Here is a 144,179-nt window from a genome sequence, read left to right as displayed (position 1 = left end):
TGGTGAGTGAACGCTTTCCTTCAAACTGAATTATTTTAGAATTTTCATCAATGTGCATGTATTTCCAGTCAATGCAATTCTTGGATCCATGTAGCATATACCTCCTCTAATGTTTCATTATTATGTGCATGTTCTGGAAGTGACCAAAGTGCATGCATTAAGTATCATTTTTAATGATGGAGAATCAGATTTTTATAGCTGCAGTTTTGCACAGAAGTAAAGTGACACATTTCTTGAAGTTTCTTGCCACCTTGAGCTGTTAAGCAGATTGCAATACAGGAGACCACCAAGGCAGTCACTTCCAAAGGAAGAGGGGTCATGTACCAGTAGCCTGCTGGCGAGTAACATGGAGAGAGCTGTCGTGGCCCCTTGATGGAAACGTCTAAATCAGACTTTTAATTTCACCATATTTCAGCTCCAAAATAAACTGTTGAGGTGTGAAGCAGTATAATGCTCGTTTTCCCTTGAATGGTTGTTCCAGCAACTGTTTCAGACCAATGAGCTGACATATTTCCATTCATAAAATTGGCAGCGTCTCCATCCTCTACAGCTGAACTGGCAATAAGATGACAAAATGACTGTAGAATGAAGTAATCGGAGGCAGTCTCTCCTCATTTATCCAGTCGCAGTCCATTCCCCACGAAACCATACATGAGTGTGACTGTTGACAAGTTTGGGTATCTGGTATTCTTAAAGCGATGCTGTCCAACTCCCCCGATTCGGTGACAGAGTGACATCGGACACGAGGCAACTAACTCTGATTTGATGGATGACTTTTGTGTCTTGCCATGGCAACGCCTGTAACAGAGCTGTGAACTCAAGTGCTGACTCTGATGTCACATCTCACTGCTGAACGAGAATCTAGTGGTGATATTTTCAGTTATGTGATGAGTTTGTGTGTGTGTAGGTGTGGGACGACACCCTGGCTAAGACGGCCGAGGACTGGGCTCATGCCTGCATGTGGGAGCACGGGCCACCTCACCTCCTCAGGTTCCTGGGTCAAAACCTCTCCGTCAGGACAGGACGGTGAGTGACCTTTGACTCCCCCCCCCGACATCTGCTGCTCCTCTCAGGGATGACTCTCTCGCTCTCTCAGCAGTCATGGTCGTTGCCTTGCCGCCCCCTTCTTCTTTCTCCTCAAGGTTTTTGCACTGTGACCCGGTGACTGCTTGAGGAATGCTCCTGTGACCATTCAAATAAACACAAGTTGTGTTTTCAGCCATGACCCCTCAGGACAAAGTCGCATCCCTTTAGTGGGTCTTGACTTTCCATTTGGAAACACAGGGCACCTTCACATGTTCCTTTTTAGATTTTATTGAGGAACAACATGAGACTCAAGGGAATACAGTTTATTCTGACTGTTCCTTGTGACTCGCTGAGAGAGTTCTACAGTGAGGTTGTTTCCTGAAAAATCGACAGGATCTAAGCAGTAATACCATTTTGTTGACTTACATAAATGTAGAATAAAAATATTGAATTAGTTTATATAGTTTGACTAACTTTTCTGTGAATTGGAATTCACTGAACGCACTGCACTTGTCAGCATTTTCCAGTGCAGAGCGTGTTTGAATATCTTAGAAATAAACCTTGAATTCATTGCTGTTTGGCTGCAGCTCTGGGGCATCTTCAAAATGCCCATGTTGATGTGCTGAAATGTGGCCAGTTTGTCAATCTTTAATGTGGTTTTGATCGTGCAGACAGTCAGAACCTCAGGTGATTTCATTGTTATTGTGTTCAGAGTAGCGTGGGAAATGTAGCAGATGTTCTAAAAACCATAACAACGACCGTTCATGGTGAGTCTCAGTACACAATGTGACAATGTATATCCTGAAACACCGTAATGACTCTGAAATCCAATCAAATTCACAAACGCAAACGCTTCACCCACAGAAACAGGATTGAGATTAGAACCCAAAAGCTTCTTAATTCAAGATCCAAGTCAGTGTCGAAAGGTTTTTTGTTCCCGAAATCCTGAATGCACCTGCAGCTGAACTGCACAACGACCTCTTACTAGTGTTTCCTAAAATATATTGACAAATGACAAATCAGACGTAATCAAGGTTTGAATCTCAGCCTGTATATTAGTTCCTCATCACCAGCTGTGACAAGTTGTGCAGGTGTAGTTTTCTGAACATGTCTGTCTTCTGTTCACAGCTATCGATCCATTCTCCAGCTGGTGAAGCCGTGGTACGATGAGGTCAAAGATTATACTTTCCCGTACCCACGTGACTGCAACCCTCGATGCCCTCTCAAATGCTACGGGCCCATGTGTACCCACTATACACAGGTACAAAGACAACAATCGGCATTACATGTAACAGTGTTGAGCTGGTGTAACTATGGCGTTAACTGGCTGTCTTTTTTTTTTTTTTTTTTTTGCAGATGGTGTGGGCAACATCCAACAAAGTTGGCTGCGCTGTTCACACGTGCCACAACATGAATGTATGGGGTTCAGTGTGGAAACGGGCAACGTACTTAGTTTGCAACTACTCACCCAAGTAAGTACGGCCGATTTTGTATGGTGTTAATTACATGCTGTAAGGAAGCCCGTTGTTTCTAATGAACCTGTTAACCTGATGACGTTGTGCTGACGGCAGGCTTAATGCCGACACAGGCGGCTCTGTTCTGTGCCGGGTTGTGAAATGCCGCCCATGTTGCTGGGAGATTCAGATAACCTCGATACAAGCCCGTGAACCGGTACCGCATTACCAAAGCTCAGAAGAGCCACGAAACAGAAGAATCAAAGCCTGTTTGGACTTGTGACTGACTTGTGACCTAGGTTCTTTAATCCCACTGGTTTGAGACCAGTGTGAGAGTAACAGGCTCGGGACATTGATGACCTATTTTAGTTTGCCAACTGAAAAAAAAGCCACAAGTCTGTGAATTTGGATGTCTGCTCTGCTAAAGTCACTGTATGTGAATAACTTGATGCACCTATGAAACCGGCTGGCACTGACAGCTAAAAATGTGGCTGGTTTCCATTGATATATTATAAGATGTCCTGACACACATACTGAAGATTGATTTCTCATTTGCTGACAAAGTACAGATTGCTAAATAAGTGATATTCCGCTCTGGACAAAACAATCTCATTGTGATGGTATTTTAATTTCATCTCAAGGGTCACGTGGTATCTGTTTTGGAGCTTTCGATCACATCAAATGATCTTCATCAGCAGATGGCTTGTCATTGGGTTCCAGATGTTTGGATTTCCTTTTTTTCTGAGCACTGTAAGGGCTTCAGATGAAGATCATGTGATATGAGTTCGAACTTAGAACCGCTACTAAATGGACATTCGGATAGGACTGCACTGCTGTCTCCAATGTCTAGAATGAACATCAATAAACAGTATTCTTTAACTACTCTGGATTACGTATCTTGACAACCCACATTCATTCACTCATCATCTTTTACTCCTGCATTTTTAGGCATTTTTAGGCAGGACAGCTATTATATAAAAGTTGAATTTGTGTTCTAAAACACGCTCTCTCGTCACCTCTAACTCCATTGACACTGTACATGTTTCTGTCTTCCAGGGGTAACTGGATCGGAGAGGCTCCCTACAAAGTAGGAGTACCCTGCTCCGCCTGCCCCCCCAGCTACGGGGGCTCCTGCAGCAACAACATGTGCTTTCCCGCTCTCAAGACAAACTACCTGCACTGGTTCAAATAAACACAGGTTTCCTCTCGACATAAGCTGACAACCTACAGTACCACAGAGACATTATTTTAATCCCGTAAGGATTTGCACAAAAAGTCTTGGACCACACTATTTTGTATATATGGGCTTTATTTAAAAGACACAAACATACATTTGACGGCAGCGAACGATTTTGATGACTTGTACATAAACTGTAAATGAATTTGTTACATGGCTATTTTCTAATTGATGAAATAATAATTTATGTATAGAATGGGTCCTGAAACACAGAATATGCTATATGTGGTGCTGCAAATTTCACTGTTCGTTTACCATTGACAATGTGGTAATTAAGGACATAACACGATCATAGCTGCTCATAGCTGCTCACTTTGGTGCTATGGGCATCACACCTTCATGTCGTGTGCTCTGCCTTCACAGGAATGTTGTGATATAAAGATCAAAGCTTCTGACCTCAGAGGGTAAAACCTACACTGTCAGTGTCAACTTTGACATCATACTCAACTCTATTGCAATTTCCATTTGTGTCCTGCAACACGTTGTTGCCGAAAAGTGCACTTACTATTAATGCTAGCATAGATGACGCCTCTGTTAGTCTGAGCAATTTAAATTACAAATGTATCACAGGTTTCATTTATACTTGTATTGTTATTCATACAATAATATTCATGTTGAAGAGCGCACACGCAATAAATCTAGCCCACATATCTGTTTTATAGTCATATTTGTACGCGGTGTGTTGGTATATTTTATACCAATATATTGATTTATAGGACAGATCCATTGTTTATATTTTGTTGTGATCACTGATGTAGTTTGGTTTTTGGAGTTAGGCACTCAAGTGCACCTTAATTTTGAAATAAAATCCGAAATACCAGGATTTTCTTTGTTTTGTACATGTAGATAATCATTATACCTTGACTATCCTAAAAAAAAGTATACTGTAAGTTATTCATTTTTATATGGGAAAATATTAAATTGAAATCAATTTTGTATTGTTTGTAAAAGGATTGTAAATATATCTGAACGATTAAAAAGTGCTGAATGTGGTTCATTTGCATGTCAGCTTTTATAATGTTGAAGGACATTTACGACAATGTTTTGTAACTTGGTACATTTGAACTAAGCACACTAGCGTTATATATCGACAAGCGAATGCCTCAACACTTTTAATTTTGGCAAATGTGTCAGAGTCTCTTTTCCAATCGGGACAGTTTCTGAGAAGGACATGATCCAAACTTAAGTGGGAGATGATGCTTTACCGCACTGACTGTATTTAAATCAACAACAAGCTATTTATGCAATGAACTGAGCTTTCCCTGTTGTGACTCGTATTTTTAATAAAATGGTGTATTTTGATTGTGTCCCTTTATATTCTTTAGAGCTGGTCTAAACAATACAGTTGTTCTTCATACAAGTATTGCTGACGTTTTGACCTCATCAAACCTTTTCCCTTCACCATGCACTTTGAGTTGTACCAGACAACCCCCACTCTGCTTTTTTTTACTTTGTTCAACCAATGGCTTTCCTCTTTCCAAATCACGATCATTGCCCTTTGTCTGTGGCTGTGTTGTCTTAGCTCTTCCTAATGTCTGATATTGATGAGAGGTTCTGGCCACAGTTTCAATCCAGCTCTTTGATTCTCAGCTTTCATTTTCAGGAAAAAAAAACGGTGCCATTGCAAAGTCCCACATCCTGCACATCAAAGGCTGCGAGGGAGAAGAGAAAACATGGCGGGACTACAGCTGAATCCTAATAAGCAAAGGTTGACTTTGGCCCCGTCGGCCCATGTCCACACAAATGAACAGACAACTGACAGGGTTTCAGGGGACCGCCTTGTCTTGAGTTTGTCCAATGAAACCACTGACCTCAGAGGGAGAGACAGGGAGCAGAGTATAATGCTAGAAGCAGAGAGAGAGGGAGAATGTGTGACACCAGCATACATAGAGACTAAATCAAATGTGGCCAAGTTGAAAGACTGACAGAATTCGATATTTTCTTGCTCTACAGCTTGACATTTTGTGTGCAGAGGATGATGGAGAAGTTGGTAAGAGGTAGGAATCAACAAAAAAAGGGGAACCATACTGTTCTGATGTGCTGGGCAGATGCTGAAGTTTCTATTTCTCCAGCTGGGATTTGCAGGATATGGTTCTGGGCGCAGCCTGAATCAAAGTTATATGCACGAGATTTACAGGTTTCCAAACAATCAAATTAAACCCTGCGTTAGTTCAAGCAGAAAAACGTCTTTGAAACATTTGCCGCTCTGCAATGCGATTTGGCAGGTTGGAATACGATGCCTCACATTTTCATGCCAAACTTTGTGAAGCGGGACGTTTTTTTTAAACCATTTCCTGCACTTTTTTTTAAGAAGCGTCATCTACGCAAACCAGCACAGTTCCCTGGAAACAACCACCAGAGAGGTTTTGAGGAACATATTAGTATGCATGGGGAAAAAAATCCTTCTGTCTGAGCAAATGCCTGAGCCAGAGCCAAACAGATGATTGGTGGGTGTTTAAAAGGCACACCATGAGCAGGATGCTGACATTTAGCTGGCGTATCCATCAGTGGCAGAGGCAGAGCAAAGGTTAAAGATATGGATTTGGGTTGAGATGAAAGTAGCCTGTGATGGTACCCTGTCACCACAATGTCAACTGAAATTTCAACTACATACTCTCATTACTCCAACTCACACAACCTCCACAGTTCATACACAACTTGTTCCAACAGCTTTTCAGCGCACGCACTTGAACTGTCTTCAACACTTGCACATCAACATGCCTTGTCAACTGCTTTCCTCTCTTACTCATCAAATGATAATCCATCTGCTTTAATTTCATTCTCTACAAATGACATTTCAACTGCTTTTACAATGTAACACTAGAATGACATTTCAAACCCGTTCAGGTTTCATAAACCTAACTTTCACGACTTCCACTGTTCATCCGCAATTCATTTCAATCTGCAATGAGCTGACTTGAAGACCAAGAAGCGGGAGCGAGGATCAGAAAGACAGGAAGAAGAAACAGAGATTTCCAGTCTCCAGTTGCTGCAGCAATAAATCCGATTCAACTAGTTTATGCTATCAGCAGGTGGCGAAACCCACTGAGGCCACGATGACGCATCTGCAGCTCATCCGAATGTGTACCACTTTTCCTAATAACACACGCGAATTTACTGACCTGTCGGATAAACTGTTATTGCTAAAACAGTTTCGCCTCCCTCAAGTGTGAAGGTGGTGAATCGTTTATTTGGAAAGAAGATGGAGACTTCGCAAGGACTACGGCAGGGTGATAGATTATTAACAGGGAGAGGGGTGAGGTTGGGGGAGTCAGTTTACAAAATGCGCAAGCAGCCATCCAATTCCAATGATGGTGAGAAGTGTGAGATCGAGTTTGATGGTGAGAAGTGTGAGATCGAGTTTGAGGGAGTACAATGCTGAAAAACGGGGATCGATCTTTTGCAGAGGGAGCGTGTTAATATTTTAGAGGCTCGCTGATGTTTGCTGTGCAGCTGCAGAAAAATCTCCTCTCCTCTCCTCTCCTCTCCTCTCTGTACTCTACAACCTCTCTTGCCCTCTCTCTTGCCTATGTTTATTTTGCTCCCATTGCAGCCCAACCATCTGAAATGGAGCCTGTCCTCAAACCTCCCCAAAATCTATCACTGGGACCACAGTTTGAGGACATCTGAATGGAGCTGGAGTTAATGCTCAATGTAGAAAAGAGCTGCAAAGGCTGCTGTGCATAGCACACACAATAAGAAATGACCTTTACAAAACAATATCTACTCATGGTCCACCGGTTTGCTTTTTCTGGAGCTTTTGGCCACACACATTGCACGCGCTTCATCAGCAGATAGTGTTGTCATGAAACAATTATTGAAACTATCCATTGTTGTGTGAACTTTTAGGCCTTGAAATTAACCTTGAGGGTTCGTTCTTCATCTTGGAAACAGCTGTTGACAATACAGTCTCAACACAATGTTCAATTACTTGCTTATTTCTGAGCTTTTGACCAGATCACACAGTATCACATGTTCTTAAAAACCGCCCAAAATCTTTTTTTTTTTATTGAATAATTAATATTTGCAGTTCCACAACTATGGCATACATAACCTGGTAAAGTGATACAGTCGAAAGCATCAAACTAATCCTTTTTCTGTTGACTACTCGTTCCAAGGCGAAGACTTTCAAACTCACGAAATTACCTCCATATTCATTTTTCATTTGAATGAAAGAGAATATATGAGATGTGTATTTAATATAATTTAAAATACAATGTTTATTTATTGGCATTTAATAGAAGACAGTTGCATCAAACATGCATGCATGTACATGTATCAGTATTTTATAGTGATCATAATCGTCATTATTGTGGCCACTTGGCCACTTTTTGAACATACTGCAGTGAAAACATCCACAGATATTTGTGATATAACTTTTAAACTGGAAGGCAAACTTGCTACTTATATTCATAACTCTGACATGTGCTTAGGTCAGGCAGGATTAAGTTGACATATGTGTTTCCCAGAGACTGACGTCAGCTACTTGAAGTAATGTTTTGGGATCTCCTCAAATGTTAATGTGTTCATATTAAAACACTTTCGTAACCATAAATCTCTCGGGGCAGCAGAGTTAACTGCAGGGCTCGTTTTCCGCACTGCTTCTTTTGAGTTGGATTCCCTTACTTCAAACAAGGAGTCAAAAAATAACGTTTTTGAGATACACAAATCATTTGCGGTGTCTCATGTGACTATTTTGGTCTATAATCGTGTTGATTTAGGAGAGTGCCGCCATAACATGCGGGGGGAATATTCATTTCTCCCAGGTTTTCATGGTGGAATTTACATGTATTCCCTATGCTAGCAACGTGCTGATGCTTCATCCATAAGCCACAATGAAATGAGACTTTTCAGTTTATGTTATGGTCACTTTTCTCGTCTAGTGACTTTTCTGTGGCAAAGTAAGTTCATGACATGCTCCAGCAAAATACATATAAAGCATATCTGGCATACTTCAGTGTAGATATTACATTTTACGACGACGAATGACGTAAGCTGCTGCAACATAGTAAAATTGTATAGTCTGTATTGAAAGTAATGACATGCTTTCGACCCAAAATGTCCGACCCTGGCACTGTTTATCTCCACCACAGTGGATATAAGAATAAGTCTACAGTATGTCCAACCCTGAGACAGACTGGACTTGACCCTTCTGTTGAAGTCCAAGAACATAAACTGAGGCAAAGGTGGCTCGTGTTCGGTGTTTGCCCTCCATATCCTGCTGTCGTCTTTGTCTTGGATGGAGCCACGTTTGCCTCCTTGCGGGGCCTAGCAGGGACTTCAGACGAGCGACATCCTGCAGCTGCAGGCCAAAATCAATGACCTCAGAAGCACAGCGCTGCGTAATCAGATGGGCTTTTCTCATTCAATCTCTTCTCTCTTTTAGACCTGTAGTCCACAAGCTCACAGGGGGCTTTGATGCTCGACTGGCTTATAGAACATTTACCTCTTTGTACTCATGCTGTATTGTAGCATTATATGATTCCTTCTCATGGGATATTCTGTACAACTTCTGTTCCCTTAACTCATAAAAACAAAGTTCATCTTCATATTTATGAGAAAGTCAAAGAAAAAGTGTTTTTGAAATGTGTCAAACCAGCCCACATATCAAATCCAAGAGAGGGCATAGTTTTTTCATTCTCTCCAGAAGACAGTCGGCATTTGGCATTATTGGGAAATAATTTATTGGTTAGCACCACCAGCAGCTATCCATTCAGCATAGAGAAGCAAAGACCACTCTGAAATAAGGTGATAGGAGTTTCTGATAGAGTTACTTCATTCGAACGTCTGCAAAATATGACATAAAACAGGAGGAGTTTGGTACTGAAGGTTACAGCAAGCTGAACCTGACATCTAGTGGTTATGTGAACAGTGTGCGACAGTAGTCTGAATCTATTAACTTCTGTTCAGGTGGATAAACACAAGTGTAATTCAAGGACTGCTGCACATCATATGATGATACTGTAGACTCGATTATCTTCAACTTGTGACAGACAGCACTGTGGAAAACACACAGAAGTATACTTGCAGGTAAATGATGTTTCACGAGGAGGATATTGAGTTGATAGAAGGAGAAAGTGTGAACGTGCAGGTAAAATTAAACGTGACAGATTTTACATACAAAGATCAACTTCATATCAAGATGAACATTACAGTTGATCCATTGGTCAAGATCGAGTATATAAAATAATAACAATAAGCTCCTTCACCATCTACAACGTAAAAACACATTTTATAAATTGTACACATTAATGAATTAGTAACAATAATCCAGTGATATAATTTAACATTAATCAGGGTCATTTTCCCACAAAATGAGTACTTTTACTTTTGATGTTTTGATACTACTTTTACCAAAGTACAATTTAGAATTTCATTTTTAATGGCGTACATTTACATCGTGGTATTTGTACTTTGACTTAAGGTAATGTACCCTTTACTTCAGTAAGAGTACAAAAACCCCTTCGATATTGAACATCGTGAACATTAACACGACAGGGAGACAAGACATTTGAACCCAAGCCAACAATAGATGAATAGGATTTTTTTTATTTTAAAGGGAACATTCAATGTTGTGGTATTAACTCTACAGTAACGCAAGTGAACCAAACACAGAGCAACTTACAGCACATTTTCCTCACAGATGCATTGGCATCTCTTCACCACAAGGGGGTAGAGGCAGACAAACTAAGCCCAACAGACCTGAAGTAGATATCTGAGGCAACCTTCTGCTGAACACTGCTGATAATGTCACAAAAGCAACGAATGATGTCGAACGTCTGCCAAATGACCCTGATGCTCTTCACTCCCATTCTCACCCCGACGCCGTTCCAACTCCGTGACCTCAATCCAGCTCAACCAGAACCATTAGGGAGCGGCGTGCCAGATAACGTGGGCCAACACAAAGTGTTCTTCAAGTGTGTTTGTGTGGTTCGCTGTTGAGTCCAGAGGCTGTTGTATGGATGCCGAGTCTGGCTCGGTTGATGCATTCTGCTGGGTTCATGAGGTTTCTCGCAGAACCTGAATAGAGGATGTACCAAATGGAGCATCCTGACCTGTGGCTCAACAATGACTGTGTGGGTAAGATAGAAAGAGCAAGGGAGGGGGATAACAGTGAGAGAGGGAGAGGGGGGGGGGGGAGTGTGTGTATAGACAGGTAGAGAGAGGTCAGGTATAAAAAAAAGAAGAAAAATGTGAAATATTTAGACTGACAGCAAAGAAATAGAAATAGAAGGGATGAAAGGGAGAACTCTCAAGAAAGGCTGTTAACACGAGAAGCCCAAGCATGAAATCATTTATATTGCTCTACCGCAGGCACAAATAGTGTATATTTACTGGCAAGCATTGTAATAAACATTAATCAGAGAACGTCTTGTCTCTTACAGATGGCTTGCCATAAATTACCACATTGTAAATCATCGGAATCCGTGAGCAGTTGGCAAATATTTCCTTATCCACACAATTTCATTTTATAGTCAGGGTCAGAGACATGCTCCTACAGTCGGTCTTTGTCTATTTCAGCCTTAACCTGAATGTAATATAAGTCACGTCATATCCCAAGCCCATAAAACTTATTTTGAGTCTTTAAAATCATTGCATGTTTTATGTATTGACTCATACATTTATGACATGATGGCAAACCAACACACACACATGCACCATGTCACTCACCTCTCCTCTCACTCTTACTGTCAAGCAGACACACACACACACACTCTTCCTCCCTGTCACACACACACATCTAAATATAGAGCAGCATTAATTCTACAGCAGGTGAATGAGTTTTTTCGGCGGTGCTTCCCTCAGGGGAGTTACAGCGTTGCTATTTCAGCTGTAGGGTAAGATGGAGGGGGGCGGGGGTGGGGGTGGGGGGGGGGTGCTATTTCAGAGGATGATATTGAAGTTTGTCCTCAACTACGTTTAACTGACAGTTCGTGGTTGCTTTTTAGATTTGACATAAAAACAACACAATGATGAGCTTATGAAATACAACGCATTGTAAAAGATGAAACGAGTGGTTCCCAACCTTTGTGGCTTGTGACTCTTTGCAAACAAACCAACACATAAGAAGTTAGCAATTCCACAAAAAACTTCACCTCGACAGCTATAGCATTACTGCATCAGTATCAACAACCAAATACTGTAATAAATGATCAACATAAAGCATAATATAGCAATATAATATACGTTTTGATACTTTATTTTTCTTGACTTTTACTACGCGATTTTGAATACAGGACTTTTACTGTCAGTGGAGTATTCTTACATTGTGGTGTTGGTACTTTTACTGAAATGTTGAGTACTTTTTCCACCACTGACTGGAGAATTCTCAAAATCTAGACTGTATTGTACAGTTTTAAGTGCAATGGAACGCCTTGTCTTTTCTCCTCACAATCTACCAAACCATGTTTTCCCAGCTTTCCGGGACCGTGCTGAATGTGAAATGTGGCAGAGATCACAAAACTCAAATATATCCATAACTGAGTGACAGAGCTAACCATTCAGTCCCTGACTCACCTAATGGGTATAAGGCATGAATTCATAAGGGAGTCATGGAAACAAGGGGATTCACTGAAAAATACAGAGCAATGGTACACATGGTCGGCTTGGCTAGCGTTTGGTTTGTTATATTTGTCAGGTAAAATACAAAGATTGTGACGCCCCCAGTGGAAAGTCAGTCTGTACAGGGATTTGCTGCTGTTTCCACATGTGCAACAGCCACTGGTGAAAATGACCAGATGACAAAAGACAAAACCTGCCTGTCTTCATTATGGATATTGTACGGTGTTGCAGCGGGAACGGAAACAGTGACGATGAGTTTGGGGATTGGAATTAACAGAGAGTTGGTTTGTGTTTTAATCCCCCTAAGAAGTCACCTGTGAACAGTCAGAATGGGGCCACAGATCTGGTTTAAATGAATGGATTTTTGAACCAAAGCCAGTTAGGGCAATCGTCAGTCAACAACCTTTAAGTACATGTTCCTGTTCTGAGGATGAACCATCATTCAAAGGATTATCATATCAACTACAAATGTTATATTATTATAATACTTGAGAAAAAAAAAAGATTGGAATATTATCGACATATATAAGATCTACTACAACAGACTTTGTGGTGGTTTTGCCTCTTTTTTGTTCTTGTTTTGTGTCGTAATGCATCTTTTTGTGATGTTGTGTCGACTTGTAGTTGTTTTATGTTTAATTGTGGTAATGTTGCATCTCTCCCTGGTTGGTACACGTCTCCTCAGACATGTGTGCATGTAAAGCGGAGGGGGTTGAATGTTCTTGCTGGGTAATAGGTCGTTTGTGGGCATTTGTGAGTCAAACTTGTCCAGCATTGGTGAAAAAAAATAAACTTTCTTCTTACAGGCCTTTCTTTACGCACGCACGACCACGGACGCGCACGGAGGTCTTGGCAGGACCAAGTGGGCCGTTTCCAACCTTTTTGTGAGGGGCGTGGTCAGGGGCGGCACTCTCGAAGCGCAGCCAAGTTCAGGATATAATGTGGATAAGTGATGCTTTAGCAGCTTTGGTGCAAGAATCCCGAAAGAGGAAAGACCCTCGCGCGCTGTCTCTCTCTCTCTCTCCTTTAAAACGGAGTGAAGCGACCACATCACATCTTTGATTTATGTCATATGGCAGCCAGCGACAGTCATCACCGCTCCACCTGAGCTCTGCTCAACTTACTTTTGAAGGCGGACTTTTTTTCCCCCCCTCTTGCTGCTGAAGTTTCCTCACAGCCAGATCTCTGTCAGGATCTCAAGAAGCGGGCTGCATTCCAATTCATTAAAAGGTAAATTATTTCCCAAGTCTCCGTTAAATCACACCACCCCATTTCCATTTCAAGATACATTAGCCTCCTCTTCGCGTTTTCCATTATCAATTGGCACGTTGTATCAGCTTCTGTCGGCGTTGCAGCATGCATCCCGAAAACGGGAAATATATGTATGCATAGAGATATTGTGAATTCATGAGCTGCATTGTGCATGATGTGCACTAAACTACATCTGTGCTGCTAAATGTGATTCAATGCTGTATTTATTTTGAGCAGCTCCCAAGCTGTTTTTTTATAGAGGAAAAAAGTCCTCAGGGAAGTTCAACACCAGTCATTTCTTTAATTCACACCTTCACCAGTCATCCCCAGTCTGCCAGCTTTCCCCCAGTGAACTCCATGAGGTTACCAGTGGCGCTGCACCAAACCATGCGTCTGCAAGCCAATGCGGTGTCCTCACCAAGTTCAATGTTGACCCAAGTTATTCAGCAAATTTTATACACCAGTTCCAATCCTTCCAATAATCCTGTTTTGTTCCCTCCTCTCGACTTCTTCTGCCAGCTCACACTGTAGACGGAGTGTCTTTCTGTGCTGGCTCGCTCCCTGGTCCTCGCCATCCACCCTGCCTGAGTTTGAGAGGATAACCATCACCATCCTCACGGTCCTCCAGGATGAGGCATGTATCGCCGCGCTGGCTTAGGGACGTGTCCCTACTCCTGCTGCTCCAGACGGCCACTTCCATGGTGATGCTTCCTAACTCCAGCTGGGAGCAGATTCTGGACAAGTATCTGGACGAGGAGGGGGACTGGTGGGAGGCCAAGCAGAGGGGGAAGAGGGCCATTACCGACGGTGACGCTCAGCTCATCCTGGACCTTCACAACAAGCTCAGAGGCCAGGTTTACCCTCCTTCTTCCAACATGGAGCACATGGTAGGTGGACCGAGGATGCCGAGGTTTTGTCTGTGGACATTGAATCCCATGAAGTAGTGCATATGTCTTCATGCTGTTTATGTGTGTTAAAAAACGCTTTGACTCCATTCTGAACTCCATAAGAGTCTTGCACACTTGTGGACCATGTCGCTTCGTGAACTGACCCAGTCACCAGACCGGCTGGCACTTGTCCCTCTTGGCTCACACACAAGCAGCATGCCAGGTTCTAAGCACCTTCAAAGATGAGGACAGCCCCCCCCCCCCCCCCCCCACCACACACACACATACACGTCTGTACCCATGTGACTTTGGTTGTTTTGCCAGAAGAAAAGAATTCCACCAACTTGCCAATGATCACAATACTACTGCGTTTTTCTCTCACTCATGCTGAGAGATTTGTTTGACTCTATCCTTTGGCCATCACGTGTGTGTACAGCGCCAGATCACTTTTCACAGTGCAATTAGAATCACCGGGGCTTGTTTTACCAGCTGTCTACCCCCCACTAAACACACCCATACACACACACACACACGCACACACACACACACACGCACACCTTCTGTAAGTCAGCGCTCCACAGATCTGGAACTTTTCCAAATACACTCCATGTGTAGGCACTGCTTGACCGCCACAGTGCATTGCCACCAACAGTACTTAGGAGGTTGAAAATCAATACCGTGTGCAGAAAGTAATGAGGTTTTATCATCCTTTCATCTCCACTTAAAGAGCTACAGAACAAAAGGCAGTATTATTCCACGGTTAAAGCAAATAAACACTTCCTGCTGGGGGCAATTGCTGGACTGTGTAATTGTATAATTGAGAGGTTGGACTTGAGGACCCCTTGTGTGTGGGTGTGTGTGTGTGTGTGTGTGCGTGCGTACATGCATGTGTGTGAAAGCAGCACTCTGCCTGGCAGGCTTCTGGTTGAGGCACACTCTAGTGGAGAACTGCTGAGCCAGCAGAGCACAGCTCCTTTCTACTGTCTCCTGTTACAGTTTTTTCTTTTGGCTCCTGGGGCACCCAGGGGTGAAGAGGCATGCAACAAGAGGACGTTAGGTGAGATAAAAGAGAGTGAGAGCTGGCAAGGAATACCGTAGGCACATAAAAATAGAGGTGTAAACGTGATGAAGGAGTTGCTCATAGAAAAGCAAAGCAATGAGAGATGGATGGAGGGAAGGACAGAATAGAAAATATAAAGAGTCAAAATCATTTCAAAAAGATGAGATGGTTGAATAGGAGTAACGACAGAGTAAAAGAAAGATGGAGACATTTGGAAGGGGCACAAAGTTAAAAGAGACAGTGACTTTTAAAGATACGTGCGGAAATCTTATTTGCAGTTCTATAGATGTCAAAACCTGTCGGGCGAAACACTGCTCAGGTCACAGGGATTGCCAATGATTTTCTGCACTTTATTTTGAAAGGGGCTCCCTATTTCTCAGATTTTCCTCCAGTCTGTGGTGAACTGCTGTCACCTTTCAGAAACCTCACAGCTGCACTGTACTGGAAGACTTCATAGACATGCTTCCCTGCTCTCCCTACACACCCATGCATGCAGATGCACACACACACACACACACACACACACACACACTCACACAAATACCCAAACGCACATTCATAACAATTTCGCCATCAGCTCTCTTATTGTCTGCCATTGTATTAAACCATAACCGGGCTGACCCTCTGTGGCAATCTTCACAGAAACTCTGAGATAACATCAATTCAAATCCCCATCTTTCCTCCCCGCTCCATCTGTTTCCTTTTCTTGCCCCCTTTCTCTGCCTCCCTCTCCCTTATCCCTGTGGCTCCGTTCCCATTCTGTCATTATCCAACACGGAGGCCCAAAAAATTCCCTGGGTAAGCATTCACACTCCATAGCGGTCCACAAAGCTTCAATGCACCTTTAGAAGAGGGGGGGGGGAGGGTATAGACAGAGAAGTGTCAGCGTTTGAAGCGCTGCAAGACAAACATATGGCATCATGGGAGAAATGGCCCCACCTGCATTGATGTTTAACTGGGCCGCGCCGCGCTGCGCTCTGGTCTGAGGAGGCAGTGATGTTTCTGGTTTGAGATAAAGCTGTATTGACAGTTTTCTGTTTGGGATGAGTCAAGAGTTTTGCTGAAAGCCATTTTAATTTATTGATGAATAATTTGGCAGTTCAATCAGACAATAATCAAGGTCTAGACTAATAAATTAGCCTTGCATGAACCCAAGATGTTTAATTATGGTAATGTGGAAGAGCGAGTGAAATAGACGGCTTAAATGTTAAGAGAAAGTGCTTTCGATTAATAAGATTGCCAAATAAAAAGTAATGACCGGACTCCAGAAAAAGAAATGAAGGAGAGCTGTCTAAACTTATTTTATCCCCGCAACTTTCTCCTGCGGACTACCTCAGAGCTCACACAGGCCAGCTGGGAGATTGAATCTCTCCAGTGTGTCTTGGGTTTGTCCCTGGGTCTGGTCAGCTGGTCACACCCAGGAAAAACACATCCACTGGTTTTCTCTAGATGTTAAGAGCAGCAGCTGAATATCATCGAAAGAAAAAAAACGTTGATCCTCTCAAAGACCGTACTGTAGTTCCTACGTGTGCTCAATTCCACATCCAAGGCCATGCTCCAGTGAAGCAAAAGGGACAACACTATCCCAAAATAGCAAAGATGCCACCCGAAAGCTGGAAACTCTCTTGGCCTCACCTGCACCGGGCTGTATCCTGTCCACGGATATCATGGACAGACGAGGCAAGTGTCCATTGAACTTGCTTGATGTAATGCCAAGAATGTCGAGAGATGGTCTTGCGCCGAACGCACTTATAAAGAACACCTTCCACGAATACTTCAGGGAGCGTTGGTCGTAAAACACTTTGCAGAGATGCAAAACACGTGGAGATCGAATGAGCAAATTCCAATGATCCCACAAATATCTGTGAAGATTTATGCCCAAGAGGACAACACCCTCAACCTGCATCCTGTCCAGACTGCAATGTCTTTTGGGTTTAGGAGTGACTCAGCTACTTTCTTGGGTTGCCGCCATGATGAGCACCAACCACCATTATTAGCCAATGAAAAGTGAAAGGGAACTGTGGAAAAAATGACTGCTTGTGTAAAGTTATACTCTGGGGGATTTTAGTTTTTTGCTGATATTGTTTATTGTTAAGAAAGCTGAGGCTACCCTTACCATTACTGGCTCACTTATGATGCCCAGTAAGTGAGACAGCTTCCGGATTCAACTCTACAATAATTGGCTACGCTGTTCTGGTCAAACTATGCTCCTGTTATAACATGATAATGGGAGATAATGGTATTCACTGGTTGACAAGATTCAGACAATGGTCAGCCCCAGGACCCCTGAAGTGAGTTGATGTGGGCTGGAATGTGCTGCATGAAACACTGTTTCCTCTATGTTGCTGTGGGAAATTAAAGTAGTAGTTTGAGAAGACAATATAGATCATTTTCCCGAGTCACCCCTTTGCCTTTCTGTTTTCTCTCTCTTACACCATCTTATCACATCTCCTCCATTCTCTGCCAGGTTTCTCATGGAATTTATTTATTTTTTACTCAACGTCAGCTCCTCCAATTCCCATATCTTTCCCCTGCTTTCTTAGTATTTCTCTGCATGCACCATCGACTATGAGCGGGAAACTCAGACCTGCAAAGGAAGTGTACACCTCTGTACCCTTTGGAATGCAACCAGATGACCAAGGAAGAGAAAAAAAAGAACCAAAAAAACCTGCAAATGAAGTGTCAAGCGAAAGACACAACGCTGTGCTGAAAGACTTCAGCAGGGGTGGTGTTTTTCTTTTCGGGGCCCCAGCAGAAGTGTGGTCAGGGTGTGTGGAGTGTGTGTGTGTGTGTGTGGGGGGGGGGCCTAACTGCGCAAGCAACAGCAGCTTGACAAGCCGCCTGCATCAGGTTCAACAGCTGAAAAATATGTGTCTCTGCCTTTTTTTTTCAGTTCAGTTTTGGGACGATGGAATGAGTTCCTCAGCTGCAAGGGTGCTGCTTGTATTCCTCATTATTTAAGACAGGCTTCGAGAGCATCACGGATCACATAAACTACCCCCCCCCCCCCCCCCCCATGACACTGTAGCCAGTGAGATCTTCGTTGTGGCCAGCTGAATGTTTTCCGACCCATAACCGTTCATTAATGGTCAAAAACATGGTGTTGACCACGCTCAAGGACAGAGCTTCCTATGTGCTGTGGTTTGCAGATTGTTTGCAGATCGTAATTACCACAGCTCTAAGCGATGTGCTTCAGTCTGCTTATCAGTGTAAACATTGATTTTGTTTTGGGGCACAAGGAGGTCACTTGTAGAGAAAATCGAAGCTCAAAATAATAACTGAATTGCATTCTTTCACTGCTGATGATGACCAGGCTCAAATCGCTCCCGATGTTTCTGTTTTAGCATCGTACGCTCTCGTACTGGCAAAAAGGGATGACTAGGGACAAAACAAAACAGATCTGACACACTGACATTTATTTTCAGCTCACTGCCCACAAAGCTAGAGATAGAGTTTCAGGTAAACAAATTCTCATTCCTGTTTTACCCCTGGCTCTGTCAGTCATCATTTGGCCTTATTGTGCAAGACAGACTACAGCCAACTGCACACAAGGTTGCTGTAACACCAATGTGCTCCCTCTTTGCACATGTAGAAATGACTGAAAAATACACTCCACACCTCCAACAGCTTATATATTCTATGTCAGTGATGTAACATTTCTACGAGGCTTTGTGTTGAAATCTTACATAGAATACTGTCCCTAGCGATGCTAATTTAAACAAATAGGTCCTCTCAACAGCAAGCTGGATTCCCAGAAATTGCTCAGAGTTGCTCATTCGCAGCGCTACCAGACATCCTGTTGTTAGGTAAGTGTGTGTTTCGGGAGTAAGGCAGAGAACAGCAGTTGTTTCTGGTGAGACTGTAAGTGGGTGACGGACGATGGAGGTAGTGGAGGAAGTGGGGGAGTTATTTTAGTGTCTGTTATTGGATGAGATTTCAGTGAGGGTAAACTGTTACTTCCAGGGCCCAAAGTGTGAGATGTGAAAACGTCTGACACCTCCGCTGGTATGCTAATGCTAACGCACACAAACTAATTGTATTTCTTGTAGAAACCTGTTAAGTTCGACAACCCACACTGACGGTGAAAGTGAAGGTGTGCAATTAAAGGCACATACAGTGTCCTTCAGAGGAATTACAGCTGGAGTTTTTCTAACTTTTTTTTTTTTATGGAAGAATGTAGGTCGGCAGAGAGGAAGGACACTCTTCGCATTCCCAGAAAACCCCAGAGTGGGAATATGATCCCTTAGTATCCAACCAGAGCCAAACTTAACTGAGAGGGCAATTCAGAGAGCGGTAAAGTGAAACAAAAGCTTGCACCCAGACATCTCACCAGAGACATATGGAAGGTATTAAGAAAAAACAGCTTTCGCATTTTTGGAATAACAGCCGATCCCACGGGAAAACCCATTTGGGCAAAGTCAGCTGAGCAGCAATAAGAGTCAAAAAGCTCTTTTTAGCAGCAGGAACACATCAGCATAGTTCTGCACTTAGTTTAGAGATTAGTGCAGTTACTTAGCCATAGCCGCTCCTTGTCCCCATTACTTATCATGACATATGATAATGAATCCTTGTTCAGTGTGGGTTTGAATACCACCACACATCATTGACAGCTGAACAAACCCTACAAGGCAGTGAATTTCTCCAGTTTCACACCAGCCGACCTGACATCGCTATATCTTACGGCTCATTAGTTGCAATACAAGCAGCTTCGTGGCTGCGCTGAGTCGCTTCATTTTATTCTTTTCCGTTTAACAAACGTAATCCTGAAAACTTCCTGTTGTTTTTCCATCTCATCACCTGTGTAGGTGTGGGACACAGAGTTGGAGCGTACGGCAGAGGAGTGGGCAGAGACCTGTCTGTGGGAGCACGGCCCTGCCAGTTTACTGCCACAGATCGGACAGAACCTGGGAGCACACTGGGGAAGGTAAGCAAGAATTGAGTATACGCAGACTTTTAATTCATCCAAGGTTGAGGGTTAAAAGGGTTGCTTTGCTGAACACATGTAAAGTCTTCAAAGTCAGCACGTGTGCGTTTGTGACGGAGGCTTGCGTCTAATGCTGTGGATAGGAACATCGATCAGAACAGAATTGTTGTGTAATTTGATTTTGCAGACACAGTAACATACAAATGTGAACTTGGACAGGGTCAAAATACGAGTCTTTTCGGCTGCCATGTTGGCCAGGAACCCATTGGAACATTTGAAATCACAATGTGACTATCCTGGATCCTGGACTACCCATATTTGGCTCAGACTGTTTTTTTTAAATAGTAAGGAACAGGTAACTTATTCTGTTGAGCTTTCGTTTACCACAACAGCTTTTCTGCCATTTCCTTCACCACACTAACACGTTCACACAGGACATATCACTTGTTACACTCAGCCTCCCATAGAGCGTCCGAAACCAGCACTGCTTCACATACGAGACTCTTGTTCCACATCCAATCATATCACTTCACAGAAAATATCTTCGCTTGATTCTAATCAGATTGACGAACCACACATGCTGCCAAATTAGTGGCAATCTTTGGTCACTGCTGTCTTTTCGGAGAGCACAAATGTTTGATTGAAAGCTAGATTCTTAATGGCAACAGCTGTGTTTACATTGCTGTGCTCACTACAAATGGGAGCTACATATGTACAGTGTTGTGTAAATTACTTTATCTTTTGATTGGGTCTTGAGACACCTTGCCAGGCTACATTTTGAAGTTATGAGATGCTTGCTGTATGTTATCTCTTTCGCTACCACCTGTATCTTGGAAACATTTTTTGACAAACAACTTAGGGTTTTGTTGAGTTGCTTTGTTTTGCACCAATAAACTGTAGACTATGGGTATCATGCATATGCATATGGGTTCTTGCAGTAAACAGAAAAGAGCTTTGATGCATAATACCAACTCCCACACCAAAAAGAGACACAAGACAATAGAAATGTTTTTTGGAACATTGTCATCAAAGGTACATATACGCTTACTCATCTCCCCAGGTTTCGCCCACCCACGTTCCATGTGCAGGCCTGGTACGATGAAGTGAAAGACTACTCCTTCCCTTACCCTCAGGAGTGTGACCCCTATTGCCCCTTCAGATGCTCCGGCCCAGTTTGTACTCATTACACACAGGTAGGTAGGTCTGGATCATACCATTTATTTAACCTTTTTCCTCTTTAGACTTCATCCTTCAGTGATTTATCACTCAATAATCTGTTTTTCATGCTCTGTCTTGTTTTTCTTGTCGCAGCTGGTATGGGCCACCAGCAGTCGAATTGGGTGTGCCATCAACATGTGTTACAACATGAATGTGTGGGGACAGATTTGGGCCAAAGCCCTCTATCTTGTCTGCAACTATTCACCAAAGTAAGCACTTTTGTTGTGAGATCCGTTCACAGCTGCATGACTGACATACAGGTTGAAACAAGATTTATATGAATTTGCTGCTGAATTTTGAACGTTTCTTTCACTCACAGTTGAAGTTCAAAATCGTCACACTCAAAGGGGTTGGACAGGAATATGGTTTATTCATTTTAAAGTACCGGTAGTATGTGTTTTGTGCAATCACTTCTGTTATACTACCTGAACAGGGGAAACTGGTGGGGGCATTCGCCTTACAAACATGGGACCTCATGCTCTGCCTGTCCTCCCAGCTATGGAGGAGGCTGCAAGGACAACCTCTGCTACAAAGGTATGTGGCTGACAAAAAATAAAATAAAGATATTGCTCGAAAGCCTGAGGTAAAATAAGGTTAATATACCCTGTTTTTGTGACTTTACTTGAAGATGACAGCTCTAACCCTCCGCAAGAGGAAACAGAAGAAAACAATTTCATTGAGCCGGAGGCCCCCCACACTCCACAGAAGCCCTGGTCTAGGGCTCCCAGTGTCCCCGCTCCAGCCCCCACCAAGCCCCCCACAGAGGACCTGCAGAAGAATGAAGCGGTCAACACACAGCAGATGTGTAAGCTGTCGTTTTAACTGTTTATTGTGGGTCTAGTTTCATCTTAAAAGGGAGAGTGTAGATCTGGTTTAGGATTGGGAGGTGGCAAGAAATTTAGGACATGATCTAAAAGAAAAAAAAATTGGGACAAAACCAAATCATTGAGTGTTTACCCGGCAATCATATTTCGACAACAAGCACAAAAAAATGTGCTTGATCGGAAATCTTTTTCTTGCACTTTATCTTAAATAGCCTTGATGTTTTGCAGCCTTTTTTCATCTCCCTGATTAACCTTGACAGTTTCTGAAGTGTACTTAATATTGCAAGTCACTCTTTGGAGCAGGGAGGGGAGGTCTATTTCAGCATGATCCACCGAGTGTGTGTTTGCTTTTGGCCGGCTGAGAGGGGTTGAGGGGTGAGAGGGGCTCCATGCGGTTTTTAAATGGCTTCCTCTCTGCAGTAAAACGGGCCTGTGCTTGTAAACTGAGATGCTTCCTCTAGAATTGCTGACCACCCTGAACCTGGTTGCAGGAATTCTTCTCTTTGCTTCTTGAGGCATCAGAACACTGTTCCTCACTGGGTGTCTCTCAACTCGGCCTTTAAGAAACCAGTCGTCTGCATCAGAGCTGCCACTTCCTGCATGTTGGTTCCTGTACGAGCACTGAAAGGCCTTTATGTTTTTCAGCTCAGTTTGTGACCTGTGACACTAAGCTCCGAGATCAGTGTAAAGGAACACCATGTAATAGGTACAGTTGATATTAAATATAATAAAAACAACAACACGACAAAATGGAGCATTCGGTTCACTTCACCTTATTTTTCCCATATTATTCACACAGATATGAGTGTCCAGCTGGGTGCCTAGATGCTACAGGAAAAGTAGTTGGGACAGTATACTATGAAATGGTGAGTACTTCAGTTCCTCAGGCTGAGTAAAGCAAATGATGTGGTCAATATTCAGCCAATTAACAGCCGTGCGTCCTGTCAAAGTGTACGAGAGACATTAAAGTGCTACTTGCTTGCAACTGTGTCAGCAAAAGGCCATCAATATTATGTTGTAAATCAAATATTCTATTTGCAAGCAATCCAGTGTGTGCAGAGCTGGTCTACACGCCGGTGTCATAGATAATGACGGAGGATGGATGGATGTAACACGACAAGGCAGGAAAGACTTTTTCATCAAATCCAACAAGAACGGAGTTCAATCTCTTGGGTGAGACAATACTGTTGGAAACATCACCATGATTTATACTGATGGTATTTGACAGCAAGATTGCTCAAATATTCTCACAATAAGTGAAAATAATGTCGTCTCATGTCATTCTTTGCGTTTCCTCTTGACAGAAAATATCTGAGTGCTAATTCCTTCACAGTTTCCAGAGTAGCAGGTTCGTCTCACACTGTTCTTAGAGAGATGTAACATTTTGCATGACATTACTCATGATAAGCTGTGCTGCAACGGTGTGTGTTGACACACCCTGTAATTCTTTCTTACAGTCAAAGCCATCACATGTGAAACCACAGTTGCGCAGATGTGTTCATACCAAAAGCCTGCAAATCATTGTCCAAGGTATGAACCTGACTTTATGTCTGCCTGCATGAATACGTTTAGTTCTCCAGCATCATGGTAGTTATTAACTATGTCCAATTGTTCTATTTTTAGGTTATACTGCCCGAGGAACTGTTTAGAAGAAAATCCTCACATATCCCAATTAATCGGCACCAAAATATACTCCGATGTAAGTCAAGCTGCTGACGCTGAATTCTTCACTCGGGTAACCAATGTCCAATGTCAATGTTTCTTACGTGATCTTTTCTCTTGCACACCTCTGTAGAAGTCCAGTATATGCCGAGCAGCGATCCACACTGGAGTAATCCGGAATGATGTGGGTGGCTATGTCGACGTAATGCCAGTGGACAAGCGGAAACACTACATTGCCTCATACCAAAATGGCATTTCCTCAGAGAGGTATGGGATGCCCAATCTAGCCCAAGCTGACCCCGGTGGCTAGTATGCACGTGCAAATAGAAATAGAAGTAAAGTGTAAAAAACAAAGTCAAAATCAGAGGGTGGTTAGCATTCTATGATAGATTTCATTTTTTAGGGAGATAACTGGTCCTATTTCAGTATTATGTCTTTGGTTGGACAGTGAAGGGGTTAATCTTCTGTGGCTCAAAGAAGAGGAATGAGAAATCAATGGCTTCCAGGTAAAGAGAAATGGGTCCACTCTGCCTTCCCTTGTGGACCCAGTCTTTTCAATATGCAGGCAGTTCATTACATCTCTCATGCAGCGTGCAGGGGAGGGTGATTAACATGCCTCCAGTTTAAAATAATGAATAGCTCGGCAACTAGCGCAGAGGAGACGAGTGCATCTTAATGTGGTTCTGGGAGGGGTTTGTTTTTTGGTCGTAAGTCAAAAAAAGGGCAATGAGCAGACAAAGCTTAATATAGTGGCTCAGATAAACAAAAAAGCAAGAATGCAAAGCAGTGACAAACAAACGCAAATGTATTGAGTGAAAGGCATCAAACACAAAGGGGATCAAGTGGAAAGCAGGCCATGCACAATAGAGGCAACGTCTTGCATTGCCATTATAGTCTTACTTTGGTCTTGGGAGGCTTAGATGGAATATCCTGGACTGGGAGCTTGTTACCTTCTCCTTGTTAAGAAGCAATTAAAAAGGTAAGGATTTAACAGAAGGCATAGGCATTAGGTTAGTTCTTCTAATACAGTACGAGTTGGTCAACTAATGTGGGAAACACTACAGACTTTCTGCATCTGAACTCTTAAAAGGGACCAAATCACTGCAGCTGCAGAGGCCCTGTGGACAATTTGCAAGTAAACTCAACACACATGAAATATAAGGAGGGGTAAGCTTTGTGAGGATTGAAAAAGATAAAACATATGCAACTCATCCGGCTTCACAGACATAGTTAACGGTTAAGTCTTGTTTAACAATGTGACCAGAGTGACCCACATACTCGATAGTATGTTCTAGTTTTTGTTTTTTTTAAATATAAAATTGCACCACCGTTGGGTTGTTTTACGGTCTGCAGAATGACTATTGTTAACATGACCTGCGTAGAGGACAAACACACACTCATTTATTCTGTGGCCTTCCCCCCTCTCCTCCTCCCCCTCTCCTCCTCCCCCTCTCTTCCCCTGCCTCTCTCCACCACATTATTCTTTGTCACTTCACTGAGATGCCTGACGTGTGTTAGTATCTGCCCATCATTCATCTGTCTCCTTCAACTTCACAACACGTCTGTCTTTGTTGGATTAGCACATGAAGGTCCCCCTGTGTTTATGTAAAAATGGCTGCTTAATCTGTTTTCTCAGGGAGTCACCCAACCTCTATCTGTTTGTGTCCTATCTGTCATTAAAGTGTCAGACAACACTGATGTGGACGCTTCTCCGTAAAAGCCTGACGTCTATTTGCTTGTGTGCGCGTGTCATCTACGTCTCTCTGCAAAACGCTGGGACGTGTTTTGTATCCGACGGATGCTGCAATCCAGACCTGACTCTCTCTCTCTCGTCTTTCTCTTTTCCCTGTAGCCTTCACAACCCTCCTGGAGGAAAGGCGTTCCGGGTGTTCGCTGTGATTTGAGTGCCCCAGAGGGCGGCTTCACCAAACAGAAAGCACACTTGGGCCGTTGAACAGGCAGTAATCAAGCACCCGTTGTCAAACTCAAATGACTGAAATGTTTCTGGCTTCGCTACACTCCAGGGGTTAGGGGGTCGTCTCCATGACGGCGTAAACCGAGCAACAAAAAACTTGACACATACACAATGAGATACTGTCAGTATTCACTCGCACCGAGTGAACAATTTGTCATCTTTACCAGGAAATTTCTATCTGGAAACTTTGTAAATATCTCTGAAAATGTTGTACATGTTTGTAAATAGTATCTGTGTCTTTGTGCCATCTCCTTGCCCTCTTAACAAATAGCTGTGTATGATTCAGTATAAAACCGATTCTAGCAATCCTACGATATAACATTATAATGGCACTTAAGGATGAATCATTTTTATTGTATTAAGTCTGGCACATTTTTACCTGTGCTGTGGAGAGGTCTCTTGTCATATTTTGTACGTTTTTTAATGATTGGGGAACAAATTGTGCATTTATTTTTACATGATTATGCTCTATATCAATATGATTTATAAAGGATGCTGCTATATGTTGAAAAAAAATGTTTTATTGCTGTTGCAATTGCCAGTGTGATGGGTTTTGTTTGTTCGGTTATTTAGTGTGGTTTAGTTAAAACTCCCTGCAGGTCGGGAAGTATACTCATCCCTCAGAGTTGTCATTCTCGAAACAAAACCGACACAGCATGTGTCAGACTTTATCATGCATTGCATTTTACTGGATGTTGTTACCCCATATATGTTTTCCGTTTGACATAGATAACCAGAAGCAATACCATGCAACAATTATATTTCATACAGCGTACAATGTAGAAGAATCAATATATTTGCTCATATTTCTGACCAGCGCTCACCTTTTCTTACAAGCTGCAATCGATATAATGGTCAATTTGTTGTATTTTTGTCACCGTTTCTTTCTGCATCATACATATTTTCCTACCTCAGGTTTTTAGGGAAAGTCCATTTTGCAATAAAATACTCCAACTAACACCGTTCTCTCTCAGGCATTGGCTTCTGATATTTAAATCACTCAAAGTCAACGTGAAATGCGTTTGCAAAAATATTTACATTTGGACTACATACACCTAAAAATGGCAGGAATCTGATTGTGTTATAATTGGCCTTTGTTGTCATTATCAATACCTTTAAAACTAAACATCTAAGGCGCCTTATTCCATAATTCAAGTGTTTCAAAACACTTGAAGTATCTGTTTCGGAGGCACAAAAATTGCAATTCCTACATTTTTTTGCTTAGAAATTGACAAACGTCTCCTTCAGACTTATGTTAATGATAGATGTCCTGCTGGCAGTGATTATAGGGTGGTGTGCCATGCTCATTCCTGTTCTTGAAGAATTCTTGAAAGCATACATTATTGTAACTCATGTTTGCTTCAACCAAAAAAACACCACACTGACTCATTTTAAACAGAGTCAAAGAGAAATCTGGGATGAGTATTTTAAAGTTGCAGACTGACAAAAAATACTCACTTAATCGTCTAAAAGTAAAAAAAAAAAAGCTAGAACATATCTTAAAATGATCAAATATTGGCATTCTAAAACTGGGGAGCCATGTTCACAGAAAGCTTGTCAGTGGTCCTGGAACAGCTCATCTGATATGGGTCATGATGCCCTCACATTAAAGCGGACAATCTGCTCTAAAACAGTTTTGCATTTGCTCTTACCCAGTGGATAAGCATGCAGAGTCAAAGATCAAAGTACCGCAGGGAGTCACTGAAGTGATAGGTTTTGTGGGTTGAATGACAACTGAACCCAATCACCTGGACTTCCAGATCCATTGCTGCGTTTGAGGGAGAAGCCTTTCACTACCAACGTCAACGTCTCACAGGATGTGGCAACCCCCCTCCCTGATATCCATACTGTTTATTCATCCGAACCTTGGAGAGCGGAAGCGTTTGATTTGAAATGTCCCAGCTTTCCTCTTAGTGTCCGTCACCAGGGAGCTGAGTCGTCACTCCTCATTTGCTTTTGAGCAGCAATGGAGTGAAATGACCAATCCGTAATGGGTTCCACCATATCCTTGTCCGACGGTGTTATGATGTCTGGAGGGCTGCAATAGGTTGTGACTCAGGCTGCCAGTCTTTGTTATTGCCCAGACAAGTGATATGTAATCTTACATGACGCCTCTGGGTCAGTGACACAATATGAATGCCACCTTCTGAAATGCATTTTGTATGAGTTTTATGGGTTTAAATTAGTGGGTGTCGCATTCACATATCAACCTGCATTGGCAGATTTAATTGTGCATGTGGTGGAGTACATGCTACATGCACTCTGACCCTCGCAACAGATGGAAAACAACTTATTGGTCGTGAAGCATGAGAAAAGGGGAGATAAATGTGTGTGAGGTTGAAAACTTGTATTCCTTCATTCAGACCGTACAGTTGCCCAAAAACATGCACACAACATCATGTTCAAATATGTGTGCGAGCATTCACTCATTTACGCTCCGACACATCACGTTTCGATCAAACCCAATCACTTGTGATTGGCTGAGCTCTGCAGGAGAAAGGGCGGCGGAGTGATTGATAGGCTGTCCATCTGCGCCCAGGTCCTGTGAGAGAAAAGAGAGGCATACATCAGACAGGTGTCAAAACTCACAGCAGGGTGTGGTGATAGGTGGCTGGCCTCTGACGAATAGAAGGTAAAAGGATGACGAGCGCAGTGAAAAGGGAGAAAGAGGGGGACGTAGGAGAGGGCAGAGAGATAACTTGAAGGCTAGAGAAAGCAACGTGATGTTTTGACACCTCCATGAGCATGACATTGGGATAGCATCTGCAGAATTGTTCATCGTTTCCAAACTTTTAGAGTTCATAAGAACAATACAACATTCAAGTTTCCCGGGAAACAATTTAGCAGGAGCAGTTTTATAGCATTGTTGGACACTATTAGTTTAAAAAGAAAATACTGAGGTGCAACACATCAATTGATGGTGATAAATCGTTGTGTTCCTTCATCTGCGACCCACCAGACAGACAAGGGTGTGTTGGGAGCAAACTGACAGAGCGACAGCCACAGGCCCATTAGGGCCGAGGAGACAGAGTGCCGTGAAGACAGATGGGACGAAAGACAAGCTTGCAGCTCGCAGGGTCTGCATGGTGCCACCGGTGTTTTCAGACTGTCGCTTAAAATAAGGAAGGCCATTAATAACCTCCTCACTGTGCTCTGCTCAGCTGCAGTCTGCCGCTTCTTGCAGTGCTAAATGTGGCGCTGCATGGCAGCAGACTGGCAGACTGTGTCAAAGAGACCATATACACCTGGGGAAAGGGGGGACAGTTTGAATGTGCTTGTGCATTTGTTTGTGCTGTATATGTGTGTGTGCTATATATTTGGATTTCGTTGTATTTTTTTCACTCGCTCACCTGTTTGTTTTTGTGCTGTCTGTGCTGCCTGTCCCACTGTGGTTGGATGGGAATCAGATAGCAGCGATGCAGTCAGGGAAGCCGTCAGCACACCAAGGTGAAAAAATATGGTTGCCAGTGGTAATGACTGTGTTCCTTCTTGTCAAACCTTTACTTTGGCAGATGAACAAAACATAAAATCTGACAGGGAGTGGGTTTTTTTTGTTTTCCCCTCATGATCCAAAAATATTACATGTACATAGCCACACTGTGAATGTGTTTTTTCAAAGATGGAGTGGGTACTTTGGTGGAGAGCAAGCTTTTCCTGAGTGGCAAGGTGACTCATATAATTATCGAGTTATTTTAGGCCTCTGTGCTTTTCAAACAAACCTCTGACAAATCTTAGACATTTGATTTATAATAAACAGTCATTACCAACTGGCTCTGCTGTGACCAACGTCTTATACATCTTATAACGTGCTGTCAAATTGGTGCTCAAGACCATTCAGTTGTTCAGTTCTACTGACATACAAGCTATTTAACTCGATACTTTAAAATCAATCAGGATGAGTGTCTAGCCTGTGCTCATGTGAAGCATGAAACAAGTAGTATTAAAACCGATCAAACTGCAATAAAATAAGTTACATGGTTCTCTTATTGGACTGTTTTACTGAGGTGTATAATATTCTGGTATAATCTGCAATGTGCTGCACATTAAATCCTGGAACAAAACAGTGCCGTTGGAGAGTGCTGAAGCTACAGCAGCTGCACGATGTCAGCAACTCAGACTTTGCCAATGTGTTGTATCAGGTTAATTGCAAGAGGCTTCAACAGATCAAAAACTCTCTCTTTTCTTTGGCCCAGCACAAATAAAGTAGGGTTTCCAAGAGAAAAGGCTCCTTTGTTTGATAGGAAATTAAGAAGGTTGGAGAAAAAAAACCAATCGAGAACATCTGGCAAAGTAACTCCTGACAGATTATGCTAAACACAATAATGTGCATCTATATATTTACATGTTAGCTATTGTGCTGTCTCTCACTGTCTTCGTCCGACTTGGACACAGACATATCTGTATGCATACAATGATGAACATACACATTCATCTTACTTCTGTCAGACAGGACAACAGACATATTTTCCAACACTTTATTACCAGGGGGGGGCTGTTCATCAGATGATTTATTGTCAACAGTTTGCACACACCAGACACTAACACTGATATTTGTTCCTGTATAAATGGGTGTCAGTGAAGCAGTTTTGTGCTCTGGATGCAGATGTGGGCCACATGTAAAAAACCTTTCCAAAAACAGGTACTGTGGAGAAGGGAAAGTTGTGCTTACAGTACCTCTCCAGGAGGGGCTGGCTGCCTCCCAGACTGGACTGCTGTTACATCTGTCCAGTCTGAATAAATAATGACAGCCCACATCATCTGGACACTTACAAAAGACAATTCATATCTCCCCTTCGAAGGCATGCAAGTGCCCGGACCAAATTTTAAGCCTCGTTAGACCCGTATAATTCATCAATGCTTCATAGAAGTCTTACTTTTACAGAACACATTTCATGAATAATAGAGGAAGTGGATTGAGTTTCAAAGAGCCCTGCCTATCCGAGACACAATCAGACGACCTGCGAGTAAAAGAAACACTTGTTTGCAAAGGAAAGAAAAACAAATGTTGAGAAAGAACAGAAACAGAGTATGAGATGCCTGGCAAGGCAACAAGGAACACTTTGAAGAAGCTACATACAGTCGAGTTGAGGGTCATGGCCGAACAATAAGGCCATGCATGGTAGATGGGCACACTTCTTTGCAGTCAGTCATAATAGAAGACAAATGAAGTGGGAGAGTCTTTGGGCCCAAGCCTAGAGGGCCCATGGGTAGTGGGAGAAGAGCACAGCGTGAAAAAAGTCATGAGAAACGACAGTTAATAGTAAACTACATCAAAAGGAGTCCCAGAATATGTTTGTTTTCAAGATTTTGTACGAGTCAGCAAAAAATAGCCCCCTTTGTAGCTGCCTGCACTACATAGTTCAGTCGCCAGACTTATGAGCAGTGGGTGATGCAGCAAACACAATTATAACAGGAGTGTTCTGGTGCAATTAAATTGGGATCATCGGGGAGCAAAGAGTGCAAAATATAAAGAGCTGCAACGAATCAGGCGTCGGCGACAGGCCGCAAAATCACGGAGGAGGCTGTCCCCGGACTCTGACGTCATGGCTGACCTTTCGTGTATTTACAGAGGAGGTTTGATTTCCACGCTTTTTCCATGCTCACACATGGGCCGTTGTGAAGCGTGCCCTTGAGGTAAAAGAGTAGCTTTGTCCCGACCTGGACGGAGAGCACCGGAGTCATGTGCTTCTGCCAATCCCGAAGAAGGGCCCACAAGCCATGGCCATTGAGAGAAGCACAAGCATCACCTGTTTTATATTAAACCTGTCAGATTAAATAAGGAAGCCAATAACCTGCAGCTCTCAGGGAGCAGGTTTCGCCAAATCTGACCCTCTGCTACTCTGATCATACTTCTCCAAACTGTTTTCACACGGAGTTGAGGGACAGGACAGACACATTTTGCAAAGAAATCCATGAAATTGCACCTGATCACTTGTTGACGTATTAAATGAGATGCAAGGTGATAAAAACATCTTCTGTATTTCAGCAACAACAAAGTATCTGGGTTTCCATTTGGGATAATGCAGCTTGGGTTAAATCCCCAGCACTTACACTGATTGATTTTCGGGGGTTTTATGGAGCAAAATAGAACGTCTATTATACAACTTATATGTTGCTCATTCATCACCGTGTTAAATTATTGAACAAGTACAGAGATCTCATTGTCGGAGAGTAGAAACATGAAGACATTTAAAGAGCCCTTTCAAATATGCTCCCCCTAACGCAGCAGACAATATTGCCCTCTACAGGGCATACACATTAGTCACGCTTGTCTGTCTCCACTCTTTTTTTGGGGGGGGGGGGGGAGGGAGGAGAGACTGCGACAAGTTAAAGAGACACAGCACCACATGTGTTGATGACTGTATAATTACCTAAGTGTTTAGAGACCTTGAGAGTCAGGGGGTGCAGGTTAGCACCTTGAGATCAAGACCCTGCATTACACCCTCTTGACATTTAGCATCTGCCTTGCTGTGGTCTCCTTGAGTCCCCACTAGCTTCATGTCAGGTCTTCTGTAGTTCACCCTCACTGTGAACGGCACAGGAGAAAGAATGACAGCGAGGAACTCAATAATTCCCAAATTGCATTTATAAAAAGAACAGAAATGATGTCAGTCTTACAAATTCAAAATAATGTGTTGACAAGAAAAATTATTGTGTTTTTTAATCACGTGAAATTGAATTGAAAAGATATGATGCAGACTGATTCATAACTCCAAAAGATATGAATTATTCCAAAGGACCATGGGCTCTAATTCATCAAGTGTCTCTGACTTTGAAAGATGATTCAAATGAATGAGATGGTCACATGAAGGACCTGGTCAGCGATCCAGGACCAGCCCCTCCTTCGCTTGATGATAGTCTATGAATTCTGCCTCTGGTCTCCAAATTAGCTGCGTGGCATGAAAAAAAAGAGGAAGAGGAAGAAGAAAGAAAGAGGTGTCTCATCACTCTTGAGGTATAGTGGGGGGGAGGTCACCTTACTCCTCTTGTCCTCCAAGAGGAGCCGAGTGGGATGGATTCAGCCCCCCCCCCGGTCTATGAGAAACACCAAAGCAACAGAACAGTTACGTCTCCGGAGATCCAACCCTGGGTTCAGCCTAACTGTGGCATGAGATGGACCCCAATTCAACACAAAGACACAGGCCAAACCAGCAGGAGGTATAGCCTTTCCCTGAGAATGAGCCACTCCTTTTCTGTTCATTGCGGCCATGCTCTGTCCTCTCTTCTTCCTATTTTTGTGTTTTCCCCTCTGCTTCACCCTCATCCGTCTGCATCTCTTTCCTGCTTTCCCTCACTCACTGTCCTCACCCTTCATCCTCCGCCATTACCATAATGATCGTTAGCATACACAGTGTACCTCTGAAGCTAATTATCTCAGTCCTGCGCTCATTTACAATTATAAATCTTCTCTGAATGCAAATGCACACTTTATCTCATTGTAGATAAGCCAGAATTTAGAACGGACAATCATGCAAGGTGTATCTGCCAGCAATGGATTTGAACAAGCAGAGACGCTGCCGCAAATTAAATCTTATCCTCAGCTCTTCTGACAACATTTTTTGGTTAATTTGGCAACGCGAGGAACCCTTGTAATAGGTTTATACGCTCTACTCATACGCACATCTGAGATTGAAAGGACCCTCTTGAATCTCCCACTCTCACGACTCACCTTCTAGAGAAGGACAGAGAGGCCCTCCAACCACTTTTAGCTGTTATGGAGTAAATCACAAACATGTTACAGCTTGAACCTCTGGGACGATACACAACCTTAGCTGTCCTATATTGTGTGACTAACCAATGTCCTCCTTGGATGGCCAAGGACCCAGAACAGCCCACATCCCTTATTCTGAGAAATGAGCTTTTTTCCCCCTCTCTTTCCACACTTGCTTTTTTCTTTCCTTCAGGCATTGACATTTAATCAAACCCAAATCCCATTGTGCACATTAACATATCAGGCTGATACGGGTTGCTGTAAAAAAGCTTGAGTACAAGAGCCCAGAGCACATCATTACCATAACTCTGCCTGTGTGATCTCTATTTTCACTCCCACATGTAAAAATGCTTATCTGGCAAACAACTAAGCGTGGAATCATTTCTCTCTCTCTCTCTCTCGCCCTCCCTCTCTCCCCCCCTGCTTATCTTTTTAGAATGTGTTAATTATTTAGCTGCTTGTGCCAAATAGCACTGAGACAAAACTAAGCATCTAATGCAAAAGGAAATTTTAGCATTTCACCAAACCATCGAAACCATCTAAAGTTTGCTTTGCTCTGCTGTGACGCAATACACTATTCAAGGGGTACTTGTTTTGGAACGCTTAAGTGCTTTTAATGGATGATATGGTTTCTCTATGAGCAGCTCGCTCTTCCCAGTATTAATCATCAGAGACGTGGAGGGACTTGGATATGTGATGCGGAACGTCTCTGAAAAATGCCCTGCACGCTGAGCCTCTCTACCTGCGCCCAACTGAGGCCAAACTGGTTGTCGGTCTTGTACCACAGCAGGCAATTACTTCCAAACCCAAAACTAGGACAGCTCTCCGTAATGACACAATTGTGACACAGAGCACAATGTTTAGTGCAATCAAAAGACACTGTCGCTGTCAGCATTGGTTCCGTACGGGGAGGATGACAAGGCAGCGTGAATGGAACGGGGCCATGTTGTACAAAGAGGATTATGAAGACAAAACAACTTTGGCAAGTCTGAAATTTGAGGACACTTCCGGGGAGAGATGAAAACTATCAAAGTCAAGCTGTCTGTCGGAGGGGCGGCAGCTCGCTGGATGTGATGAACAGACAGGACAGAGAATACAGTCATTGAGTTTTTACCTCTGCATTCAAACGCTGACACTTGACAGAACAGCACTTCAGAGAGCGGCAGCCATCTGCATGCGCTGAACAAAGCCCCACTGGTTCTCAGCGGATGGCATTTTCTCTCAGTGCAACACAGCAAATAATGCATTAGTGTGAGCAACAGGGTAATTGTGCAGCGCTAGGAGAGATACAAATATGTGTGTCCTCATTTATTTGTTTTCTGATGCTGACACATTCATTTGTGGTGCTTTCATATTGTTAGATCAAAGAGTGAAAAATAAAGGAAGGATTATTCCTGAAGTGATCAGTTGTTTATACAACTGTTACATAAGCCATCTCTCTTCTCCACATTCTAATCAACAGAAGTAATGGTAGACCCTCATATCAATATAGTGGCCAAGCAGGTTTTATTATTCAACAAACCAAACAACATCAAGTCACCTAATAATGACAAAACACGGCGCTCACACACTGGCAACTGTATTTCCTCATTAGCGGGCTGTCTCGTGGAAAATATGGAAATGATATTCATACTCAGACAGGTAATAATGACCAAATAGCAATGGAAAAAACGGTTTTGCAAATTAGTCTTAACACTAGACTAGTACATTTGCATATTGTCTTTGAACATATGGAGGGCGGGGGGGAGTTGAATGGTTGAATGGTTACTCGAAACGTCACATTTGAAATCCACGAAACAAGTAGTCTTATAAAACATGTTGAGTGTTACAAATGACCAGGTGGAGCACATTAATCTTGAGCTTTTTTATTTTAGTGATCAATATGATCAATATGACCAATATGACCACACCTGCCAGAACACAGTGGCCTGTATAGGTTGTGGAAGAGCATTGAAATATGCTGTTACAGGTCGACAGGTAGGTCTATGTGTCCTGTTCACCCTTCACTACCATGCAAAATAAAAGGGTTGGTCATCTCATTGTTGCATTGTATAGTCACCTATCCCTGGTGTCTAAACATAGTAGGGCTTGAATTAATGGTTATTTCCATGATTGATACGATAATATTGATTTGCTGATTTTATTTTCACTAGTGATCGATACATTGTTTATTTATTAATTGTGACACATTTAACAAAAACAATGATATATATATAATTCAGATGTGACCATGATAATCTGACGGAGCACATTCATTATACATATTAAGCATTTTGGAGTAGGCCTTATTTGGACGACTAAACGCCTGTAGGCAACCCTAATAAAAAAAATCCTGGAATTAATGGTGATCCGCTACAGTAGGCCCTTCACACCATTTTAGAGTCAACAATGGTGCAAAACAATATTTTGAAAAGTCTGCATCCCCGCTTGAATCAAAGACATGCCTACGCCCTCTCTCCCTGCACAGCAGTTATCCCCCACCCCCCTCGCTGTTTCGGGGATGGTGTGGTCCAGGAAGCGCGCCTCTCCTGCGCTCTCCTCCTCTCCTCTCCTCTCCGGCTGAAGTGAATCAGCTGACGAATGGTATCTCCCTCCTCTCGCGCGGATGGATCGCGCCGCTGAAGCCGGGCAGCCTGAGCGCTGACACAGGAGCAGGTTGCCCACCGCCCGCTCTCCTGCCGCTGGATGTCTCGCCGAACGAACCTCAAGTAACATATTTTCGCTGCCCGCAAAAAAAAAAAAAAAAAAAGGTTACATTGTTATTATTTTTCACCTCGAGCAGGAAGCCACCCGCTTCCCCGCACCATGGCTTCCAACTTCAACGACATAGTCAAACAGGGATACGTGAGGATACGGAGTAAGAAACTGGGGGTGAGTACTGTTGCACTTGCTGTCTCGCGCCGTGGAGGAGGAGGAGGAGGAGGAGTTCCAGTTGTTTGCCGTCTTTAAGCATCAGGGGCGGCTGGATTAAGAAAGAGGCTTTAATTGCTCCATAGGCAGCCGTCCTGCTACGAGCTCTTCAAGAGGAAAGACAGATTAGAGCAGCGCGAGCAGCGGCCAAGTTTCTCTCAGTTTCATTGTGCAAAAAAAAACATACTTCTTCTGCACATACTGAGATGTTGGTAAAGTCCACATGATTGACGGCTGGTGTCATGTGGATGTAGTTCACATTTCCCACCTTTATGATCAACCTCCAGCCTGTGACTTTATTTTCATTGAGAACATTGTTGCAGTTTTCTCACAAACAGATAACACGCTTCATACAAGAGCTGTTACATCAGAGAAAAAGGGGGTAAACTACCAATCTTAAGGAACTAAAAATGCTATGAGATAACGCTAACTGAGATACTTTTGTAAAAAGTAGTATAACAGACATTAACCACACCACAACTGACTCTAATAAGGTCACTTACATTTGAGCACCACAGGCTATAAGTGTCTCCATCATGAGGCACGGGGCCAATTAACACCGTGCTTTATGGATTCTAGGATGTACAACATAATAAGAATTCCGGGAATGCCATTCATCGTACACATTGTCATCAGCGTATTACCGGTCAGAGCCGTAATGTATTCTGACTCTCTTTTCAGGAATGATGAATTATTCCCAGCACTGAGAAGTCTCATTGAAATCCAGGGGGGGGAGATGGCTAGCCTGCTTAAAGTGAAATGAATGATATATATTCAATCACGAGCGCCTTATTGTCTGACTCATAAAGCCATCTGCTTTTGTTCATGCTTCCAGCTCATTACGCCAGCAAAGCGGGGCACACTCCCTCTCCTTTTGATGAAGTGTGATGATGGAGGCTAATGATGTCTGCCTCCTCACATCATCACCTGGCTTCATCAACATTATTCCACTATTGTTCGCCGCATTCAAGGTTGTCTTTCATTGCTGCTCAAGAGTAATTGTCGTTGAGTAAGAGCAACCTTTACCGCCGCTATAAAAAGGAACTTGCACTACACAAGCGTGATGTGACAAATGAAAGCGCAAGACGTTTGTTGTTGTTAACGTGCTAATTAGTTTGCTCACATACAGTTGGCTCGGGTTTATTTACATCTTGCGTATGCCTTTAGCTATAGATGCATTCAGAGAAAGCGGGAGTGTGCGCGTGTTTGACTTTGCAAAAAAGCAACCGAGGATGCACGCTGCTGCGTTAGCTGTGCTCGAGGTATATATGGTTGCCATATCTCTGCCAGCTCCACATCTCATGCTGCTGTTCGTGGAGAATAACAGTTTGTGTCCTGATCGCCCACTCCCTCAGCCCTCCACCGCTCGCTGCTGTTTCATCATAGAAAAAGCCACGCTGCAACGGCCTCAGAGGACCCTGGTGTGGGAAGACAGAAAGTGTTTATCTGGCCACGCTAGGGTTAGTTTTTCCAGGCAGATACTAATTCAAACAACAAAGATGGAGCAGGAATAATGTTGTTTGTGTGCCTGAATCAACAGGCACCAATAGAGTACATCGCTGTGATTATTCCTGTTTTGTTTTTTCCCTCATCATTGCTAAATGGCTTAATTTCAAGTGTTTCGAGGGAGATGGAAATCCAAATGTGTGACGCATGCATGGGCTCACTGGAAACAATACACATCTGGAACGACGGGGATGATATTCAGAGTTGTGAGTGCTATTCTGTAGCGTGATCTCAAACAGCCAATTTCACTTCATTTCATCTTTGTATCAACAGCTAAATATTGTTTATGGGTGCGAAGAGACACTTGATATGCTGAACAGAGAGTCATAACAGAAGGAGACTCAGATTTAGTATCATGGACAAGGAGATGCACACAGGCCTCTTTGCTTCATAGGATTGCTCATCACTAAAATGCAGCCAAACGTACAGCATACTGTAGACTCCATCCAGCGGTCCATCATGCTGCTGGGGGCTGATTAAAGTTTAACACATCATACTTATAGAAATACAAGAGTTATTCATTCCTACTGAGCAAAAAAGAGCCATAACTAAAGATTATAATATTTTCATTAACTATTAATCTATTATGTGTTAATTCATTGATTCTTTGATAAGATGTCAGAAAGAAAGAGAACATTTACCACCAAAAGTTCCCACATCCCAGGCTGACATCTTCATATTGTCTTCATACTGTCCAATACTATAAAATAATAAAATATGTTCTTATATAAAAGGCAAATCTTCACATTTAACATTCTGAAACCAGTGTATTTTTGCTTAGTTATCATCAAAATGTGTTGATTGAATTGATTGAATGAATTTTCCGTCTCTCTACGGATCAACATATTGATTCATCCATTCAGCTCTGAAATAGAAGTTCTTAAATGTTTAATATAGACATGTCGCCTAAATCAAAAACACTTCCTGATGTGAACCAGAATCATTTTGGGAATGTTACTCTCTTCAAAGGATGAGTAAAGAAGATCAATCATCTGATGCCAGTAGAGCTGGAACTATCGATTATTTGATTTACAGATGTATCGGCTGATTAATTATCTGCTTTTCATTTGTTAATTGATGAATTGATTGCTTTATAAAATGGACACAATGTCTTAAAGCCCAAGGTGATCTTCAAGTCACCCGTCTTTGCCCATCAACAGTCTAAAACCCAGAGACATTCCATTTACAACAGGAGAAAACTCAGCTTTAGATGCAAGCTTTCAGTTTGACAGTTCTTTGATATTAAGCTCGCCGACACATTTCATAAAAGTAAGTCATAAAAGAGTTGAAACCCAGCCCTACCTGTCAGGTTGAACCTTCTCAGTGTTAGGACAGAAAGGTCCTGGGTGTTTTCCACCTCATGTGATGGTTTTTTAATGTTTTTTTTTTTTTTTTGTGCTTTAAAGGTCTTTCAAATATCACATATCAAGACTTTGCATCACAGTTGACCTTCTAGTGCTCCCACCCTCTATTCTAATGCTGTGCCATTTAAAATGCATTATACATTATTTTTTATTCGAAAGTGGTACAGTTGAATGGTTCTCCTTATGTGATATTAAAGTGGCCAGACCAACAGCTTTGCCTGAACTCATCAGCATCTGTCAATATGATTGGCTCGTTTCCAAACCCCATCAAGTGTGAAGGTTGAGGCCACGAGGTCAGGTCTGTGTGCTTCCGACTGATCAAAACTACCAGGCGGGGCACTTTCTCTTCAGTTTTTTTTTTTTACTGGGACATTTGTTTTCTTTTTTTCCACTGACGTGAATGGCAACGATTTCCGACATGAGCCAACTTCTTTGTCTCTTTGTTGGCTGAAGAGACAACGGTGCAGTGTTCTTGAATGCACTCTCTCTCCCTCTCTCACATTCCCCTCCTCTTCCTCACCTCTCCACCCATTCTCTCACCTCACGTCTCACCTGTGCTCCCCACCCAACAGTGTCTCTCTCACCCTCCTCCCCCATTTTATCTCCCTTCTTCCTCTTTATCCGGCTATCTCCCTCACCTCATCCCCCCCCCCTTTGCGCTCTCTCACTATTCTCTCCTTCACTGGTTTGCAGACAGTTGAGCGACTGAGCACAAAAGCATCCTATTCATCACCCCACACTGCACCCTCCATAACCCCAACAGACTATTCCCCCTGACACAGTGCAAAGGCACACACACACACACACACACACACACACACACACACACACACACGCACGCACACGCACACACACACGACAAACAAGTAAACAATCTGCTGCCAGAGAACAGTGTGTGGATTCTCAATTAATTGTAATCTCTTTGGACCATACAGTATTTTTTTTGACGACATAAAGATAAACTAAATGCCGAAAAGCGGCAAAAACAAGTGTCTCTGCACTCGGAGCAGCATGGGTGACGGCAAAAACAGTTTTTCTCTCTTTCTCCCTTTCAGTGATGCTATCATGGTCGCCTCTTTGACGAGCTGAATAACATTACCTTTGAGTAATGTGCGCGTCAGCCTCAGACCAGGTACATGTTTCCCAGGTTAAGCATCCCTGTGGCAAAGAGAAAAGGTCAGCTGTTGTATGAATAGTTTCCCCTCGTCTGTCCAACGGTTTCTTCCGAGCCTTAAATGGTCAATTTCAGTTTGCTGCAGGTGAGTCGGTGAATGGCGAGACTAAATGGCAGACAAACACGTTTTGACACTTCAAAAAGGGAGCTGTAGGTTTCGACGTTGGCCCAGAGGTAAAATATGTAATATTTTAGGTTTTTACAGCCTACAACAACACTATTTTGGTTCATTTTCACCTCTCATAGTGTTGTTTTCAGACACAGCTGGCAGAAAAAAAACAGCTTTGAAAACCCACTGTGCACTATACCTGCCTAGCACCAAACAGCAGACAGACACAGTTAGCATTTAGCTGGTGATGAAAGTGGAGGATTTAGCAGCTAGAGAGCCAGATATTTCCCACAGGAATTGGTGGAGATCAAAATCAGAGGTAAAAAGCAGAGCTGTGAGCTGGAAATTAGCTGAAAGACACTAGCTGGGGGCAGCTGCAGAGTCGGGTGATATTTCTCTGTGGGTACACGACAACACCTTTTCATATTACAAACAGTCATTGGATCAGTTGTTAAAATATTTGCTGTAGCAGCTGTAAAGTCATATTTTTAAAGCTAGACCACCTTACCTTGCACGCTCCCTGATTTTGTTTTGGTGCCCCAAAGCGGACCAAATCCCCAAATTCCCCTTCCAGCGCACCGTTGATGTTTTGAAACTTGGACTTGATTTTTTTAAAATCGTATGTTTGTCAGATCCGGAGGTGCTGTCGGGCATCTTGAAATTACAAGTGCACTGTGAACTGCACAGTTGGTCGAACACTCAAGCCCAAAAATGTCGATCTTAAAAAGATACACACTGTATAATATATTTAATAGACCGCTAATGTAATTCATAACAGCAAGAATACAATTGAAAAGCACAAAGCTGTACTCTACTGCCATCAGAGTGCAGTTATGAGAGCGCATTGGTCAAACCACAACTCTCAAAGCATAAAACACATTAAAAATGCATTATGTCTGGTCCAGAATGAGGAGGAGTGAAATACAATCAGCCAAAAGTGTGGTTGTCAACAAATAATCAGTAAACCAATAATCAGGGCTGCAGACTGAGACTTTAAGTTATTCATCATCCAAACACAAAGGATATCATTTGCAAAAAAAGATGGGTTACTCCCCCGTTTATAGATTTACAGAAGTGATTTAGGGTCCTAAAATTACTTTTTTACGAGATAACAATTTCACAATCTTGGGAATGCATACCGTTTGTTTTGGGGGCAAATAACCCTCTGTAATTTAAGGACTGCTGTAGCTCAGTACTTATTGGAACATTGCCACCTTTGGTCTTGTAGGAAATGTTTTGAGGGGAAGTTTAATGTGTGACAATCGACAGTACTTGTGTTACAGTGGCCCTTTGCCACAATACAGCAAACTGACAGCAGGTAAAGTCATTTGTGATGAGTGTTGGACACATCTAATTACACTGTGTAGTGCTCCTACCAGCTGTTATGACTGTGTGAATGTTTGCTCATGAGATGAATGTGAAATGCACATATCTTTCCATGATTGCTCTGTTGGGGAATAAGTTAAGTACGCAAACACTACAGTTGAAGAATAATTCAATTTTGAGCAATATTCAGCCAATCACCCTCTGGTTTCAGCTTCTCAAGTGTGAGGATTTTTATATAATTTGTTTAAACTGAATATGTTTTTCGGTTTTAGACTCCTAGTCTATTCAAAATGTTGTGTTTTGCAGACCGTTGATACCTGCGTCCGATGCTTAGCTTGCAGTTTACGCTGATAAATAAGTTCATTTTTGCAAATTAAGCCTTTTTCTAACCATTATATAAGAGGACAAAATCAAGAGTTATTACTCGCAATAAAGTACTTTTTTTTTGGACCCAATGGTGCTCTCCTCCCATCTCTGTCCACAAATACGACCGTTAATAAGTGCTTTGTCTCACTCAGCGGTTTTTGTCTTACAAGTGGGCGGTTGTGTTCAGCCACCAGTGGCCGTTACGTGGTCAGCGTGTGTTGTAATGGTGTGTGGGTGTGTTCCCCCCCTGGTTGCCGCGCAAGCATCCACCCAAAGCAGGGTCGCAAAGAAGTGCAGAACAATGGATCCATTGTCCAAGATATTAAGACAGGATCTTGCCATCTTCCATGCACTCACTATTAACAGTGACAGGCCGTCCAGAATGGTGGCTGTCAGGAGATGTTTCACCCCAGGAACTGTACTTGTCAGTGGAGCGTAGAAACGACACAGTCAGCTATGTTACACTCTGCAACATGGATAAATGTGACCGGGCTTGTGCGGGGAAAAAAAAATAAATCTGATTCCATCAATGAACAAATCATTAGATTCTTACATCCAGTGGCCACAATTAGCCGTGTCCTCCGCTCAATCTTTCAGATTACCGAATATAAATAGAAACTGTGGCAGATAGAGGATTTTTAACAAGCCCTGTATTGTTTATGATTTTCTTTTTTTGCCTTGTGGGTGCATGTAGCCTACTTTCAGCTCTTCTTGTGATGGATGCCTTTTCGACTTGGTGCATTAATTCACAGATATGCAAGGCTATACATCGTGTGGTCACTTCCTTTGGTTCTCATCAGCTTCCTGCATCAGACAAAGACCTGAAGACAAATTACCAGCTCTTTATTGGCCCTGATGAATTGCATCTCCAGCAGGATATGGGAACAACAGTCCAACAGTCGTTACTCATGGTGAAAAATGTGCCTCTATTATATAGTCGCTTTCATAAATAAATCTCTGCCCGGACCCCGTTTGAACATTTCACATCATTGATTCCCCGTTGTTACTAATTATCAAAAAGGATTTTTGTCACGACAGAATGTTATTAGTAGTTCGTAATGCCTAAAACCCAAATTGATTAAGGAATGCACCATAAAAAGACCAATAATGCCCTAAACACTCTTTCCTGGCCCTCACTCAGTGTCACTCTCTCCAAAAAAAAAAAAGCAGACATGACTCTTCTTTTAATCCTAGCAACTTTTCCCGTCTCTCGCCGTCTCCTCTGTACACAAACAAATCCGTACACAAACCCATGTCACACCAAGCCGGCGCTGTCCACAGCGGCTTTGTGCTCCCAATGTTGTCTGATGAGCTGCTTTGTAAAGTGCAAAGTTCTCTAATCCCATTGAGGGAGAAGTCACAGCTCAATGGAAAAAAAGGACTCTCTTCATGGCAATTTAATCTTTCCAATCCCCGCCGACCCTGCGCCCCCCCCCCCCCCCCCGACAACAGGCGAGACACTCGATTCAACACCACAAATCGAAGTCGAGAGAACAAGCATATCATCCAGCCGCATATAAATCTTTGTTCCACTTTCAAGTCATTATTTTTCTATATAAAGTGCAGAAAACACAACAGAGCATATAATTTAAAGCAGCTTTAACAAGATTTGTACAATCAATCACATAAGGATTTGTATGTGAAAGGGGTCGCTCATAGCATTGAACCCACAGGGAATCATCACCCGGCTCATTGTCTTTGTGCCAACTTGTCTGTGGTTCACTCTCACTGCTTTCAGCGTTGGCAGCTAATTTCTATCTAAAATCTAAAATAAAAACAGACTTCATGCTGACTGCCCACCACTAAACGATGGACAAACAAAGTTAGCAAGTAGCTGGAGAGCGAGCATTTAGCAGATATTTCGTGCCTCCAAGTGGCCCAACACGTTATTGCACACATTAACAGTAACTTTATTAAACAAAGGGCATACTTTCAGCTCCATGATATCTATTTTGTTATTCATAGATACATTTTGTAGCCAAAAGACCATTTCTAAAGACTATTTCGACACTATCTGTGATGTGATGTCACTTAAGAGATTTTCCTCCACCTGTTGTTGACTGTTGACTCAGCATATTTAGTCAAGCTGTTAAATATTACCTTTCAGCGATGTGACAGTCACGAAACAAATTCGATTTTCCTGTAAAAATCGTTGCCGTCACAAAGTTGGTAAGCTGCAGCGAATGTCTCTCGGCAGTGTTTTACACGAGAGGCTTTGATCCCTTATTCAACACTTTTTGTAAAAGATATTTTCAATTAACCCGTGTGATATTGAAAAGGTAAATGTAATTTTCTCCATATTCAGACCATCTTGTTTCCCCTCCCACACAAGGCGTGTGCTTTTGCAGTTCTCTGTGGTACTGTAATGCTAGATTGTGCGGATACACTGGAGGCTCACCTATAAAACACCGTGCCTAGAGGAATCTATCATAGCTCCATAAACACTTCTGCTTCGTCCTCCCCTCCTCGCCTTCCTCCCCTCATTAATCAACAGACCAGCCCTCGGGGCTCTACTCTGCAGCTAAGCTCACTCTCACTTTGTGTGTCTGCGTGTGTCCATACAGTATGTGGGCCTTGTGTTTATGTGTGCGTTTTCATGCGTCAGATAGTGCAGGACTAAAAAAAAAAAAAAAAAAATCAGAAAGATCCATCAGAAAATCCTTCAGACGTCGTTATCAGTATGTATGATCTTATGATGAGAGTCAGTCGTCCCTCTCACACTGCTTCCAAATTCAATTCAGAGAAATTGCATCGGGTCTTCAAGGATGAGTTGACAGACATGACAATGGGATTTGTAAATACCATCTCAAAAGGGGACCAGAGGAAGTTATTCTTAGATTAAAAAAAAAGAAGCCCCACGTATCTTTTTATATTTGAATCACGATCTACAATGAGTTCTTCTCCTGCTGTTACCTTTCATCGGCCTGCTTGCCGAGCACATTCAGTACAGTGCACAGCCAAAGATAGCCTCAGCTGTGTCTATGTGTGTTAAGGGGCTTGTCTTTGTCTGTGTTCTTAATTCACTCAATGCGGCGCAGAGGTGAACATTATTATGGCCTTGCTCCAAAAAAAAAATAATAATGAAAGATTACACCTGATCTGCTTTTAATTGCAAGCAAATAGCCTTGCTGAATAATGTAAATTAGCCCTAGCTGCGGAGTAAACAAGGCTTTTTTATGTGGCACTAATTGTCACTCTGTATTATTACAAAAAAACAACTTGACCTTGTGTTAGGAAAATAAGCTCATGTGACCCATCTATGTCGAAAGGTGTTTGTTTTGGGATGAGTTTGTACACAGCGCTCTCCTTCTCTCCCTCTTTCTTTCTCGGGGGAGTTCTTTTAATAGTAAGGAGGTGACAGTTTTACCTCTCTCTGCGCACCGGGGTGACAGTTTGGTACCTGCCCAACTCTCATGAAACGTTACAGACGACTCGCTCAAGTCGCACGCCAAGCTGCACTCCATTCTCATGAGCCGAAGTGTCGGCCGCGGTAATCGGATCCCCTTTTCTATAATACAGCTTTTAATATTTCCCCGAGAATTATGGTTCAAGGGAATGGATTTTTGGAGAAGGTCTGCCAAGAGAAATGGAGCCCACAATGGTACAGCCTTGGCAGTGGCACTTTGGAGCGGATCATTCGAAAGGTCATAATGGAGAAAATAATGGCTCTTAAGAGTCATAAAACAATTGAAAACAAGAGGTTATTGGAATCAATTATAAAGCAGATGAAAGAGGAGTTAATATGGTATGCATCATAAGTTTGGAACTTGATGAGGACTTTTAAAGAAAGTAGGTTTGAAGTTGAGTGCACACATTGGGGTCAACATTAACTGGTGTTACCCCGCACACACACACACACACACACACACACAGTCCTCCCTCTAACTCCCCTCTTTATGTTCGCTCACGTCTCAGAGAAACGTCTGTTGGGCTAAGTGATAATTGCATTCCTCGATGATTGCATGCTGAGACACACAGTGACACCGAATCACAGCCCACTTATTCCAAAGCAGTGTGTTCTTTTCGGAGGAAATGAGACAAAAACAATATGACCGACTCCATCGGACACAGAAGTGCACTTCCCCCATTTCCCTTCTTTTTCGCAAACACGGCCGTCCATTCCCCAGCGTGTCCTCTTTTGGCAGACCAAATGTGGCCGAGTCAAGTTAGTTCCAGGGAGCACAAATCTCTGCTTTTCTGGTCGCGAGAGAATAGTTGTTGCAGACACAGAGCCCGCTGCTTTCCCAGCTAACCGTATCAGAGAAGCAGCCCGAACATACATCAGTGAGCGAGTACCTCTTTAGAATTAATCCTTTGGGGGGGGGGATGACTGCACCAATGCATGAGGATTACTGCTTTTAGGAAATTCAAATAACAAAACGCCTCCACAACGTGTCCTGGAAAACACTCTGCGTTTCATTATATCCTGCTAAAAGTATTTGCTGGAACACCTCGCAGTGGTCCGTGCCTCATTCGATTCCACAGTCTTTATTGATATGATAATCAAGTGGTCAGCTAATGGTAATTTGCAGAGTTGCGTCATTGTTGTGTGGGCGAGAGCTCCTTTCATTCTCTTACTTTATATTCTCTTCCCACAGAGGCTAGTCGGCCTCTTCTGAGGCACTGTATTTGGTTCCCGTGTAACAGCCCCTCACCTGATTTAGATGCTAATTTTGCTCATCCTGCAGCGCAAGCACCAACATACTGGAGTGAAAAATATGGCTTTGCTTACATTACAACTAAATGGAGTTTGATGCATGCAGACCATATTGCTCTTCATTGATGGACTTAGTTCAGTTCAACCAGCCTTGAGGGTACACTGTGCTGGACAACTCATTCCGGTCTCATAAGGAGAATAACACTGCTCTGTATTGTTGCTTTCTGTCTACAGTGGTCTCAGTCTGCTTGTTGGCGAGGGTATTCTGCCATGGTTAAATCCTTCTTTGTCTGCGTGTTATTGCCTGTGAACGCTTCAGCCTTGTACATGGATTAAATGGAAATTGCTCTGTGTGTGTGTATGCGTGTGCAGAGGATTGCTGACTAAAGCTGTAATACATAAAGAGCTTTGGATGAGGGATGGTTCAAAGAGCAGGCAATTGTCATAATGACTTCAAGCAAAATTGTCCCACCGTAAAAAATAAAATGTTTTACACATTGCACTGCCTTGTATACGCTTGCCAGCAGTGCTTGGCAACCTCATTGTCATGAGAATCAATAGTTGCTGAAATATATGATGGAATAACTGAAGTAAGCAACATCATAAAACTATACAAGTACATTACGGGATTATGATTGTGGCGTAGTCCTTTGTCCTAGCTTTTGCCAGTTTGACTCAATGCCCAAGGACGGATGCCGGTGAAGCCATAGTCTAAGCCCTGTTTATACCTCTACTCCTCTTCACTTGCTCACACCTGCAAGAGAAACTTCAATATTGACCTACATCTCCTTCAGAATATTTTAGCGGCTATTTCCGTGCTGTGCTTTAAAAAAAAAAAAGAAGCCCTGCTACAGTAGCCGTGATGGCTGGATTCAGCGTGTGACATTTTAACTCACGTTTTCCTGCTCAAGGCTGCGTTGCCCAGCGTGGGTCTAACATGTCCCTCGTCTCTCCCCACAGTTACAACAGTTACAACAAACAGTAGAAATACTTTCCCCGCACTCGAGGATGACGAAGCACAGAAGGACTCGCCTTGTAGCTTTCCAAGGTGTATATGTTGTGCCGTAAATTAGGGGAAGAGGGTTTCTTATGGACGACACAGCAAAAAGGTAGTCGTCAAGGATCTGGGATTAGTGCTCTGACCACAAGCCCCAAGCCTTACTCATCATGAATCCCAATGCTGCAGCCAGTTGCCTCTTTAGCTCCGACCGATTCCCACGCACCACTTTTTCAGCAGCTGCTCTCACCACCTATTTCCACATCTTCAACCTCTCTCTTTTAAGCAGACTCTTTCTTTCTTTTGACCCTTTTAATTTATGTTTCCTTCTTTAATGCTCTTATTTTTCATCATTCCTGGCTTTCTCCTAATCTCTCGCTCGCCCTCTGTTATTTCTCTGTGTTACGTGGTCATTTTAATATCACTGATATCAAATTGGGTGTAGACGCACGCACCCTTTGCTTTCGGGTGAGGAATCAGCCGTAACCTGTTGTCCTTTATGTTTCAGGCCACATTGTGACATTCAAATCCAGTATTCAGCTGTGAATTCAGGGTTACAAATATTGCAATTTTACAATTCAGGACCAATTTGGCTCATTGGATGAGAATGTCCAATCGTGCATAGACACAAGACAGAGATGATGAATGGGAGAGAAGAAATTTAGAAGAGAGAGAGTGACGACAGGAGGGCAGGAGGAGAGAAAGAGATGAACCAGGCTTGAAGAGAAAGTGAGGAGGGGGAGTGTGTGTGTGTGTGTGGGATGAAGTGGGGGGCAGTGATTACTTGCTGCTGAGGTAGCACTGCATTACACATGAGGATTTGGAATGGCCCAGATAAAGTAATCTATGATTAACTGGGGCACGGCTGGCTCGCCACCCTGCCAACAGCTGTATGCAGGGGCGAATTACAAAATTATTGGATGTCCAAACATTTTAGATGCGGTGGGAAATGTATTTTCCATACAGGGGGAGGGAGGTTCAGTGGGGATGAGTGTTATGTATCAAGTCAAAGGTGACAGCTGGCGACGAGAGAAGAGAGCGACAGAGGGAGCAGTGGTGCATTTAAGGCAAACGTTTTTTAGTGGTCGCGTTTGGCAGAGGATTGTTGAACTGGTCCAGTAGTCCTGGGAGGATTTGGGGAGGGGGAGGCAGGAGGGGGAGGCAGGGGTCATGGCGGGCGGAGTGATCGCCGCAATGATTGCTGGAACAACTGTCCGACAGAATAACAAATCAAATTAGAAAGATGGACACCGCGGCACAGACCCCGCCGCCGTCTGAAATTGATTGCCAGCACCAGGAGCTGATATCGTCGGGCCCGGTCGGTCATAGCCCATCAGGCGTCATTATCACCAGGGGAGCACTGAACCTCATGCAGAACGAGGAGGATGACTTCATCCACACTACTGCTCGGAGTTAAAGACATAAAAACAAAAACGCAGACAGAACCAGGCTATATCAAGAGGTTTTATGCTTTTTTGTTTGTGATTACAAGGTTAAAAAAGGGTCTTGTTCAGAAATAGCTCAGTATTCAACATGCTAAGTGCCAGCTAAATCCGGTCTGTGATCATCATGGGTTGCAGGACTACCTTGATTGAAGTGCTCTCGTGTCTTGTATGTGCGGCAGCAATCATCTCTCAATCATAGCTTGTAGGACAGATGAATCACGGAGAGGTTACAAACCCTTCCCCCATTTGTCCCTTTTTAAAAATCGCATATCTTAGGAATAATGAATGCAAGTGCGCCTCTGAGGTATTACGATTGTGTTTCAATATTAACTCCCGAGAATTGAACAGGCGTCTATTTTTATTCTGCCATGTGATTAGTCATTTAACTGAAGCAGGCTGTCATTGGAAATCATTTTCATGTCTTCAGACAGTTCCCCGGTTCATCCAAAAGACAAGTGATTTTGCCTGTGGGGGGAAATAGGCCCATATTTTATTGAGAGCCGAGACAGTTCTTTAATAATGCTAGAAGTTTCCCGTGAAGTGAAAGGATTTTGTGTTTGAGGCCACTTACACAAAATGACTAAGGCTTCAAAGACGGCTCATTACTGAGGTCCATGAGGCGTCTGGCTTCCTAAAGTATCTGCTAGACCTCTCAGTCATGGTTTTACACACTCACCTGTCAGCATCCCAAGTTAAACTTTATTGTTTATTGTAATATTAAATGTTGCCATTAAGCAAGGTTATTTTATATGTAGACAGCCATGCTCTCAGTTTCCTTTTGAACCTTTTACAAGAGCCCATCCAACAACAGTCTGCTTCCATCTGTGATCCTATTTTGGCTCCAATCCTTCTTCCGGTACCCCCCCCCCCCCGAACAACAGTCTCAGTGTGGTTGTTGGAGTAGAGCTGGTGTTGATGAACTCGCTGCACCTTGCCAAGAGCCTCCTGAAGTGTTTTCCTTGCCACAGACAGACCTGCCTAAAAGTGAAGGGTTTGCCCTTGAAATGTTCTCTCCAGCGCCTTGCTTCTTTTTTTTCTCCTGCTGCCTAGTTTACACGCTGCCTTGCTCTGTGTGGCAATGTACTCATTGTTCTTTAGCGTATAATCATACAGAGATTAGGGATGTCACGACAGCTGAAATTTGGCTGTCAATACCAATACTATTGAAATTCAACAACTCTTGTTACCAAATACGATACCACGGTTAAAAAAAAGAAGATACATTTGAGCTTTGACTTACTCTCCTTATTACTGATTGCATACAGTTTTTGGGGAATTAATTATGATCCCCTCATGTTTCTTGCCAAAAACAACATGAAGATTACATTTAAAACACATAACATTATAATTTACCTTTGCCCTGTGGAAAAACAAGTACCGTCACGTTTTTCAGAATTTGGCATCAAACTTCTCAGCCAAAGTATCGATTATCGTGACATCCCTAACAGGAATGCACTAAAGGAACAGAAGAAAGAGTATTTAATTCACATCTTGTTAGCTCAATGTATTCAACCCTGATGACTTTTCTTAGCATGTCGAAAGTCGAACACCAAAAGGGTTTCTTACATTTTTAGTGATGGCCTACACAAAATACAACATGACCACGAATGAAAACACGCTCTTGGACGTTTTGGTATTTTTCCTTTTCAAATTTCCACCATTTTTTAAGGTTGAAAATTGAGTTGTTAATGCGAAAGTGAAAACCAATTTCAAAATCTTCATTGGAAGTCAAATTTTGTCCCCAGCACAGAGTTTTGCATTTGAACCAAAGAGCACGGCCTCGTTTCATCTGCCTTATTTGCAAACTCTTGACATGTTATCATGTGCCGTTTATCAGAAGAGGCTTCTTTCTGGCCACTCATACATTTGTAATATTTTTTTTAATAATATTTGTACATATATATTTGGCTTGCTCATTCGTATGGTTCCTTAGAGTATAGTAAAGACAGACACCTATACTTACTACACAGTACATCATTGTAGCTGGAGATGCTCGCCATAATCTGCTTTTGAAAAATGTTGATCTTGTCTCACTTGGTTGTCCTTGTTGACAATACAACTACAGTTTTATGCGACACTTTCTAAAATTGCCATGGTTAAACAAAACCTCACATACTGTATATGATGTGCAACATGCATTGGAACGGCACTGTCATGATTCAGAAAAATGTTTTTGTTTTTCTGAATTATGTCCAATCAGTTGAACAAATCTTATGTTTGACCCAAAGATTAGTTTGTCATCACTGCTTAGTAGTCATTCTTGGTTTCATGCAAGATTTTAACATTAAGTTCATAGTGATGTTGTATTGCTACATTAATCACATGGAAATGTACACGCAAACATGTAGGCCATATTGTACCATAAAGGAAAGGATTTTCATTTGTTTTCCTCGCATCCTGTTTCTGGTCTGTTTGCTTATTAATGAAGAGCACAGAGCCCCACACACACACACACACATACACATGCGAAATCGTGTTGGAAAAATAATTTTCTTCAATAAATCATTCTAAGATTGTGTTAATGAAGTGTTAAATTTTAATGACCCAATCTCGTTTGGATTCCAGTGGCCCTGTGGGTTGATCCCATCTCTCAGAATTATAATGAATGCACAATAAATATACTTCTTCTTTTCTGATCCTCGTGACCTGCTGAATTTTGCCGTTCACTGAAAGCACCATTTTGACCAGTGGATGACTTGAATAATAATGATTAGTAATTTGTCTTCAAAAGACTTGCATACAGAGGCTTTATTTTAATCATCATTGTGGAGAAGTGCTGAGATGGTAGTAATTGTGTGTGTGTGTGCGCATTTCTAAGCAGGTACATGTTGAGTGAGGTTTATGTGTCTGTTTGCAGATGAGGCAGCCTGCTCTGACTTTTAATGAGCCTCTCCCTCATTTATCAGACTTTGAGAGTGAGACCTACCGATCAGGCCTATACGGGAAAGGCACAGAGTCCAGAGTTCACATTTATAGGTCCCCTGTTGAGAAACTGCTTCTGTTAATACATGTAGACAACATAACGGACAGAAGGCGATTGGACTTGCTCTTGAAACTACACCACTTAAGACCGAGTTGTACTGTCTCCAACGTATCTTTCTAGCAGAGAAGTAATTGTAATTTTTTCAACAGAGGACTATTTTTCCAAACACTCAAAAATCACTAATGGGGTTGTTCAAGAATCTATATAGGGACCAGTAGTTTTTAATCTATGGGCTTACCCCCAAGTTGAGACATTGCATCTCTTCCCATATGCTGATGTAGGGCTGGGCGATAAATCGATTTAATCGATTAATTCGAATGTGTGCTTTAAGGCGATGTGTTTTATTGAAAATCGAGAAAATCGCCCCCACCCCTCCCCCCCGTTGGGTTCCCGTAGTAGAGTGCGCGCGCATTGTTTACAAACGAAAACAATGGCGGCCAGCAGTGAAGCTCTCGTTCTTAAGAGAGGGAAGAATGTGTCTTCGGTGGTCTGGAAATGGTTCGGGTTCGTGTCATCTGACACAGAACAAACAGCACCACGATGTAAGGTCTGTCTAAAAGCTATTGCTACAAAAGCACCTCAAACAGAGGCATGCTGCCGAGTGGGAGAAGTGTTGTTGCCCTGAGGAGGGAGCAGGACCGCGGGAGCACAAGCGACGCCGCCGCCACCTCACAACAACAACCCAGCATTTTGGAGACATTCACCAACTGTACTCCGCATGAGAAGAAGAGTGCCCGGTGGAAAGCCATCACGGATGCAGTCGCGATGTATATCGCAAAAGATATGGTGCCCATATACACCGTGGAAAAGCCGGGGTTTATTCACCTTCTCAAAGCTTTGGACCCCAGATACGTGCTACCAAGCCGTAAACATTTTTCTGACGTTGCCTTGCCTCGGCTGTACAATAGTACACGCCAAAGGATCTCTGCGGAGCTGGAGGGGATGTCATTCTACTCCGCAACAACTGACCTGTGGTCCAGCAGGTTGACCCAGACACCGATCCACTTGACTGGTGGAAGCGTCACCAACTTAACTTTCCAAGGCTAAGTACTTTAGCAAAGAAATACCTCTCTGTGCCAGCTACAAGTGCCCCCTCTGAGAGGCTTTTCAGTGTGTGGGGGGGCATTGTTACATGCCACCGTGCATGCCTGAAGCCAGAGGTAGTAGATAAGGCTTGTCTTCCTGGCAAAAAATATTTAGAAAAAACATGCACTACTGTTTAATACTGTTGGTTATGTTGTGAATGCACTTGATTTTGTTTACATGCACTTATTTACTGTGCAAAATATGTTATGTTGATGTTAGATCAGATGTTGCACTTTTGAAAATGTGAATGTTAAAGGGTCACATACATTTTATTTCATGCTGTGTTTGTATCAGTGTATTCAGTTAGAAAAGCTTACTGTAAAAAGTTACATTTGCACAGTTGTTTACAATGGAAGGCTACTATTTAATGCCATTTAATGTTATGTTTAATTTAATTTTATATTTAAATGATTCAGGGAAACAAAAGAGTGACCAAATACTTTTTGTATACTACAGGCACCTTTCTACAATGTTCAGGTTTTGTTTGCACTTTATTTTTATCAACCTACTTGGGAAAATCATCACAAAATAAAATAAAAAATTGTTTTCAACAGCTTCTGTCATCTGCAAAAATTTGGGGTGAAAAAATCGATTTAAATCGTGAATCGGATTTTTTGCAAAAAAATCGGAGATTTTTTTTTTAGGCCATATCGCCCAGCCCTATGCTGATGATACACTGCTTTATGTGGCGATGTCTCCTGAGAACACAAGACCAATTGATGCTCTTTGTAGATGTATTTTAGTGTCTGGATGTTGCAAAACCTTCACAGCTCAACCAGATTTATTGGATAAAAGGAAACTATTAGTTATAGGCTCCTATGTTGAGAGAGCAGAACTGGACAGAGACAGATTTACCCCTAGTAAAGGGTCCTTGGTACTATGTTTGACTCAGAACTACACCTCAAAACTCACAGAAGAGATGTCACCAGATCAGCTCTTTTTATAATCTGAAAAAAATAGCTAAAGTATGGCAATTTCTCTCAGTGACACAAAGAGAAACCAAAGGTATAACACCAGAATTTTCATCAGAACTCTCCTCTTCTTCATTACTTTGTTTTTCTGGAACCAGTGGGTTGGCTTTCACTGAAAACCAATGTATTCTACACTGTTCTGGAATTAAATGAGTTGCACCAAACTAGCAGAGTCCCATTCACGTCTGTGTAATTACAATAAATGTTAGAGTGTCTCTGAATAAGATCCACCAGCAGCCAAAGAACAGGACTGCCTTGACAAAGCATCGACAACTGTGGAACAGGCAAGATTTAGCCCACTCCATTCATACACCCTAGTTCTTATTATGCATAAGCTATCTCACTGAGCTTGCTTTTGTGCTGGTATAATTACATAATCTGAGCACTCCTATGGGTGAATTGCTTTGTGTGCGGCAAGCAGGCAGCATTGCTTTGACTCAAGTTCCCAAAGGGGAATTGAGGCTACCTTTAATTTTACTGTTTAAAAGTTGCAAATGTGGTAATGGCCAATGTCAAAAGGGTTTCACATTGTTTCTTGTTTTTCTGTCAAAGCTGCAGTTTTCTTTTGTTTTAATAGGCATTTTTTTAAAGACATGAATACAGAATCTTCAATTTTGGGTAAGATTTGATTGCCCCTTTGTTTCCGTACTTCAAAGCCTTTTATGTGGAGTGGGGGTGGAGAATGATCCACCGTGCATAAGGGTATGTGTTGTGCACTGCTGTATTTTGTGTTGTTTGCTGTTTATAATGGGCCGAGGCAATACTTAACTAGAATGGAGGCCCATCAAGGCAGACCGATAAGGACCTAGGGATCCACTCTAGTCAATTACTGCAAAGTGCCAAGTTCAACTCAGTGGGCCTTTTATGAAGTACACCGGCTGAGTAAACAAATTAATCGTACATCCATGATTCCCAAACACAACCATGCGGCCCAGGGCAATCATACATCAGGCAGAGTGATAGCGGCTGTCTGCGCCAGGAAATAGAAGGGTCCCACTATTAAAGATAGGCAACCACATAGGACTCATAAGCTATTGGCCATCACACTTAGTCTGTCTCTCAGCTGCACTGTTGTATATGTGTTTTGCTTTTTACACCTTCGACACTGGTTGTGTAAAGGGAAAGGTTATGTTTTGGAATTCCAAAGTTCTGCTGTGAGGTAATGCAGTGGACTGATATGAACAGCTCTTTTTATGGAGCCTCAGGGATGTTGCAATCCAAAGAAAACCATGTATCGACAAATGTAGCGGTCTAGATATGTCGTATAAACTGAGGGAAGAAGTGTTTCTTTAGGAGTTAAGGAAATTCCCTTCAACCGTTAAAAAGTTGCCCATTGTATTTGCTAAAGATGTATAATGAACAGGGCAGTTCCTATAGCTCATGAATGATGATTACATGGTTTGCTAAAGACTGCTACGTGATTGCAGGTAAAATGACAGATGTACACATACATATAGTGATTTTGTGTGTTCACGTGTCCTTTTTCATGATTTGACCTGAATTCCATGATACAACATCCTGTATTTGTGTCATCTACAGCTGGTGGATAGGCCATATTGTGGTCCAGTAATCAATACAATTTATTCGTAATCTGAGAGAGAGCGAGAGAGAGCGAGAGAGAGACTTTTTGTCTGGGTGACTGTGCAATTCACAATGTGTGGCAAAAAAGAAAAACTGATTTTGTGCGCACAGCCTGTAATAAATGGAAGCACATTACTTCAGGTTGAAGCTACAGTTGTTCAGCCTGTAAAGCAGAGTAGTTTGCTCAAAGCATTTTAGGAATACGAGTTATTTGGTGAATTTGAAATGTGTTGAACACTTGCTCTAATTTAGATTCTGGGACAATATTTGTTAGTGTATGCACGTATTCTGAAATGCAGTTTAATGTCTACAGTTACAGCCCATTTCTGCCTTATTGCTAATAAATAAACCAGGGAATTCACTTCGAAATTGGGAAATGAATTAATCAGGCAATCAATAATATATCCAGGATTTGGGACATTAATTAATAAAGAAAATAAAAATAAAATATATTTTTTTTACTAACCTACATTCCCCCCGAGCAAATGTTTTCCTCAGCCAATATTGAGTTGAACAATCAAATATTAGATGCACAAACTTAGTGCCTCCCTTTGGTATCCTACTTCTTTTATTGGCCCCTTCAAATATTCTGTACATGTCTTGGAAAATGATTTCTTGAAAAGACTGGGAACTCAGAGCACTACAGCCTAAACACACAACCAATGAGGTGTTATTCCTAATCCTTCATCTCATCGAAGATATGTTAGAAGATCGAGAACAAGTTCTTTCATTTCTTCTGAAGGTGCAATCTGAACGGCCTATGAGCCCATATTACCACCCTATGCAAACAATCATAAGAGAATATTTGGAGTTGCTACTTTCCAAAATCAAAAGCATTTACTCAAGTCTCAAAACTCTGATAATGATAATGCACCATCAGCTGTCATAGACATATTGTACAAATGCATTATTAATGAGCTCATAACATTTGGATGACATTCCACATTTCTTTTTATTTACAGATATATTTGATTTATGAGGCAGAATGGTTTAATTTCCTTTCCCAAGACTTCTGTTTGGTGCGTTTACTCTCTTCTTGACATTCAGCTTGATTAAGTATGTAATGAGGGTGAGAATCACTTTGCTGTGTGTGTAATATATGTCAGTGCTTTCCAATGTAAACAACATGAATGAACCCTAAGGCCAATCTAAGATTAGATCAGTGGGAAAACTTCCACAGTCAATTGTTCAATTGCATTGATGTTTTGGCATTTTGCTGAAGTGACTTTAGTGATTAAAAGTAAGTCTGAATTCTAGGACGGTGACTGGCATTCATTTATCTGCTCTCAGCTTTGGTAGAGCAGGCGTTGATTTTTGTGTCTCTTTAGTCTGTTTTCTTTGCTCCGGGAGAGTTGTGTTTCAGTAACGGGGCTGCCATCGTTCTCTGTTGTCAGATCTTCCGGAGGTGTTGGCTGGTGTTCAAGAAGGCCTCCAGTAAAGGTCCACGACGGTTAGAGAAGTACCCGGACGAGAAGGCAGCCTACTTCAGGACCTTCCACAAGGTACACACACACACACGAAACTCGTTACAGATTACATTCTGGTTTTCATTCAATTTGATAATCTTTTGATTTACCTTTACCTGTAAAGAATTAGTCACATGTTGCAACCCTAAGCAACATAATATATCGTAAAGCAGTTACAATAAAAGCAAATAAAAACAAAGTATGTAGTGTCTAGAGCAGGGGTATTCAATTAATATTCATGGAGTCCAGTTAGAGAGAATTTCCTCATGCAAAGGTATGGAAACTCACAATAAAGTCTAACTTGCGCTATGATTTAGTCCCATATTTATTGAAGGAGCCTAACAGTTGTATCAACGTCTGTCATTTAAAATAAAGAAAGATAAAGATGAATAATATCTCAACGATATTTATTGTCAGATTTCAAATTGAACTGGATTAATTATAAATAATACATACTCTAATAACAAATTAACATTCTGTCATTTTGAGTAAAATAAGGACTGGATTAAAAACAATAAAATACACAACGGAAAGCTTTTGCAAAATATGAGTCTTAAAATACATTACTTCATTTTAGAGAAATGAACTGAATTGTCCTGCAGTATTACATTCAGTTCATTCAGGTGTGAAGTGATGTCACCCAAAAAAAGCCACGATATTATATTCTTCTCATCTTCTAAAAGATACATTAGTGTGCCGGGACTTTATCTGTGGAATAATTTCTCTGACTCACGTTCTCTCCGACGGTTCGTTCTCCCTCACGTCTGTACGGTAAAGGCTAGAAGAGCTGCGCTGCCCCGTTAAAATGTAATAATTCTCAATTATCGATCGGTTTCAGGTCTGGGTCCAGATACAACGGCGGTTTGGGTCCGCCTATTAGTGACCCCTGGTCTGGAACTTTATGGATATTTCATTTACATTTTTGTCGCTAGCGGTGAGTTCTAAGGGTACTAATGTCAGTCAGGCCTTTGGTCAATCAAGATTATGGAACATGTATTGACGAGATTTCCATGAAATTGGTAACTCAATATTCCTAATCTCCAGAGTGTTATTCCTAATGATTTGGTTACAATCTGACCTTTTGTCTAATGCCACCATCAAGTCGGATAATGCCACTAATATATAACACATATATGGCATTCAGAAGTTGGTTTTCTTGGATACCAGAAAGAGAATAAACCTGCTGTGTAACTCCCTAGGGATTCGTTTTTGGCAGTCTAGATTCTGCTGACATTGGCACAATCGTCAGACAACAGCCGAGATTTTCATTTGGCAATTAGGACAACAGCTGGAATTAATTAGCTTTAGCTGATACAATCTGACACCGATGGTCGTCCACCAGAAAGGAGGAGCCTGGCCTTCTATTTAGGCAGTTAATGTATTCTCTTAAAACACCAGGAAACGTGCGCCAGTAGTGCTGTGAAATCAATTCATCTTAAAGAAAATGACGCAGTAAAAGGCAGCACTTTGTTGTATAAGATCAGGTCACTCAAGGTGGGTGTTTTTTACAATCAAAAATAAATAAATAAAATCACTCAGTACTGTGTTACACACTCCTACCAAGAACGTGGTTTTCATCCACTGGCCACAGATGATCGAGTTAAATATCCATTAAGACATATTTTGCAACTTTATCATCTCCTCTGGGGCCTTTTCCCTCCCTTTTGAAAGTAATAATCCAGTATATGATATATCTCTCCCCGCCTCTTAAGCCCTTTGAAAGTCCCCATTTATGACTCATTAGCATGGCGATAGGAGACGATGTTAATAGGAGTAGCACCGTGAACAGCGTGTGATAGTAATGAGAGGAGATAACAGTAGATTATGGGGGACTTTGACACCAGGTTTCCTATGCGGCTGCAGTTTGAGTAGCCTGAAGCATTACTGTAACCATGTAATTATGAATTAGGCCTGGAACGTCTCACTGGCTAGGTAGAGGTTTAGATCCACTTTGTTGTTAGCATCCCTCGCTGCTACAGGATCAGCCATATATGGTGAATGAAGCATCTCCCTACTACATCATGCTGTCACACTGTGCGTCCTGTGTGGCTGTAACCCCCCCCCCCCACCCCACCCCCTCCCAGAGGCATCTCATACACCCAGCGCCGGAGTGAGCGATGAGCGCACACATGCACCAGTGCACCTGGTAATGCATCGCCACAGAGATCAAGAAAGGTCCCGTCTGAGGGCTTCATTCAACGCTGCAGTGCTTTGGGAGGAAATAGGCTGCACTGGTGGCTGATTTACAGAATCAACACAAAGGGGGATTGGCTTTCTATACCACCATGTCCCCCCCTCCTACTCCCACTCTCTATCTCTCTCTGTCTTTTTCTCTGTCTTGGAGGCGCTGGTCCACACAGTAAAACAATCCCTGAATATTTTTAGCAATATTTCCAGCCCTGTGAAAAGTAGTTTTTTCTGTGTGCTACACTTCTCGAGCTCCTCACAGAGGCAGCTGCAGTAGAGAGATGGAGCTGTATTTAAATGCCGAAACACAGTATGTCCACATGGAAGCAGATGGTTTTAGTCACACTAGTGCAGTCGGTTGCTTGGTCCACCACTTTAGAGGGACTCATATCTCAACAATCGGATGGAGTGCCATGAATGTTTGTACAGACATTCTGGATGCAATGACTCTGAATTATCCTCTAGCGCCACCAGCAGGTTGACATCAATGCCTTTTAGTGATACGTCTCAACAGCTATTGGGGGGGATTGAGATGCCAACACACTGAACTGAGAGAGACAGCATTTGTTAAGATTACCTGCTAAAAGTCATCACGTTAGCATCGTCAATGTAAGCATGTTAGCAAGCTGACATTAGCATATAACTGTAAGCACTGCCCACAGCAGGATCACGGCGGGATGCTTTTTTTCTAAAAGTGGACTTTTTTTCGCTGTAGGCCGCTGAGTTTTTTTCCCCAGCATCCCCTGCAGTCCCCATAGCCGTAGCCTAAACAACGCACGACCCACATTCAAAAGGAATGGGAGGACTGGCGGTTTTTACTGCACCTGATCCGGTTTGAATGCAGCCTTCTTGATATACGAGATTTAATTTACACCTTTGAATAAAGAAGAAGGAAGATGGAGAGGGAAGAGGAGGAGAGATGAGGAATAAGTTCTCATCACAAATTATTCACTTTGCTCGGACTGTAGCGCCTCAGGCTGGGAATGCACCCAAATCGCTCCCTTAGACACATGGCTTCACACACACACACACACACACACACACACACACACACACACACACACACACACACACACACACACACACACACACACACACACACACACACACACACACACACACACACACACACACACACACACACACACACACACACACACACACACACACACACACACACACACAGAGATGAATGGCTGGTGGAATTCATGGCTCAGAATTTCCCACAGTTGATGCTTGCTTTGTAGCAATTATATGTATGAATGGTCTGCCCGAGGACAAATACATACTGTATCCTCACAAAAAAAAAGAGTCACCTCGTATCAAATATTTAGATACTACTCTAAATACTACTAATACTAGATAAGAAATTACGAATGGAAAACCTTCATTATCCGTAGCCTCGTCTCTTTTTATTTCATGCTTTTAAAAAAATCTCTCTATGTAACTTGAATGCAGAGCAGATGATATCTGACAATAGAGGGGAAATTTACAACATGTAGTGTTATCGAACAAAGGAATCTGTAGTCCACATATGTTGCGGGCGTTATGAGGGCTGGGCTTTTAACTTGAAACAGTCAAGCTTTACTGTACGGGCAGTGAGCCCAGCTCATTCATTTCCAACAGTCTGGCAAAGGGCCCACAGTTAGCACACAATGGACTACAATAATGTAATGGGCCTTATCTCCCAGGCAGAGTGAACACAGAGGAGACTGTTGAACAAAATGGCCTGTAAATGCGGCTGATATTCAATTTAACGTAATCTCCTCTTTTTTTCCCCAATTCGCGATCAATATCCTGGTAAAGTGATTTAGATGCTTTTGATCGCAACCCCCCCCCCCAACCACCACCAAGCTATTGACTGGAAAATCCCTTTCAAGGAGGCACTTGAACAGTGGATACACAGTGTATACAATATGAGCGTCAGGTCACATTTATTCATAAAGTGCTTTCAGCGATGCATGACACTACTACAGCCAGCCCTGTGCTGCAACGAGCTGACACTGTGGATGATTTCTTACTTTTTAAAAAGAGGCTTTTTGTAATCAGCGTGAAAGAACTGCCATTGTTTATCCATCCCTTAAGATCGCCCACATTTCTGTTTTACTTTGCCATCCTTTATATGCTGAGCCTCCAACCACTATTGCACTTTCAGCGAAGTCGGTGCAAGATGGCAATTAAGCCTTTTGCTGGCGCTGCTGCTGCTGCTGCTCCTGGCTGTGTTCATTCAAAGTAATGTGCTGCTGCCACTCTCCCCTTCCTCTTTAGATCACTGAGCTCCATAACATAAAGAACATCACCCGGATGCCGCGGGAGGCAAAAAAGCACGCTGTGGCGATCATCTTCTGTGACGACACATCCAAGACATTCGCCTGTGAATCAGGTAAGTGCCATTTTTCCTCAAATTCAGATTTCAAATGAGTCTTTTTTTTTTAGCCACAGACTAGTGGAGGAGAGAGGAATGCTTTGACTTCTTGGGTGTTTGTTTTTTTATTTATTGCATACAAAGACGTGAATGTGTGGAGGGATATGCTGCATGAGAAGTGGAAGGGTGGTTTGCGAAAAAGTTTCTCAAGAAGCGGAGGAAGAATCAACTTGAGTGAGAGAGGGAGAAAGAGGTTGTGGAGAATTGGAGTTTAGCCAAGTGATGCTCATTTGCCGCTATATTAAGAAGTGGGAGGATCTGTTCCGAAATATTGATTTTCATACCGCAGGTATGAAAAACTATATTGGGCATTGTTTGCAACCCAATTACGGACTGTAACAAAAGAGATTGCCTCGAATACGTGGGCACGAAGCTAAAGAGGCACATCATCTGCACACGGTCGGTTGAGATTCAGCAGCCTGTTCTTTAGGTGCAAATAAATGGAGCTGGGTTGTAGAGGTAGCCAGGGGCTAGATAAGGCGGATGCACCTTAATGTGCTGGCGCTACACAGACCGAGGATGAACGTCTCCCACTTAACTCCAGCCTCGTGGATGTGTGCGCACATGTGGGCAGCAGTAAACATCAGGGGGGAAATGTTATTGAGCGAAGAGAAGCGCCTTTACTTTCCCATGATCACTTCTCCTTCACTCTCTTGGCTCATTTCCATGCCCACAGCCCCCCCTCCCCCCTCCCTCACACCACCGTATGGATGTCTCTATCACCCTGTGTACGTGACCTATCATAGTCCTTCACGATCTGGAAGCCCCTTACATTTATACCCCTTCATTTCCCAGTGTGGGCATACAGTACGAAGAAATGCACGACGTTAATGATTTTTATCTAATGTAGCCAAAAATAATCAAAGTTTTGACTGTTTTTTTAAAAGAAAAAGAGATTAGGCCTCATGATGATCTCCTGATATACATCTTTAAATAATCAATGAAACACTGAACAAAAGACGGTAGCAGATCTTACATATTTTGACAGATGTGTGTTTTGGGTGCATCTGTCAAATATGCACCATAAAGAGATAGAGAGTGCGAATAATGTGTCAACTCCTCGTTTTCCACAGCTGAATCAGGACCAAAGACATGGTGCACATGATGTTATCTAATATACGTATGATATATATATATATATGTCTGAAATGAAGAAAAACAAAGACTCCCGTCTCCCATATTCTCTCACTCTAACATCCTCTTTTTGTTTTCTTGCACTCAACAAAAAAACGTGACTCCATCTTATACCATCACATACCTGCACTTCCGCACACACACACACAGATATATCCTTCTACGGTATTTCCTCATGCATGGCACACACACACACTAGCGAGGCTGCCTCTGTGCGGATGAAGTGTTTGTTTAGCCAATTTTCCACTCAGTGGCCTTTAAACGTGTGGGAGTTTAGAGGCACTCAGAGGCCGTGGTAACTGTGAATGAGAACGCTGAATCTGGGGAGGCATGAGCAAGGAGCTAAAGTGCAGAGCTGCTGTCTTTAAATTTGTGTGCGTCTGTATTTCAGCTTTTCGTTTTGTGTGAATGAGGTGCTTTAGGCAGCAGCAGACCTTTCCTTCACCCTGCAAAGTTGTGTAGATCTGTCCCAATGGACACGACAGTTGATCTGACAAACTGTCAGCCGTCATCCCACAAGTTTCAAGTGAAAGAAGTGTAAATTCCTCCACACACATATTACACAAGCATGCATTGGCTTGATTAATAAGACACAGAAACAGGGTTCCCGTGCTTCCAAACGCGTCTCTGTACACATCACTGGCCATAGTTACATATCCCAGAATTCCACAGGGCCGGGAGATAAGGAGCTTCCGAAAGATGACCAACTCTGGCATTTGCCTCATTTCATACCTCAGTAACCCTCACCAAAAGCTCACACAAGACAATTAGAAATCCTCGCCATTGTAAACAGTGTTGTTTTCTGACTTAACAGGAAGATTAATTGGCATCCACAAACAACAGATTGCCACACAGACTTCCAGATTTGATACATGAAATCATTTGTCTCAACTTAACCGCCGATTAAAACATTCAGTCTTACAATGAATGCCCTCCCCCCCCCCCTTTAGGTGCCAGCTGTCACATGTTGTAGATATAACTCCCCATACAGAGCTCCGCTCCTAAAACCAAGACTGCTGCTTTAAACACAATTCTTCTGATTTCCTCCAAAATGCAGTGAACCCTTAAAGTAATACTTCCACATTGCTTTATTTGCTTTCTTGCCCGAGGGTTTGATGAGAAGATTGATACTGCTCTCATGTCGACATGTGCGGTACTACCGCCTTCTGCCAGCAGCCGTAACCCCTGTAAAAAACCCCCCAACGGTTTAAGTATTGATTGAACAAAACAAGAAATAACGGGTTGATTGATGAGCTGCTGCTGGTCGGCAGATCTGTTGCCCCTGTAAAGAGCCAGACTCTCTGTTTCCCCACGTTTCCAGACGTGTTAAGCTAAGCGCCTGCTGGTGCTAGCTTTATATTTAACATACAAACATTAACTGCATCAATGTTTTCATCTTACTTTCCACAAATAAGCATACAAGTGTGCTTATTCCTTTAACCAGCTCATTCTGTTGAAATAGTCTATTTTTAGCAGAGGATCACTAGTTTCCATTGTTGCTGTGGCCGTATTGTTCCAGCAGACGTATTGTACGGCATTGAAAGAGAGTATTGGCAAAGGAGGAGAGGAGAAACCCATCTTTCACCCGTCGCTGTTGCTGAACCCACCTCCTCTTTTAATCTGCATCGAATTGATCAGATTGATTTTTTTTGCCCTCCCTGGTTACTGTTAGCTGTACTCGTGTTCTTGTAAATGCAGCATTTTATTCTGAAATTCCTTGGGTGATTTATGTGCATGTGTAAACAACACACTAAAAAGGCAGCGCAGTTGTGGTGGTATGATTTGTGTTTTCTTATCTCTGCAGTGTTGGATATGGAAGTGTGTGTGTGTGTGTGTGTGTGTTTAATGGTGGACATGCCTTAACGCTGTACTGCTGTGTGCAGAGCTGGATGCAGAGGAATGGTGTAAGCTGCTGTGCGTGGAGTGCCTGGGCAGCCGTCTCAACGACATCAGCCTGGGAGAGCCAGACCTGTTAGCAGCGGGGGTGCAGCGGGAGCAGAACGGTGAGTGCCCAATTAGTCGCTGCTACCACCGGCAGCCATTCAGAGTCAATCTCTCACACTCGGCTCGCCACCAGCAGTTAGGGGTCGCAGCCCAGGCCCGTATGTGTTAAATGCAACTGAGTCCTCAGAGGGTTAGAGGGGCAGAACGCCCACTGTCCAATTAGGCCTGGCTAATAAGGGCCACATTTTATTGTCAATATCTGCTCCGAAGTCCCGTGTTACAGTCTTTAGTTACATTAGCACATGTTGGTTCAACTTCAGAAGGAAGTTCGGATGTGTGTGTGTGTTGAAGGAAACCTGTGTGTGTGTGAGTTAGAGCACAGGTCACAGGCTGTGGTCGGGGCTCTGTTCCAACCCTAATGAGAAGTGCTGTGCATCACTGGCTTCCCTCATAATGAAGCTTGTCACAGAGATGAATGAGATTATGGCTCCTAAAGCCACGTGAAATGAATGTGCTTCCCCCACATATTCCACTCACAGGAAATGGAAAAAAAGAGAGGAGACAACAGGACACTGCTATCACAGTGGAGCTCATTGTCTGTGCAATTTGTAAACTCGCCAGAGGAAATTAAAAAGGCAAAGAAGAGCAGTTTAAAAGTTGTAAAAGGGCGAGAAATTGAAAATAATCTGACGTCATTCCAGCCCATTTTATGTCACTGCAAGGGGAAATCGTGTTCTTCAACATAACTTGGCCTCATTTTACAAAAAGACACACAAGTTTTTGACTGAACTGTGACAAAAAACTATTCCGCTCACTTCCGTTGCAGCAGAAGTTCCTGCGCTCATACAGCAGCAGTGTGTTACGGAGGCAAATTGAGTCGGGTCTGCTGTCTGTATGAGTGAATGAAACAAGAGGCTTGGGCCTGCACCCATGTTTCAATTAGTAGCCCTCCCCAAACAGCAGGGGCCGATAATTAGATCAGAGTTCATTTTCACCGTCCCTAAAAATACGCGGCACTATGACATTTTCTATCCACTGCAGACACATACTTATTTTCAATCATTAAGCGTAATTAGTGAGAACTAATTTAGATGATGGAGAACTCGCTCGCTCTCTTCGTCTGCCTCAGAGGGTTAGTTAATGTGACTGGTCAGATTTGGCTCCTTGATCCCAGTCTAGCTCACTGCACGGCTAATTAGACCCACTGTAGATAAAGTGCTGTACCTTTTGTATGGTTGCTGTACGCCACTCTTTGCCACATCGGATAAAAAAAAACCCACAAAGTAAGAGTGAGTCAGGGCGAAGTACAATCAATTGAGTGTATTGTTACGATGTATAACTACAGATACTTATTGGATAATTGCATGCAAAAAAAAGCTGACTATCTAAAATGGTGCAAGGTGCTTGTATTGTAGAAACATTACATATTAAAATGATTTAGAAGCCATGTGCTTCATGCTCCCTGCCTCATGCATCCCTCAGACACTCCATATCTCACATAGCAGCGAGTGAAGAATAATCCATAAGAATTGATCCTTTATCCTAATCAGGCTCTCTGCAACCCCTTGTAGGACGTACAGCTACAACCCACATTTTTCAATTTCGGTGGTTCATCTTTCACTTTACTTCTGGTGTCAATCTTTAAAAGGAAAGAATAATTATCTGCGCCAGGAAAACAGTTTGCTCACTTTTTATTGCACTTATTGTAATCCTAGTTTGTGGATCTTTCCAGAACGCTTCAACGTGTACCTAATGCCCACTCCCAACCTGGACATCTACGGGGAGTGCACCATGCAGATCACCCATGAAAACATCTACCTGTGGGACATCCACAACGCCCGCCTCAAACTCGTCATGTGGCCCCTCAGCTCGCTGCGCAGATACGGACGAGACTCCACCTGGTTCACTTTTGAGTCCGGAAGGTGTGTGTGCGCATGAGAAGAGCTTGTCTTTCTGTGTGTGTGTGTGTGTGTGTGTGTGTGTGATTGAAATGTTGGCGGTGGGAGGAGGAAAAAAAAAAAAAAAAGTTCTGGAAATGTCATAAAAACTTTAACAAAGCAACTTTGAATATTGAAACATCCCAGGATATCAGCATTTGCTGCAGAGCCCTTCAGGCACTGAAGTGACAAGTGCCTCTGTGAATGTGTCTCTTTGTTTGTGTACTGTATCTACTCATGCATGTGTGTGTGTGTGTTTGACTTCAGTGGGGTATTATATCAATGTGCTTCTCTGTAAGCGCACACTCAACCATGCATTTTTGTAAATCAGCAATCCAAGAGTGAGCACGATCAAAGCGTGTGCACTTCTCTCTGTCTCTCTGTGTGTGTGTTCCTGGCGCAGGATGTGTGACACAGGAGAGGGTTTGTTCACGTTCCAGACGCGGGAGGGGGAGATGATCTACCAGCGGGTCCACTCGGCCACGCTGGCCATTGCCCAGCAGCACGAGAGGATGATGGAGGAGATGGAGAAGAGTTCCCAGGTACGTTTGTTACATTTTGCTTGTTTATCTGATTTTCCCACAGCAGCTCACAATGAGGCCATCACATTTATTCTCGCACTGCCAACATTGCAAACAGCTAATAATGCACGCAAGTGTCAGCATGCATTTGCTCCAGGAATAATTACTTAACGCATGCATAGTGCGCGTGATGCTCGACGAACCATTTGTACAAAGACTGCATCTGCAAACATAAATAATGTGTTTTTCTTTGAATTTCAATGGTTTCTTGGCTGTCGGTTTGATTTAGGCTGATCAAACTACAGTAGCATGTCATTGAGGCTGTTCACAGAATTATTTTTAGAAACCAAGGCAATAAATCATGATTTTCACATAAGATGTTCACACACACACACACACACACACACACACACACACACACACACACACACACACACACACACACACACACACACACACACACACACACACACACACACACACACACACACACACACACACACACACACACACTTCTCTCAAGGTATTGCTGCCCCCGGTTTCTCCCCAAAGAGCTGCCATGGACCAGAAGCCCTCTTGACACCCCACAGTCTTGGCCTCCGCTCCCTCCTTCTATCACAACACCCGTCCATCCCTTCCTTCCTTCCGTCCTTCCTCCTCCCCCTCCTCCTCTCCGCTATCATCTGTATTCTTTATTTATGTAGGCCTGCCTAGTGTTTGATGAGCCTTGACCATATGGCCATGCTCTTGGACCCCACCACTTGGGAAGATTTCCAAATGCAGCATTTACCCTCAGCTCTATAAATCACATAGATAGCAACACAAATCTGACCACTCACAGTTGCAGAACGCGTTAAACTGAGAAAATGCAGATTTACTCGCTTTACTCGGGGTGTTTCTGTAAAATGTTGACGTATTTAATATATTTCCAGCAGCAGTCTGGCTCTAAGATGAAGCCTTTAGTTTAAAGCTGCAAATAAAAGTCTAAAACACATAATTCAGTGGTACAACAACATCACGGTCCCAGATTTATCCTCATCTCGCCCGCCGAACAGCCATTCAAGATTGGAAACACGACATTCAACCTGCAATATACCGTATTATGAGCGCCCTTTGTTTGCCGACATGCTCAGAGCAATCCCCCCCGCGTTGCGAGTGGCTGACTGAGATACATTGTAAGCGTTCTGTCTCTTTCAGATCCACCCCAGAGAGATGCTAACCAAGTCCATCTCCCTGCCACGCAGCGCCTACTGGCAGCACATTACGCGCCAGAACAGCGTGGGAGATCTCTACAGTTACCAAGGTACAGGCATGAAGTTACTAATTATCACAAATGCGCCGTGTTGCCATTTTTTCACCTGCTTGTGTCAGCGTTGATGTGTGGAGCACTTTGGACGAGCTGGAGGAAAGACAGGCGGAGAAACGAGACAGGAATATTGTTCAGGAATATTGTTCACTAGAACTGGTGACACGGATCAGTTCTGAACCATAAAAGATGAATGTGGATGCCTCTGAATTCCAAATTGAATGTGTTTAGCTTCGAAGTCTAGATTCATCCCATAATAGACAGTTTAGATTCTTAGCTTCAGTCATAAAAAACATGTTTTGAACAGAGTCAAACCAGTAAATGTGTGTGTGTGTGTGTGTGTGTGTGTGTGTGTGTGTGTGTGTGTGTGTGTGTGTGTGTGTGTGTGTGTGTGTGAAAGACGGATAAATGTCACCCCAAATACAATGATGTTGCAGCAGGCGCTCTACAGCGCTCAGGCTCAGCGCTGTATGTCCCCCGTGAGCACTTCATTTACACATGGAAGGGTGTTTTAGTTTGTGTGTGTGTTAACGTCTAGATGTAGACTAGAGGCAGAGAGGTGATTAGTGGGCTGATGAGATTACTCTCTGTCCATGGTATTAGTTGATTAGTAGTCTTATCTGAGGATTATGGGCCTTTTGGCTTTCACCGATGGAGCAAAACAGAAAGCCAGGCAAAGATGAAAGTCACTCTGCCGTCATCATTTGCTTTTGAAAACCTAAGGCTGGATTTATTTATTGTTTCACTATCATTTAATTGTGGCCTGATAAGCTTCAAAGTAAAAAATATGTCTCCTATTCCAAACATGTTTTTTTTACTCATTTACACTAAACAGAGAAGCTTCCACCTCAGGGTCGTTATTTATAGGCCCGGTCTCGGTAAACTCGCCTCTCTTTTGAAACTCTTCCTTTCCAAACTTGGGTGAGCAGAGGAACTTCTCTCTCATCCATCACCCTGGCATCTCCTCTGGTCCTCCCACGCTTTCTCTGCATTGTCTGTCCGAGTCAGAGCAACCCTCCACCTTCTAGTGCTCATAAACATTCAGCGCTCCCGCCATGTCCCCCCCCTCTCCTTTCCCATGAATAAATTGAACGCATCAGTGTGTTTGAGGACGCAGCGAAAGGTCTCGTCCGACAAGGGGGACGACAAGGTGATTCTAGGGAGCGACAGGAGTTTAACTCCTGTTGTGACACGGGATGTTTGGACTGTGAAAGGCATGTAGAAGCGCACACGCGTCGGGTGTTGGTGCTGCTTCGAACATGGCTGCGGGCCAATCTCAGATGGGGAGAGCCATACAGAGTAATTGCATTGATTCTTCACTGGCAGAAGGTCTCGACCTCCCCGGAGCTCCTTCACATGCCGTGTGTGTTCGCTGTGCTGCTCTTTGCACCGTTAGCATAACCGTATATGTTGAAACAGCACAAAACACACACTGCGTCTTTAGTAGGGATGCAACTGATTGTTAGAGTATTTAAATATAGATATTTTCTGAACAGATATGAGCTGCATTCAGATTTTTTGCTGTGATATTTTACCTCTCACAGAATTGACACAATTTGCCACAAACACAAAATTCAAAACACGCAGACATCACACACTCTGCGGCGGTATTGATTCCCCCGATTTCAGCTGATCGGGAAGAAGCCAGAGAACTAGTTCCCAAACCACATAATACAGAAATATTTACTTGGAGAAAAAAAAAAAATCACGCAAGTGCCTTTACAATAATAAAGAAATGCCTTTTCTTTGATAATGGAAGTTCATATGAAGGAGGCTTATAAAATAAACCAGATAAAGCCTGCAGGCGTAAGGTTATCGTGAGGCAAAAACAAACTCTTGGCAAATAGAAATAAGGTCTGCACTGACGCAGGTCACGTAGTGGAAAAAGGCGTTCCCTAATAATCTCTGTTGAAGACTAACATATCTGGCTGGCAAAGGAGGTTTGCATTAAGGCGAGGAAGGATCCGAATGCCCTCAGTGTGTAATTCCCCACCTGTCTTAAGCCCGAAGGAAAGGGCCTCTTCACACCCTGATTGGCCAAGAGTGGAACTACACCCAGCTGTTGTCAATTCTTAATTAGCAGCCTGTCCCCCACACCTTGCACAACAGGTGATCTCAATCAACGCAGGGGAATTGTGACATTCAGTAAAAATGAATTGGGGAAAGGGGAAATAACAGGGAAGTACTAAAGAATGAGAGAGTGCTACATCTCACTCTTTACATTGATAGCAGGATTTATAGTGTCCATAGAGGATACATTTTAATATATCTGTTTAAAAATCATAGAAAACTCATCAGAATCTACATTTTTCTTTAATATCCTCATTTATTATGGCCATTAAAGACAACAAAAAAATTATAATTATAGAGTCGGGGGAGAGGGGTAATATTCCGAGATTAAAGTCATAAATTTATGATAAAAAAAAATGTTTCGATGCGCCTAAAGTAATATTTTTATGGTAAGGATTACCCCTGAGCGAAGCAAAGGTCCTGAAAGATACATTAACACATTTTCTCACACAATATTTTGGTTTTATTACATTAACATAATGCTGACATCGGTATGCATTGTACTGTATCCTCATGTTAGACCTGTTGTATGTTTTTTGTATCGGATTTAGCCAATCAGACTCATAAAGATTGCTGTTTACAATCGTTTCTCTGACGACGGCCTCTGAGCGAGGTCAAGGTCCTGACAGATACATGTCTATGTTCTTTGATGGACACAAATAAAAACTAATATTGTAGACGTTACAAGAAAGTAGAGATGCACAACTTATTTTTTGACTACTTGACGGCGTGTCTTATTTCAGCATAGCTAGCACTGAAATAACAACCATCGAGAGGACGTTAGTCCGAGCACACCGAGGTACCATATTACACACTGACCATGGCCAACTGTCAGTGTGAAGTGAGAACGCCACAAAAAAGGAATATAACATCACTGTTTGTTGAACCACAGATTATGATGAATCTATGTCCTTGGAGTTTGCCGGGCAAAGGAATACCCTGCTCCCCCATCAATGAACTGGTCGAGGATGGATGGATGGATGTAAAAACAGGCCGCTACAGTATAAGAGATTCTTTCTTTTTGCTTGTGAATTTACAATTTTAACCTTGGGAAAAAAGTTTTTTTATCACCTCCTCCCCCGGCTCCGTAATCATTTATTTTTTCACCAACACTGGCCCTAATATGCTGTCGTATAAAGCTGACTGATGTCACACTGGGTGTGATTTTTACCTCATTATCCGATATTGAGGCATTCGCGCAACTTGTCAGGTGGACAAAAACTGACGAGCTGAAGTTAGTGACCATCTCAAAAGGTGTACGCAAAACAGCAATAGAGCTGTTCAGAGTTCTACCAATAGCTTTCTCGTTGTTTTTATTGACACCTCGGGTTAAAATACAAATCATGCTTTATTTGTTTAATTTAGGTATGTGGTTAGAATAATATGTTGAATGTTATTTTGTGGGCTAACTTACACAAATGTATATGAATAATTAAATCGCGTTAGAAAAAAAAATGTAATTGAAGCAGAGTCAATGATTTCACAGATGGACAGATGAGGTTGGTGTGACACCAGAACACTTTGAGAGGGACGCTGAAGAAGTCAATTGATTATTAAGAAAAAAAGTTTACAGGAGCAAAATGGAACCCGAGAAATTCATTAAAGCTACATTAAACTGAAGCAAAAGAGCAGCAGACAAATGAAAGCAAGCTGCCAACCAGTGAAGGGCACCGAAATCACACAAAGTAGTTCACAAACCATTTCTTTACTTAACATTTGTTTTTTCCAAGATAGTCCCATTGAGATCTCCTTTTTCCGAGGGAGTCTTGGCCAAGACGGCAGCATAAAAGTAACGGACATAAAAGCACAAGTAACAAACCTGCTAATTACATCATCCAATGCATTTGCAGTGTCGTTCGGTAAGAGGACAAATACATTCAGTGTTCTAAAAGTCCTCCAGATGATGCACAATTATTCGGTTACTGCTGACATCCTCACAATTTATGTGTAGGCACTCATATATATATATATATATACCAATGCGCACACCATCAATAATAAAACGTAATTCACTGCAGAACTCCCTTACCTTTTCTTCTCCACATTAACAGGGCCCCGCCCCTCCCTGCTGAGAGGACATAATTAGACAAACCTGTTTGCACTATCACTGATTGAGCTGCTGAGCAGCTAATCTATCCCGACGTCCCAGGCAGCAACCAAAAAAACATCAACACAGACCCAAACAACAGGGTGAACTCAGCTATTAAATAAAATGAAACATTGGACTGAAATTGATATTGAAACAGATACAAAAACACTGTTTACAGGGCTTAGTGTTTGGCACAAATCCACACAAAACAAGCAATAAACAAGTACAGATGCTAACTTAGCATTGACCCTTGGTCTGTGACACATGTACATATTTAGCACACTGTATATAGTTGCAAATTTCTTCAAGGAAATACAACTTGAATAAACGGCTCATGTGAAAATATGAACCCAGATAACAGATAAATCAATCTATTTTTCCCTAATAATGACGATATAAGCAACAATTATTTGGCTGCAAATAGAGGTAAGAAACCAGGGATTTGGACCACGATGGCTGGCTGCCTCTGCTCCTTGGATTCATCTCTGGGTGCGGGATGAATATCCAATCAGCACAGTCAATTTGCTGAGTCATGCTCGGGTTGCTTTCAAATACCCTGCGGGTCTGAGGGAATAATTAAGGAACACGTTTTTTTTTGTCCCGTTGAGGTTTATCCACCTATTTGTTTATTTCTTTGCCTTGATTAAAGGGGGACCTGGCAGCAAAGAACAAATAACTTCTTTATTTTCATATATTTCATATCTGCTTTTCATTTGTCTGGAAACGTCTCAAAAACATCCCGAAAGCCTTGTTTGCCGTAATTGAAAGTAATAATTGTCAATTGTCAACTTGACAAGGCTACCACTCAGCCTTGATCATGTTGCTGTATGAAACAAAACCCCCCCACACAGTAATGACCTTTTTAAGTACCAAAAGGTAGACGTTTTAATCTCCAGAAATAATACAATGTGTACTTTTGACTGCGTCCCACCTCTGCTCTCCTAATGTGATTCCCTCTTTTGCATTTCCGGGATACTGCTGTGCTCTCTGAGTTTGCTGATGCATTGAAATAAGTGAAATAAGGTTGAGTTGAAAAAGCAAGGCGCAACGCCTGTCGGAAGTGGTTCAATTACCTATATTGGAATGGAACAGGGACAAGAAGGCCTGTATTCCTTCCTGGATTCATTTTTATGTAATCCGTTGCCTTCACTCTCGCTGCATGTCATTGTGCGCCACAGTTTAGTGCCATATCATTAGCAATTCTAATGGCATGGAGAGCTTTTCTGAGTTTGATCGGCCGGGAGTGATACGAGGGGATTCAAGCATCAAAAGGCACAGGGACGAGATGACAGGAGAACAGGATGATAACACTATCTTATCTGCAACAGGCCACGAGGAACGTAGTAGACGGGAGATGCAAAAAGCCAATCGCATGAAAAATTCATTGCAGCCAGGTAAAGCGGAGTTCAAATCTTTCTCAGTTGATGTTCAGGAAAGGTTTTTAATCTCAGCCATCAGCTTGCATTATTTGAAACTAAAATGAACTGACCCAATCTTCAGGCCGCATTGGGCTGATCTGTGATAGTGTGGCGATGCTCCTGTGCACGCTAAAGACACAAAGCTCAGCAGCCTTGCATAATCCAGAGTTCGTAGTTCTCTCTCTCTCTCTCTCTCTCTCTCTCTCTCTCTCTCTCTCTCTCTCTCTCTCTCTCTCTCTCTCTCTCTCTCTCTCTCTCTCTCTCTCTCTCTCTCTCTCTCTCTCTCTCTCTCTCTCTCTCTCTCTCTCTGGTTACAGCTGTTGGATGCCACCTGGGTTATCGCACTGTGAGGAAGAAAGGTGCAGACAGGTGTGTGTGTGTACAAGCATTCATGAATGGCTGCTTGTGTGTCCGGGTCCACCATTGTGTGTGTGTGTGAGTGCCCTCCCTGCGTGTCCTGTCTACTCCGGCCCAGCAGCTGCCACCCCAGGCCAGATAGGATGACATGACCTTCCGTGGTAATGAAAAGGCACTGACAAATCACTGTCTGCTTCTCATAGGGATTACTATTTTTATTTTTTGTATTTGCCAGCGAGCCTACATTTGCGTCTCCAGTCCAAAAAGCGTGACTGTTGTCCGGGGTCTGACATCACACAACAAACGCTGCCGTTTACGACCGAGGAGACGAGGAGATGATGAGATGATGAGATCAGCGTCGCCTTGTCGGTCTGCACTGGGCTCGCTGCCTCTTTTTTTTTTTTTTTTTCTTCAGCCCCAAATTGGCCTTGGTTGGGGAGAGGGATTGTCTTGGCAAAGATGTGGAAAGGATACGCCTGGTTGTGCACCAGTCGTTTCAGCAATCTATTAAGTACAACGTGGAGAGGAGAGAAAGTGTCCTCCTTTTTGTTTTTTTCTAGAACATGGACTGAGCTGCATTTAATACCTTAAGCCGGAGCCTTATCTCATTTTCCTCATTTGAGGGAGTGGAGGAAGGGAAAGCCTAGTGGACAGAGGTGTGTGTGTGTGTGTGTGTGTGTGTGTGTGTGTGTGTGTGTGTGTGTGTGTGTGTGTGTGTGTGTGTGTGTGTGTGTGTGTGTGTGTGTGTGTGTGTGTGTGTGTGTGTATGACTCACCTGTTATGGCAGGTACCATTGTGGTCTCATCCTCACACCCACACCAGCCACTCTGTGCTTCCTCCTGCAAGCTGTTACCTGAACTCACACAGGAAAAAGCGTTTTTTTTCCCTCCTCCTCGTCTTACTTTACTTGTGCGTTGTTTCCGTTCACGCACATTTCTGTTCAAACTCTCTGTGGCTCTGACACGCATCCACACAGCCACTTGACATTGCTTGCCAGGGTCATGTTTTATATTCCACGCTGTGGTGAGTTGGCAGCGCGTCTCGCGGTCTGAGCCTGATTCCCTGCGGTGGCAGCGTGACTGAATAGATACACGCAGAAAATATTGTGTGTGTGTGTGTGTTCGCCGTATTTGTTAATAAGCACTTCAGCACCACAAGCAGAAGAGAAAATGATCTTCTTGTCGATTTTGTCAATGTGGCCTTGGAAGAAGACGGCTTATAGAAGACAAAGTCAAATTTTAATTTGCTCATCAAATTTCAATTAACCTCCGGAGGTAAATTGATTTGAAGTGTATTGACCTGCAGCAACTTGTCTAAGCCAGCCGTGTTAGTTATACCATACATGCTATACGTTGATAACGGTACTTGTGTGAGGTTTTGGGCCTCCTGAAACATTAATCACTGGCCACTTGATCCTTGTTCAGTGCCTGCCAGCCACTTTATCCTCAACCTACCTCGCCGTGCACGTCTCCAAACAGCATTCTAATATATTATTGATGGTCTCACAGTTGCACAGAGCGGCCCTCCACCCACAAGTATCCATTACTCCCTCTCAGCGCAGTTAACCAATATGAACTGCAGAACAAATTGGTCCAATTAATTCAAATTAAGGTGGAGATGGAGAGAGCGGGGGAAAGAGGGGAAACAGCAGACAGTCCGAAAAAACGAGACAGTACATCAGTCTGAAAATGTCTTTTATTTGAGGGGGAAGGTTCAAGGTCCATCAAACTATTGCACGATTTATATATTATATCTATTAATATTTTTGTGATCTGACAACCACCTACATCACAGTTTTAAAACATAATTTCACATACATGAGGAACACCAGGATTATTCTTGTAATCCTCATTTGTATATGAAGGTATCGGCGTGGACTGTAGCTAAGCAACAGTTGTACCATAAATACATTGTCTAAGAAAACAGGACATATTGTGCAGAAGGAAGGTCGCGTTAAGCGAGACAGATGAACCTATTCAATTCTGCTAAAAAAAGAAGCGCTTCATTTACACTCTCTCTCTCTCCACAGGAAGCGGCCTGACGATGACTTTTATCCCTCGAGCACAGACGTTCCCCAGCTTTCTGTCTGATGAGCAGGAGGAGAGCCAGCACCAGGAACAGGCACCGTCGCCCTCTAGTGGCCCTGAATCCAGTTGCAGCCGGAGACCCCTTCAATGACAAAGAGACTGAGAGCCACCAAAAGCGGACACTTTCCCCACCACTGTAGAGAGGATGTAGAAATGTGTATAGTGACATGTGTAATATATAATTTCCTGGTGACACTTAAACAATAGTGTCAACTGTAGAGTGAGTGACACATGATCAGGGTCCTGAAAAGGACCTTTATTTGTGTGCGGTGTGCGACAGCAGCAGTAGCTTCAAAGATTGCACCAAAAATCCTGTAAGTGTAGTTTTTAATGTCTTTTATGTTTTCATTATGCTGTTGACAGCCAGCAGGACCGCCCTTTTTTTTTTTTTTTTTTTTGGGAATCACTGCATTACCTTACGAAGTAAGAGACACAAACACACTAAGGCCCATTGTAAAACAGTGTTTAAAAAAAGCCTTTGTCCTGCAATTGATGAAATCACACAAGACTCATTCCTACAATGTGCAGCCTCAGCAACCACTCTAAGAGAAACTCACAAACGCACTGTACTTTGCTCCCTCGCTAGAATGTGAAATTGGTCAATGTCTTACATAGAAACGGCTCGACTTAGGTGGCAGTGATGAATCGGCTAAAGCCCTTAATCAGTTACAACCAGCAGAGGGAAAAAGTCATTCAGAAATGTAACGATATATAGGAGTGGACCATAAATGGTAAAATGCCACCTTCTCACAGCCTCTACTTCAAACTGCCAACCATACACTACACTAGCAGATCAGTTTGATTCCAATCGCTTCCGAGCTCTTCTCCAGCCTCTGAACCGGTTCATTAGCAAAAGCAGGGAAGCGAGATAGTGGTGAGCTGATGGGGAGAGTTAAAGAAAGCAATGGTATATCCATGACATGGGACTCGGATGTGGATCGTGGCAACAAAATCATGGTGATATTTGCCAAGCTGGTATTTTCATAAAAGATTCAAATTTAGAAAAGAATATTAGCATCATGAGCTGTGTTTTACGGAGAAAAGATGTGGTCATTAAAATACGCAAAATAGGGAAATGTCATTTTAGGAATAGTTTGCTTTCTTGTTGAGAATTAGATGAGAAGATCGATCTTCTCATCTAAAAAAATTCCCATTTTGTTTTCCATCGTTAGCAGCTGCATAGAATCCAGAAAGAAATGCTATTAGTGGTGGTTGTCACTGAAATCAACAGAAAACCTATCAAATATTTTCAGTAAATTCTTAAGTGACATTTATCACAGTCAGTGACGATAGCATTGTCCTCGAGTAAGAAGTGCCTTCCGACACAGACCGCAGAGTCACCCCGAAAACATTGAGCGCAACCTAACCAGAGCTCTTTTACAAAGTTGAGAAAGACACTTCTCGCTAAATATCTGTGATGAAAGTGCTCTCTCTTTTTGTTACGTTATGTTAAAGAACGGCAAGAATCCAGAAATTCCAGCAGCAACTGTGAAATAAATAAAAAAACGATCCAATGACAATCAGTTTGAGGCAGCGAAGCAGTCCTTTAATGTCAAATATATCTGAATGTGTTTTGTTGTTGTTGTTAAAAGATTCCTGTAGAACTGGAGATACACGTACAAGCACTTATTTTGCGTTGAGTTTCGCAGTCAGTCACTTTATTTTGTATTGCAATTAAAAGAAGTCAACCTTCATGTTAAGTTGAGCCTGGAACAATGTGCCCATCCATGAACGTGTCTGCATAACAGAGCCCATTGTAAGAGTATGCAGGAGGACAGTTGTTGACATACCTGCAGTCTTAGCGCAAGTGTGGTTAATACATATGTATAATAGTTCCACTACATCTGGAGCATTTAGAGCAAAACTGAGAAGGCTGGAGAAAGTTTATCATTTGTAAATGTTGTACTTTATGTAGCCATTTGCTTGTTTGTAGGTATGACGTGTCAGATTTCTGTTATTGCTACTACAGTCGGCTTCATGATATAGTTTGTGTCCATGTTTTGGGTTCTGGTACTGTCAGATTATGTGTTTATAGCACTTTGGAAACATTGAGTGTAGGACTACAGTTTTCACTAGATGTACATAATGTAATGTTTTTGATGACAAAAATGTAATAAATTGAATGTTCTATCATGTATCAACATATTTTATATGCTCGTAGTAATGTTGAATGCATTTGTGGAATTGTCCGGCATCTTGGGAAATACACTTATTTAGCTTTCTTGCCAAGAGATGCATAAGAAGATTGATTCTTCTCTTATATAAATATGAAGCTAGCAGCCAAGCTAGTTAGCTTAGCTTTAGCACAACGTTTTGTTTCAGGGCAAACAACCAGCCTGGCTCTCTCCAAAGGTAAATCCCATTGCCGGCACCTCTGAAGCGATGGAGTCGTATAAAGGTCTTGTCAGACCAAACACGAATAATATGTGCGAATAAATCCCGCGTCAATAAAAAGAAAACGTCTTATCTCTGTGATGCCATATTGAAATCATATTTCACAGTACAGGATTGTTTTAAGTGCAGCTGGTTGGATGCCGATTTAAAAACAACTTTTCCACACAGTATTGCATACTTTGAGTAATAGCCCCTTCTCCAGTGGGTAGAGTTGTGCTGGTTTATTCACGTAAAAACAACGGTGAATTGATGATCGTGTGAGCTGATTGTGTGGAAAGGCCTTTTACTGTTTCTTGGCTGGGCACAGGAACTTCCTGAAGCATCCGCTGACTACATGATTGCAGGAAGTGACTGCTCCCAGCCAAATCACAAATTGTTATTTGTACGTGTTGTACAGATTAAACAAACAAAATGCAACATAGTTAGTGAGCTTTTGACATTGCTTTATTTGTACCACATAGGAGTCATTTACACACACACATCAGCTTCAGTATTGCTGGTAACACACAGCATTACAAGCATCACAGTCAAATGTACAGTCGCAGCTTCTGCTGTTTTTGCCGGAAACAGCGAGATGAGACATTGAAGGTAAAAACGTGTGGTTCCAAACTATATTGTCCCCTTTTATGTTCCACATTTCTAGCTTGTCCACATTTGTCTTGTTTAGCAGGATAGCCTGCATATCCATTACTGCCTCTGCCACAGCCTCCATTTCTATGGAGATAAATGAATCACATTACACATAAACACACAGCTTAATAGCACGACCATAAACCTTAAATATTGATTTACTGAAGCCTATAGGCAAGCTTAGAAATCAAACAAAAATAAATACAACGTGGAAGACTTGTGACACTTATCATGAAAAATGACTTCTTTTTTTTCAATTATATTTTCAAAAAACGCAGAGTGAAAAATGAACCAACGCATTCGTCAATAAACAGTTGATAGACAAAGAATAATGAGCTGTAAACTAAAGCACAGGATTATCCAATTAGAGTTTAGCTTTCACAATAAGAGCATGCTGTAACTGGAATGCAGCCATCCTAGACGGAGAGCCCTTTGGGGAAAGCGACAGTCTCAAGTGATGGTACAGTGCTGAGTGACTGCCTCTCTTTTCCGTTAGATGATTAGACACCATTGTCAAGCTTTGAATGGAAACCAGGAGGGATGAAAGTAAAAGGAGAGCAATTACACCGGCTTTTGTCAATCGTTTTACTCGGGGGTTGGGGACGTGAAAGGAATGATTATAAAGGCTTTTGTCTGCTTTTTGTCTGCATAACGGTTACTGTCAAATTTTGTTTTGCACAAAACAAATATTTCCTCAACAGTAATTATGAAACACATACTACACTTAATGAGTGGGAGCAGGGTTGAACACAAACAAACCCGTCAGCCCGCTGAGACTCACATGAGCACCAGTGTGAATATTAATCAGTGTGATCCCTCCCTGAAATAATTAGAATCAGCCCAATGGCAGTGTATGTTCCTTCAGAAAGGTCTTCAGACCCTTTTCCCTTTTCGCACACTTCATTTTGTTGTAGAAGTGCCGAGCCGAGCGAGGCCTTTCTAAACTATGTCCAATCAATGCAATTTGCCACAGGTGGACTCCAATCAAGCTCCAGACACGTCTGCAGGATCATTACAGCAAACAGGACGCAGCTGGCAACAACTTAAGAGTGCCAGAGCAAAGGGCCTGAATACTTGAAAGATTTGAGTTTTTTGATTTTTAACACATGTTTTCACGTTGTCATTGTGGATTATTGAGTGTGGATTGATGGGCAAAAATGGCAAATTTCATCCATTTGAGAAAAAAATCGACAACACAATAAAGTGTGTAAAAAGTGAAGGGGTATGAATGCGATCTCAAGCCAGTGTGCATGAATCTGCTTTGTTTGTGAAAAGCTACACATTCACATCATATTTATGTATGCTCATTTATCACGAAGCTGACGTTTGGTTTTGTGTGATTGCACAGTCTGTAGGTTGGCATAGATTGGGCAATTTTTGATCTGCCTGGACTTCTTTTCCACCCTGGGACACACGGAGATGTTCGCATAGAGGTTCAACTGTGAATGTGAGGGAGATGTCATTAGTACATGAAGTGTTAGACAAGGAAATGTCACAGATGACAGAGCTTGGCAAAAAGTAAGAAAAAATGTCAGTCTAAATGGGCGGAAACATGCTTTTTATGATACTTACCTCATTACATGACAGTTTTTTTTATTCAACTAATTAAGTAATCATTAGTTAATGTTTCAATTTCAATTTCACATCTTGACAAGCTCCTCTCGTCACCGTGAGTTAATGTAAAGCAGCGTTAGTTAAGTCAGCAAGTTACATGATGACAGAATGTGCTCAATAGAGTGTAACGCTTTTATAATTGAGTGCATGTCTGAAGAGAAGGTAAGGGAGGGCCTTAAAAGTGTTAAGCGTCAAGACAAGAGTAGATATGATGACTAATGTGAGGCTCACCTCTCTCTGAGATGGGTGCAGTTTGACTCTGTACTCCTCTCTCCTGTTCTTCTTCCTGTGATGAGTGTTGGACAAAAAGGAAACAAATAACACTGGAGGTGCAACGCAGGATTTATTTCAGGAGTTGGAAATTTCAGCTGCAACCCTCAGCTAGTTTGCTGTAAGGATGTCAGTGTCCGTCTGTCGGTCAGTGCTCCGCTTTGGTTCGGACTGAAATATCTCAACAACAATTGGATGGATAACCATGAAACCCGTATTTACCCTAACCCCTTCCCCATTCATTGTCCCCAGAGGATGAGTCAGATAAATCAGAGGACAGGAAAGAAGAAAAAATACATATTTCTGCTAGACCTCCCAATAATCTTTGCTTCTTAATGTGAATTACTCAATAATTTACCTCTCTCAACAAGAAATCGGTTCCATATAGACCCATTTTTACACAATCAATATGAGTGTTTTGCCTGCTAAAGATATATTAAACCACATTGTGGGATCTTACCTGTGCTTCACTGCTAGTATAATGATGGCAATGAGTAGAATAAGCCCAGCAGCTCCAGCCCCGATGTAAATGTACATCATGTACACGGATAGGCTGAATCCACCTGGAAATGAGAGAAAATACTTGCGGTAAAGTATTTGTGGTGTTTGCTCATGACTCACCGATACATCACATCAGAGCATGCATGTAATGTGCAGACACACACATCTCAGCGATGTGCGACAGGATGTTGTGGTTTCAGCAGGCGAGTCTGTCTGAGTTTGCTGAATTATTTGACCTTTACATTAGAAGCAATGTTTTATTGTATTAATTATGTTTCATCAAGTATCCATCAATCATTTAAAGTATGATAAATGATTCATCACCCAAGCCATAATAAGGCCGTGTGTATATATATATATATAGGAGTATTTTAACTGCTGCATGATGACTGTCTTTGTACCTGGAGGGGGCACAGTGAGCAGCACAGTGGTGGTCCGAGGCCCTGCGTCTGTGCTGAAGCTACAGCGGTAGAAACCGGCATCTTCCGGCACCACACCTGTCAGGTGCAAGCTGACATCCAGGCTGTCCGCACAGCTGACTCTGCCCCTGTCGCTGTAGTCCTCGCTCACCAGGCCCCCTTCCACCTTCTTACACACTCCGATGATGGCCCAGGCCTGGCCGTGCGGCATCTTCTCCAAAATGACCTGGTAAATGGTGCCGTTGTGCTGGTGGTTACAGCCGATGGTCACGTTGTTGTTCGGCTCTGCCACCAGCTCCGTGTTGGTCTCGATCACCTCTGGACTGGGGGGCTCTGTGCCGTTGACTTCCTCTGGGGGCTCATCTGTAAACACGGGAAGGTGGATGACACACAGGAAATAGCTCGTCAATGAAAATCGAAATGAGTCCAGGAAATTAAAGAATCTATCGAGTTTCATTTCCAACACCATTGTGATCTTTTACCTAAGTCTTCCACCTGAATGTTCCTTGTCCAGGGGCCTTGAGGGAAGGTCTGAACCGAGCAGTGGTAGACCCCGATATCCTGGTGAGTTACGTTCCTCATGGAAATACTTCCATCCATAGGCGTGGTCCTCAGGAACTCTATCCTCTCCCGGTAGTGGTGAGAAAAGTCCACTCCATACTCCGGATGGAAAACGGCTACCGGAACCTTGTCTGGTACTTTGGTCCAGGACACCATGCTGAGGTTGCCGTCCCAGGGGCACAAACAGTTGAGAACCATCCCTTCCTCCAGACGGACTGAAACAGCCTCCATCTGCTGGGCAGCACCTGGATAGAGTGCATTTTTCTGTTCAATCGCAATCTTGACACAATCTAGAAATCACGACTCTGTAAATAAAAAAATCTGTAAATCGCCTACAAGAATAACAATTTGTAGGATTATAATATAGCTGATTCATCCTATTTTAATAATGAATGTATGAACAAATATATATAAATGTAATATATACATATACAAATTTATATTAAAACAAAAACAAGGAAATCATGTTTACACCTATGACATAGCAACAAAAAAAGCCATGTTTACCTCCCTAAATCTCGCCTACTTGAAGATTAACACAGCCATTCACAGCTGTGAGGCCATGCCTTGGTTAATGGTAATTAAGGTAATTTGAGCCACGACACAAAAACACAACCGACAACAGTTGGTGATCAAGCTTCCAAGTTTTCAAAGCCTTTTATCCGAGCTGAATGACAATTGATTTCAAGTCCGGTGATGCCCCCTGGGAGAGTTCTGACAGGTTTAGAATAACAATGTCTTGTAAAACTCACAATGACAAGCTTTCCGACCATCTTCTCTGCCAATTAAAAAAACAAAAACAAATAATGGAACAAAGGAATGTTTAGTTTTAATTCATGATTATGAATGAAGCATTATAAAATGACGAAACTACATTTTCAACTTTCAATAAAAGTGTGGTCTTGTGACACATTACCATTCATGAATCTATAATATAAACTTTTAAATATACAAATACATATAAACTCCATACCTTTAAGAAAGGGAAGAAAGACGAGTACCACGAAGTACCAGTGGTCCTTTTGTACAGCTTCCATCTTGCCCCACCGAGGGAGAATGAAAGCTGCATTGATGAGACGAGTCGAGAGGCGACCGAGCTGCACTTCCTGCTCGCTCTCTGGCTGCAGGGGAACACTTGAGCAACTGGGGCACTTCATGGTAGAACACTGTTGGCTCATTCCACACAGAGGGGCACTTTACCACTTACGCATGCAAGAATTTCTATCCTTCAATGAGGACTTTTGAGAACTTTTTTTTGACATTTCGTAAAACATAAAAGTATGATTAAAGGGTGTAAATCTTTTCATGCAATTATAAACTAAATGTATGTTTAGTTTGTGAGGTCTGTTCACCACTTTAGTCCAGACTCAAATATCTCTCATGGATTGCCATTCAATTTCGTCCAGACATTCATGGATCCCAGAGGATGAATCCTACTGATTTTATGAGCCCCAACTTTTCCTCTAGCGCCACCACGAGGTTGACATTTTTGGTTGAGAATGAAATAGTTCGACAGCTATTGGATGGATTAAAAGAATTTTCCAATGGTATTCAAAACTTCTTAAAGATAAATGAATTTGGTGAGCCCCTGACTTTCTCCTCTAGAGCCACCATGAGGTTTACATTATTGAAATATCTCCACGAGATTGCCATGACATTTGGCAAAGACTTTCCGAGTCGTCAAATAACGATTGGCATGAACTTTCATCCAGCGCCTTTCGTCAGGTCAAAATGTCTGTTTATCCATTATGGCCTACAAAAAGAATGGCATTCACATCAGCTGAACTTTGTGCAAGGTGCAAATTTGCAAATGCTAGCATGCTAACTCGCTAAGTTGAGATGGTGAGCATGACAAACATTACACCCGCTGAACATCAATACGCTAGCATTTTCATCAAGCATGTTAGCATTCTGATATTAGCAATTAGCTTAATGCATCCCATGTAAAGTCTCACAGAGCTGCTGGCCTGTCCGATGGTTTCCTGTAAACACAGCGTTTGTGTATGTGGAAGCTTCTCTTGTGGTCATATGTGAACTGCTGTTTAAACACCACCACAGCTGTGTCTAAAGCCACAACAGGCGTACTTCCTGTAAAAGAACATTGTATATAAAACTACCACCACGTATGTATGATGCTAGTTCTGACTTTGTCCCAGTGAAATCAGACCACACAAGACAGCAGCTGAAATCTGCCACATGGCACTTTAATATCAAAATGAATTCATATCTGATAATTACAAAACATATGACAACAAAACAATATAAATACAATTAGTTATTGAGCAGCAGGGAAAGGTTTTCAAGGCACTTCAGCAGGTAGGTCCTCATAGGATCCTGCTTCGTCTCTGCATCTGCGGTTCATAGGAAAGAAAAAGCATGGGAAAACAACAGGAAATGCAAAACCTAATGTTCACATTCAGCACAAGGGCAGGTACCCCATGTGTCTTCAAGAAGTGAATAATGCATACCCTTCTTAGAGATGGTACGCGCCTCCTCAATTCTCAACCGAACAGAGGGACACTTCAAAGTAGTCTTAGCCTTTGAGGGAAAATTACAAAGACAGATTAGGAAGCAGATGAGCGCTCTTTTTTTTCTTCCAGTTTATAATCAGGAGATAAAAAGCGTTGGTCATTTATTCTGTATGCGAGGGGACAATGGAGAATTCAAGCCGATTTATTCATAGGAGCAGACGGAATGAAGACACGCCGTGATGTAATTTGAAATGCAACACCAATAAACTCCAATACCAGCAGGTGAAATGCACTAAAATAAAACTGTGTGTGTATGTGTGTGTACCCTCTGATTGTTGTGGAGCAACGCCCAAAGTGCAGATGCTCCCAGAGAGCGGGTTTCCATCGCTTTACTGTTCAGACAGCAGAGTAACACCTTTATGGCTTTGTCTGAAAGAAAGATACGCAGATGATCAGAGGCAAACATCAATGTGCTGAAAATACAATTTGTTCGATTCAAAATGACAAGAACCGTACCGTTTAAAGGGTTCCTAGTTATCAAAACACATATATGAGCATGTAGAAAACTGACCAAGATAACATATTGATATTTTTAGGTGCAAATAACTGATAAACTACACTATTATTATCTGGGTAATTATTCATGTGCATATTATGTAATGGCAATGTGGTCATGTTACTCATTTCCTGCAAAATGATTGATTGATTTTAATCATCCTACACAACGTACACAGGAAATGTGATCTTTCCACAGGAAACCTAAATCCGCTCACATACAGCTTGCATTGCAGAGGGGAGGGGGGGGGGGGTCGCACACACTAGTCTCCTCTGACTTCCTCTGTTCATCTAAATGTCTCAGAATCACTAATCTTCTTACACCATCTAGAATTCCTCCTACGCATTTAAGTCAATACAGTTTCACCAAAATGTTGAGCCACGTATTTTAATATCAAATGCTTTGATTCTCTTTTTTTTTTCCTGCCTTCAATCTGAGCGATGGCAAAAGCAGATTGAACAATGAACATTTTGTATGCGATCAGATTGCCAAACCAGAAATATGACCCCACACACGCTCGGTGCACGTTAACTCCCACTGTGATCTGCCGTCATTGCAAGATTCGGTTCCACAGAATTTTGGCCCCATGAACATTGATATGTACATAAAAAAACAACAACAAATCTCCTTTTTTTCCCCACTTTCATAGCCCTGCCTCCCGTCCGTACCATTGGCAATGACATGTGGCTTGTTGGCAGGGCAGAAGCAGAGGTTGTGAAGGGTGAGAAGTGCGTGGCGCCGCTGCGGCGCCAGGTCTGCCAGCAGTTCCAGGGCTCCGGTCACTCTTAAGACACTCTGCTGGCCGTCCTCTGCGAATGAGAGACTGACCAGCAGCCTCAGCCACAGGCCCAGCAGGCCCCCCCCTCCACCACCACCTATGGATGTGGCCTTAACACCACCCGCCTTGGGCATTGGCACTGACAGGAAGGCTTGCAGGAAATTATTCTGAGAATGACAAAAAAAAAAAAAGCATGGAGGGAATTAGCATCATGCGGACAGATCATTAAGAGCTGCTCCCTAGTTTAGAAAAATCTTTCACCAGCCAGCATAGTGTGAGGGCGAGATTTTGGAGAAGCTAAGTGCGAGAGAAGCACATGTTTATTCATAGCAAGCACCGTGAATCTTCTAAACTTTTGTAAAGCGGGATATCACACTTATCCTGTGAATTAGTTTTTCACAGCCAGTTGATGAACTGGCTCATGTGAGCAGATGCATTCTAAAAGAAGTTATCCCTCATTTAGGGGAAATAACTGATATTCTTCATGTCTCACGTAGCCGACAAAACTAATCATCACTAAAGTCTAAGATTCTGTCACTTAGCAATCAGACACTCGTCTTGTTCCGCTACATTTCTGTGGAGTATATCTGGTCCACAGTGTTGTGTGCCCTGTGCACCGCGCTTGTACCTTTTGCAGGAGGCATCTGCAGTCGCGGGACATGGCGAGGTTAGCCAGGAGACAGAAGGAAAGTTTCTGGACAGGGCTGTTATCTGGGGCGACCCCCGAGGCCAGCTTCATGACAGAGTGCATCACAGAGCTACTAGGGGGGCCTTTAGATCCTGGTGCAGCACTGGGGCCAGCGCCACAAACACAACTGCATGCTGGGAGGAACAAAAGAAGAAAACAACTTTGATTCATCCCATTTTTTATCAAAGTTCAAGGTAACAAAGATAACTCATTTAACAATCTTCATCGCTCACACACAAACAGACACAACTATTCCATCCTGAGGGCAATAGCCACACCCAGTGCAGTGGATTGTGGGTGCAGAAAATATGCCTTCCAACCAATAATTTACCTTCTAATGTTTGTATTGGGCTGTTACTCCCTGAAAAGTGTGCAAAAACAATATTGCATGAATCCTAAACGTGTATAATAACCAGGAAACAGTGGCTTCAGTCAGTTCAAAAGTGTCACGGGTCAAAACAGTACACGTTCCTAAAATTCCTCTGCTAACTCTGCATTGTACTGTCGTTAGCTGTTGCTATGGTCGCCATTTTTATCACCAAGAACGAGTCAGACACAAACAAAGTTTAACACTCAGCAGAATGCTCTCTTCTTCTTCTTGTTGGAGCTAGTTGCTTCTTACTGTTTATCTTAAAGCTAGCTAGCTTTCCAGCCAGGCGGCAGCAGCAGCAGCACCCACCAAAACAATAAAGACAATTTAGTTTCAACTTGGCCATTCAGAAATGCTAACGAATAGGTAACATAGAGCTGACATGACTAATTGCTGCAGCTGTAGAATACATACAAAATACAGAAAAATAACAAGCTTCAGATAAGCGTGACGAGACATCGTCTGAACCTGATTGATGTTGCTCATTGGAGAACATGACAGCTTGTTGGGTATGTTAATCCTGCAACGGTAAGATACAGCAACAGGCGTATGCTGATGTTCGCCCGAGGTTATTTCAATAGCTGTCAAGAAAGCTCGTCGATCACAGAATTGACGAGGGAGGTCTGCTTTATAATGGATCTACCTCGCTGCCTCACTGATGCGAGTCTAAGGCGTTCCCACTGCTGCTACACATTTCCATTTTTTTTATGATCTTTCCATTTCTTTCTTTTTTTTGTGTGGGAGCAAATTCTGGGGCTGCTCTGAAAAAATCTGTAAAAATAAAAATAAGAATATGGGATGAAAACAACAATGTGAGTTGAACTAGCAGTGCAAACAAAGCCGTGGATGAAGGAGGCAGACTGGAGATGAAACATTCCGTAGGAATGTAGCCGTCTCAGGAGAAGAAATGGTAGCCTGAGGGTGGATGGTGTAATACTAAGCCGAACACAACCTGCTGTTCAGTTAACCTTTAGGGAAATACTGTGCCCGACTTCACTGATTTCCGGTGCCTCACAGCTGGAGCTTATGAGGGGGGTCTAAAAGCGAGAGAGTGTAGATCAGAGCACATGCGCCCACCGAGGAACTGCTGCCAATCAAACAGCGATACAGAAACGTGCATAAGCGCTGCGCATGAAACTTCCTTTCCTTCACTGATGAAACCGATTTCCATTGCACGACTACATCACACGCAAAACAGATCAAAGGGACCACGAGCCGTTTATCAAAGTCAAATTTCCCTCCTGTTTCCTCCCCACGAAGCTAGACTTTTCTCTGCTCAAAAAAAAACCCTTTTTTTTTCTTCTGCTGTTCTGGTTTCCACATATACAAGCTCTTACATCTGTATGATGGAATACCAACATCTCAGGCAACACAGAGAGGCTCTGTTGCTTCCGAAACCCCGTTGCCGTACATGCAGTGAGGCGGCCATGCAGCCTGAACCCTGGATCCGGACACTGTGCCCATTGTGACTGGCAGGCAAGCAGGCGCTGGTCTTATACAGTGAGAAACAATGTTGTTCAGTGGTCATTGGAGAGTACAATGGGGCTCTTAGTGCAAAGTGTGTGTGACTCAGTCAGATTGCTAACTGCAGACAGAGGCGATGGGCAGGCACGGGCCAGGCACAGTGCCTGCACAAACGCATGAGACAGACAGACAGACAGACCTGTGGTGCAGTTGGCCGTATAGACGCACAGAAGCTCCAGCACCGCCTCCATGGTGGGGTCATCCAATAGTAGCCAAGGCCAAAGAGCATAGAGTGCCAGTGTTAGGCGAGCATCTGTGGCCACCACCTACACACACACATATTAACACCCACATACAGGCATGTACATGATTACAGACGCACACCGCACAAACACAGATGGCAGTAATCACCAGAAAGTGTTTTGCTGTTTTCCTAAATGTACAGGAGAAACACACGGGGAGGAGAATAATGGCGGTGAGTAAATAATGCAGCAGAGCCTCCCTGGCTGTTTAATCGAAGGTAACCACCAGTGAAAGGCCACTTAGAAAATGAAAATCGGCTAATATGCTCCGTGAGTAATACCATTACAGGGTTTAAGAAGCTAAACTTGCTGCGATGTTAGCAGGGCCGTGCACATTTAGGTGAATCTCATTTACAGGCACAGCATTGGTGCTCTGAGGTCCCATTAAAAAACAATTAGCAGCGGAGAATATAAAAGGCAGATACAAGAGGCTCACTTTGCATTCGTCGTTGCGGTAGAGAGCATTCTGCAGGATCTCCACAGTCAGCTTGACTTCCTTTAAGTAGCCTTCTTCCTGATGACAGAGAAAGATAAAACAAAGAGCGATATACTAACTGCTGGGAACTGACATAGATGATCATAATATTTGTCCAAAAAAACTCATGCAAGTTGAATTCAGATTGTTATTCTGTGCGATGGGGAAAATTCCGGCCAGTTCACTGCTCACCTTTTTGCGGTGGGAAGCCTTGCCGGGTCGGACGGACTCCAGGAGGAGCTGGGAGTGAGTTTGCTTCATTTGCTCGACACAGCTGTCAATTAGACCAGCTAGGGAAAAAAATAAAGTTATGGTCAGGGTTCAGAATAGGACATCATAGTGTTAAAGTCGCATTAAATAAAGACAAATGAGTCATAGAACTCTCAATGATGCTGTCAGTTGAACACTTGATAGAAAGATTAACGTCTGGTAATGGTTGTTTTACAAGACAAACGCAGTGTTTTGGAAACTTTTCCAGTGTATGAGGAACCAGCAGACAACAAGCGAGTAACACACTATTTTAATTTTCAGAGTGAGTAACAGGTTTTGAGTTTTGGGGAATTACCTTTGGCTGCGTGGTTTTGAGCTGTGGGACTGCAGGCCAACAGCGCCATCAGAGCTCTGGCTGTCAGCTTCTTCAAAGGGTCCTGAAGTGTCCTCTTATCAAAACTCTGGCACCAACAGTCAAAGAGGGACACAGTGTTCATTCATTTTTTCATTCAAGATCTCTTGAAACTTTGCCATGGGCACACACATTGTTGTGTGTTAAAAGTAAGCAGGTTTAGACAAGACTCCCCCCGAGCCCCCACCATCACCTCCACGTACCTGCAGTAACAGTTCACACAGCTGGCTGGCTGAGGGACCGTTCACAATGTCAGACAAAGCCGGAGCAAGTTTAGAGTTTGACGTCGTGACCTCTGCTCCCAGACTCTTCGTCTCCACTGAGAAAACGGCACTGAGAAAGTGCAGAGCCACTGTGTGGAGAAGAGGCTCAGCGGACTTCTCATTCACACACAGCGATAATGTTCCTGCAGACACACGGGGAAAATAAAAAGAGTGAGTTGGTCTTTTTATGACACTGCTATATATATATATATATATATATATATATATATATATATATATATATATATATATATATATATATATATATATATATATATATATATATATATATATATGGCAAATCCATTCTGTAAATCCCCTGACAGATATTTGTCCATGACTGAGGCAGTATGCACTGGTGGGGAGCACACGGATCAATCCAATGTGTATGCAGACACCCGGCTGCCATAAACAAGAACACACAGACATAAACCACAAGCACAAAGGCTCAGCATTCATCTTTTACTGGACTCATCATATTTCCCTGCTGCCCCATTAATCACAGAGGAAGATGAGAAGGAAGGAGTAGAGGTAGTATCAGGACAGGATGCAATTATCTTATCCCAGCATCTGTTCAGGGAAGTTAATACACAGTGATGAATTTTTTTTTTTTTTTTTTTTAACCAGAATTAAAGCTGCACAATACCTAAAATGCTAATCCTGGTTATTTGGTGATTTACTGCAATCAGCATCATTACCCTAATGATCACTCTTTGTGGTTTGAGGAGAAAAATAATTTTACAGACAGATTTCATGTCATTTATCAAGATCTTGATTCTTAAACCGTAATGGGCTGCTCAAATGGAGTGAAACACCGAAATGATGCCAAAAAGACAATAATCTGTTCTTATAAAAAGTGATAAATGATCCATGATAGATTAGAAACTAATTCTGCAGCCTAAACCAGAATAATTAATTTAGTCTCTTTCACTCACTCTAACACATGCAAACACAAACACAGAATCTGTGTACCTGCAAATGTCCGCCAGCGTCTCCCCAGCGCAGCAGAGACAGATGGGTACGCTGCCGAGCTGTCCCTCCTCACCAGAGTAGCCAGGAGCATAAACACGTCTGCCCAGCACACACAAACCACGTCCCGGGTACCTGCATCTAAAATAAACAACAAAAAAAAAAGAAAAAAGGGGGAAACAGTGAGTCACACATTTTATGACACAAGACAGCTTTGATAGTTTCTCGTATCAATAATGGCGACTTACACGATCGTGTATATGGAAACGTTTTGAAAAGCTACTATTGTTGGGCTAAAACGGATGACTTCTATTTGAATTCAACACATGGCACTGACCTAATCCTTTGGTATCCAACATGAGTACTGCCACCAGAGTGGTCAACAGCTGTTTCAGGAAGTCCATCTGGCCAATCAGCTCCTTGCTCACCATGACACATGACCGCAGCAGTTTGGAGAAGCTGGACAGGAACTGAAGCAGGGTGGCAAACTGGAAACACATGCATGCAAACAGATCGCACACATTTATTGAGCAGCTAAGGTTAGAGGAAATGTGAACACGGATGTATAGTAAGAATAAGTTATTCTACGTTAATAATAGATTATTTTCCGAGCCGCAGTATAAATCTGAGTATTCCACCCACACCGAAATCAAGAGGTGCTCTCAGACAACCTGGCGCTGCACTGAAGCGCTGCGCTGTTCCAACCCACGTGTTTTTTGTGGCAAGTTGAAAAACTCTTCAGAACTGTCTGTCAGTGTTCCTCACCTGGATCTTGATGTCTTCTCTCTCCCCCGATAGGATATTGGGTGTCTTCAGCTCAGTCAGACATTTCTCAATGGGCCCAATATCCACCAGACTGAAGAGGAAAGGAAAGATTTTAGAAAATGTGTGTTTGTAAGAAACCAGTTGGAGGGGATTAGAGCCACTTTATCTTTAATTATAAAAAATGACTAAATGTTACCAGAGCTCAGTGTTGATTTTTATGACTTATTTACACCATTCTGCCGCCACAAAACGTTTGACATTTTTACCGACAACTAAAACAGTTACTACTCCATTAATGGACTCTTCCTTTAATCAAATCAACAGAAAACATCTCTGCATCCTTAATCACACGATCAACACGTTGGAGAGGGAGCGAGTGTGTTCATGTCGGCCTCTTACCCGGCCAGCGCTCGGAGGAGCCGGTTGTGTCGGATGGCAGCGAGGGTGAAGTCCGGCAGGACGGCCAGCAGGTTACCCAGCAGGCCACAGTGGGCCGTCACGAGGTCGGGAGTTACCAGGACAACGGGTTCCGGGGCCGAGGTCTCGCCCTGTCGGGAGTCTTGGGAGGTCACCGAGTCGCTGGCGTCCGTGTCGCTCTGGCCTGTGAGACACATCGATGGACAGCTAATAGAGACGCGTCTGTATGCAACCACGTAGTCATGAAACATGAAATTGAGATAAAATACAAACAATATTCTACTTTTTTTTTTTTATGTATATGTTAGATAGAGATATGAGGGGAATGTACCTTGAGTCATCAGTCTGCTGGCAGGCGTATCTTCCGCGGCGCTCAACGTGGAGGGACCCTCAGGGGTGTGTGGCCCCGAACCTCTTATCTGTAATCGAACAACGTGAAGATAGTTGTCCAGAAGATCCGCTCAACTTCTTAATGCAGCCGTTTATTTTCAACATTTAAATGTGCGTGTGCATGTCTGAAGGTACGAGGGCCTTGCTGACCACGGTGCTGGACGTGGAGAGGGAGCTGGAGGGTCTGCTGGAGTCGGTAGTTGGCGCAAGGGCATCACATCTCCAAAACCAGAGAGAATTCTCAGAATCTAGACGAGCACACACGCATCGTGACACATCTATTTAGACTGGGAAAGCAACTGATAAATAATGGAACGCAAAAAAAATCAAACCTACTCAGAGAATTGCTCTCCTGAGGATGAGGTCCGGCGGTAGCGCCAGCGCGAGGTTGCAGGTGGAACGTGTACCTGCCGAGGTAACATTTGGAGGCAGAGAGAGCCGCATGTTGGAAGTACTGACAGTGGTACAGCAGAGCCTGGAGTGCTGGAAGACCCACCAGAGACACACCAGACACCTCATCATGGACACATGGGTGCTGGAAGAGGAGATGATCCAGAGATGAGTCCACATCCACTGACATTTTAATGATGAGAACAGGAAAAATAGAAGAGAGGAGAGGAAAAAGGACTTCAACCCATCTTCATAGATGGGTTGAAGATTAAAATCCAGCTGGTCTTAACTTTGACTGAACCTTCACTCGATCTATATTTTAAACCTGAAATATTATTATCTGGAATCTACTTTTCAAACTTAAGTATTGCAGTGATACAAGATTGCCATTTGTCTAACAGTTTTATTTTTTGTCTAGATTTTGAGAACAAGTCTTGGTATTAAATAAATAATATTTAGTGATGACCTCCCAAATGAAGACGCACTTGGTGTTTTCACAGAGATTTAATCTTAGTTATTTTGGATTTGAGCACTGCGCCCCAGTAGAGCTTCAATTTTTAGAAACACGTCTGGTCTGTACCCTGCATGGCTCAACAAGAGGGGACTGGGAGGGAGGAACAAAGGAGGGGGGGGGATATAAACAGAAAGAAAACTGAAAGAAGGAGAGGGAGAAAACATTTCATGGTCTATAAAAGCTTTTTTACTGGTTGGCAGAGCTGCTGACCTGCCAGTGGGAGTCCTTGGCCTCCTCAGCGTTGGCAGGCATGGGCATCACCATCAAGTTCTGCAGGATAAATGCAGCCTGGACACAGAAGAAGAAATAAAAAGAGACATGCACACACTGGGCCAAGTAAGACTGCACCAGCAACAGTGCCATCTGCCTGTATTTGGCTGGTAATACATAGAAGTCCAGCCACATTTTCTGACCATAGAGGAAATAAAAGTGAAACTGGCTTTCCACTTAATTATTTTGACAGGTGTGTGGAAATCCTGGGACACTACAACAACAGTAAGTGATGAGTTTTCACAATTTACAATACACGGGGTTAGCGTTTGTCAATCATCTCTGTAAATACAAAATAAGACTCCTCAAAGGAAAAACCATGACGGCAGAGCATGGTTGTAGTTCTAATATCGTACCTCTCTGCGAACCATGCTGCTCTCCTGCTGATCCAGGAGGATGTTCAGCAACGTGCCCCACAGACCTCCGCTGATGTTCTGACAGCTAGCACACAGAGCCTGGCACCCGCTGGGCACCGAGGACAGCGCTGCACCCAAACCCAAACTGGCAAACCTCACCTGACATGAGCGGGGAGACACAAAGTCGAGTGGACGTGTGAGGAAAAACAGTGACATAAGAACATATATGCAGATATGCAACATATATAACATATATGTCGTAGGTGAATATATACATCCGAAGACCAAAAACAATATTGTGAATGTGCATTTGGCCATGCTGGTTATTCATAACACCAAACTCGCATTTAAAACTGATGATGGCAACGACAGAATCTACCTCGTCGAGGGAGCGTCTTAGACAGAGAACTTATTTTGGGAGACAGACAAGAGGCTTTGGTACGACTAGCTGTCATTTGCTTCTTTTTATCTGCGAGTTCTTGCGCAACTCTTATGGGTTTCATTCTGTCCCAAAAGTCAAGCATCTGGAAGCTTCTTTTTATGACAGAAAGAGTTTATGAAGCTCAGCTGAAGAGTGAACAGCTACACATTGAAGACTGGAGTGTCATATGAATATAGTTTATATTATTATGACTTTAAAAGGAAGCTAGAGCTCGTCCGTACCTCTTGATCGCGGTCGACCCATAGTGGGATGAGCCAGGCCAAACCGAGTTGAGACGCACTGGCCTCCTCAGCAGCGGCCTCATTCCCCAAAGACCACTGGGATATGAAGTCCTGATGCAGACAAAGCAGAGCAATAAACGCTGTTGCGGTTACATTCCAACATGCTTTCAATACTGTGTGGACTGGTGTCGGCGCAGACTTTCAGTACATGCATCTCACACTGATTTATTTCAGACCAGCAGCCTCACAGCAGTGCAAACACATTGCTGACACTTGCCTTGTCCTCGCTCTCGACCATCATCTCATGGGACAGGTGCAGCAAGCAGATGACGGCATTCTTGGTCACACCTTTCCCCATGAAAGACATGGAGTTGCCACCCCACTCTACATAAAATGATGAGATCACCTGTGTGAAGGGAACAGATCATGTTGGGAATATGGAATTAAAGAGCAATGCAGGGCAATCACCTGCTTTTTTTTTGTTTCCCATTCATTTTCATTTTGCAAAGACATAGCTGACAGAACCGCACGTTATTTGGATTTGGGACACGAAGTGGTGTTTTGACATGTTGCTCACACGTTTCTGGCAAAAGCCGTACCGGTTTCCAAGTTACTGTATGCTTGTCATGCAACTCACTGCATCCAAAGGAAAAATAAATACAACTGAGACCAATTATTTTTGCTTTGATGTGCCATCAGGATGTGGGACTGCACCGAAGAGCAAATTAAGAGAGAGGAGCCCAAGGCCTAGTGAGCTTCAGGGCCCTACAGTGCCAGCAGTATCGGATTGAGAGGTGGGTCAGAGGCTTGAGAAGACGGGGGTGAAAGTGTTACGTATCCAATTGTTATCACTGAGATGAAAGCAGCCACAAGAGATCAGGACTAAAACAAAAAAAAGAGGAAAATAACCTTCAATCTTCAAGCAATCTTAATTCATGAGAGCTGCCCATGAGAACAAACCAAATAAAGACGCATAGGTATAGCGTTATTCCACCGGGGTCTTCATTCCAAATTAAAAATAAAAGTTTAGACACCTCTGTGCTGAGGACTGCTGCGCAAGCTGGTCTACACCGTGTTGCGCTGTCGTTTTATGGACCGTGAACAATCAAACAGATGGAATAGGCACGGTTGATTGATCTCACCAGCATCTTTCACAGCGCGGCATATCGAATCAATGAGATCTTTACCGATTGCAATGCATTTCCCGTAACCACATTTTTGCTAAACTATCATTAATTGCTCAGAAAGCACCGGGCTTTTTCCTTTTATTCATTTCTGCCGGCAGTCTCCTCTCTGATAAGAGGGTAGGAGGCTCGCATATGCCCATGCAACACACGAACATATGCACACATACTATGAACATACAGGCACACACTCATACACACACGGACCTCTAACAGCCCACTGAGATACTTGGAGCAGAGGAAGACGGGATCCAGGTCAGAGCAGTGGGAGCTCCAGCCAGGCTGGGCCGTCAGACTGGCCATGCCCTGCAGTGTTCTCTCCAGGCTGGGAAGGCCATAGAAACGCGGGGCGTCAGAGACCCGCAGGCTCTGAAGCAAACGGAGTGCCAGCTGGCTCTTGAAAGGGCCCGCTAATGCCAGACAGAGCCTGGACAGACGGGGAAAGAGGGAAAGAGTGAGAAAGAGAGCAAGGCACACGCAAACCAGAGAGGCAGGAGGGTCGACAAGAAGCAGAAAGACAAGATAACATTAACAATTAGCATTCCAATTCTTTTTCATGAGCCTCTGCTTTTTTCATTTTCATGTTCTAAGTGACGAAGCTCGTCGGTTTTCCATCAGTGGAAGAAGAACTTGTGAAACTTTATGACTTTATAGTGATATTCAAATTGCAAAACAACACAAAGACCTAAAAATAAAGACCGTTTCTGATAATGACAGGAATAACAACCGCGTCCTGTCACCTGTCTTGTGTCTTGCGAGCGGAGTGTCACACGTTTTTGCGTGAAATCCCCCTACCTGTCAGTGGTTTGCGAAAGTCGGAGGAGTAAGCTGTTGAAGAAGCCGGTGAGTTCTTTCTGCAGTCTCTGGCTCACATGGTTCTTCAGCTCCTCCGGCGCCCCGGGGCTCTGAGTTGAAGCCTGGGTTTCCACGCCAAGCAGCAAATTAAGAATGGATGCCGTCTCCTGGATGATTGACAGAAGAAAGAAAACCAACAATTTTTGTTTGTTATTGAATGTTTACAGTATATTATGTATATATACATACAGATTTATCCTATCTTGATGAGATAATGCCTCTTCTTCTTCTGTTCCCTAAAATGTTTGTTTTAGCAACTCACTTCTTACACATCTCTAAAGTGCCTCCTCCTTGATACCACCCACCCTTTCCCTGCAAAACTCTGATCTAGAAGAAGCAAACGCGCAGCATTTCTCATTGAGCAGTGCACATGGAGTTAATAATAAGTGTAGAGAGCGACAGATGTTCCTAAAACGGCGAAGTAATTACAGAAAAGTCAGAGCAGAGCTGCTCACCCCTACCAGGCATTCAATCCGAGTCTGCTTTAGCTGCCAGGGGAGGGCTTATTGTTTACACACACGTTAATGAGAAAACCAAGGTGAGACTGATTAAATCCTAAAAGCAGCTCTCCCCGCTCAAACAGTGTGGTGATTCTTCTCCTCGGGCAAACGTATGAATCCAGCTTTGTTTTAAGAGCTCAGGAAATAATCTCTTCCGCAGGTCTGAGGTGGTAACGCTGCAACACTATTTTTCTGTCCTTATGAGAGAGTAATATGTTCGGCGTGTGATTTATTCGAGCTTTGATTACAGGTATATAACCCTCTGTGTTGGAGAGGAGAGAGTCTAACCAGATTACAGAGATGCACACCCACATGTTTTACAAGCGTATACACACACACACACACACACACACACACCAAGCTACAGTACAGTAGTACACTTAATAGTAGGGCGGATATGTCCGCGACTACTATGCTGTAGAGCGGCGCTACGTGATCCCGAATCCTTCCTGCCGACACATGATGGATGTAGCGGTGTACTGCCCAGGACTTTGTGTAAATACCTTTTGAAGCAATTTGTCCGCCGAGTTATCAATATGTGATGTACGTATTAAGACTATCCAGGTTGTATACAGCAAGTTGTATTTTCAGCTCTATTTTTACATTTTCATAAAAAAAAAAGTATTGTAATATATTGCAATATATCGTAGGCATCGTGACACATGAGGTGCTTGCCAATACACAGCCCTAAATAGTGGAAAATAGTACATCATCGATACCCCAACCACACTGAAACGTATACTAACTTGTGTTAAACAGAATTCTCAACTATCCCTTAAAGTTTTTTTTTAGTAAAGTGTTACTTTCCTGCTTGCAGACGGTGTGAAATATGTGCACCTGGTTGAGAAGCAGCTCCAGTATCCAGCGTAGGTCCTGGTCTTCTGGGTGAGATGCAGACTCTGTGTGCACGTGTTTGAAGTAGGCATTCAAAAAAGCAACAATGCCCACCAGCAACCTCTCATCCTCAACACTGGCTGGAAGCACCTGGAGAAACCTGCAGGGAGGAAGTGCCAGAGACCGAGAGAAGAAGAAGAAGAAGAGAGCATGTTTAATGAAAAGAAAAATCTCAGTAATGACTTAGACATTAGCACACGGAATATTCTTCTTTGTTTTTTTCTACTAAATAAGTAAAACATCATTGTACAGTGGAAATATTAATTGTATTAAGACATGCTGCAACAGTAACTAAGAAACACCTACATTTTGGTAGAGGGATGGAGATAGAATGATGGAATCAACTGAAATAATTGACTTGAATGCATTTTGGTGGAGGCTCCTCTTGTTTTCGTCATTATCACAAATGCATCACATTTTTATTATTTTCATTTTGTAAAATTTTAGTTTCAGTATGCGAGTAGTTAGAGAAAGAAAATAGATTCAAAAAAATTATAAAAATATCTATAAATATATTTGTCTACAAACGTTTTGTCAAAGATATCATGAGTCCGTCATACTTGCTCAGAGAAGCTTTAATACTTAAATCAGGCTGTGTAACACTATAAATTCATGTAAATCTTTCAAAATGAGAGAAAAAGACAAAGCCATCTGAGCTCACTGAACCACGGAAATCAATTGCTTCAGAGCAAGTATTGTTTTGTTCGACAGCAGCAGCAATAATAATGGCGTACTGCTGGGGAATGTCATAAAATCCTCCCATCGTTTTCTCAATTCATAAACTTTAACAAGACATATTTGCTGGTTATTAGCATGTCAACCTAAAATACAATAATTTGCGAACTGAATTTGCATCCTGTGTACCTCGTCACTGCTGCCTGCCAGCTGAGGGAGTGAAGGGTGTCTCTGCAGCCGTGGGTGGGGGTGTGAGGGAGGGCCAGTTGGTCAATCAGTAAATAGAGGCTCAGCCTGGAGAGGGCGGAGGTCACCGAGCCGTGTCCCGCTGCCGTCACGATGGCCTTGATGCAGCCCTGCAGCGCAGAGGGAAGATGCACCGCCTGCAGCGACAGGACCTGTGCTTCTGACAGCTTTAAGTCAGGATGAAATCTGTGGGGACTAAATGTAAATGGTAAAAAAAAAGAAAGAAAAAAACATATATTCAAAAAGCAGACTACGTGACTGTCAAGTGCAGACAAGTGCGCTGCATCAGAAGCATACTAATGGCTTCATTAACAAACATATTTGATCACCAATCTGGGGGGGATGAGACATTTATGAGTCCATCCAAAGAGAGATGTTATTCAAGAATTACTTGTAACCGAACCAAGCAGAGGCGGGCGTCATACCAGCTACGATTAACAAGCAAGTCTCAAGAAAACTGTCAAAACAAGATGAAAAACGTGACATTAGGACGTAAATGAAGACCGATGAAACACAAGATACCAAGCCTTTTCAAACTAATTCTTCACTACAATTCTCCACGACAGAGAACATTGTATAAGAGTGATGTGTGGTAGGATTTTTTTTTTTTGTGTACACACACACACACACACACACACACACACACACACACACACACACACACACACACACACACACACACACACACACACACACACACACACACACACACACACACACACACACACACACACACACACACACACACACACACACACACAAGAGAGTAACCGAGTTACTTACTCAGTAACATTGGTAGACATGCCATGTAGCTCTTCGAGGAGGTTGTCTATCCCAGAATGCCATGCAGTGTTCCAGGCCACCTGCAGGGCTAGGCGGGCGGGAGCCAGGGTCAGGAGGTCAGAGGACGAGGGCAGGACACAGCAGTACGGGCTGACGGCGTGATGAGTCGCTGCCTGGAACGGGATGTTGTACCTGAGAGAAGGGTTGTTCGTATCGCTTATGCAGTTTGAATGTTAAATGTTGATCTTCATAACGTCACAGATGAGGTTTACCTGCGTATTACTGACAGTGGCAGGGAGAATGGGGTGAGGGTCACATCTGTGTTGGATAGGTCCGACCTGATGGGACACAAGAAGCAGGTCGCACAACTAAATATTGAATGGATGCACATGTATTTTAGGAAATTGGAAAGTTCAAAAAGAGGAAACAAACTCACCATATTTTCATGCTGGCAATCTCGTCAAATAGCAGTAAACTCATCAGGACAGCGATCTCATTTCCACTGCCTTTGTTCTCCTTTAATATCAATGATGCTATAACGAAGACGATTTATATAACAACCATCACTCTCGATCTCATGATTAAATGTATATGATAACATTTAAATTTAATTAGGAGGGACAAACACCCCACATCAGGCCTTTGCAGACATTATAACTGAGGTTTTAAAGCAACAAGTGAGCGCATTAAAGTTGTATAAACATTAAAACATGGCACATGTTTTTTGCATAAAACTTCTCAATAACAAGTATTTCTGTCTGAACCTGTAACAAATACAGGTAGTCACAATCAATGTTATGTTATTTAAATTAAATTACTGATAATTTAGGCAGAAATTATGCAGAGATGAGCACCATGGCAACTAGTTGCATCATACTAATATGCCAATTACTGCAGTGTGACAACACGGTTAAAAGCTATGCATCAATGGATGAGTTGTCATCTTTTTTTCTGGAGAATGTGCCCCTGAGCTACACAACACAACGTGTCTAGCTGTTACTTAATGAGTTGCCTTGTGAACGTACCCCTGAGCAGTGTGAGGAGCAGGAGGTTGCGATGTGCCAGATTGTGCCTCAGAGATGGATCAGCGTACGCCAGCTTCCTCAGGATACATACGCAAGGCTCCAGCAGGCAATCTAAGCTCTGGGGAGAACAGCAACATATGCAGCCAGTGTTTAATTGCAGGGAAAACACAAACAAATACACATTATCTTCCCGTCTCCTCCCGTCTCTCACATACAAATGCACAGGGTGTCTTTTTACCGTGTTTTCACAGAAGCTAAACCCGAGACCGCTCAGGTTGAAGGCAGTGGCGGGGCGTTGGGACAAATATAACCTGCAGCCATCCCTCTCATACACACTTGTTAGTTGAGACAAATCATTCTTTGTGTTCCCTGCTCCTTCACCTCCATGTAGCCAGACATGCTGGATGTTTACCCCTGTTAGCGGCTTCTGAATGATCAGCAGACTGTAGTTACTAGAGGGCAAAAAAAAATCACTGCCGACCAAAGCCTGTCTGACACTATTAATACGGGCCATGTCACCCTTCTATCGCGCACGCCTCAGTGGGTTTCCTCCACATCCGCTGGCAACTCATGTAGTCACGTGAGCAGATATAAACGAGGACATGTACACGAACGGGAGTGCATGGAACTGCATTCATGAGGGACAGGGGTTGATTCCCAGCAATTCATTCGGCACATTGATCACAAAAAAAAAAAAGTGGTGTGTTTTTACCTCGTTGCCGTTTACACTCCCCGTAATGAAAGAAACTACTTTGTCTGTTATTCCAAGGTTCTTCAGCACCGGGTGCATTGATGTGTCTGCAGGGAAGTAAGAGAACAATTCAAAATACAGACAATAAACATTTGCATAATCATGAACTGTTTGCTTTTTCTGCCTGTGTGAAACATATGGTGGTGGGAGGCGCCACACACACACACACACTCTGCTGCAGTCGGAAGGAAAGAGCTCTCGCTTATCACACACACTTTTAAAGTTGTTTGTTCATTTTATCGAGTCCATCAAATTGTCTCTAGAACCCCGTTTAGGCCTTTGAAACCTATTTTTATGTGGTAGACGATTCAGGCACTATGCCTCATTATGGAATATCAAATTCAATATCATTCTCAAACAAACTATTAAGGGCATGTGAATTGTTAGCAACTACATTCTGTTGTACTTTGCAGTGATATTATCCCCTTTACAGAGTTGCAAGTACTTGTGGTGCATAACCAGTCAGTGTGTTTCCTATTAAAATATGCCTCCACATGAGCACTCTCATAAGACTCCACCACGAGAGAGCAATGCACAGAGAAAGTATTAGCCTGACAGAGCCTAGCGTGGGATGGGAACGCATTAAAAACAATCGATGATGAATACATTTTTAGATAGATCAATACAATAGATGTATTTTACAGACAGCTGACCTTGTAGCACTACAGACAGCTGCTCTGCAGCTGATCTTCTCAGGGAGATGTCAACAGTGTCTGAGGACAGGATGCAAAACAGCTTCTCCACCGACTCCACCTAAGCCAACATCAAACACATTAAGCGTCACTTTGCATCGGCCTATGCAGATGTGTCTCAGAGTGTGTTGTTCTTGATGCGTGTGTGGATTTGTACCTTAAGGACAGACTTGCTGCTGGTGTCCAGCGTGATGTCTGAAGGGTTTCTGAGGCAGAAGAGATTGGGGAGCGAGGAGATCGCCGTTTGATCCAGGTCTGGTCTGGCCGTGCTAGCATCATCATCGCCGGTTAAGTGGGGCACGATTTGTTGCACTGCTGCTATTCTCACGCTGTTAACAATGAGCAGAGTTTATGCAATACTTGGAGTTAAATATTCCATTGAAAATCCTGCTGTTTAACTTGGCTTGAAAACCACACAAAACAGCTCTATTCAGGTGACAGAGCAAGCCTTTCGCCTGCATTAGAATACTAATACATGGCTGAAAATGTCACCTGCCTTTCAGTTTTGGGTTGATTGGTTGTCAATAAATGGCAGACAGGGTAGATAAATCTATTAGCTGTTGCCAAAATGTACCAGGGCTTCTCTCCTGGCCAGTGTGTGAGGTTAATTACCATCCCAATCAATATTCATGGTCTGGGACTGGATAGCTGTTTTACACGTACCTCACAGAGCACTTAGATGACTTGATATGAACAGCAGCTGACAGCACCAGACAGAGGTAATATGTCCATCGCATTATGTGTTTTGAAGTAGAAAATCTGGACTCTCAGGAGTTTTGTCTGAATCACAACGTCAAACAACTTTGCAACGCGAAGGCACAGAATAAAACATACCATCGCAGACATATATACGCAAACTACACATCTCTGATACGTGCACTCATCTGGGCAGGCACATAACACCCAAACAAACACAGACACACAGCGTTGACAAAAAGAAAGACTCACGTGGGTTGTTTGGTGAAAAGAAGTCGGAGTGCTGCTTTTAGCTTGGCGGCGCTTGGGAACACGTCGTCTCTTGGCCCGTCCGGCATGTCACTTATCAGCAGGACGCAGTTTCCCAGCGATTCTTCAGTGCCGGCATAACCCTGCCACGCACACACACACACACACACACACACACACACAGAGAAACAGAAACACACAATTCTCAGACTGCCTTGGCAGAGAATAGAGCGAACAACGGGGAATTCCAGCTAAGCTGAACAGTAAATAAAATATGCATCGCTTTGATTATGGGTGGTTTCATTTCGTCTCTTGTTGACATGGTGGGCCCCGTCTCTGAATGGCCTCCTTGAATTAAATCACACTCGACAGCCTAGTCAAAATCTCATGCATATTCATGAAGACTTTTCCAGGCTTTCTGTCGCCTGAAACGGAACAATTAATAAATGCTCGGGGGTTTTTTCCACCCCAAAAGGAAACAATACAACACAGAATATGTAAATGAGAGAATAACTACATTCTTCTCGCTGGCAGCTCAATATACAGTCTTTGTGGTCCAAGAGCGCTAAAATTGAACTTTTGATCATATTTGTTTTGAATGTGTACAACAGACACAACATCCCCCCCCCCTCTGCCATAACTGTAATGTCATATGCCGCTTTATGAGCTCTTAAGTACAAATACAACACAGCCTCTACAGGGAGCACAACACCTGTAATATGGGCATGACCGGGTAAAGTGCCTCATTGAATCTTTCCCAGGTTGATGCTGTCATCATCAATCGTCCTTTGAGCAGGAATAGCAGGATATCCTTGGCAGCTACGTTCACCTATAGATCACACAGGTAAACTGCTGAATTCACAAAGGCGATGCTGGCAAAACATTTACTAGCAAGTAGTGACAGACTTTTAAATGCCTAAATCACATGACACCAGTGAACCCTGACAGCTTAGCATGACCTTAAAGCATTGTGCAATAACTTAACACACAGAAACCCCTGTACTTTCACTTTCAATGAGTACTTGTGTTTGATAACATGTATTCCTTAGGTCTAAAAGTCAAGTTGGTTCTATAAAAATTAGTGCTGAGCAAGTTAACGCATTCATTAATTAACGCCGACAATTATTTTATCGCGCGTTAACGCATTTTTAAAATTTATTATAATTTTCTTTTTCTTTTTTAATTTAAAGACAAGAGACAATACATAACAACAAGAGGATGACAAGAACAGTGGGATAAAAGCCAGCAAACATCCTATAGTCAGTAATTTTAGTACACCTATATGCTAAAATACACGGTAAACGCATTTAAATGGCACAGATCGGGAGCGAGCGAAGGACTTTGAAAGTTAGCGGAAAGATTAACGTGAGACAACATCCGGTTTCTTCAGACGAACATCCGGTTTTCAGAATAAGATACCAACAAAGTATGAATTATATTCAGATTAAGTATAAAACATGCTACCTGCATCTCGTGAACCAAATGTTATTGCCCTTTTGTTCATATAGCAGTACTTTTAAAATAAAAGTGCGCAATACACCACTTTTGAATTCATTATTGAACTTTGCCAAAACAATGCGATTAATCGCAAAAAATCCATGCGATTAATCGCGATTAAATATTTAAATCGTTGCCCAGCAGTAATAAAAATACAAGAAGTCAACATTTTGTCTACCTTCTCTGCAGGATCCTGGAGTCCAAAAGCACATATTTCATAGAGCACCCTGTGGTGCAGAAGGAAGCCGACTCCACCGCAGGCTGCCGATTCCTGTCGTGACACATTCTGGATGCCAAGGCAGTCCTAGGGGTGTTTGTAATCACACCAGAGCACATCATAAATTATCACCGTCGTCTCACTTGTGCTCCCATACGAGTTCCAATTCACTTTAAAACGTAGCAATGTGTCCTAGACGGCAGTTAGCAAAATGAAAAGCAAGTCTGATTTCAAATGTCAAGTGCGTTTTTGTTTATAGCACGCTGTCAAAGACGTGCGATTCATCAGTCTTCATCCTACTTTGTTTACATACGGGTGGCCCCAACAAACAGACCCACATGATGGCTCTGCAGACTTAATTGCTTGGCCGTGAACCTGCACGCTCTCATTTAAACACCGATATTAGATGGCTTGCTCTGACCTCGACCAGGTTTAAAGCGTGTTCGTATGTTTCCGTCTTGACAGGCAGTGACGGATGGGACAGCAGCTTGAGGAGAAGTTTCTGGCTCTCTGATTGGAGGAACGGACTGGGCTGATCAAACCTCCACCTAGTGACGGACCGCCAAAAATAAGTCAAACTAGCATAAAAATATATAAATGACGCAGAACAAATGACTTTACATCGCAAGATCTTTAACTTACAGGTGAGAGCAGATGAGAACACATTCCTTGACGATGGGTAAGTGCTGGTGAAACGGGAGGCCGTCTATAGCTTGGTCTGCCAGCTTCAGTAACTCCAACCAGTTCTTCTCTCCCTGCAGAAATAAACCAATCAATGAAGGAAAAAAAAGCCTTTATAGGTTTTTTTAAGACTTTTTTTTGAATTGTTGTATATCTATAATAGACGACTACCCTTTCTTTGTAGACTGCAGAGCTACTTTTGCTGTTTTCTACCTGTAATTAGCGACATGCAGCTCTTACCTCGGCTTGCGCTTCCTTGAGAAAGTTGCAAGTGGATTCCATCCAAAGGGCAGCGCGGTTCACCCTCCTGTAGAGGTCATGGCTGTCTGAGTTCACCTGCTCCAAGTAGGCCACCGCTGTGTCTCGCATGCTGGGTAATAAACTTCCCAATGAAGTGTCCAAGCACAGGTATAAAATAGCTGTTGCTGTGTTTTCTGGGAGATTGTCACTCGCCTGTGTGGGGTTGAGAAATCTTAATGTTCTACTACTTTTTGAGTTTAAGTAATCACAGAAAACCAGGAAAGAAAGTATTGTAATTTGATCACGCCTGCACACACATACCTTCTCAAGAGGGAGGATGGTCTGAAGGAGTTTAATGGTGAATACAGCAATGCCTGTGTAGGCTATTCTGTGATGAACCTGAGAGCTGTGGGGAATATCTGGTGAATAGCTCTGATGGTAGCCGAGGATGTCCCCCAATAGTTCCATGCAGGCTTGCAGCTTCTCCTTCTAAATACAAAACACAGACAGAAATGTAGACAAAGGCATGCGTGCCACACAAACACGGCAACACAGGTACATGCATTCACATCGTGTGCATGTTCACATACACGGGCACGCGCCGACGCAAAGCTACTGGCAGGGGGCCAAGAGAAAAATTGCTCGTTCCAGGCGTTAGGAATTGAACGTAATCAGATTTCAGGGTTATTTTGGGACTAGATACAGATCCACCCTATCTCCGTATGAATAAATTGGAACAATCTATTCCCAGCCACTTTGTTCTCGTGAGGAGAAATTGAACAATAGAGGAATTAAACCAGCAGGGGGCAGTAAATGTCTTGGTAATTGCTGTGGCTGGCATGAACAGTTGGGCCCATTCCCGCAGGGAAAAAACCTCGAGGTCTGGCACACTAAAGCTGCTCTCCACATAAAGATGACAAAACAGTTCTCAGGCTGCAAGTCTCTGGGCATGTATTAAACAGCAGAGGGCCAGAGGGACCTGGGCCTGACAAGTGCATCAGTCCCCCTGCATAGGAACATACTCTTTAAACAGTCAGGGAGGATGACAAATGACTCCGCATGGTTGAAAAATAAAAAACACTAGTTTAACACAATCCATCGTGTGTGGAGTTTATACACAAAGTAAATGGAGACATTTACCAAACCAACGATTCTGTACTTAAAACCCAGGAGTACAGAGAGGTGTGCACACACATATGTGTGAGAAGCTTTGTAAACAGCAGAAAGCCTTTGTAACCTTATATAATTCATTCAGCTCAATCACATGCCTGCAGCTCTCCTTGACAGTTGAGTACCATATGCCTGTTTGTGTGTTGCAAACTGTCTGGTGGCCAACCCAGTGCCGCCCCCCCCCCCCCCCCCTTCAGTGAAGTGTATCCATTCATCGAGATAAGAGGCTGTCATGAGTTGTGTTTTGACTTGCCAGCTCCATCCCCACCAGGCTGCGATCGTCCCAGACCAGCTCACGAACACTGTCCCCGAGCAGGAGGACGGCGTCGCACAGCAGCTCCAGAACACGATGGAGCGCATGCGAACCCTCTGAGGAAGAACAGAGGAGGAGAGAAACTGAGGAGGAGCAAGGGAGATTTTTTTTTTTTGACAAGATCCAGAACTGACAGAATGCAGTCAATATGGTGAAACGGGTGAGGGGATATGGGGAATATCTGATCGTTACTAAAACAAACAAAAAGACAGTGGTAGCTGATTTACACCGTTTACAAAATCTTTCCCTGTTTACATAACAGACCACAATGACTCCTACCTGTTTTAAGCAGTGGGATGGCATGTGTCATGGTGGCAACAGTGAACTGAGCCAAAGTGAGCTGCTGCAACTGCAACTCCAGGACATCTTCGGCACCCAGGTCCGGAAGCTCCAAGTGGGCCACGTCTACGGGTGACTGGGGCGTCTGCCGGGGGGCCTGGACCGATGCTCCGCCTCTGTGCGAGCTGCCACTGGATGGATCACAGACAAGAGAGGACAACTGTACATTCATGATCTGTAAAATACAAGGAGTGACGTATGAGCTGTATAGGGATGGATCATAAAAACTGCCATCATAGGAATCAGAATCTGATTTTTAAAACCACTGCAGACCGGCCGCTAGAGGGCTCCTGGTCTTATTTATATCTAAAAAGAATAATAACATCCTCCACCGTCTCGCTCACGTCGTTTCATCTCAGTGTGCGGGTTGCTGGTGTCGCCAGCAATGTTGTCATTATCAAAGCCACAAAAAAAATCCTGCACAAGTTTCTAAAAAGTATAAGACTCCCCTTTTTAAGTGTAAGGTCTGGTGAACGGAGTTGACAACGATGCTGAATCGTATCAAAAAGCAATTTCTTCAAGCAAGAGAGATAGACTAACGTAATACCATTTGTGCCTCTGAAGTGCAACTGAGTGAATCTCTGCTCTCACTGCCGAGATGATTGCTGAAGACATGCAAAGAAACAACACGGAGCGAGAGCCGACGCACCGAAAGTGATGCGGTTCAACTTCTTCCATAGTCTCCTTCGGCGTGTTATTAAAATGCACAGTTACACACCTGGTGGAAGCTGCGTCTCCGTCTTGGCCATCCCCCCTGGCTCTCTGGCCTGTGCGTCCCACCACAGAGGGCCGAGGAGAGCAGTCTGCCACCGGAGACGAGGCCTGGGAACGCTGGGTCCCGCGCACTTCCTGGGAGTAGGAAAAGGACGAGTTCTGGGACACAGGATCTACACAGACAACAAAAACAAAACAAAAAAGGAAATACGAAAATTAGTGACACAAACGACTCATTGTGAGAAATGAATCAGTTTGATCAAAAAGCTGTTCATTTATTTTAAATAAATTGATGTTTTGAAGAGAAAACAACAACAATAATGCAGAATGTTTAAAGTTTACACTTGAAACATGTATCACGATGTGGTATGATTTGGGAATCATGTAAAGGATATGATTGAAAAATTGCAACCAAACTAACTTTATAATAAAGGGAGACATGTAAACTGACAGCACAAGCATCCGAAAATCTACAAATCAGCAGCTGCAAGTCATATGGCACGCTACCTTGCTTTGTGGAGTAAAAGCTTGGATCTTGATGAAAGCGTAGTCTCCTCCGCAGCCCCACACAAAGCTGCCGAAGGCAGGACAGCGCCTGCAAGTGGAGGTAGCCTGCCTCACCGTTACCCGAACCCAGCCGCAACAGGGACAGGAGGTTCTGAAAACAGAAGGGGAAATCAGAGCAGTATTACAGCTGTAAATCTGGCTTACGGAAAGGTTTTCTGAGGACCTAATTACCAACCAGTAACATCCAATTAGGACATTATCGTAATTGGGCAAATGTGTTTCTTTTTCGGCTCTGTATAAAAACAGAAACAACAGAGCCCGAGGTGAAACAACGTACACAGACGGGACCTAAACAGTGATAGAAAAGTTGTAATAAAATTCGCTAAATAAAAAGGGCAAGTAGAATTGAATTTGTTGGAAGTTCAGATTCCATGCCCTCTTCAGCTAATAGTGTCATGTCTCTCAATCCAGAGATGGCAAAATAAAGCCACAATTGGAGAAGTACTTCCCCATAATGATTTTTGATGATGAGACTGCAGGGTGACAGTATGCTAATACTGCCTGGAGACCGATCGAACGTAATGCATCGCTTTATTACGAAACAGTAATGTTCGCAGTTGTGGCTCATCGGGGCCACGTCTCCTCCCAACACTCCGTCTATGCCAATTAAAAGAAGAGCTCGGTGAAGAGATGAACTATGTTGCCGACATGATACTGGTGGATACCGTAAAAAGTACAGAAATAGGGAGAGAGAATATCTCTTGAATGTAAAATAAGATGGGTGTCGCTGTAGATTTGCATCAGTCGGTGTTAACTTGACCGAAGCACATTGATCTTTTTATTTGCAACAAAGGACATTTCAGATTCCTCCATAAGCCAACAAGACCAGGACGAGGTCACCTGCAGACAATTTGGACCAATTTTACAGAATCTATAATATTCAACATTCAAGGCGGCCTTAAGAGGAAAGAAGCAAAACGTTCCACGAAGGTCTTTCGAACCCCGCAAGAAGGACATCGTGACCAAACTATACCCTCGCAGCAATCTAGTGCCTGCTCAAGCAAAGTAAGGCCCCAGAGGGCCCCCACAACCTCCTACAAGACAGGGACACAGAATTATAAATTGGTGTTTTGGTCAAGGGCACAATTTGACAGGTTATTATTTTGACAGTGGCTTGAGTGACCATCCCATAAATGCCATTGTGGGACGGTCATGTTAGCCACTCGGAGCAATATATATCATCTAACTGATGTGAATAAACAAGAATGCTGAACATTATGAGCAGTTGGCCGAGAACCATCAGAAAAGCCCCGGTGGAGTTCTTCAGTCACATCTTTAATTTTGTCTCTCGGGACAGCCATGTTGCATCAAGCACTGAGAGATGTTAGGGGAAGCAACAAGCCACCATTTTTAAGTCAAATACAGGCATTTATCTTGAAGCATAAGCAGTGGGACTGTCAAAAACCAAACACCCTGTAAAGTAAAAATGACAGCCACTCTAATGTTTTAATTCACAAGGTGCTGAAATTAATACAAATTCTACTTGCATTTGATTTTAATGACTTGATCTCAGTATGCCGAACGATGCACTGACACCGAAACATTCAGAAGAAACTCGTTGCACCTGAAGATGCTTAGATTCTAACATGACCTGTTGTTATCGTGTGGGATCAAACCTGTGACGGCAAATAATGGGACCTGCAACCACTACAGCACACCTTCTGTATACAACAACTTTCTGTATGCAACAACCTACTGCTTAACGTCAGTAAAACCAAGGAGCCGATTGTTGATTTTTTTTTTTTTTAAAGGAGGCGAAGAGGCACACCCCTGTCTACATTAATGGAGCTGAGGTGGAGCAAGTTCCTAGGAATCAGCATCACAAACAATCTGATATGGTCCTCACACATCTCCATCCTGGTGAAGAAAGCTCATAAACGGCTGGATTTCTGAAAGAAACTTGAAAAGATAAAACTCCAAACTTTTACAGAGGAGCTACAGAAAGCATCCTGACTACAAACATTACAAACTGGCATGGGATGTGCACGCCCGGCTCAGGACAGGAGGGCTCTACAGCGGGTAATTAAAACCGGCCAAAACATCCGTGGCACACATCTACTGAGCATCAGTGATATTGGTGACACGGAGGTGCCTGCGAAGAGCTATGGGGATATTAAAAGACAAAACCCACCCCAGCCACAACCTGTTCACCCTACTGCCGTCTGGAAAGAGATAAAACAAAAGCTGCCGAACCAACAGACTTCAAAACAGCTTCTTTCCTCTGGCTGTGAGACTCCTTCATTCATCCTCCACATATAATATCGTTTTTTTTGTTTTCTTTCCTATGTAACAAATTGAGAAGACAATCTAAATGTCGTTGTGCAACCCTGTCGTACAATGAAAAATAAAAAACTTGTATCATTTTAGTGATGATTTTTCTGCACATTTCTTTAAAAAGTAGCATATAGCTAAGCATAATCATATGCACATTAACAATACTATTGTCAGTGCAAGAACATGGTTGTGTAATGATACCTGTACGATACTTGGTCTTTGCAGGAAGATCTCAGCAGGAAAGTCTTGCATAATGACATCACACAGAAGTTCACACGTGGTCCGCACCAGGTTGGGGTTGCTGCTCCTTAGAGAACTGTTTCAAAATAATTAAATCAGATACATTTAATAATCAGTGTTTTAACATCACATGCGTCTTATTTGGAATTCAAACTGTTAAGTACCAAAAGTTGGCACAGAATGTTTTAGTCTTGTTCTTCAATGATTTGTTTCCCAAATGAAATAATTTTGTTAATTTAACATTACATCGCATTAATTGCATTTTAACCATGCATATATATTATGTTAGATTCATGTATTGCCTCTCACCTCTCATTGGATGCAAGTATGTGTCGGTCTGTGTTTGTCAAAGTCAGCCACGGAAACACAGAAAACTTGAGACATCTCACAGACTCATGCACTGTAGAGGGATGAAACGTGTAAAACAAGTCATTCATAGAATACACATACAGGGCTGTCTTTAGATAAAACTGCAAGCAAAATTGAAGATGAGACCCAGCACACTAAGGAGAGACAAATGAGTATTCAAAGTACCGGTACCTGCTATCTTATGAGCTGGTACATCTGTGTGGCTTGGCATGGTCTTGTGGAAATAACCCATTTTAGGAAAATGGTCTTCAGGTGGAACAACTGCAGGTGCTGCCGCAGAGACAACAGATGTGTTAAAATGTCCTTTTACAAACTGCAATTATTTGATAAAAGCATTATAAGATCTGTGTAAAGCAAAACTGACAACCCACACCACGCTCTTCTGCCTCTCTACTTCATAAGATGACGAACATTTCGAGGGTTCTAGAAGACAGAATCATAAACAAACAACCATTTCGGCTTCAACTTGCAACACCTGTTGGAGTCGTAGAACGCTGTCCATGCGAGTAGACCATTGTACGACTAGGGAGTAGCTCAGGTAGCTGGAACAGCTGGTCCAGGGTTCCATCGATGACAGCTCGCAGTCTGGGTTCCACATTAGGAGACAGTTGAGTGAGGAAGTCCACCGCCCCAACGTCTCTTAGCATCTGGGCTGCACTAGGATGCTGGGAAGACAAAATGACAAACGGAAATGGAATGAAAGGAACCGATAGTTCAATGTAATACAGCACCGTAAAATCACTTTGCATGGGTGTTGCTATTAAAATGTCACTGGGCTAATCTTTGAGAAAAAAAAACTGAAGCCTGACTTTATAACATCACATATTGATCTAACTCCCATTAACTGGTAAAAGTCTGGTTAGCCTTGTTAAAGAAAGGCTGAAGCCAGAGCCAAAATGACATAACCTGGTGATGAAGGTTATCTATAATGTAGCTAGAAGTGTGTCTACCTTTGACAACGTTGAGAGCAACTCAAGGACCTCCTGCTGCTTTGGCACCTCGGGGAAATTGAACCATTCAAGGAGATGCACAAAAAGCATCTTCTCTTGGACGATGTCGGAGACGGAAATCAGGGAGTGCTCCAGCTTACAAATTATGTTCTTTAATGCTCGAACTCTTATCTCCACCAGAGAATGACCTAAGGTTGAGCAGAAACATTAAAGCAGAGTTAGCGACGCTGTGTTTCAGCTAATCAACAGATAGCTAGCTGTTAGCTAACTTTGGTTTGAAGTTCAGAAAAAGCTTGACAGACTTGGGTTAATTAACGTTACTAAGATAACGCTAGTGTTGACAATGATTACACCTGTGCTTTACTAAAGTTAATGTAACGTGTTCAACCTAGATAAAGATAGTTTCTATAGTTAGCTGACGTTAGCATCGGCTAATAATAGGCAAGTGACAGCGTTTTGTTCAAACAGTTCAGGTAGTTAAAGTCAGCGTCCTACGCTACGTTTGCTGAGCTAAAGAGTTAGCCCACCTATTTTCTTTATAAGGGGAGCTAACTCCATGTTCAATGTATGTCGTCTCCCTTTGAAAAAAACAGTTGAAAAGGCTTCATCAACGACCGAGGCTTGTCACTTCAGTGAGTGGTCGTCTAGCGGTGACATGTCAACACGACGTCTGCCCGGGTTTGTTTTCAACAAACGCGCCAGCGTGAGTCCACTTCCTGTAGAGGACCAGGGTGCGTTCAAGCGGCTCAAGAGGTGTAGGACAAACTTTTTGGCTTTTCTTTTTGTGACACTGCAGAGTTATAGATGCACTTCCACGAAACATTTACAAAGTGAATGTAGACACAATAGAGTAAGAACCGAAATGAAATTATGCTATACTCAATCATGTATACAAACAGTGCAGCATTTTCAGAGATATTTGCTCATCAGCACTTTGAAACCAGCATGCAGCAATGTAAGTGCAGAGAGAACAAATTATTTGTGCCCAAATTGCAGCTGCATGTAAGCCAAAAAAAAACCTGGCAAATTCAGACAAAGCTCAGCAGCAGTTACAAAACCAACCAAAAGGGCTGTGATAGTTGTAAATGACTGGAGGTATGCTGCATTGTACTAGTTTGTTATTTATTCTAACACCTTTCCCACCAGCAATGACACAAGCAGCCCTCAAACCTTTTTAGTGCATGTACTTAATATCTCTTTGTCAATGACCCTCTAACATGTGCAGTAGATCTGATCAAATAATGTTCGTATGCATCCTGTCTGTAGGTGGGCCTTTCTTTAAACGGTGTTTGTGACATATCTGATGTGCCAATTTGTGGCGTATCTCTCATCGGATCTTTTGAAATGTTAAACATGCTGAAGCAATTTGCCTTGCGAGGATCCTCAGTGTTTTAAGGTATATTCTAAATTCAATAAAGGCTTTTCCATTTCTTGAATATATATAAAAAAGTTTTTACAGCAACCACATTATCCTGGCATTAAATTAATGTTCTCAAACATTGATGTTCTCAAAAATCAAAGTTGATGTGCATCACCTCTTAACACAAGTGCAGGGGTAAATTATTTTTAAAACTCTTTGTGTAAGTCAATCCAATTGCACAAGATCTCACACTTGAGATGTGATGTGGATATGATCAGCCGACAGGGTGATAATTAACAAACTTAGCAAATGGTAATTTGATATGATAGTGATATAATGACAGCTTTTGAGAATTCCAGAGGGATTCAAGCCCATAATTCATTTGGCTGTGTGCTGTATTCTACTGTCACCTAGAAGAGTTTGAGGGCAAATTATCATCCATTACTTTTTTTTACTTCATACTTCACATGTTTTACCAATATCGTGACATTTTCCTTAAGCAGCTTCAATTTTAGATACATCACATCCTTGTTCTAGAGCTTCTATCACAATGAGCCAAGTATTCAAACACAAGATGCTTGGATGAATAGAAAATGATTGTTTACACATATCCCTGTAATTTTGTGTGACACATTTGTTACGTTTGGAAACCTTTGCATCTTGATCAAAATGTGAAACAAAGTTTTGTGGGGTGGAACAGCGTTTGTCTGCACAGTATGCGTCATATTGATGAACCTGCCAAGAGGTCTGACTTGAGGAGTTAAGAAATGTACTCCAGTTTGCCAAAGCTCTGATGCAGTATATAGGACTGAGTTTGTATGAATGTTGTTGACATTTTGCAGTTGTACAATGAAAATATAGAGTGAGAGTTCTGACATTCACAAAGCTCAGGATGGCATCTTTACCTGGAGAAATACATCGCCCTAGGTCAGACTAGGAGGTCTCAATAGCTGCTTCAAACAGTACATCATATCATTTCTGTCTGGCAACAATGTCTTGGATCATTTGTTTGTAGGCTGCAGACAGGAAGCAAAACTTCACTTTAAATAAATAAAAAACATGGGGTATGGTGTATGTCTTTCAGCCCTGCATTTTTGACCATCAGACATAAGGTATGCAATTCTCCCAGATGTCTTTACAGATGTTTTCCCATGTGTCCTAAAAACTGCAGTTATCCCTTTATTCATATATATAGCCGTAAACATTTTTGTAACTCTAAGCTATATCACTATATATTAAGTTTGAAGAGATATTTGTGTTTTGAACTTTCAACCTTTACCGTAATTGCTTTTGTTTTGAAATGGAATTTAAGGATTTTTAACATTTTAAATCCTATGCATAATCTGTCATTATTTTAAACCAGGCTCAATGCCTCATCTGCCAGAAATCACCTCGGGCGGTTCATGAATGTAAGCCTGATCTCTGAGTGGAAATCATGCCAATTTAAATACTTTGAAGCCAGATTTACTCTGGAAGCATCTCAGTTTCTTGACTCTCACATTAAAGCTGATCATGAGTCATCATGTGCCTGACCACATTGGCCAACAGACAGAAGTCATGGAGCACTATGCTGCTGATGTACGTTTCATTTTGGAAATAATTGGTAGAGATAACACACTGTACGTAGCTGGAAAAGTAGGATAAATGTGCAGTTTCTTCCACTGACAAGGTCAAAGAAAAATACCCTTCTCTGACCCTTTCTAATAATTTTCATACAGTCCATGCATGTTTGCATATTTAAGGACTTTAAACGTGCCTGTAAATGTTAGAAGACTATGTTAGAAGACCTCTTACCTGAGACAAAAAAGTGATATGATGGACTGATTGAAGCATGGGGCAAGCATTGATTTTTAAATATCGCAATGACAAAAAGAGGAAAATTAATAAATTAATCTATACTGAAATCAAGTGAACGACACCAAACCGAGGCAGAGGTGTAGACAACATCCTTACAATACAGTAAATGCTCAGACTGCATTGTTAAGGCAATCCCTTTCTATGTTATTCTACCGTCATCCCTGAAACAAAACCCAAGTGGTCCCACTGGCACTGTCACTGTTTGACATGCCTGCTGTACCCGTCTTCTGCTCCGCTGCAAGTGTTGAGGATATGAGCATGGGCACAGAGGGGCCCCCGGCAATCCCCCATCTGTAAAGGAGTCAAGTCAAAGGACTGAGTTAAACTGAAGCCGGCACAGACATATTTTGCAAATAATGTATGGCTGATACAGTGCTCATTTGAATTTAAAATGAGGTGCGAGGAGCTTCCCCGTGTAGAGGTGTATCTCATCAAACAGTTTGGCCTCACTCCGTGTGCACAAAGTTCCACCTCCACTCGAGAATTTAAAAATTAATTAAAATCCTTTTGGAAATATTGATCTTGAGAGAGCGAGAGAGAGAGAGAGGGGCTCCAGAGGCCCTCATGTTGTGCTCTGAGGTGTTGGACATCGTGCAGATACGCAAGCCCTATTTAACTCTTCGATTCCATTCATGTAAAATCTAAACAGCATGCTTTGTTTATCCTGTCGTGACAGTCTGGGTTATGCCCCCAGCTGAATACTTACTTGTTTTCCCTGTCTGGCAACTAATATCAACCAGACTAAAGTTTGTTTGTCAGGTCTAATTTAGCTCGTAGAAACATTGCATCCTTGCTTCCCAGTGTCCTTGGTGCTATATCTAAGCGCTGCCACCCCTCCTTCCTCCCCCTACGCCACCCCTCCCCTCCTGTGCCAACTCATCAAGTGAAGGCAGCCTGATCAACCCTAATAGGGCCTGGTAATTAAGAGTCTTTGCATAGAGCCTGTCTGCACACAGCTGCACTAAGCAAGTTGGGGAAGGACTGCCATACACTTGACAGTGTGGAAAAACAATGTAATGTTCAGTGTATGGATCAAATTAGCCTGGCTGTGGTAAACACAATTTACTTCAGAACAATACTGACACTAATTAGGCAACCAATGTATCATGTCAGAGTTCAAGTTTTGGAGAGCCAACTTGATGTTTCTGGAATACAAATTAGAAAGCCCTTACTGCATGAAGGCTAAACACAGCAAGCTTCAGGGAAATAAACGTAGTGGTTGATATTTCTGCAGTTATCAGATATAGCGGGAAATGGAATCCTGATTATTGCACTGGAGGAAAGTCATGTACTGTATACAAGCTGTAAGGTGTGACTAGCAAGCAAACAAGCCAACCGTACATTACATGGTCTGAAATAAATGAACACATACACTATGTTTCATCCATGAGCTTTAATTTTGAATTAGGCTACTTTTAAGTATCTTCATAAGCAGCTGCGGTACAGTCCAAACAGAACTGAAAACAAAAACTGAATATATGATAAATGAATGAATACATGTTGAAAATATCTCAGTGTCATATTTTTCAACAAAAAACATTCAAGACAAGATCAAATGAAAGACTGGAATACACATTAGTGACCTCGGACAATTAAGAAAAAGGAAATGGGTATTTTATTAGACATCCCACTCATGGCACATTAACTCTTCCCGTGCTGCAGTATCCTTATGAAAAGTCCAATCAACTTGGATCATGCATTTTAAAACTACAGTCTGGGGGAGTGGAGCAGCACCTTGCTAAAAACAACATTCAATAATCTTTACAAAAGCAAAGTATTTCAGGGACCGTGAATAGGCAACTTCCTGGAGCAACTACTCTCTGTTTCTAGTTTTGCAATGCCTCACGTTCAGTTTTATTTAGTTCTTTATTTCTGACCAATCTATTATATATATATTATATTATATATATATATATATATATTATAATCTATATATATCTACAAATCAATTTAATGAGACATCTTAACATCCTCTGCTTCAACACTCAAGAAAGACTATCAACACTGCACCAGTGTCAGCCATTGACTTAAGCCATATGTCTTTATATCTTAACTCAGCAGATGTTCACAGAACATGGTTTTAGCAACACATTGCTTCAGCTGCCCTGCACAACCACTTCCTTCTACTTTTAGCAACTGAGCAGCCCCATTAGTTACAGTGAAATGCTTTGCTCAATAGCATGCAGGTTATTTGGGGAAGGGTATGTGTCACTTCACCACCCAAAAAAAGTTTAGCTTTATGTGATCTGATCACTGATCCTGTTTATAACCAAGTTATTAAAGTGGCAATCCTTAAGATTTAAGCTCTGGTTGATTTAGAAGTGTAGAAGTCTGGAGTCTTGGGCTGCATCTGGATTTCCATACTTACATGCTATTTTTTCTGAATTGTTTGCATAGTTCTATTTTTTTTGTGTGGAGAATACTGGAGAAAACGGTAATAAAGAATTATTTTACACCTAGTTTGTAATACTGCAAAGATATAAATATTGCAATAGGTTCAAACGCCTTCAGAGATAGAGAGTGATTTAACATCTATTTATTTCAATGAAAATTGTCTAGTTTGCCATTTTAAGTATAAAACAACATTCCAACCACAGGTGTCCAAATGACAACATTATGTGACATGAAAAAGCATGATCTGTTGTTTGGTTGTAAATCGAATTATTTGCAGATAAGGTGAAACTATTTTTTAAATATTTTTCCCCTTATTTATTCAGTTAAAACATATACAGGATTTGTCAGTGTTTGGGTTGCTCTGCCTCTGGGACGTAAACACTTGCTGTAGCTGCTGATTCGCTACATCTCATTCTGCTCCCACAATTCAACAGGCAACAAAGGAAGAGGCCGTCAGCTACAAAGTGTTAGCCAACCTAGCCAGAGAGATGCCACCTTATTGTGTCATCCTAGTCGTAATGTAAACCGGCACGTTTAGAGAAGAACCTAATTCAGCCATCATAACGCTTTATACTTTGGTTTTGGGTGTAATAGCTGACTAAAGGGAGGCGAACGGTAATGTTTTCGACAGCAAACGCTAACAAAGCTAGCCGATTGACTTAAGTTAGTAGTAAGCTAATATTAGCCAAGCTAACAGTAGCCAACAATCGTGAAGAAGCGAACCTTTCATGAACGTGTTGTGTAGGAGAGATGCCATCCCCTCTGGGTTATTTTGCCGAGTGAGACAAGCAGAAGTGACCGGGTAGGAGATAATATAATGTCCATCTCTATATATACATATACATTTGACGTTACATGTTTACAGATTTACTTGGAAAGTAGACATGCTAACAAACTAGTTCACTGGTTGTTAGCTATTTGATGTTAGCATACGAGCAAGCCAATATCTGTCAAAATGGCAACTTGTATCGATTAACCATATTGTTTCTTGTGGTCTTAGTATTTAAAGTGTAACGTTACCTGTTATATCGTGACAGTGTCAGAATAATGTCATTAAAGTCACAAACTGACCAGCGTAGCTAAGCTAAAGGCATGCTGTAGTGACGCTAGGCCTTGCCAGGTCAGGACATACCTAGCTAACATTGCCTTTATGTATACATGCTGTCGGTGTTAAGTTATTATATATATTGCATATTATGTGTCATCACCGTATAAAATCACGTGTACACCAGACGTGTGGAACTTGTTAAATTAACTGGCTTTGTTTTTCATAGCATCAAATGAAAGGTGGTGGAAGTGGAACTTGACCCATCCAACTGAGTCACCATTTTCCTGCACATAATGGTGAGTAATCAGATTGCAGCTGTCTTGATATCAAGCAGCTTTATTTAGCTCCAGTCTAAGTGACACATGTCTCTAGATACTGTTTTAATCTTGTTTTCTTTGAGAAATGATTTTTGTTCATTTAATATAGTCATGAATAACATTACAGTATGGGCGTTGGAGCTGTGATATATTTTCTATTGTTTGGCTGTACAGCCTAGCAAATTAGGTAGGAAGTGCTGGCTTTTAGTTATAAGGCTGTTGAGGAACTTTGTATGTTCCACAGTAAACAATGCCGCAGGGCAGTGATCTAAACACACACAACTAAGGAGTTAAAGGGCAAACAGTGCCATAGCACAAGCCGAGCAGAATATGACCTGGAAAAGTAACTATCTTTTAATGTCTGATCATAGACTTCAAACAGTCAATGAAACATTTTTCAAGTATTTATTTGGAACAAATATGACTATAATTTAATATCTTTAATTTTTTGTGATTGCTCTTTTTTCAGGGTTTTATGGCTCCACTGTATGCATGACTTGTTTGGTGCGGCCTGATGGGAGGACACTGTGGATAGTACTTTCATCAGGATACCAGGAGAGCCAACCCATGCCCCCACTTTGGAGGGCCTGTCAGAATGAAGAAGATAAGCCTTAAGACCATCCGCAAATCCCTCAGCATAAAGGGCAAAGAGGAGGGGGACTTTGCCATGCTCCAGCAGTCCTCGGTGACTCCAGATTTTTCGAAGGAAGAGTCACTTTTTGGGGGCTGCTACACCAAAGAGCTATCTGGTTGTGACCTTGGTAGTGAAGAGGACAAAGGAGGCCAGAATAAGAGCCGCTCAAAGAGCGAGAGCCTGATGGGATCACTAAAGAGGAGACTGTCTGCTAAGCAGAAGGCAAAAGTAAAAGGCAGCTCCTCTGCCATAGGCTCAGTGGATGATGACGACACCTTCTCCTCCTCTTCTGTGCCCATCAGCTTCAACGAGGTGAAAGCCCAGAGACCCCTTAGATCTGCGTCCCTACGTAGTCACCATTATAGCCCTTCGCCGTGGCCTCTGCGCTCCGTAAACTCCGATGAAGCGTGCATCAAGATGGAGGTAAAAGTTAAAGCCATGGTTCACTCTCCCAGCCCCAGTCCCAACTTAAATGGTGTCCGGAAAGAATTTCATGATTTTCAAATGGATGGGCTCTTTCAGGACCAAGCAGAATCCTTAAAGCATCTCCAACAGCCACAAAACGGGGAGCTGCATTTAAATCTCGATGAAAATGACGTGCCTGTGGCGCTTGGGTTGACTCCCCAGGACTACATCCAGTACACAATGCCTTTAGATGAGGGAATGTACCCAGAAGGGTCCCACTCTTTCTGCCTGGAAAGCTCCTCTCCTATGGAGGTGGTGACTGAAGCAGACAGCGCGTCCCTCCACACAGACCAGGGACAGGAGGAACATGAACTGGTTTGTGGGCTGCCTCCGGATCTCTTCATGGAAGCCTCAGTTAATAGTCTTCTCATTGGTTCCGCTGGTGTGATGCTCCAAAGTTCTCGAGTCGAGGTCCCACCTCCCCTCTCTCCGCTCCTGCTGCCCATGTTGCTTAATGGACGTATTCCAAGGACTTTTTCAGGGTTCAGCTCTTCGGACAGACAGGTAGCCGAGAGGGTAAGACACCACCTCAACTTTGACCCGAATTCGGCTCCCGGGGTCAGTCGGGTGTACGACTCGGTGCAGAGCAACGGGCCCATGGTCGTCACCAGTCTGACAGAGGAGCTGAAGAAGCTGGCGAGGCAGGGCTGGTACTGGGGCCCCATCACGCGCTGGGAGGCCGAGGAGAAGCTGGTCAACTTGGCCGACGGCTCATTCCTGGTCAGAGACAGCTCAGATGACAGGTACCTGCTCAGCCTGAGTTTCAGGTCACAGAACAAAACCCTCCACACCCGCATTGAACACTCCAATGGCCGCTTCAGCTTCTACGAGCAGCCCGACGTGGAGGGACACACGTCCATCGTTGACTTAATCGAACACTCTATCAGAGACTCTGAGAATGGAGCTTTTTGCTATTCCAGGTCTCGCTTACCAGGGTCTGCAACCTACCCCGTCAGACTAACCAACCCAGTATCTCGGTTTATGCAAGTGCGCTCCCTGCAGTATCTCTGTCGCTTTGTCATTAGACAGTACACGAGGATAGATCTGATCCAGAAACTGCCCTTACCGAACAAGATGAAAGATTATCTGCAAGAGAAGCACTACTGAGGACACAAGAGATAGGACAGTGGTAGCAATTTTGCACTTTTGTGTTCAGTTAAGAGATTTCAAGAAGGTTTACAGACGACCACAGTTTGGAGATGACTGGTTCTGGTGGCTCTTGATTGGTGGCCAGGTGACTCTGTCACTGTTAAGTCCTCCATTCCATTGTAATGGGTTTTCCCTGCTGGTTTTAGGAGGCTGTACTTCCATAAACATAGGCCAGCACATAATCTATTGCAGAAGTATAGAATAGGGATACAGCCAAGTTGTCATAGCTGCCTAGATTAAGTGCAGACATTAGTGTCATGTAACATCCAGCTGTGCAAGTAGAGCAGGTTTTCAAAGAATTGCCATCTGCTTTAAAGTTGAGCCTGTAGGACAAAAGTTTAAAAAAACGCTATGAATTTCAAAATTAATTTCATTTGTATCCTCCAAATTGTACATTTAAAAGATGAAAAAGTATTGCTACAGTGAAGTTTTTCAAATCAAATGTCAAATTGTCTGCAGACTGACCTATTTTGATCATCTTTTGCTTTTTATTACTCGGCAAATTGTTTTCAGCATGACCGAACTACAAATTAGAACATCATTTTGCGTTCATACTTTACCAAGTGATGACGGCCAACCTTTGATTGTTACGTTAACCATATTGTTTTCTAATTAACAAACTTATCTACTTGTCCAGTGGATGCAGTTTCTTCCTCAGGTATTCTCTGACTCAACAGCTGACTTTTTACAAATCCAGTTGTGCTTCAGTACGCTTAGCCTGGTGCAGCCTTTACATTTGAGTCACGTTTCCTGCTTTCATTGGTATAAACACGGATATTAATAGACATGGATGCTTATTGGTGAAACAAAAGATGAAACACTAACCACAGCACCATAACAAGACAAAAAAAACCAGGCCCACAATATGAACATGTTGCAAAAGATGTCCAAAATGTGCCGGTCTGTGAGAGGGCTTTAACAGTTTGGTAAGAGAAGTAACTTTAAATAGTATGGCTGCATGTAGCCATTATATAATGTGCAAGCCTAAAGGTACTGACCATGCTGGATTTTAACGTGCCGTTTGTAGGAACGGCAATCAAAATGATGTATAAACCTTTTTGAAATATTACCAATAATCGTTGAATCTTTCTGCATTAGGAATGTTACAAAAAAAGTGCACCGCAGCTCAGGCCTAACAACTTTGTCACTATCTGTAATGCTTGTATCTGCATGTGGGAACGGTGGTCAGCTAAGGGCACAGTAGAGTCACTCTAAATGACACAGTAAAAGTGTGCTGAAGCGCAACTCTGAGCAAAAAGCTGTTTAATGCACAATTCCCATTTACCTTAGGCCGCTTATAAGTAAAGGACATGGCCCTCAGTTAACCTGCGACCTGTAGTCGATTGTAATGAGCTGGACCCACATCAAACGAAGCCCCGACAATGTGTGAGCTTAGCTAAAAGGACTTTGGGGAAAGCCAGGGTTAAGTCCTCCTCGCCATCTTGGGAGTGATGCCAGAGTCTCGGGACGCGACAAAAAGTTGCATCATTAGTGTCATAAGTTTCAAGGACAAGTTTTTGCCACTGCTTCTTCAAATTGTCCCCACAGACCGTCTCTACTTGGCTGTCTGTGCCAGAGTAAAGGGAAGAGCACACAGTAAGCTACGCAAGTGCTTTATACGGATACTTTGACAGGGAATTGTGTTTTCGCATTATGAACGAGCATCTTTTTTTGACGTCTGTGTCCATTTTTTTAAAAAGTATTTGGGAAATGGTCTCTCAGACAGCTTTGGTAGGTCGTTAGCGCATAGTTCTAGTTTCAGTTCGCTGGAAGTGTCGGCGTCTGAGGAAGTTAACCGTGAATCTAGCACAGCAGAAGTTAGATAGGAACTCTGAATGGTGTTGCATGTTTAAAGACTTAAAGCTTCAACCCCTTTGAGTTGTATAGGAATGAAGGATCTAGGTTGTGTGTTCGGCTGTGTAGAGGGACGCTGTTCTGTCACATACATCGGCTGGACATTCTGTGTACAAGAAATGTTTTTTCCTTTTTAGAAATCCTCACGTGAGTTTGTTTTGTGGTGTTTGCCGTCTGGGGGCTGTACAAAAGGAATGTACGCTTGTTTGAGGAATCCATTCTAGCCGCCTGCAGACCAGTTTTCAGAAAGCATGAGAATCACAAGAACAAAGTTGTCACATTTTTTTTTTTTTGCACTTGAATATTCTCCTGTTGACATGCTTGGATCCTCTCCCGCCTCACGTTCGCCTTCAGATGGCAGTTAAAAAAAAAAGAAAGAATTAAAGTCACACATTTGTCCTTATGTGTTCATATAACTGTTTAGATTGAAGCAAGATTGTTTTGTTTTTGTCATGTCTGTGGGATATAAAGGGTAAGGCACCAGCATCATATCAAAGCCTCTGCTAATGCTCATGGGCTGTCAAGGAATTGGATCAAGGCAAGAACGCGGATGTAAATTTGAAACTTTTTTTTTTTTTTTGGAGTGTGTGTATTTGTTTCAGTTGAAATGTGAAATTAATGTTAGTTTTTTTTAATACAATGTTCTTTTAATTGCATTTTTTCCATTTTAATTTGCAATTTGTCTCCAGATGATTTTGCCAAGCAGGAACCAGTTTCATAAGGCGTTGCTGCTGTGACTTTTCAATACCTGTGTAGTTCATTATTAAGGGTTAATGCCTCCAATGTTTGATTCCAGAAGTTGACGCTTGTTCAGACCGCTGAAGCATTTTTGATTTAGTAACAGCTGTTTAGCACTTAACAAGCTCTGGTTTTTTTTTTTGTGTGCATCTCCGTGAGTGAAGGCGATTGTTTACAACACTGTTTCAAAAAATGCCCCCCCTCCCCCCTCTCTTCCTTTTTTTGTTTTTTGGTTTACCTACTCTCACATGAACATCTTGGTACAATTTGAAAACTCGTATTTCATTTTAATGTGTTTTACACATTTGTGCTGCTTACGGATATGATTGCCTTTTCGTGTATTTAACAAAACGGGGAAATAGAATGTCACCATTGTAGATGTATGTACACATATTGACTTTGGTTTTCGTCTTGGGAGAGCAAAGCAGATCTAACAACTGTAATCGGTTAAAAGAGCATTAGTAGCGATTAGCAAACCCTTTGTATGATTACCAGTTCACTCCAGTTTACATTGGTCATCAACTCAATTTTCCAAAGTAGATGGTCTTTTTGTATTTTTCTTTTGGAAAAAAAATCAGTGATTTATTGCACACTTTGGATACAGTTCAAGAGTTTTTTTGTATCTGCCAATTATAAATTATAAATAAAATAAAAAACTATATTCTAAAAAAAAAAATGTTTGTACACTTTGTATGTTCTCATGTGAAATGACTTATTGAAAGCATAACTGTCATTAGACTAGATTGAGCATCTTGCATGCCGATTTTAAATCATGCCAAAGCCTGGAGACACTGATGCACTTGTCACAAGCCTGGTCATGCTTGCAGTTGTGTTAATAGATGAAATCATTGAGGTCTCAGTGATTTTTCTCCCCACAGTGGGTACAAATATGCAGCTAGTCCCAGAGCGCTGGTTGCCTAATTTACAGAGACAACCCAGGCAGTCTTTAAATACAAGCGAGTGAAGGGGAGACTCTGGGGGAAGATCAGCAGCAGTTCTACCATCCTCACTTTAACTTTAAGTCGTCTCTGGAGGAACACGGGTGAGTTGCTGCATTGGGAGGGGGCGGATGATGGTGTCTGGTTTGGACTTGGATCTGCTGAAATGCGGTCTGCATGATGATGAGGAGGTAGGCTTTGTTAACTACTGTGTCTGACAGGCCTCTCCAGGCATCTGAGGCGAAGATACACAACTGTTTACTCTGCCCGGTTCAGGATGATTTATTCATGGCACAGACTGGTGGTCGCATGTCATATGGAGCTGCCTCCGTCATAAAAGGACTCCTCTCTGCCTTCCACTGTTACTTCTTTTTCTTTTTAAATTTGCAGCTCTTCAAACTGTTTATACTGAGAATTTAGTGCGAGAGATTTCGTTTTTTGCTTGGGAGAGTGCAACTTGTCAAGACGTGGCACGGCATCTCAGCAGGTTTGAATTTGCAAACATTGTGATATTCAGCCGGCTCACTTTGCCGCTTCGTACCCAGGATGTTGCCTGCTTACCCAGAGTGGTTCTCAGGTGACAACATGTCAAATCCGCTGCTGTTTCAGCAAACATTAAAATGATAAAAGTAAACAAACAAATCTTGATAAAATCAACAGAAATTCCAGCGTATTGTTCCCTCTCAGTTTGAGTCTCATTAACGATTCATGCATTGTTTGGCCTGGCAAACTGTAATCTAGGATTTAGGAATGTTTTTCTATAAAGAGTGCCTTCCTAATTGTCATATGTTTACAGTTTTTTTTTTTTTTGCAATTGCCAAGACACAAAAACTAGAAGTTGTGGCACAACCACTAACTCACCTGTCTGTTGACCAGGGTGCTCAGCACATTGTCTGCTTTACACTAAGATTGAAATGATAAAAGAGCTATTTGTTGGTTGTGTGTGTGAAGTTGCGATACAAAAATACCATTTATAGTTAGTATATTTTACCGTATATAGTTTTGAATGATTTGCTTATGAAAGATGTTTTTGTTTGTTTGGACAAAGAGGGTCCACATTCCAGAATGTGTGTTTTAGAAATAGCAAACCCAAAAGTATTAACGATAGACTGACATTTTCTTTGTTTTGGAAACAAAGCAATTTGAATATGAAAAGTTCACCAAGGTAGTGAAGGGTTTTCGGAGATTGCCCTTTAAGTTAGAAATATAAATAGTTCAACATTTTGGGAAATGGAGAGCTAGTTTAGTATTAATACCACAAACATGTCTGTGCCTTAAATATGAAGTTGCCCGCCAGTTAGCAGAATTTATCATAAAGACTGGAAACAGCTAGCCTGGCTCTGTCCAAAGGCAACTTAGAATGATTGATTCTAGAGACAAGTTGTGGTTTTTGCAGGGAGACAACAGGACTTCATGAAGTTACTGAACCTGGCTATATTAAGACACATAACATCAAACATACATAACAACAATAGTCCTGTTTCAACCAGGTAAAGCACTTTGTAACTTTGATTTGAAAAGTGTATAAATTAAGATTATTCATATCAAATGCTCCACTATATTCACCAACTCTCTGGGCAGGTTTGGTGCTGTGCACAAACTGTGCAGTGGATTTTAAAAGCTTTTTAACCGCTGGCTTCTGCAGCAGACAAAGACTTAAGGAGAGCAGTGACGGTACACTTAAACAGTGAAGTTGCGGGTCAGACAGCTTAACAATGAGCTGAAACTCATAAAGCTCCATGTAGCCGAAGGGAGCTGTAGATTTGGGTATTAACTCTCTGTAGATTCATCACTATGCGCTACCCCCCTGGTTGTGAAAATATCGATTATATCATTAAGTCCTGGAGACATCTGACCTTCTTGAATGGTGTTAGTCCTTATATTAAAAACAATCAATTTAGGAGTGATAGCAGATTCCAATCCTTTGTTTTTTTTATTTTCTGGTGGTGGGACTGCTGCTTATTTCCACTTGGATTATGTATTGTGCCTGTAAATCCTCAGTCAAAAACATGAATAGTCAAAGACGGCGCTCGCAAGTCTTTCAGTGCGTAATGTCGACACAAAAGTGCTCATTTGTGAGCAAATTTCCTCTCAGTGTGGTTCTTACTCTGAAACTGTTTACTCTGGAGAATCCATCCATCAAGTGTCTGCTGTCCCAGATTGATGATCCATTCCTGCCATCTGGTGCGCTGCATGGTGCACCCATTCTTCACGTGCAAACAGGGATGATGGTGACAGCTTGAATTAGCCAGCAAACATATACATCGCTTTAAATTGTCACGCCAGGAACACATCGGTGGGTCTAGCTGGTAATGATAAAGCCGAGGTCACCTGCTGGCAACAGATGTCTTTCAACCCAGAGTGAAAGGTTGAGCTCTGTTAACGCTTGTGATCTCGTGCCAGCGCTGCCATACACCACCGAGACCCTCTTCTTCTCCATCTATCATGCATTAGATGCCTCTGAACCCCAATTAGACCTGTTAGAGAAGGGACTGCCGTTACCAGGTCTCCACTGAAACAACAGCTCATCGCGGTATTATTCATTGTGACCATTCGTCACAGTTTCCCATGTATTCGTGGAGTGCATGTTTGTTGAATTTCAGCTTGGTGTAGCTACCACTTTGTGTGTCTCACACTGTTGGGCTGTATGCCTCCAGATCAAATCGCCTTTCATCACGGTCCTCATGCAAAAGCAGCGTCTCTCCCACACCGAGCAAAGATAGAATTTAGCAAACCAAGTGGTTCAAACTGTGAACACAGAGTTACCAGTCTCTGTCTCTCGCTTTCAGAAAAAAAGCGAGTACTTCAGGATTCTTAAGAAGTGAGCATGGTTAATGACCAGAAAATGGCCGATCCAGATGGCCTCAGCTCCAGGGTGTCAGCAAAGAAGAAGCTGGCCAGTTTGATATTTGATTGATAAGCTGTCATGAAGACAAATCCCTTTGTGAGGCTCTTTCCTGCTTCACTTTTTATACCATGAACATATGATTTTATTTCAGCTAACGTGCTGTTCTTTGTGATATTTCTTGACAGCAGGAGGAAATATAAATGAACGTCCTGAGCTATTGACTATGTTTCGGAAAGACAGCATTATGAATATGAACGACATAGGAACACTGACTTTGAATGATAGCATGCAGGAACTCTGCGTGTTTAAGTGTGTGTGTGCCTGTGCATTGTGCATCGTTTCCAGTACAGACTGAAGGCCAAGGGGAGTCGTAAAACAGTCATAATTATGTCATTAAAAGAGTGACATCTGGAACTTGGGGGGGCCATACGGCAACACAGAGTACCCACCTTCTTTCCTCCTTTGCCCCCTGTGACAGGGACAATCCACTCACATCCCCCATCAATCTGCCCATCCCTCACGCGGGAGGTGGATGTGGTGGTGGGAAGAGGGGGATGGGGAGTGAACAGGTGGCGGCCATCAGGAAATGGATGGGGAATGTTTTGAATAGGAAACTTGCCTCCATTCCTCAAGGAGTACCTGGGTGTCTGCCCTTCACCAGCGGTCCAAGAGGCACAGCGAGGACGGGAGAGATGAAATGAGAACAGGTGGTGGTTTGTCGTTTAACGAGGAATGGAGTTCCCCTGTAGAGCTGAGAAAGCACAGCCAACAGAGCAGTATGGACTATACGCTGCCGTGCTGCACGCGCCTCTCAATGGGCTTCGCGCTGCATCCAAAACAAAAGAGCTTTATACACATAAAGCTCACACAGTAGTACAATGCCGGTTTGAATTCACTTGGCATCTGGAAATGGGAAATCACCTTCCCCATTACCGAAGAATAAAAAGATGCACAGCCAGAAGACAATGAGCAATGTGTAATTAATGACAAACCTGGCTCCAATCTGTTTCGGGTCAAGGGCCAAACTGACGTAATTTTGTACTTGATTGAGTTGCAGTCATACTCCCAACTCTTTGAACTGCCACTGACCCACAAGTGCTCCCTCAACTGAGATGTTGCAAAGCAATTACCCACCTTTGAGTGTGCGTTACTCAGCAGGGGCCCCGCCCTCCTCTGCAGCCATATCCTGCTAATATTCTATTTCCTGCAGCACCAGACGTGTTGGTTACAGAAGCTCAGGGCCTTCTGAACCTCTGGTGCAATCATGAGCTCAATCTCTCAGCCCACACCTCTGGCTCTGCCTGCCACACTGCAAGAGGTGGTGGCGCACTTTTGGTCTATAAAATTGAGCCTCAGTCCATCGTAGCGCTCTACATATGCCATCATCCGTTCTCTACTTCATTCCATTTGCCCCGCGATAAAGCCAGAGTTGTAATTTCTCATCCTGGATGTGATATTTTCTTAAGTAAAATGGATATCCATAATTTTTACTCCATGTGACAGTGAGGCTCATAGATTTCACCTCCTGAGTCACAGCTTCAGGACAGCTGCATTTAGTCTGATCACTGAGATGCATGCTAATTGTGCTGCTTTATATCAGTGGCTTATATTAATCAAAATATCAGATTAGAATAGCAACTTCTAGGGAAGAACTAAAATCATTAGTCGTTTTTTTTTTTGGTGCTCTAAAAAGTCCCGGTGGGTTTTAAACATGCTAAACCACGACATGGCGCTACGCTGGGCTGTTGGTCAGTCAAAAGAGCTACCACTCTGGTCCAGACTGAAATATCTATTGGACTATTGGATGGCTTGTTATGAAATTTGCTCCAGATATTCAAAGTCCTTATGGTTCTCAGACTATTCCTCTCTAGAACCACCAGCAAGTAAACATTTTCACTTCTTCAGTGAAATATCTCAACATCTGCAGGATTGATTGTCATACACATTCATAGTTCCCAGAAGCTGTACCCCAAAGACTTTGGTGATCCCCTGGCTTTTCTTTTAGTGTCACCATGAGGTTAACATTCTTGTTTTTTATCGAAATAACTTGACCAGCTACTGGATGGATTAGTATGCAATTTGATACAGACATTCATTGCCCCCAGACGATGAATTGTATTTACTTTCAAAAGTGATCACCCTCAAAATTGAAATACTTTGCTTTATGAGCACATATCTGCAAAATGAATGACATTCCCATCAGCTTCAGCTGTGTTCAGCGCTAATATTAGCATGCTAACACTCTAAACCAGGGGTGTCAAACATACGGCCCGCGGGCCGCATCCGGCCCGCCACGTCATTTTATGTGGCCCACGAATCCACCAGCAAAAAAAAAGAAAAAAAAAGAAAGAAAAAAGAAAATTGTTTTTTTTTTAATTTTGTTTTACAAAAATTTAAAGTTAGATGTGAAAATAAAAATATCCCCATGGTCGAAATTATGAGATAGAAAGTCGAAGTGATGAGATAGCATGTTGTCTGTGTGCCGACATTAAAACTATCACAACAGGTGGACAGGAGATGCAACAACCCATAAAGAGGATTTCCAACAAGTGATCAACATGCGTACTTCTCTGTACTTGTAAACTCGTGGACTTGTGAAACGTCATCAGTCTCAGCCCAAGTACTGTTGCAATTCAAAGTTCACATCGAGCCAAGCACGGTCCTAATGCCCGGATGTGGCTCCGCCCATTTTACCGGGGATGCATCGGAGGTGACTTGTCTGTACTTGGGACAGCCAAATATCCCAGAATGCGTTTTGCACCAGCAACAGGAAACAATGGCGGAGGAGAAATCACACAACTGGAAGTTGAAACTTTTAATTTTAAACTAGTAATTTTAGGATGTTTTGAGGCGAGAAGTTAGTTGTTCAAGCAGCAAATCTGTGGTCGGTTTGTCAAGATTCAGCCGATTTAAAAATCTGCTCTGACGATTTCGGAGATGTGAGGTGTTGCTAGTGGGATCTGATCCACACTCATATATTTATTTATATATGTATATATATATATATATATATATATGTATATATATATATATATATATATATATATATATGTATATATGTATATATATATATATATATATATGTATATATGTATATATGTATATATTGTGGCAGCCGGAGGGGCAACCCCAGAGGGGTAGTGATAGAGGGACGATATTGCCTGACATGGAGGCGGAGCCCCCATGTCAGGGAATGGAAAAGAGCGCCAAACCACCATCAGCCCAACAAGCAACACCTGAGGAGGAGAGACGAGGGAGCGACCACACCCTATCAGAGGAGGAGGAGGGGACTACAAAAGGGCCCAGGAAACAGGAAACCGAGAGAGAGTAGGAGTAGAAGAGTAGCCTAACCCGCGAAACCCTTGGAGAAGACTGCCTTACCCCTGGATCACCCTGGAACGTCTGACTACCCGCCCGGCTCACGACCCCTGCCTGTACGACTACCCTGCTCCGGCCCGCGCCCTGGACCGTCTGAGGAATACCCGTTGTGCACCGACCCGTGGAATTGGACACCGACCATCCCTCTGGAAAGCGGACATTGTGTTATTGAGTGTCTATCCTACCTCTTTCCACTCTCTACCTTCAGTAAAAACCTCACTTGAACCGTTTATCTGCCGACTGGTTGTGTTTATTGGTCAGTGTTGTCGTGAAACCCCCTGTCCACCCCGGGGGCTGTCACAACTTGGGGGAGAATGTGGGCACAACCCGGTTCTGGCAACGCTGACCGATAGACCAACCGACCCAGTAAGCATGGCCACCCCGGTGCCATTTCAAGAGCTGCTAGCGGGGCTAATCGCTAGCAACCAAGAAACCCAAACGCGCCACGAACAAGCCATGCAATTACAAATGCAAATCCTCCAATCCCAGCAGCAACAACAATACCAACAGCAAATACAAATGGAGAAATATATGGAATTGCAAACAGAACGCGCCGATGCCATGCAAAGCGAAATCAAGGGCATGTTACAAAACCAACAGGAGCAACATACCGTGGAGAAAGCCAATCCAGCGCGCTTCATGCTCAAACAAACGGCAGCTGACGATGTTGAAGTTTTTTTTCAAATATTCCAGACAACGGCACTCCGCGAAAAATGGCCAGAAGATCACTGGGCAGAGTTAATAGCCCCCTTTTTGATCAATGAAACGCAAGCAACGTATCAGGACTTAGAGCGCGCTGGAAAAGTTGACTTCCTGGTTTTGAAAGCGGTAGCGTTACAGCGATGCTGGGTCACGCTGTTCTTAAAGGCCCAACGATTTCATGAATGGTCATATGACGCCTCCCTTTCTCCGCGAGCCCAGATGCATGAGATCAAAAGGATTACGACGGCCTGGCTACACGCAGAGCCAACAGAGGTGTCGCCCACCGATCGCGTGGTCATGGACAAATACATCAGATCACTCCCGTATGAGGCAAAAAAATTGGCAGGCCAGAGAAACCCCCGCAACATCGAGGACCTGGTGGAAATAATGGAGGGTTACCAAGCAGCACAAGCTTTAGTGCGTGGGGGAAGAAACCAGAAATTAGAGGGGCCCACCCGCAAAGAACAAATTAAAACTGAGGAAAATAAATATGTGTCTCCCTCCTTCCCCCCAGGCTTTCCCCGACGTCGGCCGGCGTTTGGACAGGAAGAGAGGAGGTGCTACAACTGCGGCGAGATCGGGCACATCGCCTGGGAATGCCCTCACCGCCAGGACGCACCCATGCCCACGGCCAGTGAGGGGAGTCGCCCATGCGGCTTGATTACAGGATGCTGGGCCACTCACGAGGACCACATGCCCCTCACCCCTGTCAAAGTCAACGGCCGCGACGCCTCAGCGATGGTGGACTCCGGGAGCGCCATTACATTGGTGAGACCCACGTATGCTCAGTACCCGCTCCTAACAGGCACCCGAGCGGTCACGTGCATCCATGGGGAGACCCGCGAATACCCCACCACCGCCCTAGAGATCTACACGACGAGGGGTAGATACATCGGCACTGCAGGAGTCGTGGAAGGACTCCCCGTAGAGGTGCTCGTCGGCCGAGACCTGCCCGTGTTCCAGGAGCTTTGGCGCAGCCTGGTGGTGAAACAAGGTACGACCCCTCCCCGAAAGTACAAAAAGAAAGCCATCTGTGGGCTGGGGGAGGAGATCTCCACCTCTCCCCTATCGGAAGGAGTCGCCAGTGCCGTGGCCCGGGCGTTGGTGGAGGCCACCCAACCCAACCCCGATGACGTCTATGCCACAGCCATCGAGAACGACGGACCCTCCAGCCCCAGTGAGCCCGAAGGAGAGGCGCCGCCCATCCCCGAGGAAGCAGATACCCCCTCCCTCGACGAAGAGGAGCTGGCCGGGCTGTTTCCCCAGGACCCGGAGGAGCCCATCTTACCCGGGCCCCTCACAGGGAGGTTTGGGACGGCCCAGTTGGAGGACCCCAACCTAGCCAACGCCCTTCGGCAGGTGGCCGCCGTAGACGGACGACCACTGGACGGGGTAAGAGACCTCCCTCCCACACATTTCTCCATATATAACGGGCTCCTATACCAGGTAGTAATGAGGGACGGGGCCCCCCTCAGGTTGTTACTGGTGCCACGTCCTTTTATACCCTCTGTCCTACAGTTAGCCCACTCCCATCTCCTAGGTGCCCATCTAGGAGTGGAGAAAACCCTGGAAAGGGTGAGGGCCAGGTTCCACTGGCCCGGAATAAAAAAGGCCGTAGAAGATTACTGCCGGAGCTGCCCCGAATGTCAACAAGTGGCCCCACAACCCCATCACAGAAACCCGCTGGTGCCCCTGCCGATCATCACCGTCCCCTTCAGCAGGATCGGGATGGACCTAGTGGGGCCACTACCCAAGACCAACAGGGGACACAGGTACATCCTGGTTATTGTTGATTACGCCACCCGGTATCCCGAAGCCATCCCCCTACGCTCCATGGCCACCAAGGGCATAGCAAGGGAGCTTGTGATGTTGTTTTCCAGGGTCGGAATACCGGAGGAGATTCTCACCGACCAAGGGACCCCGTTCATGTCTAGGATCATGAAGGACCTGTGTGGCATGCTGAAGGTGACACAACTGAGGACGTCGGTGTATCACCCCCAAACGGACGGCCTAGTAGAGAGATTCAACCAGACACTGAAAAAAATGCTGAAAAAGACCATGGACCAGGACGGTAAGAATTGGGACCAACTGCTGCCATTCCTTATGTTCTCCATCAGAGAGGTGCCCCAGGCGTCTACAGGATTCTCGCCCTTCGAGCTCCTGTACGGTCGACGACCCCGGGGACTACTCGACCTGGCCAAGGAAGCCTGGGAACACCAACCCTCCCCCTACCGCACCATGGTGGACCACGTCGAGGAGATGAGGGTGAGGATGGCATCACTCTGGCCCATAGTCCGAGAACACATGGCCGAGGCACAGGCGGCCCAAGCCCGCGTGTACAACCGGGGAACACAACCCCGAGTGTTTAACCCAGGGGATCGGGTGTTGGTCCTGGTGCCCACGGCGGAATGTAAGTTTTTAGCCCGATGGAGGGGACCTTATGAAATTATGGAAAGATTGGGGCCGGTAAACTACCGAGTCAGGCAACCAGGTCGAAGGCACCCGACGAAGATTTATCATGTTAACCTTCTCAAGAAATGGGTGAGTAGGGATGCCATGCTCTGTTTCTCTCTCTCTACACCCCCAGGAAAAACGGAGCCAGTCGAGGTACCCGTGGGAGAAGAGTTGACCCCCCGGCAGAAGCAGGACGTCCGGGAAATGGTGGATCGGTTCCGAGACGTGTTCTCCCCGGACCCCGGATACACCACACTGGTGCAACACCGGATAATCACCGAGCCCGGGAAGAAGGTAAAACTAAGGCCGTACCGCATCCCCGAAGCCCGCCGGGGGGCGATAGAGAGAGAGGTACAGAGTATGCTGGAGGCAGACATCATCGAACCCTCGACTAGCGAGTGGTGCAGCCCTATAGTGTTGGTTCCGAAACCAGATGGCTCAGTCAGATTCTGCAATGATTTTAGACAGCTCAACGCCATCTCAAAATTTGATGCCTACCCGATGCCCAGGGTGGACGAAATGATAGAGCGCATCGGGAGGGCCAGATACATAACCACCCTCGACTTGACTAAAGGCTACTGGCAAGTGGCAGTGGCCCCCGAAGACAGGGAAAAAACGGCCTTCACTACGCCCATGGGCCTGTACCACTATAAGAGGCTGCCGTTCGGTCTCCACGGAGCCCCCCCCACGTACCAGAGACTGATGGACCAGGTACTTCGTCCCCATCGAGAATACGCGGCAGCCTATCTGGACGACATCGTCGTACACGGGGAGGAATGGGGGGCTCACCTCCAAAGACTGGAAGCAGTCCTGAAAGCTCTGCGAGGGGCGGGGCTGACAGCCAACCCCAAGAAATGTCGCCTCGGCCTCCGGGAAGCTGACTACCTGGGGTACACCATCGGCCGCGGCTGCGTCAAGCCCCAGGTAGGGAAAGTCGAGGCGATCCGGGAGTGGCCCCGCCCCCGCACAAAGAAACAGGTACGAGCATTCATTGGGCTAGCTAGCTACTACCGACGTTTTGTTCCCCAGTTCTCTGCCCTTGCAGCGCCCCTGACGGACCTAACCAAAAACCGGCTGCCAGATCGGATCGTCTGGACGGCAGAGACCGAGGACGCCTTCGAGAAGCTGAAGGAAGCACTTTGTTCCGAACCAGTGCTGGTGACCCCGGACTTTACCCAACCGTTGGTGGTACAGACGGATGCCTCCGAGACCGGGGTGGGTGCCGTCCTGTCCCAGCTGAGGGATGGAGAGGAGCACCCAATCACATACGTAAGCAGAAAACTATTACCTAGAGAAACAAGATACGCCACGGTCGAGAAGGAATGTTTGGCCATCAAATGGGCTCTGGGGGAATTGAAATACTATCTGCTGGGACGGCACTTTACCCTGGTCACGGACCACGCCCCCCTGGTATGGATGTCCAGAACGAAAGACAATAACGCCAGGGTCACCCGCTGGTTTTTATCCCTTCAGCCGTATGCTTTCTCTGTTGTCCACAGATCCGGGGCCGCTCATGGAAACGCGGACGCCCTGTCAAGACGGGACGCCCTAGGTTCCTGGAGCAGTCCTCCCCCCAGGTCGGATTTAAGGGGGGGGGTATGTGGCAGCCGGAGGGGCAACCCCAGAGGGGTAGTGATAGAGGGACGATATTGCCTGACATGGAGGCGGAGCCCCCATGTCAGGGAATGGAAAAGAGCGCCAAACCACCATCAGCCCAACAAGCAACACCTGAGGAGGAGAGACGAGGGAGCGACCACACCCTATCAGAGGAGGAGGAGGGGACTACAAAAGGGCCCAGGAAACAGGAAACCGAGAGAGAGTAGGAGTAGAAGAGTAGCCTAACCCGCGAAACCCTTGGAGAAGACTGCCTTACCCCTGGATCACCCTGGAACGTCTGACTACCCGCCCGGCTCACGACCCCTGCCTGTACGACTACCCTGCTCCGGCCCGCGCCCTGGACCGTCTGAGGAATACCCGTTGTGCACCGACCCGTGGAATTGGACACCGACCATCCCTCTGGAAAGCGGACATTGTGTTATTGAGTGTCTATCCTACCTCTTTCCACTCTCTACCTTCAGTAAAAACCTCACTTGAACCGTTTATCTGCCGACTGGTTGTGTTTATTGGTCAGTGTTGTCGTGAAACCCCCTGTCCACCCCGGGGGCTGTCACAATATATATATATATATATATATATACATATATATATATATATATACATATATATATATATATATACATATATATATATATATATATATACATATATATATATATATATATATACATATATATATATATATATACATATATATATATATATATATATATATATATATATATATATACATATATATATATATATACATATATAATTGTATGTATGTATATAATAATATATCATTTTTGATTTTAAATGAAAACGAAAACAGCAGGGTTGTCATATTTAGTTTGATTGTAAAAATACTTTACAGAAAAAAACGGATTAAACTCATGAGACCAGCTGAGGTGGTGATGTCATCAAGTAAGCTGCTGTTCCAATTGTCTGTAGGGCTGCAACAACGAATCGATAAAATCGATGAAAATCGATGATTAAAAGAGTTGGCAACGAATTTCATTGTCGATTCGTTGTGTCGCGCGATTATTACGCCACTCAATACGTCGCGGCGATGTTTGAGGATGAAAAAAAAGTTCCATTCGCGCCACCGGTCTAGCCGGGGGCTATTTGTGTTCTTTCGCACTGGACGCGCTATAGAGGGGGCGTGGCTTATCGCCCTGAAAGCCGTTCAACTGTCCGCCATTAACCATGAAAACAATGACCTCTATTTCTGCTTAGTACGTGTTGTGGAAGTCACAGATATCCCGGGAAACTAAACTAAATATGTTAGGAGTAGTTACATTTACAACGTCTTACATTTACAACCGGCCCTTTGAGGGCGACCGTGACGCTGATGTGGCCCCAGAGTGAAAATGAGTTTGACACCCCTGCTCTAAACTGAGACTGGTACACATGGTAAACATTATACGTGTTGAACATCAGCATGTTAGCATTGCCATTTTGAGCATCTTGAGCTAACTGTGCCCTGTGCAGATGTAGATTACAGCCTGAGAGATATGCTGGCATGGCTGTAGACTGTCTTGTCAGCAACTATTTAGATGTACCAATGTCCACAGTGAGGTATATTGATCATCTACAGTAACTTGGAAGATGCATTGATCATAACAAACAAAAATTCCGTTTTCTTCCATTGTATACCAGCGGTGTCTGAAAACAGCAGTGGATATCTCTTGGTACCACAAGAGGTGAGAGGGATAAAGATGTTTTTTTTTTTTTATTTGGTTGTGCCTGCCCCATAGTGTTTATCCTCTGTGTACACACTTTTCTCCCCTCTGATGGAGGAGATCAGAGGAGCGGACTCTATCTCTAACATTGATGTAAATCTGAACAAGCACACACGGGTAGCTGGCTTGAAAGTGGGCCTGCAGGGGAGGTATTTTAAAATCAGATCCAAACTGAAGGAATTGTGAGGAGTATTGGCTCGAGCCTACCACTACAGCACGAGAGCCTCTCTTCGCCAGCTGATTTCTTGTTATTTCCAGCTCATGTTTGGTTGTTAATCAGCACTTTAATGTCAGATACCAGCATGACGCAGAAAAACAAAAGCTGTCAGAGGTATAATGTGATCAGTATCAGTTTGTGGAGGAAGACCCATTTGTTATCTGAACCATGTGCTCGGGGTCATTCGAGTTGCGGTAACGTGATCTCCTCACTGGTTCTATCAGCTAATCTTACTGACGTTGTCTCTAGCCAGCCATTTATTGAGTCTTGTCTGTCTGTCAGGCCGTCCCCTGCTTCTCTGGGCTCCCTGCAGCTACGTAGACCCCGCTGGAAATCCTTTCAATCCCATTAGGCTTTGCAAGTATTTCTTTGCCCGATGCCAGAACAAGTCAAAAAGAGAAGTCTTGTCCTGAATCTGTCCTCTTCTCGTCTTCCAAAAAAAACAAACAGCAGCCTGAGAGAAGGGCAAGTCCCTTAAATATAACTTCACCATATAAAGGTGCTTAATGTAACATGGCATGGTAAATGAAATACCCATTCATAATTCAGGATTAGGATTTTAATGGCTGACTCCCAGTCCTGTAGTACAGTGCTCTTTGAATTGTTTCCAGTTTGTAAATAATGTAATGCAGTGTTGAGTAAAAATGGCCATGCAATAGTGATGAAGATTGGAGCGGGTTCTGTTTGAGGAAGACAGTTAAATATCGACAGATCTACATGGATGTGCTCAGAAAAAAAAGATCAAGTTCCTTTATTTATTCATCTCACAAACTGTCTGGTGCTCTAAAGACGTGTAAGTGTGTTTAACGTCATGGTGCAAATGAAGAGAAAATGCTTTGAGTGAGGTTTGATAGGAAACATTATTTGCTGACGGCAAGCTCACAGTTCATTAAGTGTGTGTGCATAAAGGGACAACTCAGGTGCATTTTGTTTTGTTTTTGCCATTTATGACTCAGCACTTACAAACCTCTTTTATTAAGATATACATTAAGCTACATTCATAAATCATGTCATTGGGCCAACAGCCGATAGTTTTTTTTATCCGACATTGTTGTTGTTAGAAGCCCTTCATCTTTCTTTGCCCAGGTCTCAAAGGTCAAAGCCGCCTCTTGAATCAGAATCAAAAACCACTAAACGTTGCACTGATTGAGCATGATGAGGAAAATGAGTGCTCCTGAAAAGGGTGCCTCGGTGTTTCCGGTTTGAGCGAGAGCCTTTGTGGCCTTTGTGCCGTGTGATGTAAATTCCTGAGTAGAAAAGGAAAAAAAGAAAATTTAAACACGGAGATAAAGAAAAGCACGTTCATAACCGTTCGGCTTTTTGTACTTTAACAATATCAAAAAAACATTTTGCAGTGTAGTGTGTCAGTTTGACTAAGTAGCTTTAGCCCATGCATGTTTGCTCCTCCTACTGAAGAGCGCCTTTCAATTTTGAGCAATAAAATCCTTCCAAATCCCCTCGAGAAAAACAGCAGCTTAAGTAAGGTTAATGTTCACTATCCCTGCTTCCTCCACTCTGTGTAAGATTATATTGGAGGATGTGAATCACTTCTATCATACAAGCTGTGAGCCGTAAGGACAAGAGTAGAAGGGACAGCAGGACGTGACCTATATGCATGTAATGGAAAATGGCTTTTTTCTTCATTTTTCATGGATCTTAAATTCGGACAGGTACAATTTGTTCGACATATCATGAGCATGCATTTGCAGATATGACAAATAAACAATTGAAAGGTTTTGCAAATGTGAAATGTTGTGTTAGTTATTGAAAACAAAATATTATTATTATAATGTTATTTTGGTGAAATTGCATCCCTATATTTTGTAATTTATAAAGCGCAAAAGGTACAATCAGCTTCAGCATTACACTCTATCACCCATAGATGTCCTTGTTCAGCAAGTCATTCTGCTGTGATTCTGTTCTAAAAATAAGTTCCCTCTGTTTCAGAGAATAAAATACAATTAATACATACATTTTCTTTCGTAAAAGACTTTACTGACATAACATCACATGTGTTTCTGACATAATTACTTCAAGGTAGATATTTGTTTCTCCCTTTCTTTCTTTTTATGCCTCTTCTTTTTTCCGTCTCCAAACGATTCTTCATAAACACAGATGAATATGATTTGTGAGCCTTTGATCAGAATCTAGGTCCGATTTTTGAATTTTAACACCACCTCTCCTGTGTTACGTGTATTTAATTGCAGTTCCAGATTAGAATGTGTTGCAGAGGGGAAGCCTTTTGGAAGCTGCGGTTCAGACTCATCTCCTGGACTCCTGGTTCAGCACTGAGACCCAAGTCGATCCAAACGAAAAAAAAACTGTGTAATCATAATCCCCCAGTTTCCGTGTTTTAGATTAATCAACCCAGACTGCCTGGAAGAGATTTAACTTGCAGGTATGATTATTCATTGTTTTGACTGCGGCTCAGCAGAGTGCTATCAAAGTCTTTTTATTAGAACTTTCTCAACTGTTTCAAACTTTGTGTAAGTATTATTGCCTGCGAATTCTGTCACACAATCTTAAATGTCTCAAATGTTAAAGCCTTTGACATTTTCTTTTTGAAATCCCCAAAGTCATTATGTCAAGACGAATAACTGCTTCATAATGTAATTCATAAAATCCCCATTTGGAACTGATCACAATATCCCAACCTGTGGCAATCGATTGCAGGTGTTTTTGTTTGTTCCAGAGAGATTGAGAAATAATGTTCCACCCTCAGATATACACATTGTACATACAAAAGCCTCTGCCAGGCCTAAAATGTCTATGTACCGCATGTTTACAGGCGTAAATATGCAGTATGTAAGTCTTTTGGATCTATGAATCACAAAAGGTAAAAAGACTGTCAGCTGCGATGCTGCAGTGCCGAGATCTTAACGAGTGAGGAGACAAGAGAAATGTGGAGCAGACGTGGGTGGTATTAAAAACTACATATAAATAAATAAAAGGTGAAAATAAATAAATAAATCCTACCTACATTGCTGAGCTGATATCCATCTCTAGATGAATCCAAATAGAGCAAATGAAGGACGAGCTGCTTAATCCTCTTGTTTTACCCTTAATTGGTTCTACTCAACACTGATATTTCTATTCCACACATGAGTTTACATGTGTTTAACCTGATAACATGATCACTGTGCTGCACTGAATGTGATTGCACCTGTGACTCATACAGGAGCATGTTTACATATTCAGTGTGTCTTATTCAAGCAAAGAGGAATGGTTTTAAGCGGCATCAGACATTAAAGTTTCCTTTCCTTCAACACTTTACAAACTGGATACAATGAACGGCAGCCATCAAATGAGCACTTTTCAGCGTATTATTCAAATTGAGCTTTCAAAAAATGTAAAAGCACCCCAAAAAGTGTGGATTTGCAAGGCTGCTATATGTCCTGCCACTCGTACAAGAACAGGAAAAGAGACTTTTCATTGTTCATTCTGCAGCATTTACAGGAGCCGTTATCCCTCAGAAGTGGCTGATATAACCTGTTATTCACCTGGACAGTTCAAGTGAATGTGCAGTCCTGAAAGGCGGTAGTTAGCTGGCGCTGTCGAAAGAATAACATCCTCCTTATGACAGAGCCAAGAAAGTGGGTTCACATGAACAAGTTTGTCGCAATACGTCAACGATTAGGATCATTTAACAACCGAAAAATCTGGGTTTTTATCACAGTCGTTGCTGTGCTCCTGCTTATTTCTTGTGTTTCTTGTGTTCCCCTCTCCCCGTGTGTTTCCAACACTTTCCCGTGTCTCTCATTGTCTGTGTGTGGGGGCGTGGTCCTCCTGACTCTTCTTGCTTCTGGGTCTGCTCATCGTCCACACCTGTATGCATTCGCACCTGATCATTTCTTCAGTTTGCAGTATATTGTCTTTCCCGGCTTATTGAGTTGAGTTTCCCTTGTATTCTTGGATCCTGCACTCATATCCGTTTCCTGTGCTCCAGGATTGCTGTCTGCCTGCCTGCTTGCTCCCCTGTCTGCTACCCTCGAGCAATCTCAGCTGCCCACATCACTCGCCCTCATCCAGCCCGGTGTAGCGGACA

At 43.0% G+C, this 144,179-nt stretch overlaps 7 protein-coding genes across 10 annotated transcripts in view; 5 read left to right on the top strand and 2 right to left on the bottom strand.

Annotated features, from left to right (window-relative positions):
• pi15a (peptidase inhibitor 15a) overlaps positions 1 to 4,709 on the top strand; it is a 5,326-nt gene extending 617 nt beyond the window's left edge. The window contains exons 2-6 of the mRNA XM_079292519.1: positions 1 to 2; positions 908 to 1,026; positions 2,155 to 2,287; positions 2,383 to 2,498; positions 3,537 to 4,709. The exon at positions 1 to 2 is cut by the window's left edge and continues 323 nt beyond it. Coding sequence (XP_079148645.1) covers positions 1 to 2; positions 908 to 1,026; positions 2,155 to 2,287; positions 2,383 to 2,498; positions 3,537 to 3,672 — 506 coding nt within the window. The 3' untranslated portion in view covers positions 3,673 to 4,709. The remainder of the gene's footprint in view (positions 3 to 907; positions 1,027 to 2,154; positions 2,288 to 2,382; positions 2,499 to 3,536) is intronic.
• Positions 4,710 to 13,266: 8,557 nt separating this feature from the next.
• On the top strand, positions 13,267 to 27,370 carry LOC306793943 (cysteine-rich secretory protein LCCL domain-containing 1-like). Its single transcript, XM_079291775.1, has 15 exons — positions 13,267 to 13,509; positions 14,050 to 14,417; positions 20,283 to 20,401; positions 21,462 to 21,594; positions 21,713 to 21,828; positions 22,053 to 22,153; positions 22,248 to 22,424; positions 23,089 to 23,149; positions 23,243 to 23,309; positions 23,486 to 23,616; positions 23,748 to 23,791; positions 23,901 to 23,973; positions 24,067 to 24,142; positions 24,239 to 24,372; positions 25,958 to 27,370. The coding sequence occupies exons 2-15, from the start codon at positions 14,160 to 14,162 to the stop codon at positions 26,007 to 26,009; spliced, it is 1,542 nt and encodes a 513-aa protein (XP_079147901.1). The 5' UTR covers positions 13,267 to 13,509; positions 14,050 to 14,159; the 3' UTR covers positions 26,010 to 27,370.
• Positions 27,371 to 36,596: 9,226 nt separating this feature from the next.
• Positions 36,597 to 77,298, top strand: dok6 (docking protein 6; the record flags this gene model as incomplete). The annotated part of the gene is made up of 9 exons (XM_079292593.1): positions 36,597 to 36,662; positions 57,661 to 57,768; positions 62,188 to 62,302; positions 65,362 to 65,481; positions 67,155 to 67,344; positions 67,763 to 67,901; positions 69,078 to 69,183; positions 75,744 to 75,776; positions 77,150 to 77,298. 9 exons carry the CDS (start codon positions 36,597 to 36,599, stop codon positions 77,296 to 77,298), a joined length of 1,026 nt encoding a protein of 341 aa, XP_079148719.1.
• A 2,782-nt stretch (positions 77,299 to 80,080) lies between these two features.
• On the bottom strand, positions 80,081 to 84,675 carry cd226 (CD226 molecule). 3 transcript variants are annotated; one of them, XM_079291624.1, is made up of 6 exons: positions 84,570 to 84,675; positions 83,518 to 83,841; positions 83,018 to 83,398; positions 82,576 to 82,678; positions 82,077 to 82,131; positions 80,081 to 81,670 (listed from the first exon to the last, which is right to left on the bottom strand). In XM_079291624.1, the coding sequence occupies exons 1-6, from the start codon at positions 84,631 to 84,633 to the stop codon at positions 81,536 to 81,538; spliced, it is 1,062 nt and encodes a 353-aa protein (XP_079147750.1). In that variant the 5' UTR covers positions 84,634 to 84,675; the 3' UTR covers positions 80,081 to 81,535. The 3 variants fall into 3 exon arrangements, with proteins under 3 accessions (XP_079147750.1, XP_079147749.1, XP_079147748.1); XM_079291623.1 differs by having other exon boundaries at positions 80,081 to 80,749; positions 84,570 to 84,650; XM_079291622.1 differs by having other exon boundaries at positions 80,081 to 80,315; positions 84,570 to 84,650.
• Positions 84,676 to 85,779: 1,104 nt separating this feature from the next.
• On the bottom strand, positions 85,780 to 115,001 carry rttn (rotatin). Its single transcript, XM_079291966.1, has 49 exons — positions 114,968 to 115,001; positions 114,441 to 114,628; positions 113,966 to 114,155; positions 113,662 to 113,760; positions 113,431 to 113,521; positions 113,083 to 113,197; positions 110,548 to 110,698; positions 110,045 to 110,213; positions 109,267 to 109,457; positions 108,928 to 109,043; positions 107,826 to 107,993; positions 107,505 to 107,717; positions 107,226 to 107,338; positions 107,005 to 107,131; positions 106,545 to 106,670; positions 105,582 to 105,698; positions 104,873 to 105,012; positions 104,082 to 104,253; positions 103,886 to 103,985; positions 103,194 to 103,279; positions 102,482 to 102,599; positions 101,893 to 101,989; positions 101,729 to 101,794; positions 101,457 to 101,648; positions 100,617 to 100,868; positions 99,696 to 99,852; positions 98,299 to 98,465; positions 97,711 to 97,930; positions 96,597 to 96,725; positions 96,320 to 96,430; positions 95,657 to 95,815; positions 95,241 to 95,318; positions 94,463 to 94,661; positions 94,277 to 94,374; positions 94,068 to 94,155; positions 93,719 to 93,920; positions 93,320 to 93,410; positions 92,892 to 93,042; positions 92,558 to 92,695; positions 91,526 to 91,728; positions 91,266 to 91,371; positions 90,893 to 90,990; positions 90,662 to 90,739; positions 90,123 to 90,249; positions 88,030 to 88,223; positions 87,292 to 87,568; positions 86,393 to 86,496; positions 86,065 to 86,134; positions 85,780 to 85,947 (listed from the first exon to the last, which is right to left on the bottom strand). The coding sequence occupies exons 1-49, from the start codon at positions 114,996 to 114,998 to the stop codon at positions 85,868 to 85,870; spliced, it is 6,753 nt and encodes a 2,250-aa protein (XP_079148092.1). The 5' UTR covers positions 114,999 to 115,001; the 3' UTR covers positions 85,780 to 85,867.
• Positions 115,002 to 120,574: 5,573 nt separating this feature from the next.
• socs6a (suppressor of cytokine signaling 6a) lies at positions 120,575 to 126,919 on the top strand. Of its 2 annotated transcripts, XM_079291827.1 has the most exons (3): positions 120,575 to 120,853; positions 121,326 to 121,395; positions 121,886 to 126,919. In XM_079291827.1, the coding sequence occupies exon 3, from the start codon at positions 122,012 to 122,014 to the stop codon at positions 123,620 to 123,622; it is 1,611 nt and encodes a 536-aa protein (XP_079147953.1). In that variant the 5' UTR covers positions 120,575 to 120,853; positions 121,326 to 121,395; positions 121,886 to 122,011; the 3' UTR covers positions 123,623 to 126,919. The 2 variants fall into 2 exon arrangements, 1 of the variants encoding a protein (XP_079147953.1); XR_013772910.1 differs by lacking the exons at positions 120,575 to 120,853; positions 121,326 to 121,395 and having other exon boundaries at positions 121,990 to 125,665; positions 125,954 to 126,919.
• Positions 126,920 to 130,021: 3,102 nt separating this feature from the next.
• Positions 130,022 to 136,341, top strand: LOC306794312 (uncharacterized protein; the record flags this gene model as incomplete). Its single annotated transcript, XM_079292348.1, has 3 exons — positions 130,022 to 130,094; positions 134,637 to 135,514; positions 135,663 to 136,341. The coding sequence occupies 3 exons, from the start codon at positions 130,022 to 130,024 to the stop codon at positions 135,672 to 135,674; spliced, it is 963 nt and encodes a 320-aa protein (XP_079148474.1). The 3' UTR covers positions 135,675 to 136,341.
• Positions 136,342 to 144,179: the final 7,838 nt, after the last annotated feature.

Source organism: Melanostigma gelatinosum, assembly GCF_949748355.1.
Source record: "Melanostigma gelatinosum genome assembly, chromosome: 20".
Classification (NCBI taxonomy): domain Eukaryota; kingdom Metazoa; phylum Chordata; class Actinopteri; order Perciformes; family Zoarcidae; genus Melanostigma; species Melanostigma gelatinosum.
Note: the sequence above shows the minus strand (reverse complement) of the source record. Positions and strands in the feature narration are given on the sequence as shown.

What these genes read in the sequence shown, in the direction of transcription:
- LOC306793943 (XM_079291775.1), top strand. Translation starts at nt 14,160, where the DNA reads ATGAGGCATGTATCGCCGCGCTGGCTTAGGGACGTGTCCCTACTCCTG. An exon ending in GTCTGCAACTATTCACCAAA is followed by an intron (nt 21,829 to 22,052) that starts GTAAGCACTTTT and finishes CTACCTGAACAG; the next exon opens with GGGAAACTGGTGGGGGCATT. An exon ending in CCTGCAAATCATTGTCCAAG is followed by an intron (nt 23,974 to 24,066) that starts GTATGAACCTGA and finishes TTCTATTTTTAG; the next exon opens with GTTATACTGCCCGAGGAACT.
- cd226 (XM_079291624.1), bottom strand. Translation starts at nt 84,633, where the DNA reads ATGGAAGCTGTACAAAAGGACCACTGGTACTTCGTGGTACTCGTCTTT. An exon ending in ATACTAGCAGTGAAGCACAG is followed by an intron (nt 82,132 to 82,575) that starts GTAAGATCCCAC and finishes CACTCATCACAG; the next exon opens with GAAGAAGAACAGGAGAGAGG. An exon ending in TGCACCCATCTCAGAGAGAG is followed by an intron (nt 81,671 to 82,076) that starts GTGAGCCTCACA and finishes TCACATTCACAG; the next exon opens with TTGAACCTCTATGCGAACAT.
- rttn (XM_079291966.1), bottom strand. Translation starts at nt 114,998, where the DNA reads ATGGAGTTAGCTCCCCTTATAAAGAAAATAG. An exon ending in TCAGGAGAGCAATTCTCTGA is followed by an intron (nt 94,375 to 94,462) that starts GTAGGTTTGATT and finishes GTGCTCGTCTAG; the next exon opens with ATTCTGAGAATTCTCTCTGG. An exon ending in GTTGGATACCAAAGGATTAG is followed by an intron (nt 92,696 to 92,891) that starts GTCAGTGCCATG and finishes TGTTTATTTTAG; the next exon opens with ATGCAGGTACCCGGGACGTG.
- socs6a (XM_079291827.1), top strand. Translation starts at nt 122,012, where the DNA reads ATGAAGAAGATAAGCCTTAAGACCATCCGCAAATCCCTCAGCATAAAG.